This window comes from Hylaeus anthracinus, unplaced genomic scaffold, assembly GCF_026225885.1.
Source record: "Hylaeus anthracinus isolate JK02 unplaced genomic scaffold, UHH_iyHylAnth1.0_haploid 0, whole genome shotgun sequence".
Taxonomy (NCBI): Eukaryota; Metazoa; Arthropoda; class Insecta; order Hymenoptera; family Colletidae; genus Hylaeus; species Hylaeus anthracinus.
This window is the reverse complement of record NW_026533254.1, coordinates 5,969,871-6,073,236: the sequence shown is the minus strand read 5'-3', so window position 1 is coordinate 6,073,236 and position 103,366 is coordinate 5,969,871. Positions and strand designations below refer to the sequence as shown.

General features: G+C 39.1%; 3 protein-coding genes across 5 annotated transcripts; 1 reads left to right on the top strand and 2 right to left on the bottom strand.

Moving 5' to 3' along the window:
* Window positions 1-12,633: 12,633 nt before the first annotated feature.
* LOC128896026 (glutaredoxin domain-containing cysteine-rich protein CG12206-like) lies at window positions 12,634-47,430 on the bottom strand. Of its 2 annotated transcripts, none has more exons than XM_054159161.1 (5): window positions 47,287-47,430; window positions 44,885-46,546; window positions 25,514-25,747; window positions 17,434-17,499; window positions 12,634-13,841 (listed from the first exon to the last, which is right to left on the bottom strand). In XM_054159161.1, the coding sequence occupies exons 2-5, from the start codon at window positions 46,502-46,504 to the stop codon at window positions 13,668-13,670; spliced, it is 2,094 nt and encodes a 697-aa protein (XP_054015136.1). In that variant the 5' UTR covers window positions 46,505-46,546; window positions 47,287-47,430; the 3' UTR covers window positions 12,634-13,667. The 2 variants fall into 2 exon arrangements, with proteins under 2 accessions (XP_054015136.1, XP_054015146.1); XM_054159171.1 differs by having other exon boundaries at window positions 47,283-47,403.
* A 120-nt stretch (window positions 47,431-47,550) lies between these two features.
* LOC128896232 (uncharacterized) lies at window positions 47,551-57,249 on the top strand. 2 transcript variants are annotated; one of them, XM_054159455.1, is made up of 2 exons: window positions 47,551-47,760; window positions 55,826-57,249. In XM_054159455.1, the coding sequence occupies exon 2, from the start codon at window positions 55,867-55,869 to the stop codon at window positions 56,728-56,730; it is 864 nt and encodes a 287-aa protein (XP_054015430.1). In that variant the 5' UTR covers window positions 47,551-47,760; window positions 55,826-55,866; the 3' UTR covers window positions 56,731-57,249. The 2 variants fall into 2 exon arrangements, with proteins under 2 accessions (XP_054015430.1, XP_054015429.1); XM_054159454.1 differs by lacking the exon at window positions 47,551-47,760 and adding an exon at window positions 53,384-54,204.
* Window positions 52,193-82,572, bottom strand: LOC128896175 (guanylate cyclase soluble subunit beta-1). Its single transcript, XM_054159380.1, has 14 exons — window positions 82,436-82,572; window positions 81,974-82,047; window positions 74,464-74,564; window positions 73,716-73,834; window positions 71,607-71,762; window positions 70,035-70,188; window positions 69,717-69,871; window positions 68,246-68,374; window positions 68,056-68,138; window positions 63,168-63,338; window positions 62,397-62,634; window positions 61,252-61,392; window positions 60,616-60,773; window positions 52,193-53,065 (listed from the first exon to the last, which is right to left on the bottom strand). The coding sequence occupies exons 1-14, from the start codon at window positions 82,436-82,438 to the stop codon at window positions 52,936-52,938; spliced, it is 1,812 nt and encodes a 603-aa protein (XP_054015355.1). The 5' UTR covers window positions 82,439-82,572; the 3' UTR covers window positions 52,193-52,935.
* Between the last annotated feature and the right edge of the window lie 20,794 nt (window positions 82,573-103,366).

Sequence of the window (103,366 nt, the reverse complement as noted above, 5' to 3'; positions counted from 1 at the left end):
AGAAAGTTTCATTGGCAAGGAGACAATATTTCTTCATGAACAAGTCAACTTAACTCTCGGTACTCCTGAGAGCATCTGTGACATAGAGGCGCCAACAGCACCTGCGTACTCTGAATGTATACTTTAGTCTATTTTAACTTTGCTCCTGTATATTATTCTTTTACTCAAGTCTTCACTTCAAATTTTGAACAAATCTAATACAATAAAGATCTGTCGTTATTGCTATTACCATGATTTTTATTCTCGAGTGTAGTTTGACCTTCAAACGTCCTGTCCTATCTTCTTTCTCTTCATAGTTTTGGATAGAGTAGGACTGACGCTTGAAGAACATTATTTCTGTGGAAGTGTTTGCAAACAGTTGTGTTTTCACATCGAGGTAAGTTCCTGGATTGCGGACACAATTCGACTATGGCACGTGCACGTCCTTGAAACTCCGCAGTGTCGGGTAAACTCGGGTGTTTGAACTGCGCCCGAATTGTGTTCCCTGTCACGCGCTCCCACTATCTTCAGCTCGTCATTTCCGCCATGCGCCATTTTTTTTCTAGCTCCAGGTGTTAAATATCGTCGAAGTTATTCGAATAGTTTCATACTCTAAAAGTATTTGGTTATCCAAGAATTTATCTGCAAAAGTTGAACTTTCCCTTAATCTCACGTAATTGCAGGTTATTACAATTATTTCGAGAGGATAATTTATTACGTCTTTAGTTACCACTGATAATGTATTATTAAACGAGTATTTATTGAAACAAATCAGACAGAGCAGCTTACTAAATTTATTAAGCTGCTTTGCACGGGTTATTAATTATTCATCTAACCGTAATAATATTTCGCTGATAATCTTGGACACGTGCGAAGAATTAAGCATACATTGCATGTAATATATAGCAAATATACAGGTACTACTAGAACTTCTTTTCTTCTTTTTTTAACGAGAAAAATGTAACATTTACAATCCCAGTCTTAGTGTCAACTCGTCACGGATGATCACTCGTCTGGCAGAGCGTGTTGCGCGATCTAACATCATGCTTTACATAACGCACTCGCCGAGGCACGCGAGCTGATCTAACGTAAACGAGTAATGAAAAAGGGTACTTTCTAATCACGGTGTAAGATAGAATCACAGGCTAATTCTGAACAACTAATTCAAACGCAGACTAACCTCTACGGCAAGAAAAACTACTATTTGGAATTCTAGCAAAAGTCGAAGCTACAAGAAATTTGAACTCGTTTATCCAGAAATTTTATTATCTAATTATACGACATCCCTCTGTCTTTCGTCTGTAGCCCTTAGGGTTCTACGATCTTTTTTAAAATCGTCGAGGTTTTTTTAACCACACCATGTATTTTTAACTTCATAACGCTGTAGTTGGTGTTAGAGGAAATTCAACGACATAGTGTAATGTGACCTTGATATGGCCTTGGCAATGCCTTTGACACGCGCACTCCTGTTACTCGAATAAGATCGAATAATCAAAATGGTACTTTCCTGCTGTAACAAAAAATTTAATAATTTTGTAAACCGTTCCAGCGCCCTTTTCGTCGTTTCCGATTGGCTGGATATGCGAGACCTAATTATTCTTCCTTGCATATTCCTTGGATCGGTTGGTTGATCACGGTAAACATTATCTTTTAATTTTGCACACAGAAAGAAATCGAGTAGATTAAGGTTGGTTGAACGAGCGGGCGATGGTATCCGTCCATTACTTTCAATTCAATGATTTGGAAAATTACTGTTTAAAAATTCTCTTAAGTTTTACACATACATTTTCAGTAAGAAAGTATTTTTGATAATGTAACACATCTGCGTTTAATGTATTGACAATAAGCGAAGAGGGAAGGAAATAATCACAGCATTCTAAGCAGGTATTTGGTATTTAAGCGGAATGTGGGTGACACTATCAATTATTACAGAGTACGACTGAAGTCTAACTTCGTTTGAAGTTGACATTTGATGTAGAATGCGCGCCATGCTGAGTACAGTAGAACCTCAATTATTGCAGTCTAATTACTGCACGTGAACCTCGTTTATTCCATAGTATCGACAAATGGAGGAGATGGTCGCATCTACCCACTGAATTGGTTAGCTTCGTGAATTGCAAGGACCTCGATTATCACAAAAAAGTTGTGTGCTTTATTTTTTGTTTTTGTTTTTGTTTATAATTGAGGTTCTGCTGCAATACATTTTGCAAATATTTTAACTGTTCTACTTTAACGTGCCGATATTTTCATTTTTATTTTTCTTGATTTCGTCAGCAGGAATGTGTTTGAGATGGTTTACCATCCCGAATTCATTCTAATCGAACACAAACCTAGCCTTTGACGGTAGTTCATTAAATTCATTTTTGAACAAAGTTACACATTCCTTCCTTGAAATCAACGTCGTCACGCCATTTTCACCCTGCTGGCAGTGCCGCACCTTGTATAAAGTTTTGTAAATATGTTCAATTTGTTAATATTTTAATAGGTTTAGTATTGTAAATATGTTAAATGCGTTGCTTGTTACGAATGAAAGGCGTTAAATCATGTAATGTAACAGTGGCGTATACATGTATAATTGTTGGAAAGATAAGCACACCGAATATTACCATCGCGTTTTTAAATATCGCGCATTTAGGTTAAACCTTTATTTTGCTATTTCTTCTTCATGTACGCTCCGAATACCGAAGCCGTAACTCGAATAGCAGCGTGGTTCGTCCGCGCGCACGTTGTCGCTAGGATGAATCGAGCGGTTTGGTGGGCGCGAGTCGCGAGACGCGGTACAACTCGTAAACACCAAATTCTTGCGTGTACCGAGTCGCGAAATCTCGAAGACTTTTTCTATAAACTGGCGACGATCACGTGGTTCTAAGATCCTTTGTCTCCAAAGCTTCTAGAACGTTCCACCGAGTTTACGTGGTCGAGCAAGGCACGAACCTTCTCACTTCTCATCGTACAGTCGCACGAAGCGCGATATTAGTCCGAGCGAGCTAAATTTGAGCATAGTTGTATACCGAGTACTTAGTAGTATTGTACAAAGTGAGTGATAGGCAAAGACTCTAGTTCCTCGTAAAACAACTCGTTTTATTCAATTTCTTTTATTAATTTAATTTATTTAAATACTTTGATATTAAATCTTTTTTTTGTAAATATAATTTAGCGTTAATTATAACCGTAAAACGTGTGCGTGTGTTTTTCCTTCAACCACAGGGCGACTAGAACAACTCAGAACATCGAGACCAGCGTTTTTCTCGATTTGTATTGTAAAGATATTTAGTCGTGAGTTGATTTTCTTCCAATCAATATTTTTGTATAAATGATTATGAATTTATTTTGTTGTGACCACTCGGAATATCAATAAATGATATTTCATTTCCGGGGAATCCTTAATTGATGTTCTCGGGTGGTATTTCTATTGATCTTTCATATAATATTATTCCGACAATTTTTATTGTATTTCTTTATCATATGAAATCACTGTTGGAAATCTGGGATATTAATAAATGATATAATTCATTCCGGGGTAACCCTAGTTGATATCCCAGAAACGAATAAATATATATATTTTCATTGTATTCTTCTATACAGTTTATGTTCAATTTTATATGAGTTAACTGAAAGAATGAAAGAGTGGGATCTATTATAAATATGTAAATTTCAAGGTCTAATCATTGGTTATTAAAATACACATCAGACAATGATATTTCAATAGTAAAATAGCTTTCAATATTTAATTTAATTCTATCCTAACCGTCCTAACCGTCCATCCTATTAAATACGAAAGAGAAATTCACATACGAGCCAGGACCCGTACGGGACTCCTGTGACAAAGACCTGACCTTGCCGATAGGCAAGTAAAATATATATAATAATAATATTTAAAAATTATTTAAGCTGTGACGCAGGAATCTGTGTCCCACGTCACACATGAAAGTGACTTCGTCGACTCGGGTCGAGTAATGATAAAGTAATGATAAAAATAAAGTCAGAAGGATGACCATCCAGAGCTTTACGAGGAAGTTTTTATTCAATATTATTCACGGAAGCGCAAAAAATAACTCCCCAAGGATGTACAGACGGATTTATTAAAAGGAACACATCCCGTGAGCTTTGCGTTTTCAACGTCGTTTTCATCTTTATTCGATAAAGAGGAAAAAGCTTTTCACAACTTTTCGCAATCGTCGTTTATTTAATAATTATTTATTACTCCAACAATGGACAAAACCGAGAGACTTGAAGATAGAAAAAAATACAGTTTAGCAAATTTAAATGTTTAACACAAATTATACGAGCTTGCATGGCCATCTCTAGCATTCATTCTTTCAAAATCTAAAATCATTGCAATATCTCTTTTCCATTTATATACACGAGTATACATTCACCTCTGCTTTGAATCATATTCTAAAATTAACTTCAACGCGCAAGGCATCGATCCCATCAAGTTGTCACCTAATTTGACGAAGAAGAGGTGAGATATCGTCAGATGGCCAATACCATTTCCAAAGGTAGAATTAACGTCGAGGGTCCGAAGTGGGTGACCAGGAAAATTCTACGTCGTCATTTACCCATCGCGCACGTCACGTGGCGCGAGGTCGCGTTTCCTCGGCTACGAGACTTGTTGCACGCAATACGCCAGTCGTCGAGGAAGGAGCTTGCTCAGCGAGACGCCGCGATCTTCCAGCTCTGGTTGGTAGGACACGTGGACTCTTCGTTCGATAAGGATGCAAGGATTTCAAGAACTGCTTCGATCGGGGTTCATCCAAGGTCGACTCGTTCCTCCCTGGGCCTGCGTCCGCCTGTGTTCACCTATTTCTCGTTGGAGGGGATTGCTGGCGTTCCCACTCTGATTTTCGACACCGCCACCACCCTACCTGCAACCCTCCCATTCCACTTTCCCTGTTGTGGACGACCTTCCCGTTACGCCTTTCCACCTTTGCAGCACCCGCCGACGGTTAACATCGATCGAATGATCTCGACGCCTCTCCTACCTAGATTTGTGCATGCGTACAGAGGGTGGACGCGTGCAGCCGCGCAACTGGTGTAGCTGCGATCGATTTGAGTTCATTGTATGCCGACGTTGCGGCGTTGCATCCGGGACTTTTTCCCTGGGTTGCCAAGGACAACGCGCGATACGCGGTGCATCGTGTGCCTGCATACATGGAGAACCACGTGTCTTGGATCAGTGGGTTTCAAGCATCAAGAGGTAGAAAATTCCCTTTTCTCTTATCTCAATAAAGATTATTTAGAAAAATCTGTATAAAATATTCTTCGAGCCAGTGTAACGTTATTGGGAAAATAGTAATCGATCACACCAGGTTGTAAAACAAATTTTATCACTTTAATTAAAGCTTGTCTTGCGCGGAAAATTAACATTTTAATAGTCTAGAGACGTAGAAATCCCTTTGAACAAAAACATGGGCACAATTTTTGTTTGAATAATTTAGGGTCGAATGGAAACACCTTTATTCCAGCTGACTGTTGATTTAATATAAAATAATATTTTATTTTTAAAATCCTTGAGACGATTCTGCATTTGCAATTATGTACTAACAAATGTGAATTAAAATCATGTAAAGTTGATTGAATTCATTTGCAATTAAAAGTTTATACATTGATTTTCGAGTAACCATTGCGTACGTCTCTGCAGTAATTGCAAAATTATAAGCGAATAAAACACTTGAGAGCTAAATTAACAAAGCATCGATTATAAGAGTATTCGCTGGTGAGATTTTTACATTTAGAAAACGATGAATGTAAAAGTTTTGAGCGACGAACAGTTTGAAAGCTTTTACGCAGAACATGCGACGGTTAGAGTGCTAAAAGTGGCATGAACTCGAAATGGAGCAAAAACGTAGAGGACGACGAGTATAAAAGTATTCTAGAATACCAAACTCTCGATCAGACATTTTTTCACAAAGTGACTTTAAACAGAGATATTTGAAATTCGTTTTAAGTTCGACTCTAAATTGTATTTGAAATCTCTGCTAAATTCCAGCTCCTGACGGAATATACTCGATCCAGATTGAGTTTCCACTTTTAACAAGATTGGTTTCCATAAACGCGATAATTAACCCTCCATTGTTGGAAATATTATTTCTTGGAATTAGCGGAACACAATGTAATAATGAATGCAATTACACTGTGCGCGAGATCAGCGTGCGATTAAAATTTTTACTTGCTAATACGATTATTTCGTTGGACGTTTAAATGTACCTTAATGCTCGCGCTTTCGTAGCCATCGTTGGAAGCGATCTTATAAAAGTTACGAACGATGAAAATTGGAATTATACAATAACTGAAAAAAATATGTACGGTAATTGGGAAAAGTAGAAAAACTTTCTATCGAGAGAGTATTTTCTAGATTACGTCTGTTGATACGTCTTTTTCTTAACAAGGATCTTTGTTAATGTCTTTGTAAGAATCGTTTCGTTAATCGATGTTCCTTTTAAGTCTTTTCATCAAGGAGATAATGCTTTTATGATAATTAGATAATTACCCGTCCAGCCAGCCAACAGTTTTGACGTTTCAAAACAACCTTCGTAATTGTGCCCCCAGGGCATGAAGTGTCGGACGCTGTGGCACAATTGCACCTTTGAGACACTCCAATGTATAGACTAATATTTTTCGTAGGTTTCGTTACCTTGTCTAAACCGAAATATACGTTATGTATATACGTGTATTTCTAAATAACGTTTATGGTTCATGGTTTTCAAGATATCAACGTCATCTTGACGTGCCTAGGTAGAACGTGGTATTACTATCGCATACTACTGCAGCTGATGCAAATAGAACCTGAATGGCCTATAATGTCATGACCCTGATGGAAACTAATAGCACACCTCCCGCACACGAGCAACATTCTGAAATTTGACGCAAATCGATCAGAGTATCGAAGATATTTTTATCATCATTAGAATAATTTTCCTCTCGTTTTGCATTTTCATACCGTTGGCAAAGGAGTTTCATCAAACGAGTCGACATGGCTGTAGCAAACGTTATTTGCATACGTATTATAAGTAGAAACCCTTTTGTACATACGTGAAAAAAATAGAACAGAACAATGAACATTAATTGAACAAAATATCACCGCGATAATAAATCTTCTCATTCATTTGCAAAATACAGAGGGATGCAAGGTGGAAAGAAATTTCAATGCTGATGCGTGACAAGCATTGCATCGTTGCGACGAAGCTTTGTCGTGAGCTCGTGAATACAATGGAGACCATTAAAATGTTAATTTTCCGTGCGAGACAAGCTTTAATGAAAGTGACAAAATTTGTTTTACAACCTGGTGTGATCGATTAGTATTTTTCTTATAACGTTTCATTAGCTCGAATAATATTTTATACAGATTTTTCTACATAATCTTTATTGAGATAAAGATTTTAAATAGACAAAGAATTACATCTAGATCGAACATCAGTCTTAACAACGTTTGTAACTCTATATTCTACTCTTCAGGCAATAGTAAAACTATTTCTGGCTCCAACTTGTGAATAACCTTTGCTGTAATCATGTTAGCTCGTCGATCGAAAACTGTTGGCGGTGCTTGTGCACCGTCTAGGAGAAATATCTCTAAATGTCACCATGAACTGCTCTAACGAGACGCGTTTAATAATGAGGACCATCAAGAGGCATATTGCGTTCCTCGCGTCGTGGAAATAGAGGAAACTTTTTAATAGGATCATGGACTGGATGGCGTTCAAACTAATAGTTATTAGCGATGCAGTCTGTTGCGTGGACGGACTAAAATTGTTTAATGGTCAGGAGTATCAATCGATACTTGCCACCGAAGCCCCCGCAACACATTAAACGCGCGTTACAGAGCTAGATGAAACTTTAGACCTACCTCTGAGTGTATCGATTTGACTCGAGTAATTTGTAACTCGACGTCCAATCAATGTTGTCACACTTAAAGTGGCCAATTACTCGTCATTTGCGATTAGGGCTATTTATTATGGGTGAAAGATTTCTTGAGAAATTATACGCGAATTTCTTTTAATTTTATATCAAGAAAAGTTTGAGTTACTTGAGTCAAAGTTTGTATACGGATACTCTATCATATTTTTGTATAAAAAATATAGCATTCCATTTAAAAAAATTAGATTGACCTCTATATTCCAAGTCCTACCAAACAACTTTTGTAGGAATTGATTTTTAATAACTACAACATCTTCCGAGATATCCTGCTATACTCACTTAAACAAAACACGCTTTATACGCCCTTCGCAACCAAAGGGTTAATACAATGTAGACAAAAATAGTTTCCAGAATGTTTTACTATTATTTGAAGTGATTGTCACAAAATGTGTCGATGTTTAGGGCGTTTACCCCAGCTGTCTTGTTCGTGTCAACTGGACCGTGCAAATGTCATCCTCAAGGCAATCACTGCTATATCGTGTGAGTCTGGCAACTTTTATTGAGAAAATTCTGAACCTGTCGAAGTCACTTCGTGTACGTCTGCCATTTATTTTTAAGTTTCCGACAGGGTTGTATCGGTTGGACGGATTAAATGTCCTCTCAGAAGGTGTTCGTTCCGTGCACGCGACGCTGTACGTGACGTTCTATTGACAGCGCGAAGGCGTGCCAATATAACGAAGCCCTCGATCCGCCACTGTTAATAAACGGAATTTAAATAGAACTGTTGATCCGTCACTAACGAACTTGCATAACTGGCACGGGGCTCCAATGGGACGTGTTCGTTCGCCTGACGACGATTATCGTTCGGTTCTTTCTTTTCAATCCACTGATGACGTAAGAGAGTCGGTGACGTTTTCTATCAGAGCTTATTTGTGAAAAGACATAAAGGAGCTCTCACACTAATGTTTTCTTAAACATAAAAATACAAAGATCTTTATAGAGAAATGAATACACGGCAAGAGGTAAGAAAACTTTATTATTGTGCCTACAGTACGTAGGACGAACACGAAGGTTTCAAATTTATTAGCGTTCGAAGTGCATGTTCGGCAGGCAGCATCGCGGTTTGCAATTCGAATGTTGAATCTATCATAAATAAAGCGAGTCGCTACGGAAACGACAGTTAATTGTTCCGCATGCATTCTAAATGTAGTGTTTGGACGATGCGAGATCCTGTCGATTCAACATATTCCATATACAAACCGAAGATACCGCGATCGATTTAATGCACGAACGTGTTTCATATTACAAGCCAAACATTAAAACCATTAGCGGGTTGTACTGGTTCAATTAAAGCTCCGTAGAATACATGTACTACGTATATTAGCAGAACATAAACATAGTAAAATATTGTTAATGTTAACGCTTCCGTTGTATGTTGGCTTGCTTGTAATTAAAAATATACAATGTACGCACACGTATATTAGTTGAGAACTACATTACCTGGGATTCGAAACCTACGTATCGAATTAGTGGTAATTGAATTGAAATTGAATGTCTGACGCCCATTGTTGTATTCGGTTTAAAATGTATATAATTAACAAAATTACTGTGAAATTGGGTACCTTTATCTGTAAAATTTGTTACTTCTCTCTGTAATTTGTTTGTTTCTACTGTTTCCGTAATATCCGTTTTTTGTTGTTTTAACAAAGTTTATCAACGTTTGATGCGATACACTTGAGGTGTCACGCATCAAATTAGACGACTGACTTACTTACACCTACTTTCGTCCAGTCTGCTTCTTCGTGGACAGACTCACATGCGTGAAAAAGTCGCGAATAACTAACACTCCGTTCCAAATTCCGTAATTAAAGTAACGAACGGGGCAGGAAGTACGTCTTTACTGGCCAGTTCGCCGCGACAGTCCTCCATAGAATATACTGTCCTATATTTTTTTTTAGAACGAAACCTACTTTGCGCCACGATTCAGGCTCCGCAATTAAATACGATCGAGTACAATTGTGCCGTCTTTTTTTCCTACCGAAGTAACCTTCGAAACCGACCCTTTTTTTTCTCCGCGAAATGAGGTGCGCAATCACGAACCAGATCTCGCGAACTTTTTCGTGTAACGCTGCTTGTTTCGAAATTGCTTGGGACGAAATTAGTCACGGGGGTGTCTTGAACAGTGGTGGCCAACCTCGAGGTGTTGACGAGTTCCTCAACCGCAAAATATGAACTTCTCACTGAAGCCTTATAATTTATACACAGTACACACGTGTAACTACTGCTGATAAATGTCGAAGGTAGTGTAAAATTAAAAAGAAGGCGGGAATTTTTTTAAGGAAGAGCTGTGGCTATTTTGGAAAAAGTATGTTTGAAAAATTCGTTTAACCCTTTCAGATTTGAATTATTTTTTTTTCTCGTGCTAATGTAATCTAATTTTTAGAGTTAACATGGACTAAAATTAGTATGGCAAAAAAAAAAAATCCTAAGGAAAACTTTCTTTATGTGCACAAATTAGGACATTCGCCCTAAACGATAGTGTCGGTAATTTTTTAATCTTGTGCCCTCAATTGTAGACGCGTGGTCTGAAAGGGTTAAAAACCATGATAATATTTAAGAAGGAGGTCATAACAACTACCTGTTGTAAAACACAGTTTACAAGAAAAACTTATAAATGTCTTAATTAATTTATCAAGTAATCTTTTTTCATACGAGTTGCAATCATTTACAACACTTTTACAGTGTTTTCGGTTCGAGTATTACAAGCAAATCGTAGGAGTGACGGAGCCCAACCGGATCATCGATGCAAACGCAATGCTAGCTGTATTGATTAAATAACTACGAGCCACCGGGTGGCAGACGACGGGAACGGTTAAGTTTGCTCGAAACCACGGATTAAGCGAGTTGGTAATCCGCGAGAACTTATGACGGCTGGTTAAGACGACCCTAAGTGAAGATTCCGACACGAAAATGTCACGATTGATCGAGAATCGTGTACCGTTCCCCTCGTGATTACACTAATATATTTGTACACAGGATTTTTCTTTGAGTAATATATTTAGAAATATAATCAAAATTTTGTCTTGAATTTCAAGGCCATAACGAATTTCGTAGAAGGTTTCTTCGACGAGTGTCCATCGATATAGATATGTGGATTCAACTCTGAAAAAGAAGTGCTTCTTAAAATCTATTCATTATGTTTGTAGGTTGAACAGAATCATCTGAAGCATCGAGAATTTCTGTTTCCTCCAAAGTTCCCATTCTTTTCGTTGCCACGTGTAGGATCCAGCATTTGATCCAGCATCCCGCTATATTTTTTCCACACGATTTTCTGCGAACCTGCTGCTTAGAGGGAGGCTCTTAGACGAATCTCCCATTTAAGAAGGGACGACTATGATATATTCAGTTTCGAGGGGCCACGTCAGCATAATTTTGATTTGGGTAAGTCACTTCCGAGATTTAAGGGTAGCTTGTTTTTCTCCTCTTTTATGTGACCACGCGCTCTTTCCATTAAACTTATTGCATACGTTGGAATTTATTTATTTCGGCGATGCTTGAAACCACTTACTAGAGGACAAAATTCGAAGTCACGTCCTATAATATCAATGACTACAAATCAATTCGAATTATCGTATATATCAGAGTTCAGTCGTTTCACCACTGTATAGACTTCGAGATTAAAGGGTAGAAAATTTATAGTAGGAGCTCAACAATCTATGATATACATCCCCGCTCAGAAGTATGTGGACACTTCGTTAATAGAAATAAATATCTAATAAAAGTTGCGAATTTATTAATATAAATTATATCATTTATGTTTCGATATGTTTATGTTGGATTAGCAAATATATTCTATTAATAGTTTTTTTTAATATCACATTAGTAATGATAAACAATTATGGAGATAACTAGATAATGTTAAAATGTCTTTTACCAAATTTGGATACTATTAATTTCTTCATTGTATCCGAAGTAATATTATCTCATTTATTTTGTAATATTTCGCCATAAATGTTTTTCATGTACTGAATATTCTTTCTGAACTTTTTTTATCTAAACTATCTCATGGTTTCACTATGAAATCGAAAATGGCAATCGAAACATTTAAAATTATTAAATGTTTTTAAATACACATTCAATTCAGCAACAAAAATTACACAGTAATAATTTACAGTGTATATTAATTATTTATTGAAGATTGCAAGTCTCCACGTATTTATGAACAAGGGCGTGTGATCAGAATTTTTAGATATATTTCTGTTTGTTTGTAAATGAAGTTAAGTTTTCCTACACAGGAACACAGTTGGCCTAAACAATGTACAACATCATTAAAAATGAAAACAGAGGTAACCCTATAATCTCGGTAGATGGTTCACCTTGATTAAAATTATGCTCGACGTACACCATTAAATACCTCCCCATGAAATAGAATAAATTATAAACTTACCTTGGGGAAATATTGTATTATATGTAGAATAATTCATCTGGGACGTATTTCCGAGCAACCTTTTTACTTAGAAATAAAATTACCTGATTATTGGAAATTTAAAATAGAGGAACATCACTAACCTTCAGATCTGAAACATAATTAAAATAACAAATTTCCCTATAATATTTATAGCACACAGAAAATGTTAAATTTTCTAATATCCTTGATAACGTTGATCTGAATCCCTGAAAACAAGATACCCGGTACGTTGGATGCAGAATAGAGCTGAAATCGTAAAAATTGTTGTCTTTTTCCGTATCGCGTAACAGGGGAGAGGATAGCAGTGAAAATAAAGGCAGTCGAATCGGTTGGGTATTACAAAACTTTAGATAAGCTTTATTAACCGATATTTTACAGTTCACGGGCGCAGTCGCGCCATTAGCGTTTGCGAATCGTGCCCAATGGCCGGGGTCGAGCTTTCGAGTGGAGTTTTATCTCGAATTTCTGAAACGCGTTCGAGCCACGGACTCTCGGCCACTCGCGCGGAGATTTCCAATTGCAGAAATCATTTCTAGGGATGTCCGATTCTAAGTCGATATTCTAGATTATTTATTTTCCAGAAACTCGATTCCATCTGTTTATTTATTTTATTCAACGTCTTTATTGCACAAAGCCTGCGGCGTTATATGATACACGTAAGGTAAACATTCATTCACGAAATTAAAATGTGCAGGGGGACAAAGTACAATTCGGGTGTTAAACTTATTTTCAAAAGCACTTTTTAAAGCGACTACATATAATATTTTGAATCGATTATCTGAAAAGAATTAGAAGAATCGTCTATTTTCCTGTGAAATGGTTAATAAAATGAAATAATTAAATTTTGTAACAACAAGTTCTTAGAATTTTAGGGTAACTTTACAGGGGACCAACAGTTATTAGCAAATATTCGAAGTGAGACAAAACATTCATTCATCTAAAATTTTATATATACATTATATTACAGTCTCTGTTCGCAAGCAAACAATAAACAAAAATAATAACAAAACGCATTTAGTAAATAATTTTTTCACGATTTTAGGGCGTATAAATAGACAGTTTCAACTAGATATGAATCCATTTTATAACTCTATTATTTAATGCAGGAATGCGAAATCCATTTTGAATAGTTTCAAAATAGATTGCAGAATCTATTTTTTAGAAGAATCGAACATCCCTACCGCTTCTGTACATACAGCGATTCTGTAGTCCGCGACGCGACAGCACGTGTTCCCTAACGTGTAATGCAATATACTCTCGTAGCACCTTAGTCTTAAATAGAGGGAGGTGTATGCCAGTTATCCGATCGCAGCTTCCAGGATTGACGATGTCGTTCGAGGTTCGCGTCACCCCCACATGTTCTTCAGCAATGAGGGCAGCGAATCAGACCGTTCACGTCGCATTTCGCGCACTTCAGGGCGACGAATTCTGCGGTGAAGTCGTTGCGGTGCACGGACCTCTTGCTACCATTGCAAACAGGGCAGAGCTGCCATTGGTAACCGCCGCAGAACAAGCACACGGTGCACGCGTCGTCACTCTGTAATTCAACAAAAAAAAAACCATACGTTATTAACAAAAATGTAAGACTTTTTTACAGCATCAAATCCTAGAATGAAAAGAAATTGAAATGGGCTTTACCATTTTACAATCCGAAACTTCGTTATCGAGATAACGTAAAGTAAAGTCTCCATAAATGCATAAAATTCTCTACGATAAATGCACAGAAACCATCCCCATCACTGGGATTAAGGAGATTAAAGGATCCAGAAGTTCGATCGCCGAGTAGTATAACATGATCTGGGATCGAATATCTCGGTGAGACAATGCTAATGCAACGATAAAACTTTTTTTATTATTAACTTTTTTGTTGTAAAACTTTTACCATCATATTCCTGACATTATTCTGATTAAAATGAAACCAAACACGACGTAATTCGCAACTTGTTTACCTCGAACAACTTATTATGTATCATATATCGTAGAACACTAACTAAATTTACTTCCGCGACCTTTGGTACGTGCCATTTAATTTCCAGTCACCTGATCGCGCACCTGCGCACTAGGCACCAGCGTATTTATGCGTTCACACTCGTGGAAAGTTCAATTGCTCATGTCTTCGTAACGGAATTTTGGATTGCAAAATGGAAAAGGACTTTTTGATTCATATTGTAACGCATTGTACATAAACGAAGTCTCATTAAAATAGTTAATTATTTACAGTAAAGGAATAACCTTTCTCCTTATCTCGACTATCATCATAAGCTATACTTGAGCGGAATGCTCGTATTGTCAAACAAATTTGAACAATTTGCACATCTACTGGCATTCTAACATTTGAATTATTCTTGACAGTTGCAACAAGTCAAATTAAGAAAATTCACAAGGAATAGCGAATAATCAACTGAATCCAATAGAATATTGACATGACATCAATGCCTATTGCATACTTGTTTAGCGAATCTTTTCCTCTAGCATAGATGACGCCATACGATTGGCATTCAATGCGTTAATGAAATAATCTACACGTGCACGTCGTACACATAGATTGTGTTTATTGCGAGAAGTTAAATGAGAATAGCGATGATACGTTATGCAAGAATTGCGTAAAGATCTTCAGCGAAAGGATGCGACGTGGGCGTTGTTTAATAGCCTGTTTTCTCAACGCACAAAACGCGTTTTCTCTGCACGTGGCTACTCAGCTTTCAGCACGAATTTATCCTTTTTTATTGCAAGAAAGAAGCGAATTTAACGTATTCCACTTATTTCTTTGATTGGGGTAAAATGACTTCACTCTACCCCCGGAGGAGGATTAAGGAGAGTTGAGTTGAAATTAAAAAAATTTTGATTAACAAATGAAAATATCTAAGAATTAAATATAGACTTATTGGTTCAACTTATTATCGTTTGTTTGAGATCATCAGAAGCTTAAGTGATCAACTTTGAGTTCAAATCAAGAGTAGGAAAAGTTAATTTTGAGCATCTGTTTTAGCGGCGTTTTTTAAGTTACCTCGTTGAATTTTAAATACTTCCGTCGAGTCGTAACTTTTATTTCGTTGAACATGAAACAGAATGTTAAAGGGGAAGGTTGAATAGTGTGCTATTTACAAAATTCATTTTATTTCCAACTTTGTGTTCCACGAATCGGTTAAGTTGAATTTGGCTATTGAAATTGGCTATTAGCACTTCGGAGCAGTTTAGTATTACTCGAAGGCAAGTCCAATGGACCAGATCATTAGAATTCGAACGTAAAACGATGAGTTATTTGATGAAGCAGTTAGCAGCCTAGGATGGAAAGCAGTGAATTCGAAGGAAGATCTGGAATATTCATCCTAATAGTAGCACGTTTCCTTCCATTGGAGATTGAGCGCTCTCAATTCAGAGGACCCAGTGTAACCGAACGACGAAGTCCGTCATATTTTCAGTACCACCGCAGATTCTGCATTCAAAATACCATTCGAGATTCATGAAGTCGACAAGGTATCGTGACCTCGCTTTGCCATCAGGACCGAATTAAGGCTTGGGGGTTAGGGGCTAGACGCTGAAACCGATGCTCAAAATTGACTTTTCCTACTCTGGATTTGAGCTTACAGTTGATCATTTTAGCATATGATAATCTCAAACAAACGAGAATAATTTGAACCTATAAATCTATATTTAATTCTTAGATATTTCCATTTGTTAATTCAAAATTAAAAAAAATTTCAACTCAGGTCTCCTTGCCACAGGTGTTTAAAGAACATCCAAGCTAGTAGGGTCGTCGTAGGGCGGAAGGAGCACGAGGAAAGTGACAGTGGCAGTTACAGTGTAAACGACCTTTACTCGCTGCAAGGTAAACCTCAGTCGCACGACGTCGAAATTTATGATCGCGATGGAAAAGGAAGGTGGAGGCAAAGATATCGTCGGATAAAAGTGAAAGGATCGTACAACCTTGCGTTCGCGACGGATTACGGTGCACGCGCGCTCAAGTTCCTTTGTAACTCGCAGTTATATGCCCGACCACGGTCGTTCCATTCTTCTACGCTGCATAAATATTCCGACGACGTGGAACGCAGTTACACGGAGAGTTCTCGGAACCGATACACGGAATTCCAAAAGGGTCAAATAATTCTTGAATAGGTGGAATATCGACAGGATTCTCGTGCTCATCCGTGGATTACACGTTGACGCGTGCGTATGGCGGTCCATACTCACTAGAGTCACGGAAAGAGACTTTCAGTGTTTCGAAATTTAAATCACCACTGAAATCGAGTTGCAGAAAATACAGGGTGGTTCCAGAAACTGATCAGAAGTAGATCAATTCTCTGACAAACAAAATGAAACATGCAGTGCATCTTCATAGTCGATTATTTGATATTCACCCAATTTGTACATACAAAGTGTGATCATTACTTATAACTGTTGGGAGTGAATGATGCGTTCATTAATCACTTACTGTTCTAATCTACTTTCAAAATGTCAGCCTGTCCTGCCAATGGAAGACTGATCGTTTAAAAATTTTACATTGTGTTCCAGTTATCACTTCTTAATAAAGAATTTATTGGGCGAAGTTTTCGTGTCGTTTTCTTATTTCTTTCAGCACGGAATATGCTACCTGAAAGATTGTCAGTCACTCTACATTGTTATCCTTTATAGCGGGCATCAATCTCTGTCCACGTTGAAACGGCGCCTTTTATGATTTGTTTTACGGCGTAGGTGACAACTTACTGTCACGACACTATTTGTTAAACCGGCATGCAAAGTAATTTTCAAGGTAAAGGAATGATTTATACTTCTTGACGCGTTTCTTATTATTCAGAGCGATTCACTGATTCAATTTTAATCCAGAATTTAACATTCTGACGCTTGAGTCGTTCGCTACACCGATTATCTGCACTTTTGGAAAATTTTAAATTTAAGTGTCAAAGCGCTAGTTATAGTCATAACTCTTTATATTTATAATAACTTTTCTAAATAATAAAGATTAACACCATTAAACGACAGATATCGCATTATTATTATTATTATTTGTACATTATTTCATCGCATTTCTCAACTTTCTGTTTAATAGAGTTAATCGATTTGTGCAATTAATGGTTTATTTAACAGTCCGTGTTGCAAAGTCAGACAATTAGAATACGAGATGAAATTACCTGATAAGGCTTAAGCATGTCCCTCAGTTCTCCTGATTCGTTGAGCCGTTCCACAGTGTCAAAGCCCTGTAACGTGAAAAGAACTTTTAATGAAGCAAAGACCATCGGAACGTTGCGTTTATGGGAAGTTGGTATTACGAAAATTGTGAGAAAATGTTTTATGAATTTCCGTTCATCAAGACTTATGATGTTCCTTTCGCGTGGCCCTGTTTTACACTTTTGCAGGAAGCATGGGGGATTAGTCGATTATGACACGCGTGTTACACGCACGGGGAAGGTCGTAGAAACGCGCGCATGCGGGGCGAACCGTATTAAAATATTTATGATGCGAGTAACAGGCTGCCGTAATCGCTTTGGTATTGCTGTCAAGCAATTTACCTGGTTCACGGTATTTTATCGCCGACCATTAGCGGTGATGGCATAAACGCTCGTGACAATGGTCGCGGTGACGGACACTTTATGAAGCCCCGCGGTTTAAATGATCTTTAACGATTTTGATTTGTACTTTATCTGTTCGTTCGTCAAGCTTTGAAATTAATCTTTTATGCCCGAGACAAGGAAAGCAATTAGCGAAAGAAATGAAAATGTGACGTGGAAAACGTTTCAGGTTTCATTTTTTCAGACCTTGAAAGACACGATCGTTAAGGTGTGAGATAAGAATTGACGGAGACATAACCAACAAGAGATAATAAACAGAAGAAAATTCAAATGTACTTCCCATGATTTAAAATTTGAAATCACCTCTAATTTCATTCGAATAAGTTAACCAAACCCATTTTCCATTTTTACTGCCAATTAGGTTACTCTCAAGCCTGCCCTAAAGGTCACCGTGAAGATCGCAATTAAACCTACGATTATAATATTATTTCTTGCGCAATTTCATCCAGTTAGATTCTTAAAATTGACAATTATCCATGGGTCAGAGCGATCAAACGTATGGAAATCGCCATTGCGGCGTGGTCGAGCTGGAATGCAGTATGGAGCACGGTCTTTCGTCTGCACATTCTCGCGAGAAACCGCAGAGGGCCGTAATGCCGTGTAACGCAAGCCACTTCACCTTTCGTTCTCCGTCTCTCTTTGCTTTCGTCCTTGGAGCTAGCAATTTGACATTTCGCTTTTGCGCGCTTATCTGACGTCGCTGTCAAGTATGGCAAACCTATCAACGATAGCGGAGACGCGCTTGACCAAAGATGGGCGAATAATAGATTTAACTGGATTTCTATTTCATTAGTGGTATTATATAATATATATAATACTATTGTAGAATTTAGTGTCCTTGAAATAGTTGATGGTGTTTTGCACATGTTTCTGGGATGTTAGAGCTGCTTCTGGGATCAAGTTGTACTCGCTTCTCTGTTGCTCCTTGAATCTTGTAGCGATATTAGTTCATGAGTAAATTCCTAAGGTGTAAACTGGTACTCTTTGAACCACTACTAAGACATTTCATTTCCACGACTCTCCAGTCATGGTAGAAAAAGGTTTAGTCACCTAAAATGATCTCTCTCTATTGAAACTGTCGTCGAGTGAAAAGGGTTAAAGAAGTGGTGCATGACCATCTAATTCTATTCCCAACCTAGACTATACTGCTAAAATGGATCACTCTGGCTATTCAAGTAAAAAAGAATCGCGCGTTAAAAGGAATTGATATTCCATCTTTAAGCGTGGAAATTACTGTAGTTCGACTCTCCATTCCGTCTTGACGTTCTGGGAAATTGGGCAATTGTAGTGGCGACTATCGAGCTGGCACGATATGGATGGCTTTAGTACGTGCTCAGGGAGCGAAACAAATTCGTAGGAATCTCGCAAAATGGCGACTCGGATAACAAACCGCGATGGAATGCGTCAAGAATCATGAAAACAAACTTCGACGTGCCAAGCCAATTTTCTACCATTGCTGTGGACTCCTAGTGTGGTGGTGTTTTGTGTAAAATAGAATAAAGTTGAAGGAGTTTAGCGGCGAGTTTGGAATTAAAATGGAGAGCGCGAACGGTTGGTGACAAAAGTATCCAACCACCCCGTAAGTACATATTAAGCAAAGTTCATGGAAAGTTACCAGTTGGAATGTTAGCGTTAGTTTAAAACTTGTGGCGAATAAGTATTTATTAGCTTACTCTGCATTGCGATATAATATGTAATGAAAATTCAATAAACAATAATAAAATGAATTACTAAAACATTTCTAGGAATGTTGAACTTCTCTCGAAATTCCGAATGAAAACCAATTGTTCTATATTTGTGAAAATTTAATCAATCTGAGTAGCTTTCACTGGAATTTCTTTTTAAAATAATACAAGTACGGAGACCTGCAGAGAAGTATATCAACAATGCAATCAAAGTGGAATTGATCCGTGGCAGAGCGGAGCAGTGTATGAAAGAGATCGAGAGATCAACAAATAGCGGATTGCATCGATGAGTGTGTATTTCAGTCGAAATTAAAAGGATTATATCTCTTTGTAACTTTTGATGCGGGCATTACTTTACCGTTAAATCGCATGATAGGTTCACGAGTATTAATGTCAGAAATTATTTCTACGCAATATTACTCACACGTCTAACGTAAAATCTTATATAAGATAATGTTATTATTTTGTAAACGATATACAGGATGGTACAAAATTATAAGTAAAATTGATCTCGACAGTAAAGTTTGTGAAGGTGAACCATTTTCAAGGTACTTAAGTTTCTATCGTTTAAATTTATGTATGTAAATTTGCACCATTTTCCACGAGGGATTAATACATTTTACGTTGTCAGAGATAATACTAGAAGAATAATGAGAGAAACTCGTTAGAAAATAACCGTGTAGGTATAAGTATTACAGTCTGAACACTTTCTACACATGGAAATTAATACCTCTAGACATCTTTAAACATCTTTTTAATTTTATATCATGGTTTTAAACATAACTATAAAGCAATGTCAATGCATACATGAATAGTATCTACTTCGTATGAGCTTTGCTAACTACTAAACCCGTAAATTTGTACCTATTTATAATTCTGCGAGCGCTGGTATCACGATTTCAATTCAGAAATTTACTAACAATTTTAGTATTCGCAGTACAAAGTCGAATATGCAACATTGTACACAAGACAAATCAAGCAAAACAGTTACAGCACGTTTTGCTTGTAAAGTAAGGAAAAAGTACATTCAACGCAAGGCTACTCACGTAATTGTGCCGCATTTCCATTACGAAAGAATTTCATTGCGAATAAAATCGCGAGAGGGACTCGATGTAAATCAGTCTTTTTATGAATATTTCGAAACAATTACGCACGGACAGAAACAAAGGCGGACGAAACGCTTATCTAGATATAGAAATCGAATGGGAAAAGAAATTTTAACCGAATTAAATAATATCAATCACATGAATTAATCACAATCAATTTCACAGTTTACCGTAAAAATAAATCGCAACTACTCCATTCTTACTCGTCACTCATTATTCAAATAAAATTTTGCCCATCTTGGGTCAGGAGTATAGACACGACGCATGACTCCCGTTATCATTAATTTCCATTGACCAACTTTGGTTGCGAAGTGCGCGCGCGTTTCGCATTAATTAAATGGGTCCTAATACGAGGCGTTAATTGGGGCAAGGTAACGGCTACAACTTACAATCCGATTATGCGGTCGCCAAGAAGGTTCTAGGTTCTTTTTCGAAACTTGGGCGTACCAGACGTGTACAACTTTGTTCAGGGTTGTGTAATATTTCGACTCGATTCGTTTGAACGAGAACACTCGCTATTTCTTTGGAATTCTTTTTCTTTTCTCTATGATGCAATTTATTAGCCGACGCGGAGCTGTGTAATTGCAGGCCGCGTATACGTATGGAAACACGCCCCTAATTACACCACGATGTTTCGCCGGTTTTTTTTTAATGTGCTCAGTTACTTGCAAGAAGGATTAAAGAAATAATTCCATTGAATTAACGGAACGTTGTACCATAAAAATATAAGAATAACGACATCGTCACAAGCATCTACATTTCAGGGAAAAAATGAAACGTGAAATCGTCAGCGAAGAATATTCCTCGCGCACTCGACCAACCGAGCAAAAGTATCGCCGTAAACGTGGCAGAAAACCGACACAAGGCGTGTATAATAACTGCAAACACCATCAAAAGGACCATCGCAAATACAGCGTAAGAAAAATAGCGCGGCAAAGTAATCTGTTCCGCTGAACGCAACACCGAAACCGAAAACCTAACTGTACCGTATATTCGCGTGCCAATATCCGTGGTCTTGCTTGCACTGGGAAAGAATTCTATTACGTTTTTACTCTTGTTACGGCGATGCTAGCTGTCAGAATGGTCTCGAAAACATATTTACTCAAAGTATATTTTTGCTTGGAAGATTACAATTTTTCAAAATCGTTTACTTTCGAAAAATATGCAGTTTATCTATTATACACCTGACATACAGTCAGTCCCATAAATATCCGTACCCACTATGTCTATTGAATAAATTTGTTTAAATTTAACGGTAGATTTGATATTTCCAAGTATACGTTTGTATAAATATGTTGATGTATACGTATATAAATATACATGTATAAGCTTATTCATGTCCATAGTTATAAGGAAAAATTAATTTGGTAATATAAAAAACTACTATTTAATTTAGTCAAACTTCTTCACTAGACATAGAGAGTACGAATATTTATGAGATTGACTGGTATGTCACCTGTAGACTTCTAGTATTGTATCAAATATTCGTAATAAAATAGTCTTCTAAGCATAGAAGCAATTTTTTATGATTATCACTCTTCTTATCCAAGATTCTCGATTTATTTGTCACATTACTTGGAAACTAAATACTGTGTTGTCGCGAGATCAATACTTTCCACTTTCATTTTCGTGAATTGCTCAAGCAACAATGAGAAATCTGAGATGCTTAAATCTCAGTTGACTCTTAAATGGACTAGCATTGTGTTCCATGAAACTAAATTTCTATTTACGTTTCAATGCGCAGATTCTTCCAGAAGTCGAAGAACGTCGACACGGACACGGTAACACCGTCTCGAATTGCGAGTAAACGGTACAATCGAGAACAACTCGGCCCGCTGGCAATGAAACATCGAAACCTTTTGATGGATGAAGAGGCGAGCGTGCGGACTGCGTACGAAATGTTTTTTGAACGAGGAACGACACTCGATTGTGCAACTGCACGCAGGTTGAAGACTTCCGGTTACAGGCTTATTCAAAACGAGCCGTCAGTCATTGGCCATCTTTGACATTTCACGCGTCGGTTTCTCCAATCCTTTCGACTTTCACGAACTGCTCGATGTCCACGATTGCGTAACGAGATATCGCCCTTGCGAGAAATCTGTTGCGAATACAAAATATCGTGGGATAGGTTCTCCCAAATAAACAAAATTCAAGATTCGACCGTATCCACCCTCCAAGCGAGAACATAATTGGATTTCTTCGGAGAAATTTTAGATTTCCGTAAGCGAGAAAATCGATGAGAACGGTGCACAGGCGGGCTTGATGAGCGTCGAACGCAGCTCGCTGGACGGTCAGCAGCAGATGCTCACGTTTCATTATTCAACGTCGGCGTGTCGTCTCGCTGATCGCTGTAAAACGTGGGCCTTATCGAGATGGGACACGTGCCGACAGAAGCAGCTACGATAATCTTCGACGAAGCAGGATCGAAACTTTCTGCTAATTGCGTCGGCAAATTGGCCGTGTCTAACTGGAGCTTCGCCGAGTATCGTTAATTGTCGCCAGAGTGATTAATTGGACACGTAGAGATACGACAAAGGTGATCACAGGGATATAGGTACGGTATGTGTAACAGTTAAACTAGAGTGAGATAGTAATACTCCCTCAGTCAACTTTGTACGAATATCGGATGTTCTGAATTAAATCTGACTCACTTGCCAATTAACCTGCTAACTGCGAAATTTAGTTTTAAAAGAGACGCAGAGTGCGGAGTTAAAATCCAGCAATGACAAGTATACACGTCGAAAGCAGGGCAAACAATCCCATCATAAATTTTACGAAAAACGAGGAAGGATTACATTTTTATTTAACAAAAAAATTAACAATTCGTTTCTGACAATGTTAGTCTCACTAAAAGCTCGAAAATTGTCAAAAGATAATAAAATACATAAACCAGAAAATTTGAAGAAAGGAAATAATTTAAAAAATTTCAATTTACCTAGGTGTGATATTTTTCGAAGCACGGTACTACACAAAGTGCCACTTCGCAGGACGTACCCCAATATCTTGACTCCTTACGTTTTCGAAGGTTAGGTAGATATAGAAGAAAAACATGCCCCTAAAGTAAATGTGAAACTCTATTAGTTTCAGATGAAAACTGTTCCAAATGAAAACCCTCTTAAAGGAGAATATCAGATAATAAATATTAAATACTGAATACTAGCAATACATTTCTGTCGAAGTAAGATAAGCTTTTCTGAATCATGTTGCTTTATCCCCAACCTGACATTATCACGGTACGCTCTGCGACCTTTCAGTGTCGATGTCATTAGCGTTGCTTACTTCTTTTTACGTTTCTTACATCCACATACCTAAGGAACATCTTTCTGATTATAATAGCCTTCGGAGAGGTAATTCCCCCGTACGTGCACATGCAAAGAAAAATATTCAATTTAAATGAATGGAAGAGGGGAAGAAGAGGAATAAATTGTATCTAAAAGCGTTTAAGGGGCGGCTTGACAATTCCCAAGGTGCGTCTAATGAGAACCTTAGGCGTCACATACCACGCATTGTTCAGTCACGCGCGACGATATGTATTACACGATCCTCGGACATTCTATCCAGGCCTTCCATAAGTTCTCTGTTACAGGTATTTGCCCATTGTCGTGTTACAGGTATTGCGCTATCGTGAGTAAAGAAACGTTATCATTGGACCGTAGATTCTACATGTGACACATGCGATTATGGAAAACACAAAAACGTGTGCAGGAAATCTGCATTTTTACAAAATAAAATACTGAAACCCTCTATGGACCGAATTTCTTTGTTCTGAAGACGGTAGTTGCGTTCTTCTAGGAGTTAAATAGGTAAGGAGCGAATCTTGACGGAGTATGAGTTATAGTGACACAGGGAGCAGCCCTGTACCCTAGTATTTGGATGTACGATATGGAAGAAAGGATAAGCCATTAATCATGGTTCTTATAGAGAAGTTCCCATAAATACGAAGGCGTTGGCGAAGAAAGGGTCGACAGTAGATCGATCACATCGGGTAGATAGAGTATACGGTGAACAAGCACTGCGACGTGCAATCGACATGGTTTTATTTTCAACAAAGTTGACGTGATTCGATAATGGTCTATTTTTTAAATTAGCTGCGCAGGAGCTGGATGACGTGGTCGGAGCACCGATGACTAGAGACGAAAAGTGAGATCGAGGGTTGTTCACGGAGGATATAGGCGAAAGTATAGCAGAGCTATGAGGGTAATTAGAGATGCTGGCTGAGCTAGAGGTTGCGGTACGCGCAAGAGTTGGGTCCTGGAGTTGAAGATCAAGTGTCATGTTTCGATTGGCAGCATATGTGGGTCAGTCAGAACAACATACGTGCGAGTGAAGAAAGTGACGCGCGTGTAGACGAGTTTCGATCATGTTCAGGCACGGATTAGAGATCGATTCTTGTGGGTGGTAGCAAATAACTCTGTTGAAAGGCAAGTCGAATGGATCTTGAGTTATTATCTTCTCTGATAGTTAACTCTTTGCACTCGAAAGGCGATTGGGAGGCAACAGTCTTTACTCGCAAGCACTTTATCTATTCATTTAGAAAATATTAAATGGTAAACTTTGAAACAAACTTTGAAACAATAAGATTTCTTCTTCGTATTCGACAACTGTGACGAAAATTTGTGTTTAATGTCTTTGTTGTTTTGAAAGTCATAAAGTTCTAATGAATTTAAAATTACAGAACTAATATAAAAGAACATTCGTTATCTGAGATGCAAAGGTACACAAAATGCTAAAATATAATACTCTCGACCGTCAATCTGTGCCTAGAATGTTGTTACTAGTCGTTGAGCGCAAAGAGTTAAACGATGTTGTGTCACGAATTAGAAGCAACTATGTTGTCGTGGATTTACATACCCCAATGTGTTGACCATCGATGAAAAGCTGAGGTAATTGTATCGCCGTCAACCCTAAACGGTCCCTCAACTCGCCTTGCAGCTCTGCGTCGCCGAAAAGATCCAATTCGTCGTACTTGACCATGTGCGTTCTCAGGATCTGCTTCACCTTCTTACAATTGTAGAACGTTTTCCTGACGATACCAGACGTCGTCGTGTAGACCACCACCTTCCCTAATTCCTTCTTTATGTACGCCTGAAAGCAAAAGCAACCAAGTTACTAATGTTCTAACATCTTGATGTTTCTTTTTTTCTATTGAAGCTTTCAAATCTCAAAAGAGAGATTTATTTGCTTTACATGTAGGTTAACAATATATATGTAGAACTAGGATTTGTTGACATGTGTGAGATTGTAAATTAATTTTACAGTTCTTCAAAAAGATCAATTCCCACGTCACGTCAGAATAATCTGTGCGACCCTTAATGCTTCCCCAGTCGGCACTGGTTGCAATTGTCTTAAAATAAATATACAAAACCAAAATGCATCGATATTTATGACTAAATGCATTGCAGTTAATAGTCTTCTAGACGTTGCTTTCAGTAATGTCAACAATATTAATCTCGTTTTTTCAGATTCTCTTAGCGTTCTTAAAAATCTTGCTAAACCTTCAGTAGAAATCAAAACCAATCCCTGTGTCTTTGAAATTTTAAACGAAGTATTTTAATGTTCTACAAAACAAAGATAGCATGGATCACACCTTGATGTTTAAGTTGTGATATTAATGCTTTTATTTTTTTTATTTTAGAAATGAAACGGTTATATGTAACAACGTCCACGCCATGTGTCCATCGATCGAAATTTCAAGCGTCCATTAGCGAACCCTTGAAATTTAATACTAAGCTTACGCTATGTGCTGCGGTTCGCAACTTTTGATGGACTCAAGTTTCCGCGAATGCCACCGTGAGAGCGTCATTCCGTTGGCTTCGTGATGTTATTCAACGTACAACGGAATATTATCGTTAAAGTGGATCTAACTGGACCAGAATGGATATTAAATCAAAACTATAACATATGTGGTATTACATGCGGATGTACGGGTAGAACAGTGATGTCAGGACGAATACTGTACAAGAAGTATGGGCCACCTGTTGGTAACTGTTGCACAAGTTTGAAGGTATATTAAGTGGCGTTGGATTGAAAGGGTACGTGTGAACACTTGCCAACTCAGTATCTTTGTTATTTATGTTTAATTGTATAAGACAAACGTTAAATAAAAATATTTAAATACTTTCACCTTTCAGGTAATGTAGCTGACGCAATGACGATTTTAAGTATGATAATAAGATCTTGAAATAACAGTAAATTTAAAAAGTTGGAATAGAACGATGAAAACTTCTGAGTGTAAAGTTAAGTTTTCTCGGTCTGCTGAAGGGCGTCACTTCAAACACTAGGGTTGTTCTTGGAACTTGAGAGAGGAACCTACGATCGAGATGGAACTATATGGATGACATTGAGCGCAAAGTGCAGCGCGAAATGTACATAAACGGATTCTAAAGTAATAATCGCCGAATTCAATTATTGGAACAATATTAAAAGTTAAAATTTAATGTAATTGGAGATTCAAAATGAAATGTTACATTTACCTACAAATCATATTGTATAACATTTCTCCCAACGCAAGCAAATATCACTTTAAACGCAGCTACCGTTCGCTCTATACTATAATTAGGCTCTATATGAATCTAAATTTGAAGTAGTGTCATTGTTAGAAGTATTTTTTTATTGCAAAAGAAGTTATGAAAAAGTGACAAGAAAATAACGCTCTTTTGTGTAATATAACTAAGAAATGTAGTCCTAAACCTATTTCTCTCCTTAACGAACGATACCTTTGCTTGATGCTGCATCACAGGCAACGTGCGCCATTGAAAGTTCGATCCTCGTTTAAATTTGCATGCGTTTGCTAGCCGACGCTCGTAAGGATATTCCGATCGGCGCGGGCGGTCCATTGTATCGCTAAATCCATTTCATTAACCCGTAAGCGGTAACCGTTTACGCGATACGTTCTACAACGTTTGCCTGTAATTGTGTACCGGCACTATTTACATACTGCATTCACGATACACGATCGGGTGAAGGTAATGGACTTCACGTAGGCATACCGTGAACGTGGGTGTTACAAGATAATGACAGTCAACTTGATACATGCGGAATCAGAAACGGGACTGAGATGCAGAAGAACACGCGCCTACAGAAGTGGCGTATTATGTAATTGGATTGAGAGGCGATTAGTAGCGCAGAAACAGGTGGACAACTGTGCCCACAACGATGGGAAAGAGATCCCACAATTGATAGCATTTCGAATTTATGCGTGCACCACTGATGCTACTTACAGTTACCCAAGAATCGATTCATGCTTGGTTGATGTATAAAAACACACACAGAGCAACTGTGTAATTCTACGTTTTAATCCTTGAAGGGGGTCCTGTTTAAAAAGGAAACGAAATTTCAATGTTAACAATAGTACAATACTACATCATACTCAAAATTCCTAATTATTAATCTCGACATCGTTATTATTTTAACGATCATTTTCCATTAGAAATACCATGAAACCATCCTGTATTTTTAATACAGTTAATGTTTCGAGTAGCATTATTTTCCGCAGGAATTTACGATAGGTATTTTGAATATCGCGTGGCGAAAATACGCTGAATTCCCATAACGCGTAGCGGGACATCGAGATTTGCAGTTATATGCACCAGTTTACGCGGCAGGAGCACGTAGATCTGCCCGTTTGTATTCGCAATTCGCGTCGCTTTTCGTAAAAGCGGAGAGGCGAAAAATTGCTATATTTAAAGAAATATAAAACCATGGTGTAAAATATAATAAATTCATCACGTATCGTTTAGATAATCGTCTGCGACAATAACTCGATTAGTACTAACTCGAGAGTCTGAGGAAACGTTTCCTGTGCCAACTCCCAGTTTTTTCTTTATGGAAGGAAATAATCGAGTCGGTGTTCTCACCGTACGCGTGTTACTCAATCCACGAGCAAAGCGATCAAGGCTAAGGAATATTATAGATCTCCGCGCGGCCACTTTCAACGGGACCGCTAATGAACACGCATTACACGTTCGCGGTTTGGCGTATAAACCGGATCCGTCGATCCAGGTGCATGATCGACGCGATAAAAGGAAACTATAATTGCATAGGAATGCTAGGTAGGATCCTGCAGGTTGATTTCTTCCACGCGTCAACTCGCCTACTTTTATCCCGTCGCGTGAGCAGTAATTCGCTAATTGCTCGATTTAGCACCAGATCGTCGCAACGAGTTACAAACCAAACATTGCAAAACTCGAACACGAATCGTACACAACTGCGATGCTCTGAAACTGATGACTATAGATGGCGGTCAAAGAGCTCAAAAAATCTAGATCAATTCGTCGAGATTACATTCAAGTATAATCTAAAAATTAATAACTTCCCGAGTTACTGAATTACGTTAAGATGTGACTGAGAATGCAAAGGATTAATAAGGATCAATTTAAGCATTGGAAAAGTTTTCAATGCATAAGAAAACGAATTACGACATTGTAATGCGCAAGTAAAGAAAGTAAGAAGGTATTAATTACAATTACATTGTGAATGTGAGCTACAGTTAAATGCTATTACAAAGTAAACTTTTAGTTGCTGAAGTTCAGTACAATTACTATAGAAGTGACGCGAACAATAGTTTGGAACAAATCAATTTAATTGCTGGTAATTACACACTGATTAAATGGAATTGCGACGGGAGAACTGACAATCAGAGATGAGCGAAATGTAATTCGAATAATAGACGGCGCATGAGAACGTGTTGAGATTTAATTGCTGTTTAATTTATTTTTATTTATTGACATATTTCATACTAGTTAATATTTCTTTCTAGCTTAGCAATTAAAATTGAAATAATTAGTTTGCTGTAAGAATGAAAGGAAAGAAATATACATACCGCAATGTTCGTTGTAAAATATTTCATTTTATAATTCAAACTAATTGTGATTCAATTAGTAACTATTAGAAAGTGGTGTATCTAATTTCGTTATTCGAAATTTTGATCTAGATAGAAACATTGCCCATCTCTACGGCAGATACATTTAAATGGTTGAAATATCGCGGGATGGTAAGATTAGAATTTCATTTGGAGTGTCGTTGTTAAAGAGCGTCTCGATTTTCACGAAGCCTTGATATTCGCATGACTTCACTGGAAGAAAGCAGACGAAGAAAGAGCCGCGTTTCCACCGCCCAGGTGAATATGAAATTATGAAAGACGTGGAAGGGCAATTACGGTAATCTTCGCAGCAACCTCGCATCTCGTACTATTAATGTCGATGAACTGGATACACTGGAATCCATGGAAACCTCAGCAAGGACATCTATTTCTGTTTCATCGTCCTTGGTCCTTTTCATCTCTATCCAACAACACGTTACACAATTACGATAGAAAATATTTCAATAAAAGTCACAATATTTCACGATCTGTTAACAATTTTTCTATAGACTTTCCAGGACATTTTTACGTTTTCATTGAAATTCCAAGGTACGTTTTATTCGTATAACAACTTTCGTTTCGATCAGGATGTTTAGTCCTTTTCAAGGTTTTAAGTGTTGACATTTTTAACGCGAGTGATGTAGGAAAACAAATCTCCGCGTATGACAAGGTTTTTCTAGGCTGTTATTACAGGAATTACACGCGTCCAACGTGTAACAGTCGCGGAACACACGGTACGTTATTATTTAGATTCGATGTTTTGCTAACATTTCTTGCACCTCTTCTGTTACGTCACGGATTATCAGAGTCGCGAAAACAGTGAGTCGTCTAAATGTATACCTCTGGGTAATTTACAAGATAACCAGGGCTGAAGTTACTTAATTACAGACATTTTTTGCCACGTTGCCTCTGTCTGCGATGAGGCAATTATTCCCATTATTCGTGGAAGCTATGGTCGAGTTTAATTTTTCTTCGGCTATAAAAATAACGTTACGAACTCAGTATTACGCCTTTGGAAATAATTGTGTATTTAAGTTTGCATTATTTGTGCGTGGTTTTTATATCGTTTTAAAGATTGCAACACGGAAGTAGCAACTAGAATTGGATTACCATAAATGGATAATAACAGAAACATTTCTGAAACACAATTTTTAGAGACGCGAGTATATTATTTTAATTATACGGCCAGTATCACTTGCCAATCTAAATTTTATTGCTACGGAATAACTATATCACAGCCACCATTATGCAACTATTGTGACGAGTCTATTACAGTAAAACATTTAATTGAAGAATGTCAGGGATTGTAGAGATTAAACTTTCAAATAGTATATAAACAATTCTTAACAACAGAAATGAATTCCTTAAATTAGTTCACATATTAAGGAAATATAACATCTAAATAAATTATAATTAAATTGTAATGATTGGCGTGGTCACTAATAACATTGTAGTTGATGTGACCTTAAATAAAGTAGTTAAAAAAAAAAATGGAAAAAAGCAGTAGTGGAATTCTGTTTCTGTTGTTTGGTTACTTATGACATGTAAATTGCTTGGTAAGAGTGTCATTCTAAAATATGTATGTTTTCGAAGACAGATTCTTACAATCATTCGCAGGAACGAAAAGTCGAGTAGGATCAGAGATCATCACGGATCAGCAATTAATTACGTCGGGAATGGCTCTAGACGTTACAGCGGACAAATGACATCAGCGACGATTTCTCTGTAAGTGGGATAACGCTTATTCGCAAGATCCAGTCGACTGGAATTTTCTGAGAAGTCTCGAGAGTTGCTGCGTCTCGATGCACAGAAGTTTAATGGAATGAACCTGCCGAGGTAGGTATTGCTATGCTCAGCGCGCGGTCGTGTATTTTCATATTTTAGAAAGGAAAAAACCAGTCTCGTTCTCGTAAATTGCGTGCAGTCAAAGCCGTCTGTACATGCGCACGAAAATCACTCGACCACCATCGTCTCTCGCTTTGGTATAACAAAATGTACCTTTCCCTTTTTAATTACATTAAGATGATGATTATAAAGCAAGCGCAAGAGTCGACAGATGAGCATTTTTAGTCCGATTGTACCAGATACGGAATTTAATTTGTTGCAATCGTTTCCGTAAACGATCACGTTTTCTCTGGGTTTAAGATGATTCACTGTTCGAGTGAAATGTGTGCTAGACACTGCTGCTTAATGTAGGGTAACCGACATGCTTTCGGTAATCGTGACGTGGTTGTAGTAACAGTCTTACAATCAGTATAGGAATATTAGGTTTCTGGATTAACTTTTTCTGCCTTTGGATTTTAATTTTAGTCGACTGAAGAGTTATCATTTTCATTGAAACTTATTTTAGTTTTAGTCCTGATGTTTACACACATCGTTTAATTACATTTTTCATTCGAGACTCGTTCGATGCATCGTGTAGGAAAAATATTCCCGGTCGTTTAATATTGATTGACTGCCACGTTCACGCAACTGTAGCTTGAAGTCCGATTAGCAGCTAACGATGAATTCCACCAATAAATAGTTACTTAACCTGAATTCAGGACATCTCTACAACCGTTGACGATAAAATTCCCTAATTCACGGCGTAGGCGTAATAGGTGGGAAACGAAGAAGGGTTAACAGATGAAATTTTTCGATGAACAGAGATTGGACGGAGCGCGTAGAAACTTGAACATTATCTCACCATTTCGTTGAAGATCTGGATTACAACAGAGGGAGGTTAGATCTCGACTCGATGAAGATTAGTTTTTTCTGGCCTCCTGAGAAAGGACTCGTTCCCATCTTTCCTCGAAGCTGTTAGAAAGTTTCCAGACGCCGCAATGGTACGCATTCCTTTACGATTTATAAAGATGGCGAATAAAGTGTCATTATCTTTATTTGCTCCTCCTCGCGGATGGGGAATTTTATTTAACGCACGAACATCGTAATATTGCGACTTGATCCTCGCCAGGTTCGTTTCTTACTATCGAATCGGCGAGAGAAATTCGAATATTATGTAGATATATGTAGTAATTTTTGTACAGAAGCCACATATTTTAAGAAACGCGTACATGTCACTTTTGGAGCATCGCAACTGATGTTGGAGAAAGTGTGAGTTTTGTCACATAGTTCTATGGATTTTTGGGAAATTGCATTTCCTTGGCTGCACTCGCATAGTTGTAAACAGATCTAACCCAATTGACCAATCAAAGTCACTCCTCTAACTGTGAATCATGTCAGATATTACTTTTGCTTGTATGCCATGACAGTTTCCTCTGAATTTCAGTGTGTAGTAATCACAGTACGACCAAAATGCGGTTGACTCCTCATGCAAAAACAAGTGTAGAATATTTGCTCGTATAACCAACAACAATAAATTTCTTTTTCATTTTCTATCATTAACAAATTAACATCATTAACATTAACTAAAGTCTATATGAAAATTATATTAAGAGTCAAATTACTTTCTAGTTGTATCGCGATTATTGGAACACCCTATATGTATTTCGAAGCGAGTAATTTGACGCCATACGTTGCACGTATGCCATGATCTCCAGTGTCTCAAATTAATTACTACCATAATCGGATGCGTTCAGACTGTTCCATGCTGTAATTAAAATCAAATATTTCTAAAATTTAATCAAATTCCAGCTGCAGTTTCAATAATAGAGTTTAGAATTGAAAATTTTCTTTCATTTAATACCTAAAATTTTGTTACGTGAAAAATGAAATTTGTTTGAACTTTAATAAATGAATTCTACGGAAGCGCTAGGTGCGCATTCTCAATACGCTGGAATAAATTGTCGTGCATTTTAAAGAACTTCATCGACTTCTTCGTTCATTTTTAATTAATGATTCCATATAAAATTTAAAAAATTCCCACCTCGGTTTCAGCAAAATAGTTTAAAATTTAAAGTGCTTTATCTAGATGAAATCAATATTATATCATTTATATTATACTTTTAAATGAAATCTGTGTTTGCAATTTTATTGCCTCGTCGAAAAGTCGACTAATAGGTATTTAAAAAAAAGAAATAACATTGCATGCACTTAGGTGTGAGTACGAAGGGGTTAATTAAGTATTCCATGGATCATTCGACATGGCGCCTATTTCATTGGCACGGGATCAACATGCATGAACTCGATTTTCAACGCGGTTAGTAGAAAGAAGGAAGGCTTGTTTTGACGAATTTCCAATTATGTGCTTTCACTTCCTCATTATTCTCAACGTAGGCTTACTCGCGATCGCTGTACTAATTTTTTAATCAGGCAGAAACATCGATTTCTCGCGTCAATTTACAGTTTAATTATCGGGGAGTTCATTGTTCACGGACCGTGATCTTATAAAAAGAAGACCAATTAAGTCACGGTATTAAAAGTGCTGCTTCATTTACATGACAGGTAGAAATTATACTGCTCGAAATAATTAAAGGATCCTCGGCTCCGGTAGTTCCTAGCATGTGTGACGATGCACACCGGTGTGTAGCGAACAAATTTCTAACAAAAATAATGAAAACGATGTATTTGCAGATGAGCTTTCGTCACTTGAAAATTACTCAAAAGAATATTCTTAGAATATGTTCACTCAACTGTATCAAAAATCCCTTTATAGTATTAATGATGTTTCCTACTTTGAAGAGGAGTGCTCTGTGCGTTGGTCTGTTCTAAACCCGTTTGCGTGGAAAAAAAGGTTGAGAGGCATTGTACTGGAAGAATATCATCGTTCTTCAGAATATTTCTTTACACATTATTCGCGAATCACGGCCTGTACACAATTTTTTATTTCTCCAACTTATTCTGTATTGAAACGCGCTAGTAAATCTTTTATCCATCAGCATTTCGTTCAACTTTTTCTGAGTTCTTTCGGTCTGTTTTGTTCCGTGGAATATCTTTGAGGTTAGATTTAAAAGCAGTCTTTGGCTGTAACTCGCCTTTATACAGTTACGCAATTACTCTGTTGTCTATACTTTCCTTCGTTTATTGCATCGCGAGGAATTTGAATCCTTCCAATCACGAAGTATGACCAATATCCTACATCGAGCCAGCTACACTGCCGCTCAAAAGTATGTGAACACTTCCTTAATTGGAATAATTATTTATCTAAATAAAGTTACGAATTTATTAATGAAGATCATTTATATTTCTATACTTAGTTTGTGCTGTATTAGAGAACATATTTTATTTAATGTCTCATCAGTAATAAGATAAAAGCAATTCAAACTTTTCATTAATGTATCCACCGTGGGCTCTTAACATTTCTGTTAGCAATCTTGATAGACAAGCTATTAATCCAGCTAACTAGTAATTTTTTCATTGTATGCGAAGTAACATTACTCCCTCTACTTTTTAATATCTCATCACAAATGTTTTCTAAATGTTGGTTCTAAATGATCCCACTCAAAACATTAGTATTATTAAATGTTACCAAATACACATCCGAAACAGAATATAGTAACAAACAATTTCGTTATTTTGCGTCCATCAGCCTGATTTGCAAGAAAAACGAGTAATTCTTCCATTTACGAAGCACAATCGACCATCGTCGCTCCAAGCAGGGGCCTTAAATGCAAATTTCCCTCGCTTGGAGACTTCTCAGCGAGGACATTCGCGTGTTTTCGAAACGCTTACGAATTCCAGGGAACGTCGTTAATTGACGTGCGACGACAGGAATGCCGAATTAGTCGAAGAAAGTGCGCTTTCATAAACGCAGCTTAATTATTTATGCACGATCGACGGCGGCTGCGCCGCAGAAATGTCAACGACGCCGTGAATGGAAAGTGGCTAGCTGGCCTATTGTCGGTGCATGACGGCCGTGGAATCGCTTCTTTCTCACGGACCGTTCGTTTTTCCGCGCTCCCGTGTCGCCGCAATTACCGCGTTTCTTCCATACGCGAGACGGAGGATGTCAGGTGGATGCACAATGGGGGACTTGTGGAATTCATAGATCGACGTAAATAATTTACTAACGAGGAAGATCTGCTAACTCTCTTTTGTTGACACTGATGAATCGTTGCAGGTTTGAGGAATGTACACTGCAATAATATCTATTGGCAATGCACAAGATTTACTGACATTCCATTTTGAATAAAGCCACATCTAAATATTAGGTCATCTCATAAGTTCGTTCTGCAGACCGAGTCAATATTTAATTAAAAGAACTACAGAAATTTTCTAGTGACGGTGTAATAATTATGTCAGAAAGGTGGGAAAATATTGTAAAACGAGAGAGATTACTATTTCTTATAGCACTTAAGTGTACGTTTTACATATTAATAATAGCAGAAAAATAAGTGGCATGAACTTGTAGGACGACCTAATACAAATAAAATTGATCTATCTTGGATTATGAATGAAAATTGTGTATATTTTTTGTTCAAGTCTTGAAATCCATGTGTATCACAATATATGTAGCACCGCATAGGAGAGCAAGCTTGAAGGGGTTAATTAATTGCCGGACAAATTTGCATTCTCGCTAAAGTCACGGTCTCGTGGGAAGCAGCTTGGGAAACACGCCGTAGTTCCACGAAATGACGTAAGGCTAATGATGTACCACGCGGCAGAGGCGCGTCGTTAGATGCGCGTTAAAAGAAGCAACAATTGCACCATTTCTAGAAATATCGGATGATCTTGCGCTGAGAGTTTCTCGCGGCAATCCCAACGCGATATATTATGATAGAATCGTAATTATTTACCTACGTTTCGATTGAGCTATTTCTCGGTAAACTGTGTCATGAGCTCAAAAGAGTAAACCATCGCACTAACCGGAGGTTGGGATGACGCAGGGTTTGTAGTGGATGACACCGTGTCCAAGTAACAGGTAATATACTGTTCACAGGTGTGGAGAAAGTTGTGGTTCGTAAAAAATGTATCTTGAATGAAAAGTTAGATGAGACCAGATGTTATGGGAGAAGTTATGACGCGCAAGTTTGCAATACGAAGTTCATTGGATTAATCCCATTAGCTATAGGTTAGAGTAACACAGGGTTCCTAGGATTTAGACGACAGTGTCTACATTCACAGGCGTGGAGAAAGTTGGAATTTGCGAAAAAGGTTTTCTTAAATGAGACGTCACGTATAGATCAGACCAGGTGCGTTGCACCTAGAGAAGAAGTTACGAATTGCAAGTTTACTATGTCTGAAGTTCACCTAGAGAAGAAGTTACGAATTGCAAGTTTACTATGTCTGAAGTTCACCTGTACCGTATAGCGAGGACGTACAGCTCTGTGCCGTGGATCGCTGGCGTTCCCGTTACGACATTTCGAGTATCCCAGCGTTTCCGTTATAGATTTGATAAACCGGTTCCAAGTACAGCCAGATTCCCGAAATTTTGGGTTACTAGTGCGAGCCCGCATACGCGCGTACACCTGTGTTATGTAAAATTCGACATTTACTAACGGTACACGAACGGTGTATCCATGACTTTGTGTGTCAGAAGTGGATTATATGTAAAAATGGAGTTTTTCAATAATACTACAAAATACAGAATATTCCAGCATCATACAACGTAGCAAGGTACAATGCAATACTACATATCGCAACACAGTATAATACAGAAAAATATACAATAATGCAAAATATTCCAGCAAAATAGAGCATAATACTACATAATACTGAATATTCCACCACCATACAGCATTATACACAGTCTAATAGCATAATGCAGTAGGATACAACGTAAAATATCTATCTATGTGTAAAAATGAAGTTTTTCTATATCATTTCAAGTATTTAATTGTTAGTGTTTCCCATAAGTCTTTGGAATTCACCGATAACGCGACTAATCGAAGCTACGATTATGCCTCCTTCCTCGTCGTTTCTCTCGAGCTGCTGTTACGGTCGGAGGCTTCGAAACGAAGGAGTACCTTTTTGCACAGCACGCTAATGGCTACGGTTACGGTTACGATTGGATGCATCGTTGGATATTTTTACGCTAGACGTACCGAGAATTGTGGAAAACGAAAGAAACTCGCGGCGCTGTCGAAGTGCACTCCAGCCTGGCTATGGAAGAACTAGGGCATGTTTGGAATTTTATAAAATAGCAACTATTCACGATATTAGTTTGCCGTTTACTGCACAAATCGATCAACTCCACTTTTTGAAAAATCTTAAATTTAAGTATCAAAGCATTTGGTATAGTCAACTTTTTATATTTATAATAACTTCTCAACTTCTTGTTTTATGGAGTTAATCGATTTGTATAGTGAACAGCTCATCTCTTACTAAAAAGCATGAATTACTTCGTAAACGAATATGAAATAGATTATCTATCTTCAAATCAAACTGCAAAATTAGACGCATCTACAGGATGAATCGGAAATTAATCATTGCAATTTTTGATCTGCTTCTGACAGGTTGACAAGTAACAAATTTTGCAAACAAACATTCATCTTATTCAGCGTCATTAGTGACACTTCGATATTTACCAAACGTCGTGTTGAAAGATTTCGGATCAGCGGACAGTTTGAAGGCATTCGTTACATTAATAGCACTTTTGTGAAAGTCGCCAGTGGTCAGTCTCCGTGAAACGTGCAGGCCGTTAAAGTGTTACGAAGCGTGTAGTATTTAACGTAACAAACAAAGAAAACTTAATAAACGTGGAAGTTAAATGATCCAGAAATCGTTACCGACTATTTTCGTCTGTTCAGCCTAGAATACTTGCCTCCAATAATATGATCAGCGACTGGAGATCCGAAAATTATAGTCGAGGCTCTGTTTCACGTTTCTAGTACTCGTGCATCACAAGAGGCGCAGCAGCCGAGGAAGACGATGAAATAAGGAGACCAGAGAGAAGGTTGAACGAATCCAAGAGGAGGTTAAAGCTGCTGATCGCTGGCGCTGTCGCCACGGTGGCCTCTTTGACCCGCTTTCTCTTTTCCCACCCGATTTGTCTCATGGACATGCCTGCCGCGTTTTCTTTAACCGGGAAATTCATGATACCTGGCTTTTACCACTTGCTACACTGGAGTCGATTCGGAGTCAAGGTGGTACTCTCGTTAGAAACGTCATTTCTTAGGCGATATTCAAGATTTTATTCAGAAACAAGTACGAGATCAAGAGATATTTGTCACACATGTACAACCATGTTTCGAGAAGAAGCACGCCAATTTTCGTATAATTATCTCAGATGTCTGAGATCATCATGCGATTCTACTAGAAGTTCCTAGTCACATAGTTCGGTAGATTTCTCTGACACTAATGGACAAATCAAGATGAAATTAGAACCCTGAATTATTCTTACTGAATGTTAACAAATATTGTTAAGGGATAGACAACGGAATAAGGCTTTTCATAAAAAAAATGGGGGAAACGTTGCAAAAACAGGTGATAATTCATTCGTAACGTCCTTCGCGGAGAGGAATTGCAAGAACGAAAAGGCGGAAGCAGTGCGCAGAAGTGGGTCGGCCGTACTCGCACGATTCCGATTATCGGTTGTAGCCACTTCGCGGTTCATTCAACCTTCGCGGCGCGGTTACATCGCGCCGAACGAGCACTTTCGAAAATTGTTCGGCAAGAAACGCATCGACCAGAAGCGTGGACACGAATAAATTTACGTTACAACATTGCCACATTGAACCGTGGCGCAATCCGCAAAGAAATGGCGCTATTTTTTTTTACAAAAATCGCTCGAAAATGCGAAACAACTCCCAATCGCTAGTACACACAGGTTTTCCAAGGGAATTATTCTCCAAAGGTCAGCTGGCGAGGTTAGTCGCTTAAAGCACTTTTCATCGACCTGATTTCCTCGACTTCTATCGCGCAGCTGGCACGAAGTACAAAGAGCATTTGAATCTTTGCTCGCTCTCGGGCCAAATAAGCATCGACGGTGAAATAGAACATGAAGCGTGACATGCCGCCTGCCCATAAGTGTCGATTTCGAACCGCGCGTAGCCAGAAACGATCGAAAAGAAAGTTCCTCGTTGAACGATGAAGTGGGTCGGGTGTTTCTGGCGCGTTTATCATCGATCATTTCACCTTCTTCGTCAGGAGGTCGTCAGACCCTCGTCCGAAGTGGGTTGCCCCCGTGGTTGCCCGTGCGAATTAGTTTCGACAGAAATTTATGCTGCGCGCGGGAAAGTAACCGTCGATTATAACCGACGGTATTAAGCTGCGGACGCACGCGTCGATAACTTTCTTCGCGGAAGGAACAGATCTCTTTTTTTGTTGCCACAAACTGAAAAAAGTCTTTAAATTGACGTTTAACGTCAACAGAAAAACATTCAAAGCGTACCTACTGAACTTTCATTCGGCATATTTGTTCTACTTACAGTTTTTCTCACCGATCACGAAACGATATCTTCGGTCGGGGATTTGTTCGAGGCATCGATTTAATCGATAATTATACGTGAAATGCGCTTTGAACGGATCCGAGAGACAGCGGCGGTTTATTCTGTCAATTATGCTACGTTACAAATTATGTTTAATTGCCCGTGTGTCTGCGATACAAGGAGAAACCCCCGGGCGGTTTTTAATTAAATTTTCAGGTTAAGAAACGGACCGACCAGTCCCCCGTTCGCGCTCCGCCACGGGGTCTTTAATTTAGTGCGTACATTCCAAAACTGGATTACTCGACCGGTTAGGCTCCGACGTTTTAATTACACGCGTAATGCTAGTTAATCGCTCGCGAAGTTGCTCTACCGGCGCGAGCGCGCGTTTTCGTTCAACTAGGGACACAGGTTTTATCAGGTCGATGTGTCGCTACATATTTTACATATAATCCACAATTAGCGGAGAATAATATTTGGTACACAACCGGTGCAGATTTGGACAGAGAAAAACTGGTTAACGAAAAATAGTCAAAGTGTACGCATTCTGTAAACAAATACAGCAGCTACAAATTTATTCAAATGTAAACTGCGCAGTATAAAATATTTCATGTATATTTACAGCAATGTTGTAATGCTATAGTTATATTTTTAATATCGCAACTGCCTGATTGAGTAATGTTGCATTTACAGGTTATTTATATTGAAAATGTATGTTAATTTAATTCTGATTTATATATTTAATATCATCTTATTCGTGGAATGTATTTACAGATTTATTAAACGGAATTTGTACATATGAAGCACTCATTGAACTAAATGGATTGGATTCCCAATAATTAATTTTAATACCGACGCTAAATAAACTTAATTGGCTTGGTTTACACGAATCATTTCATGCACGTGTGTATAATTTTAACGCAGAGTACTAATTGGTTTTTGGTCGTAGCCTTTTTAATATCGATCAATTTTTAAACTTCAAGTACTCTTCTCCCTCTGAAAAGTAATTATTGAAAAAGTGGATAGGAAAATTATTTTCCACGTATATCCAAATTTCGGCTTTCATGGGCAATTCTGTACAATTTTTTTTACTTCCTCGTTGAACTTTTACATATATCTATGAATGTAATTATTGAAAAATATATTGCGAAAATTAATTGAATCCAAAGGTTTTCTTACTACTGAATAATTCAGCAGTGAAACTATTAAAATGTAAACGGAAAAGTGATAATAAATGGGGATTGGGAAATTACCTTTTCTACGGGATCGCATCTATGTTAGTGTTACATTAACTATTCATGAAACAACAGATTGAAATAACACCGTATATTACCGTCTAGCTTCTATGTTAAACTTCGTTAGGCAAACTAGACAGGCAAATACGCGAAGCTTGGAACACACAAACATTATAACCAATCAAATAAATTGTATGTACACTCTGTACAATTGAACACACGATTTTGGGAGCGTACGTTAATATTGGATTAATGTTAACTTAATGATGTGAATACGTACTACCATCACAGTAGTTTCCAATTAATAACCCTTTAATAGGAACACAGTTCATCGGTGATAATTTCCCCGCATTGACCATATTTATACTCAATTACTTTTTCCATCTTACAGGCATCTATTTTAATTTCATTGTTTCCATTGTTTCGCATAGACTGAACTTTCTAGCCCCGTGAAACTCGATAAACGCGATGATTACATCAACGATGTGCATGAAATGCGTTACATCAACGATAATGCGCGATAACGGTGAGAAGGAGTCTTCCAGGAACTGGTAAGTATCTCTTTCCATCGATGCATCTCGATGCATAATGCCCCGACTCGCACACACCAGGAAATTACGACAGCGCTTTCCGTCCGTGTGCGTTCTCTTATGTCAGAGATATCTGACGTTAGTTTTGTATTGTTAAGCACGCGGAAGTGACTTCCTATCCTTCGTTTTTTCATCGCTTTAACCGCCGTATGCGACTGCAGGTGGAACCTCCTGTAGCTTTTGTTTGAACCGTGGAACGCCACACGGGGCGTTTAACCCTTTCGCATTCCTACGTCATGTTAAACTCGACGTGTTCCGCTCGAGTGGTTCCCGTATCGAGCGGATCTCGAATTCTTTTCGTCAATTAAACGTTGTTGCGTGTTGTGTGCTGATAATTTTCGGTAAAGCACGTATTGTTCGCCCGTAATATAGAAGAGCATGGTGCCAGAAATAATAATAAGATCTTTAGACATAAAATAATAATACTATAATACTTGAAACTTTGATTTCAAAAACTTGAATTTTAATTATGTACAGTTAGTCACGTAAGTATTCGTATCCTGTATGTTTATTGAAGAAATTTGTCTAAATTGAATGATGGATTTTATGTTTCCATATCAATTTTTCAGTATAAATATACACGTGCGTAAAATTTATTCCTGTACATATTCAAAATGAAACATTTATTTGGAAATATTAAGCTTACCATTTAATTTAGACAAATGTGTTCAATTGAGATAAAAGATTTTCTCGCAAGAACCTGAAACGAGAGCTGATAAAAATAAGTAGATTCAGCGAGTATTGGACAGACGTGAACTAAATCACATTCAATCGTAAGCGTGCTTCGAGAATATTAAGATTCGATTATCTAGAACTTGAAGTTCTCTTGTAAAAAGGTGTTATTCCACATTTTATAGTTTCAGTTATAGCTACAGATCTACCGCACACGTCGAACTAAAAAGTTAAAATACTATGAATTTGCGCTTTTACCACGTATCGCGTTTCAAATTCTAGAAAAAAAGTGGAAATTACAGCCTTTTTGATCTCATTTTTCCAGCAAAGGCAAGAACGGTACAGTTACATCGCGGCGGTTACAGATTACCTTCTAACGAGTGGTCTAATCTTAGCTTTGCAAGAGATTCTTTCTCGGTACTCCTTGTGCTAGAACATTGACCGTAGCAACGTCTGGTGTTCTCCTTTTTTCTTTCTAATGAAGCGCGTTAAGAAACCAAGGAAAATTGTCGCTAAGTAAATGACTCCCGTAAATGTACCTGTTGCGTGGAAGGTTTAAGAAACATGTTGCGAAAGCGGTGATTACGTTGCTTTACAAGCGAATATTGTACAATCTGATACCTTCTCTTGCATCAAAGGTGTTCGCGTTGTGTATGCGGAGATAGTATCTTTGATCAATAACGCTATTAAGAAAACCAGTGTTACGGAAAATTGGGAGCATATAGGATGGAGCGAAATTTCCACTATAAACAGAGACATCAATGGTTGGTTATATATTATAAAAGTGACTCTAAAATGTGGAATAATATCTTTTTATAAGAGGTCTTCAATTTCCACATAATGGAGTCTGAATATTCTCGAGGCCCGCTTACGATTGAATGTGATTTAGTTCGTGTCTGTCCGCTATTCGCTGAATCTACTGATTTTCATCAGCTCTCGGTTTAGGTTCTCGCGGTAGAATCTTTTCTTTTTTTCTTGTTGATGAATGGTTGATGTATGAGTATCATATCGTACACTCTTTACTATTTTATTTATTATTTTATTATCATTTATATATAACTAAACGTTAAGTTTTTTAAAATCAAAGTTTCAAGTAATGCGATTCCATTTTACAATTCAGATTGCAATTTTTATCTACCGAGCGAGGGATCAAACATTGTTTATCTTCTATTCGTTATTGGAAAATGGTATCCAGATAAGAGTTTCGGCCATCTCTGTTCGTGGCTAGGCACAAGTGGAACACTCTCTACCACGTAGCAGTGATATCGCTTTATCGGATCTACCGTTACGTCGATCTGTTCTGCATCGAGTGTACGATTCGCCCGTTGCGTGTGTCTATGCAGCATAGCAACACCGGAAACCTTGCATCGGGAACCACACGAGGACGCGTGTCGTTCTGTGTCCGCGTCATCGATCGATGTCAGTCAATGTCGATCTAAACTGGTCACCCGCAGACGCGAGGTGATCTAACTGTAAATCTAACGCTTTTCGCGTGCTCGTCGACGACGTGGATCGAGTCGAGTGTATCGTACTCGTGAAAAGGGCTACATGGTAAGCGTCGACGCGGCCTATCCACGCCATTCGATTCCAACTTTGTTCGAAACGCTCGTCAAGCCGTCGCGGTGTCGACGGCTGATTTGCATAACAAATTGATCAGTCGTTTCGTAGGTCCGGCAGTGGTCCGACAAGTCTATGTTTAAAGCGCGTCGACGATTGGTCGCGGACAGTTCAATCGTTCGTTCCGTCTCCTCGCTACTTTTACCCTTAACCACTTCCCTGACTTGTTTTTTAAAGGATTAACTCTAGTCAGTGGCGTGAAAAAATGGATATTTTAAATCATTTTTTTTTCAGTACTTATTAATATTTTATAAAACATGTAAAACTATGATATTATACAATATTTTAAGTTTATTCGATAAAAATTTCAAAACAAAATATTTATTGTAGACACATTTATTGCCATATTTTTTGAACCCTGTTCCACAAGTAGTGCCAGACCTAACACTTTAAAGCAGGTCTGAAAAACATTACGTTTGCTTGTCTCGTTAAAGCAAACAGTGCACACTCGCCTAAAATTCGATGAAATATCAAATCGAGAGTTACTTGCAACTCGCAAGCTAAGTGCGCACAGCCGCTTGTTTCAATAAAGAACGAACGTGTATTCATTATGCGTTACATTATCCTTTGTGGTGGATGCTTCCGAGAAACCGTGGAGCTTATGTCTCGCATTAGAATTAATTAAAATTAAATTATAGTTCAGACACAGAATACACACATGGGATACTTCTACCAAACCTAGTCTACCACTTGATTAAGAACTTTTATTCAAAGATTCATAAAAACAGTTCGCGATACTCTCATCCAAGCCGCTCCGCGTTCTTTGAACTCTTTCGTATCTCCTCCTATCCCCCCTCCCCTCTCGAACGCGAAGTCGCGGTTCTACCCGGATAACGTTCCAGGAACATCGTCCCGGGCGTCCGATAAACATCGCTTAATTTAAAGTTTTCATTCGCTTCCCTGTACACCTCTTTAGCATTCCGCCGTGCCTGGAATTGGCCGTTAATTGGCACGCAAGAGGAATTCCTCGTAGCCCGTGAACGGAATAAGACTGTGATACCAACCTGCGAGGAGGGTTTCTGCAGAAACGTCGCGATCCCTGCTCGTACTCTGTTCTTGACACCGCGCACGGTTCCCTTGGCACTGCGTATGGCTTCCTTATCGAGGATCTTGTAACCGGCAAAACACTCGTCGGTGTCCTTATCCCCCAACACCACTCCCCTGCTCGCGTCCTTATTGTTGCCCTTCAGTTCGTTCACGTGGAACTTGTAAAACCTGTCGTACTCGTAGAGGTACTTCTTGCCCGTCACGGGATTGATGCTCGCGTCGACGTCACCGCCGGCCGATTCCTGCTCTATCCTCTCCTGCTCCTGCTTTCTCTCCTCGTAGGTGCACTCCTTCACCATGGGGGACGGCGATTTCCCGTTTAATTCGATCACGGGATCGGGACTTCTGATCCTCGGCGTGGAGGACGCTTTCGACAGGGTGGAAGCCGCGGACGGTGACGGCGAGACGCTGAGTGAGACGCTCGTCGAGCGTGAATTCGACTCGACTTCCGGTGTCGTGGCAGGTGGCATGGGTCCCTCGCTCGACAAGTCCAGTCGATTCAAATTCAAAACCGTATCTTTCGCGGAATGATCGACGTCCCCGTTCTGGAAGCTGTCTTGGAAGTCTGGGGACGCCCTGATACTTTCATTCGCGTTTCGGGACTCTATACTGTCATGCAGATCGCCAGCGTTTAAGGAGTCGCAGCTGATATTGCTCTCGTTATCGTCGCTGTCCACTTCCGCGCCGCTACTAGTCAAGCTACCAGTGCGTTTGTGTTGCTCGCTGGCGAGTGTCACCGTGCTGGCGTTCTTCTTCTTGGGCAGTGGCGGCGGTGTGCCGTCCAGGTCGCTGCAAGTTCCGCTGTCCAAGGTATCGCTGGGCGAGCACTGTCCGCTGGACATCACCATCCCGGCTAACGGGCTCTGGTACGTGTTATTGTAGTAGAAGCAGGCGCTCGAACGGTTGTTGGCGGAGGAGTTGTTCAAGGTGTCGGACGTATCGCGCTGGACCATGTCTTTTTCTGATCCGTCGTTGTTCCTGTTACGCTTTTCGTTGTTGTTGTTGTTGTTGCGTTCGAAGGCGTTGCAGCCGACACTGATCCTCACACAGGCCTCACCGGCACTTCCACAATGCTGCTCGTTCACCAGATTCGTCGCACTCACGACCACACCACCGTCACGCTTGCTCGAACGTTCGCACGCGATCCCGTTCTCCTGCTCGACTTCGTGGCCAACGTTTTCGTCCAGTGTCAGACGTACGGTGGATATTACCCTGCCGTTCTTGTCACCATCCGGATTGATCCTGATCTTCACCACATGCGCGGCCTGCTGCTGCTGTTGCGTACTCTGCTGCTGTTGCTGGCTCTGCTGCACCGTCGGCTTCACGCTGTTCTGCTTACCGTAGCCGTTCGCGGATTGCACTTCCGGGATTCTTCTCCTACAGGCTGCCGCGGAATCGACGCCAGGAGCGCCGAGTCCGACGAATACCGTTGCTCCGGCCCCTGTGCTCAGAGTGGCCGTGGGGGGATTGGAAACAGTCCGGATTGACACAGTCTGTCGGGCAACCTGACTCGCATCCCGGGCCTGAGCCTTCGGCGGCAGTGTCGGTGGAACGGTCATCGTTGCGACCTCGTCCATATACACATTCGAAACCACTGTCACTTCTTCCGCGAACTACACCTGACCATCAATCTTATCTTTCACCTTGCCCCTCTCTCTCTCTCTCTTTCTCTCTACCCACCACACTCTCTCTTTAGATAGACTTATCAGAGACGTACGATTATTGAACACGATTCCCTCTAATCCAACGACAATTTGTATTTATTTATTTCTCCAAATCAACGATAAGATGTCGATTCGCAAATGCTACGCGTAACGGTATTGGTGCAATTCCTAACTATATCTATCGGATCTCCGTATAGACACGTTCAGTCAACGACGATCTGTCCCCATTTCAACCGCAAAGTGCAATTTTCCCCACAGAAACTGGACATTCAGCGAAACATATTGCAAACATCGCAGTGCACCGGCCGTCCAAAAACTGTGGGCGACTACAGAAAGGACATCGATGACTATGGACACTTACGCGTTCTCCGCGGTCGATGCACCAGAATGATAAGGCGATCAGCGATTGCGCGTAATTTAATCGACGACAGATGGAACGATCTCGCGAAAACACTGCTCCCCGCTGGGAATCGTTATCGCGGCAATTGTTGGAGCGCGAGGATCGGCGTTTACGGTCACTCCAGGGGATGTCCTTTGAGGAGAATGCAAAACACCTGCGAACATCCGTGACGGTGCTCGCGAGTCACGGAATATCTGTCCCCGGGGACGTTGTGCGGTTGGAAAGAGAGAATGAAAGAGAGAACGAAGTAGAGACGAGGAGTGAGATGCAGAGATGTGTAACGTCACTTACTAACCGCATGTGTTTATCGAGAGCAACGCATGGTGAAACGAACTCGACTCGATTCAACGGTGACAACGACAGCGGCGGGTCGACGACGGCGATCGTTCACGGTACGGGCCGTCAGTAACTGTACTGAGTGCCTCTGACACTTACTCATGCAGTTTCGTTGCTTAGGTGGGGACCCAAGTTGGTCCTCGCGACGGGGCACAGCAAAGAAGGGAGTGGGAACGTCGACTCGCTGTTGAGGAGGAAGTGGGGGCACCGTGGGCCCAGAGGACATAACGTAGACGTTCGCGGGTGGGACAGAGTGGGAGAGCTTTGAAACGAGAGAGGTAGTACACGTAGGAGCGAATACAGGTACAAGCACGATGAGCAGGGCCGAATTAAGACGCGGGCTTCCAGAGGTCTTCAAGGAAGAGAATTCCAGAGATAAACCGTCGGACTACCAAGCTGGGTCAATATTGACTCATACTCTTGAATCTCTAAGGTACCAATTTAAAAAAAAATGAAACTAAACGTCAAAGTTAGTATAAAATATCTAATAGCATATTTTTTGTAAGGTGGGTCAAAAAATATCTCACAATGTATGAAAAGCAAAGTAAAAGGTAGGAGAGTTCTTAACCCACTTGGCCTCGAAGAGATGTCAGAATTGGGACGAGTGCAGTTGTTCTCTTTCCTTTGATTGCTTACTTTAATGATTGCGCATCTTGCTATTAACGAATTAGCAATTATAACTGGATAGAGGTAAGTACAGTTGTCCATCTTCTCTTCACTGTTTAAATTATTTAGCAATTACAATCTCTTCCATGGTTTTTCCATGACCGTAGCTTCTCATACTGTCCTATATTTGTACTTGGCAAACATGCGATCTTTCTATTTAAATTATCAATTGCCAGCAGTATAGATTTCTAAAAAATGTGTTGGAGCAACCAAGAACATATAAAATTGGATCGATGTTTTTCTAAATAGCTGAAGACCCTGGGCTTTCTGTGGCCCAGGGATCTGTACGATGTCAGTCCAGTGCTGGGACTGAGCATGAGTGAATGAGGGAGCGAGTGAAAGAATGAGGCCCTGTACGAGTAGGTAAATAAGTAGCCGAGTGGACGTGCGAGTGAAAGGACGAGCTGGGCGCGAGCGTGTGCGCCGATGAATAAGCGAGAAAGACAAGTGTTGGGAAGGGAAGGCCGAGAACGGGTCTTGGAAGCTGTCTGGCACGTAAGCACTTGCTGAGGAGGACGTGGCGTCCTCTACCGAGCCAGGTTGAATCGACTATCCGGTTTCTCATTTAAATACCTGTTCTTTACCGTTCACCAGGCTTTCTCGCGTACGAGGGTGCATCTGTGTGCGCTCGCGGTCTCGCGTACCTGTTCTACGCATTACACCTGCCGAAATTTCACCAACACAACGCCCCTTCGGATCAGTGATTCTTAGCCACTGTGCCCAGGCGAAGATGGCTAACTATCTACGCTGTATGATCAATATTTTGGCGACATAGAGGAATTTTTATTTCCTATTCTTTTCAGGAGTATTATTGTAATTAATTAGAAAGGATGTTACTTCAGGTTTGAATCAAGATGTTGTTTTCTGGATATTTATACTTTCATTAAGTAATTATTGGTTTGTCTGGAAAGTCCATGTCGATTTTTGGTATGTGGTACAGGTCTGAATACATCTCTTAAAAGATAGAAAGATTATGGAACAAAATGGTATAATTCAATAAATATATATCAAAATTCAAATATGCCTTTGGATTTTTTTTTAAAAATTAGCACGAACGTTCTGGACAAGCCAATATAATTTGAAGTGGTTAAGAACCACTGTCTCGGATGTTCCAATGATTTCTTCGCGACCGTGGAAGCCCTACGCGCGTGTGAATGGCCCCGTGAATGGAAAGCAACTTTGACGATACGTTTGATCGTTGGGGAATTTTCTTCTTCTTGTACGCAGCGTTCCTAGAACGGTCGGAAGTACGAGACGTTGCGCAACGATTCGCTTTTGTTTCCTATGGATTAGCCACGGGCGTTGTAAACGACCGTGTAATTACTGCCACTAGGAAGCAGAATGCGTGCAATTCGTTAATAAATAAATCTATCTGGAATGAATCCCTTCATCCTAGATAAATGATACACGTTCTTTCTTTAGGTGGACATCTTGGTCCACCACTTAATCCCATTTACTCCAAACTTTTCCACGCGAGGAAAACTTTCGGTTTAAATAATCGACACTGGTCTCCTGTTTCGTGTAGTCTGCTATTGAAGTCCAGTCCGAAGTGCGCTTGTTTTAGCGAGAGTTCATTTACCCAGGTGAACTGGTCGATACTTTCATACCGTCGGACAAATCTGTACCAGTCACACCCTTGTATATCACTGCGAATTCTAACCGATCGATACTTTTACTGCTTCTAAACAGTTTATCATACTTGATGTCAGCATTCGGTGTCTACGGTAAGCGAATCCTGCGGCATACATTTCAGACGTCGAGAGAAATAGTGCTAGAGTAAGTATCCTTTGCAAGATAACAATTTGCAGTATATTTTTATATAGAGTTGTTTCCAATATTTCAAAAAGCAGTCACGCAACTCATCCAGGAACAACGTATTATCATACAAGATATGTGGGTCATTGCATACTGAGCATAGTTATTCGTGTACATAGAAATCTGATTTAGCAATGTAAATTTGAATTAGGTAGCGAGGTCCGAGATACTTCTGGTCTACCGGATACAAATTTTGACTATTGCTATCTTCCATACCTGCGCTAAATATCGACAGTCGATATTTTATCCTTGTTACCCGCGACTTCTGTGTTCCAATTTACTACAATCACTTGGCGCTTCGACTTTTATCGTCGTGTAAGCTTTATGGTATTATTTTTAAGACGTTCCCGTTTATCTGAAGAGAGCCATACTCGCGAATTACCTTTCATCAATAATTGTTCGTTTTCATCAACCAGGTAATAGTTCAGGTAATATTTCTAACTATAATTTACATATACTCTTATAAATTGGCTTTCGTCCTTACCTTCGTCGTCGTCCTTCTTTAACCCTTTGCACTCTGAATTATATTTCAATTTCGTTACCAGCAGCTCTCAACGTTTTTAATTGTTTTATTTGAAATTTTCTGTAACTAAAAAATAAGGCAATTTAAATAATTAAAGGAAGAAACAAATTCACTTAAATACCAGTTTTTGTCACACTATTGTTGTACTTTGTAATTTTCAGGTGCATGATATCTCTTGAAACAATATCCTTCACTATTGATTTGGACATAAGGAACGTCGAGTGGGACTCGACAAACGAGCTCCTAAGATGAAAGCTGATGTCGAATCACAATCGACATAGGAGTGCAAAGGGTTAATCCCTTTTACTTCTGTGTATATTTTTTTCAAATTATAACATGTCCCGAGGAATCCAAAAATAAAGAACCTTGACGTTGCTTTCGCCATAAAAAGAGAAGCACGTCTCTAACTTATCAATAAAAAAGTAAATTTTATTTAATTAAAAGGAATGTAGAAAATTTCGACTGGTTTTTGGAAGAATTCTAGATCCCCGTAGATCGTGTCCCCCATGCAAATCAGGCGTTTGGCGAGATCCCCACTATTGGCATCGATCGGTTGATCCCACACTCTCGGATGTTTCTTTTACTCTTTATTATTTGGCCTTATTTTCCACATACCTCACCCGGTAAACCAGTTGGGTGGTGTTCGCCTTTCTTTCCACGACGCGAAACCTGTATTCAGCATGCCGCTTACCGCGGCATGCGATTGAATAAGCAACTTTATAAACAGTTAAAATAACATGCAACAAGCGTGTCTAGGAAATCGTAATATACTCCTTGGGAATTCTCGTTTCCTTTTCTTTTTCATCTGATTTCGCGCGCGCGGGCTCACGTACGCGCGATATCGCGCACGAATGTTTGATAGGGCCACGTGCGTATTCAAATATCAACGTGTGCATTTTTCAATCAAAGTAAAAGTTCTGGAAAATGCTAAACAATTTTTACGACTGTGCGGCTCGCTGACACGAAACGACACCGAGTCTACGCTGTAAACAAATTCCAGCATTCTAACTCGGTTGCAATTTATTTGTAAATACTTTGGGGCTTCTAACGCGATGAGTAACAAACTCCACTTACAATATACTCCAGAAAAAAAACGATACACTGAAATAATACTTGCATTTGTAAACAAATTTGAACGTACGCGCTGGTTGCGGCTTCGCATCGATGCGTCGTGACGTTGGCGTCACGGGGATCGCGGTCCTTCCTTCCATGTAGCGCGTAATTGAGTTACAATAATAGGTATTCGGTAATTAGTAGTCGCGTGACTAGTCCTAGATACAAATATATATGTTCAGATTATGAATTAGTGAGTTCAGTTGTTCAGTTCTCTTCCTTTTAATTACTCTCTGTGTTTGTTCGCCCACAAAAATATTCCTTACACATTCATGTAATATTTCCCATACCAAAATCATGCACAACTAATTGCTGTTAAATTATCTACAAGATCGACGCACTATTTACGCGCACCATTTGTTTCATTGAAGAGAACCAGGACAGGCAACTAATCCCTAACAAGCGTGAATTATTACTCTCGCAAGACAAGTCGTACATTGAGATATTACTCGGCAGGAAATAAGGAAAAATGATTGCTGGAATCTGTGTCGTATCAAGAATTGCTGTGTGTGCGAGGCTCGGATGTATTGACCTTGCGACGTGCGTGGGACGTGTTGAGAGTAGAACAGGTTCCGTTACACCTTTCAGCGTCCAGCATTCCATCGAGCTCTCCCTGGTTATATACGTTCGTCTTTCTCTTTTTTTTTTCATTTTATATGCTTAAGGGTGAAGTTACTTCGTACTTGCGACCTCTGGCGCAGGACCTCCAGTCAACAGGGCCGACGAAAACGGGAAATGAAACTCTGCATACCTTCGAGCGACACACGGTGACACTTATATTTGATTGCTTCTTACATTTACAATTGGTAAACTCATTGCGAAGTCGACGTTCGCGCGAAAGGAGTCGTTTGGACGTGGCTAGAGCCTAGGAGGACTTCTCGACTCTCCATTCAACGCAGACCATTGTAAATTATTTGCGATAACAAATTTTCCATTCAACAATTATCGGCCGCCTTGCCAGAAGTAAATTACTGTGTTGGAATACAAACAGTAGGCGATTTCTGGTTTGAGAGGACGATAATGAGGATTTGTGGCCCACTGCAAGACACGTGAATGGGAGAAATTGAATCCACATGCTCGCATTGTTGCCGAATAACAATTCCATCTTATGTCGTATCATTTCTCGAAAATTGCGATAATTATCCCGTCGATTTTCATTTAATCCTATCGTTATAATTCACAATTACATTCATTTAATTTAAATTTAACAAAAACAAGCTTCGCAGGATTCTTCAGTAATCCACAAGTATACGACGTATAATTCTGTAGGAGTTTGTAATTAATTTAAGAGCTAACATTTTGCGCTCTCCGAATTTTTTAAAATATGAATGACATAATAACTTCAGTAGCAAAGAAGTCGACCCAAGGGTTGTGTTATCGTTTATGGAGTTTTAGAACCGTAAAAATCTTATCTCCTACACAATATATTGATGGTGTAAGTGTACAGTCGCAATAATACTACGATGGTGAATCGCCATAGCGTTGACGAAGTTAGGCGACTAGTTCTGTTTCTCTGGACAGGAACCAAACGTTCATGGGTTCCGATTTGCCCTTCATGGTCACGGGACCTCTGTACTCCAACAGAAACTGTGGATCCTGGTTCTCAGGCATGCAGAGGTACCTGCAACAGTGAAAATATTATTATCTTATCAACGTGACGACGAATTCGAGTTTACAGTTAGAAAAATAGTTAAGTAGGCGATTCAAGAATTGGACGTTGTTATTGTGGAGGCAATTAAGGCACAGTTAATGAGTTACTGTGGTGAAAATAATAAAGTCTTCTGTTAAAGAGCCACAGATGCAAGTATGTAAAATACTTCAATATTTCGTTGTTGTTGTTTAATTACTTTATGTAAGGTCACATCAACTACGAAGTTATTAGTGACTACGTCAATCATTACAATTTAATTATAATTTATTTAACATGTGCATACTATTTGAAAGTTTAAACTCAATTCGATCGTGTTGTATTCCCTGTCATTCTGTAATTAAATATTTTCCTGCAAGGGTCTCGTCACGAAAGTTGCATAATGGTGGCTGTGAAAATACTTCAATATTATTTCAACCTTTTTCGTCGACAAATAGCAGGTGAAATTACGATTCGTATTTAATTTCCGATAATTATAGACAGTTTAGCATCGCGTTGAATTTCTACTAATAACTTCAGTCAGAACTATCGAGTGATGACGGGTGACCTCAAACCACATTAAAATCCTTCCATTAAGAGTACACCCGGGCTGAAAGTGTGTCTGCGAAGGCAGCAATCGCAGCAACAAGAAATATCGTGTAATTTACTGCCTTTGAGCTGTTATAAACTCGCTGGACGCTGGGAAATCGGTAATCGTCGAGACTCGACGTTCCCGCTTAATTAGGTATGTTTATACACCGTTCGGACGGGAATGTAATATTTACCGCGGCATAGTAAGGCGGACTCGTCGTGCGCTTTGCTAAGGGAACGAGCAGAGGAAGCCCTCGAAATACTTATTTAACACCTAATCGAATTAACCATTGGCGTCGTCTCCCCGGTGGTGCCTGATGTCCAGCCGACCATTCGTGGACGAACGACAGCGGTACGCTCGTCCCAACGCGAAATTAGTGCATGTCGAACGTTTCTCTTCGATCCAGAAAAGATGGAAGTGTTGATAGACGGCTACTTCGACAAGCTGTTCGCTGAAATGGAGCGCAGTTGCCTGGCCTCGCGTTACAAACGTCGAGAGTTGGTAGGCTACTTCTCCGACGTGATAAATAGCTGCGCGGAAGGTAATAATCTCCGCTTACGAAATCTAAGATTTTTATGGTTTATGCGCATTAAACGATGGGAAGGGATTGGACAATTCTGTGACAGTGAGTGAAGTCATAATTTGTTACATGTGTTTAATGTGTTTAAAGAAAATATTTTCACTACACTTGAACTGGAATTTTGTTACAGCTTTGAGCAGCGATGTATCACTCTCGGCCGTTTTTACGAGTGTATGGAGGAGCGATATATCGCTCCTTGGCACTCAAAGGGTTCAATTTGTTATTTAAACAGAAAATTTACGATCTTCTTTTGCAATAATTCGTGACTGAAAAGGCTATAAACCTATCCCTTGAGTAATTGCAATCAATGTAAACTACATCTCGTAGTTACTAGTGAATAGGTTAACGTTTGCGAGCACCGTTCAATTTATCAATATCGTATGATGTAAACGTTAACCTTTCTTTGCAGTCCTCGTCAGGTTTATTTAGTTGTGCTGCAAATACTTATATTTGATCAAAGAATTTTCTGTGAAATTACCCGCTATTTACTGTATGGTTAACGGGGTTTTGGTCGCGATCGCATGGGATGGAGGTTCCGGGCCGTTTCGACTCGCCTGTATAGATTTTTTCGATTCAGTGATTGCCCGGTTCGTTCAGCGATCCGCTAGAAATTCTATTGTGCGACCATGAAAGTGACTCGGTCGGGAATAGCGGAAGGAAAGTGATCCCGTGTAATGTTATACGCGGGAGAAACCGTCCATCGTCGCCCCGTATGATTTTGCTTTCTTTAAAAAATTATGTAAAACGGTGATTCGATGCCTCGCCATCGAAAGTATTGGCTCGTGAAAGAAAAAGTTGTCGTGTCATCGACTTCTACCATCGCAGTGGGATTTTCCACGGATTTTCATAGATCCACAGACACTGTTTCCCTGTCGATTCCCTTCGTAGTTGTGTTTTACTGTGAAAATGAAACTCAAAAGTGTGACCACGCGAACGTAGCATACATCATTACAGGTTACACTGGCCTGGTGATGTGTGCAATCGACGACAGAAAAAAAAAAGAAATCTAATAATCAGTTATTCGTTGCGTATGACTATTGCGATTCTATTGGAACGCAATGATCAGCTAATGGTAACATATGGAAGAATACTTGTTTTTTCGACCATTACGTTCCGATACATTGCAATAGTTATACGCAACAAATAGCTGATGATATAGTTTCTTTCCTCCTGGCTTTGATTACACATACAGTTTAATCTTTTGTATGCTATCACTGTATGGTCATACTTAACTCATTAGATGCCATGATTCCTATTTCGGGATTTTGAAATTTTCCGTACACCATTCGGCGCTAGAAATATATTTAGTATGTCTGACAGTTTAATTTCATTTTATGTATATCAGTCAATACTGTGGGTAATAGAAACTGTGTATTCTGTCCTTCGTTTCTTTACAAAAAGCGAACGCATTTGAAATTCGTCCGTAAGTTGAACGGAACCGGAATGGAAATTTAGCAATTAATAAGTTAAAATCCTTTCCCTAAGTGAACCTGGAATTCATCTCAAATTAGTAACACTCCTGATTGAAATCCCCCCATCTGTCCATAGATCACATCAGTACAATTTTGCCCGTTGTTTATAGCGGAGAACCTAGACAAGCAGGACGTCTGCGAGAGGATAGTGATGTCCGCCCTGCGCTACCACAACATAGCCATGATGGAGAACGGCTACGTCTGCCTGCTAGGCAAGTTCCACAACGTTCTCTACGTGGCAGCGAAGCTCTGCTACGACTGGAACCTCGAGAACAACGAAATCGTCTCGCGACTGCTCAACGACATCTTCTACTGCGAGAAGACCTTTGAGCGTATATTAGTGGGCGCTATCTTCGGTACACGGGTGACCCACTTCCTGTCAGGTTGGAAGAGCGACTTTGAGGACCGCGAGGAGAACATCAACGCGCTGATATACTTTCTGCACCACGCCACCATTGGACGGCTCGAGTACAGGTGCCAGCTATTGCCCATGAAGAGACGCTTGATTGATATACCCATGGAGTCCTACGGACAGGCGTTGCCATTAAGGGTGGCCATTCAAAACGGCTCGCCAGATATTCTTCTCGTCATGCTGCGTTACGGAGCTTCCGTAGAGCCTGACAATTTGGCTCCGTCTCCCTTGGAAATGCTGTTGACGAGACTGAGCGAGTACGACCCTCAGCCTGGACAACAGCAGGCAGTTTATCCTGAACCCTTGCTTCAATGTCTGAGGATAGTGCTGAGAACCGTGACCACAGCTTTTGTGAAAACGCCCAGTTACATAGCTGACAAAAGCGGCGTCTACAGTGTCTCTCTTTATGAACAGTATCCTACTCTGGTGGAGCAGAAGCTGGTGCCACCCGAGAGGAGCGGTCTGAATCCACCTGAATTGAGACACTTGTGTCGTTGTCGTATTAGAGAGACTCTGTTTGAGAACTGGGCCCTGCCGCATGGAATACAGAGTCTACAGATCCCAGCGTCGCTTAGGGACTACTTGGACTTGCTCACCGACTGATATATGTACTTTCGCCGTTGTGGGTCGAAACTTGGACTTGTTAGGTGAGATAGAGAGACTCTAAGTTTAGGGATACGCCAGAGTTTACTTAAAATCCTCTTGAGACTGATTAGTATTTGATCTAACCGCTGCTACAAGATGTGTTTCATTTGGAATGCAAAGGAAGGACATTCTTCAAAGTTCACTGAGGATACTTCATTTAGTGAGCTGAATATAATTTCTTTTAGATATATGAGCTGCTCATTGCACAAATCCATTAACTCCATACAACAAAAAGTTGAGAAATGTGATCAAAATAGCCTCTGAAATAAATTATTTATTATTCAATGGCCAAAATAATTTTGTCGTTTAATGGTGTTTTAATGGTTTAAGTGCTTTGACACTTAAATTTAAGATTTTTAAAAAAGCGGAGTTAATCGATTTGTACAGTCAACGGCACATATGTACAATAAAATGGTCGTGCAATAGAGGGCTAATATGGTTGCGTGACGAGTTAGATGTGTGGAAAATCGATAACTTCGGTTCTTAAGTAATGATGTAACAATATTTGTAGGAAAACATTTATACAGAAATATCACTGAGTGGAAGTGACAAAGTTATTTCTAGGTCATGTGAGTTTCAGACCTTTCAGAAATATAGCTGTCGTTGAAACAGATGAAGTGACTTTTCATGCGACTCTTCATGTATAAACATTTTTCTTTCAAATTCTAACGAAACCACTGAGACCAATAAATTTATACATGAAAATTCACTTCGCTGCATGTGACATTGCGAAACTGTAGTCGGTTTCTAGACTGCACTCAAAGTTCATCGAAACTGTAATCGAAACTCGATGAATCGCTTCCACACAAACCTGCGGCATCAAGTTTCGAAGTTCGACGCGCGAAATGCGTGCATGAGCTGAAAGCATTGACCGAGGTGCCTTGTAGTCGACCATAACTTTTCAATGCAATTTCTTTTGTCAGTGTATCGAGTGTTACATAAATCGTCGTAGTTGCTGATCGAGTTGGGGCAGCAGAGCATGGAAAAACCCATAGGAAAACCTATCAATTTCGATACAGATGTATCGACTTTTCCAGTTTGTATGTGAAATCCCTTCTCGAGTTTACAATTCGTAGAAACGTCCCTAAAGATTTATGTCGTGTCGCGTGATACGGGTCATCTGATGCGACCGCGTATACTTCAGCCAATAGGCGAACTTCTGACAACGAAAACTCACGCGACGAATACTGATGTGTGAAAAAGTAGTGCAGCTGTCTTTTAAGGGGATGAAAATAGACAAAGTAGACGAGTAAATAGGTTATAGTTACGAGAATCAAATAAGTTGTAAATACAAATATTGGTGTTGAAGAATTTACGTTAAATTAGAAGAAATTTAGGTTCAACTTTCGATTCGTAATAAATTAACGTTTTAACTTCCATTCTGTAGGACAGTCTGCGCCAGGTTAAGGGAAAGTCAGGTTCAATAGGTCCGCGATAATTATACGTTGTAATATCCTGAAGATAATGAGTGCTGGGAATCAGAGAAACTCTTTCTGAATCACGAACGCTCCGCGAGAACATCGAAACGTTTCGAGATTCTGCAAACTGTGTCCTTCCTTTTCACATAACGCAAGTGTCGCGAGAACGTTCTTATGGCGTTAACACTTTCACAAAAATATGTCTCCCACGCGTTCCATGCGAACTTCTTGCACATTTGAGTTATATTTTACTTTCTTTTTTGTTAGAAAGAACAGGGAAAGCATGTAAAGCAAAATCATCGCTCGCAAAATTTATTTTTGAAATTGTTCCTAGTAAAATCGAAAACGACTGTTAATCTTTAAATTAATATCAGCGAAGTTTTATATCGACCTACACCGATATTTTTTTCTATTTATAAGTTTATCATTGCTCGATACTACACTCTACGCTCTACAGTGTCCAATAATAATGAAATATTGCGACAAAGTTAATCGAACCGAGCCAGCTGGAACTGATTGCTAGAACCAAGCGTATAAATCCTTCGAGACACTCGACGCGCGGGTAATAAATTTGATATTCAATATTTAACACGATTCTGCATAGACGTTTAATAAATTCGACGTTCGATAAGCTGAGCAGTGACAGTGTGTCTCGCGACAATACAGCAGCAATAATAAAATGTTCAGGTAGTCGATCGACAGTGAATCGTAGTCGCAGCGATATAAATGCCGCTTCGCATTAAATTTTGACCTGCTGCATGTTCAACGAATTTCCGAGATGGATGCAGCTCCGCGCTGGACTTTCCTGAGTTTACTGGTGTAATTGAATTACCTCTGGTCTAAACAATTCATTGTCGCGATAATGCTGCTGGACTTGATTAGCAGGCGTTCGTTACTAAATCGAGGCGTGCGTTGATTACAAAGGACACTTTAACGCTTCGGTTCCGTAGCACGGACCATGAATATCAATTTTCTGATTCAACGAAGGTAGCGAATAATAAATTATAAAGAAGATGAACTGTGAACTAGATACAGTATTTCAAGCTCAATAACGCGACGGTGGATATACAGATATTTGTATTGCTTTTGTAAATGTATGGCATGTATTTTCTTTCGAGTTCTTCCACATCACGTATTCAATTCAGTGTATTGTTCAAGATGGATCGACCACTGAACAATTAAAATTATAAAGAAGATGAAATATGAACTAACAAGTAAAGTATTGCAAGCTCAGTAACGCGACAGTGAATATATATATGGTTATTGCTTTTGTAAATGTATAGCATGTTTTCTTTCGAGTTCTTCCATATCGCGTATTCAATTCAGTATATTATTCAGGATGGATCGACCAACGAACAATTAAAATGATACAAGCTCCACCATGTTTCTTTATCGATACCATCATCCTTGAGGAATAATTCAACATGCCCATGCAATAAAAATAAATATTCGCATGTACGCGATGTTATTCCCTAGTCACAGCAATATTTCCGTTCGACCTACTTGTATCTGCTTATCTGTACATTAAGTCCACAAACTGACCATCTTTCATGTCGGCGCAAGGACGTCTGGATTATTGATCTTTTTATGCGCTCGAAGTCTCCCAAGCGTTAGTTGAAAACAGTTCAGAGGTTTGCCAAAAGGAATACCAGTGGCAAAAATGACGGTTCGAAAACAAGAACGAACAAATCGCGCGCATTCGTCCCATCTCGTTTTATTGCGGCCATCGAAATCTAAAGTGGATCTCGTCGATCCCAGAAATCACCTTCATTAATTAATCCCCTAGATCCATTTAGAATATTAAAGTCAGTCAAAGGAGGATTCTCATTAAGAATGTTTAAAAAGTCGAGTTTCATTTTAATTGGATATTTTGAAAGTTCGTAGCCTTGGAAATTAACCTTGTGAATTTAATCCCTGTATACCAGATGTTTATTATGAAAGTGGTGCCAGGTCATGTCTTTTAAACTCAAGTTTTCTCAAGCAATTCTTGAACTAAAGTTATTATATTTTATCGTTTTAGGGAGTAGTTCATAATGTATCAACGTTGACGATAAGTGTATACAAATTTATACTTACAGTCAGTCCCATAACTATTCGTACACTCTATTTCAATTGAACACATTTGTCTAAACTAAATGGTAAATTAATGATCTGAATAATGGTATATACTTATAATGAAAAATTGATATGGAAACGTAAAACTTATCATTTAATATGGACAAATTTCTTCAATAAACATAGAGGGTACGAACACTTATGGAGCTGACTGCATATCATTTTGAATCTTAAAATGGACAAGCTAAAAAGTATTGAGAGAACTGGAGAAAACTGGACACTTCTTCGATGCACCTGAAGTGCCTAACGCAGCAAAAATTAATAATTTGCACCTAAAGTGTCTAACGCAGCAAAAATTAATAATTTGTACCTGTACGCGTCCTCGGAGACGTTAATTTTTCCAGGCTCGCCAGTGGTCTCCGTACGGCTGGTGAGATTCACCGTGTTTCCAAAGAGACAGTATCGAGGCATACGGTGGCCAATTACTCCGGTTACGACCTCACCGCTGTGGATCCCGATGGTGATTTGCTACGAAAGAGTTAGCGACACGGTATCACAGGCAGATCGTCTAATAAACGACAGTGCGCAGTCCCGTCACGTCGATCGCGTTAACGCTGCGGAAGCTTTCGCGTTGGAACAGGAAGAGTGCGTTCAGGAAAAAGAACAAGACTCTTTTTACGGATAATCGAATGCAGTACTGCGTTCCACGACCAGCGATTGAAAAGACCAGTTAAACGTAGAAAGAAATACGATATCTACTTCCACTTATTTCGTTACTCAATTTATAATAATATTTCATGATCTATTAATTTGATTTTTATTTAATAGATGTTTTTGCTAGGCTTCTTTATTTTTGGGCACCTTTCAGTACATGGAAATTAATTTTACTATGGTAAATGACATTCAACTGGTCTTTGAAGGTTGTCGAGATCTCTTATTGAGATTTCTCGCGTAAGTTTCGGGTTGGAGGTCGAAAACAAGCTTGCAATAAAACATGGAAACTTACCACAGGCTCGCCATCGATCTGCACTTCGTCTGCAGCCAGATCCATCATATCCAGCGCCAGGCGAGCGATGCATCGTGCATGGCAACGACATGGTTCTGGTAATCCGCTCACGGCCATGTATTTGTCACCAACAGTTTCGACCTAGTCCAACCAAAGTGGATCAGTGCTAACAAGCCTTCTCGTTAATTCAAATATATTCGTTGTCGAGCGTATAATGGATACCGGATATCTTACTTTAATGCCTTTTAATATCGCTCCGAAACGGGCATAATCAATATTAATGATTACCTTTTTGTAATGGTTGAACGTACGTGTTTTTCTGAATTATATATTATATTCTGGTCGAGGCATTTATAATGAATTTTATTAATAACTGGGACTTCGCTTTAGGTTCTCCTCAGGAAATTCATTTCATTTAATAGATACGAGAGAAACATTAACATTAAAATAAATCTCTTTTCACTGTAATATGATTCATATTCGAATTTAATCTCTCCTTGAAATATCTACACATCGAAAAAGTACGTTCCAAATTTATGATCCGATAAGTCTAATGAATAAATCGTGAAAATAAAAAAAAAACTTAGGTATTCCATTCAAAAGTGTAATGCTAATTTCCAAAGTCGTATAACTTTCTTGAGCAATGCCGTTTCTTACGACTTTAAATAGTGAAGATATTAACGTGAACCGTTTCTAAGGCGGCACCCGGTAAAATTTATACAATTTAGTTTTGAAACGAGTTCGACCAAGATATACGTTTATAAAATCCGTTTATCGATTCTCCAACCCAAGTCTGTTCGGGAATTGAAACACAAACTTTTACGCAGTTCGAATGCCATGCGGAAAGAAAGGAGCTCTTAACAGTATACACAGTTTCTCTTTCTTTCATTACTATTTAAATAACCATTGTCGTTAGGAACGACAACCGTTTGTGCTTCTTCCAGACCTGCTTCCTGCAGTGGCATACGCTTTGAACGCAATACACTACAAACGAGAAACTTTCTTTTTGGTCTTCTAGAAATATTATCCGGTATATACATAAATTGGCTTTGACCAATATTGGAAAATGCTTACTCTTCAAAGGGTTAATAACCTTTCATATTTGAAGTATAAGATTTTTTACATAAACCTTGATAAATGCTCACCTTGTAGACGTTGGGATTCTTCTTGGGGTCGGTGAGAACATCGAACGCGGTGTACAGTTGATTAAGCATGTTGACGATCTTCATGGCGCCGCTGGAGTCCGTGTGAGCGGCACAGTAAGCCCCGAAACCGACGATTCCAGAAAATAGGAGCGTAACGCAGTCATATTTCTTCGCTGGCACCGGTCTCGAGTGCCTGAGCTCGTTCGCCACGGAAATGGGCAACACCGAGTACAGCAGTCTGCGAAACACGCGCAACTTTTAATGGAACTTCGTTTAATCACGAGCCAGGCGACTCCGCTAATTTCGTTTACCCCCTCGAATCACGGAACTGGCCGATGGAATTATCCTAACGGAGGTAGCAAAGCAGATCACCGAGTTTTTTTCAGTTGAAAAAATAAAAATGATGTATTTTACCAAGCTGAAGAATCGAAAACTTTACATGGATCAAATAAATAACGCGACTCTTTCTAATTTCGATTACACCCTCTGGAAAAGTACTCATTTGCAGTCACAACCTGAACACCCAGTATTTGTCGGACCTAACGTCCTGCAACGAGCGTCGGAACGAACGTAGTTTAAAGGTGTCGCTCGATGGAAAAAGCGCGATCCAATTTCCGGCGGGAAAAAGTATCTTGTCAAGAAAGAAATTCCAAGTTAGTAGAAAAATCGACTTCTCTCCACCCTTTCCCGTGGAATCACGCCAGGATAAATGGCAAACGAGGCCAATGGGGATTTCCTTAATCAGAAAATTACGCCGACGGGAATCCTTACCTGTCGGTCTTCTGCTTCTCGCCGTCGAGCTCGCGATACGTCTGCTGCAATTTATCGGTAAGCAATTCCAAGTTCCTCGTTAATTTATAATCAGCCTCGAATTGCTCCGACATCAGAACGAGATCTCTGGTGGCATCGTGAAGGGGGACGTCGCTCAAATACAAGCCCCGCCTGACGATCAAAAGCGTGGAAAGTATAGAAATAAGTTTAAATCTTACTATTTCAAATGAAAAAATTAATTAACGGTACGAATGGACTAGTTCTAATTGGAGAAAATCTAAAATGGAATTTATTTTATGGGAAAGGATGCTTTCCAGTTAAAAGATGTTTCGGCCTAGACGGTGGAGTCGTCCATGACTGGTGAGGCTGAAACAACAGCCTATTGTTCTAGACGGGATTAAATTTTGTCAAAGTGGGATCCTACACAGGAATCGCCAGCTTAAGTTTATTGTTAGCCGAGAAATTAAGTGAATGTTTTCTAGCTGGTGTTATTTAAAGGCAAAGAAGGCAAAGAAGGTTTTCAATTACATTGAAAACTTTATATCTTAGTTCCCATAATATTTAACGTGAAAAGGTTAATTAGCGATATAATGACTTATTCTGCTTTTTGTAAATATTTGAAAGGAATTTATTTTATGGAAAAGGTTTCTTTGTCTTAACTCGAAAGAAATTCTTCCCGTAAAATAAATTTAATTTAGATTGTTTAAAAGACAGAATGTACCATTTACGTCGTTAATTAACTTTTTTGTTTCCATTATATTTGGAATGTAGGTCAATCGTTAAAAATAGGTAGATTAAAAATGATTGTTATTTGTTATAACAATTAATAAGAGACAATCGAAATTTAATTGCAAAATATTTTCCATTATTGTTTCCGATGCGTCACAGTCCTGACCACATTCTAGAACGCAGCCAAAATATTTGTTATAATTAGATTTTGTTTGTGTTTCATCGACTGCAAAACCGAGCTAATGGAACTCATTGACACCTGTACCATACCAACTTGAAACACTTTACAGAGTCTGTTATAGACAATTTATCGACTTTCAACCTCAAACGAGAAAATAATTCACCCCAAAAATAGCTAAACGATGATAATTCGATATTTGATCATACTCGAATACGTAATTCACGTTTCCCCTTCATGGCAGAGAGAGGACAGAGGTACGCAATAACACGTCGCAATAATTTCACTTGCGCACACTTGGAACGTTTGAACATGGAAAACGAAGCGCGTTCAACGAGTGTCGACGGGACGCAACGTGGGAATAGGAAAAATATCGGTTACACGGGCAGAAATTTATTCGACGGCGAATCGTATCTTTTCGTCACGTCTGCCAGCTATGTAAATTGAAGCTGGGCCTATTCGAATGATTTAGCGTTCTAGTATTTTACACTCGAACATTTTACAACATTTTTGTATCGTAATACATCAGTAATCCAATAACATTTTTCGAATACTAGTATCTCGACTGAAACTTTATACATCTCATAGACTTAATATTTTCTTTATTGAATTTCTTGGATATTTTAAGCATCCGTGTTTTCATTTTTGTTGTTCACTTTTCCATATAAAAAAGTTAAATGTTGAAGTTAGTTGAAGTTTATAAAACCGAAAGGAAATCCCATGAAGTATTAATTATTTATAAATTAATGTAAATTTCGTTTTTATTTATGAAGTCTTAAAGGTTTAAAAATTGCACGAATTTCTATCAATTTATTCGTTTTCTTATTAATTTCGCAACTCATATAAATAACTAATACTTTTTTGTACTCTATCTATTCTAGAGATTTCCAAGAATATGTAGAATATTATTGTTTATAAAAAGGAAGTTAATAAATTACAATTTTACATAGTTCTTTTGGAAATTGATCAGTGTACAAATACTTTCTACACCCACTGTATAGCACCTAGAAAGCTCTGACAAGAAGTCCCTAATGCAAATCCTTTTGTAAACGTAACTCTCGCACCAGTTGCGTCTAGTCTGACTCTCGGAGTCACGGGGCCCTGTCGACGGTACAAAAGAAAGTTATCGCAGTAAACAGGCAGCGTAATAGGAGCTAACTCAATTAAGCTTTAAATTTATCCGCTGACTACCTCGACATTTCTGCTCGAATAAATCCCTGCTAACTCTAAACTACAGTGGGAATTATCTGGGCGTTAATCGTCGCCCCATAGAGGAGCGACGAACGCTCGAACGAACGCGCAAAAAGCTGGAGCGCGCGATGTAGCAATTGCGCGATGTAGCAATTACGCGATCGGATTTTCAACGACGAGTGCACCTATACACGCCGCGACGAAAACCGCAGGAACGACTGATTGCGATGGGATCAACTTCGTCACGTACTCAAGAATCAGAGGCGCGTATAAAAGGATCGAGGGTGCAAATTATATTCGTAAAAAATGAGCTTTCACTTTTTACACTTGTAGAATATTTGATCTACAGGGTGAATTACGAATCGTGATCAGTGGAGATTACTCTGTTATTAGCAGTCCTGTTATTAGACGCCTATCTGTTAGAGGATTTCAAGGCGAATACGATAAATCAATAGTTGAAGGTCATTCAAGGTTAGATAGGCTGACGATAATAGAAAATAAATTGTTTGAAGGCACTCTTCAAATATTTCATTAATTTATTTTATTTGCGTACTTACTGCTATAGCAAGTGTTCAAAATGACGACCTTGAACTTGGATGCATTTTCTAAAACATGTTAATGTAGAAAAGATTGCACGATGAACTTCGTTTGAATCAATTACAATGCAAAAGTTGATAAAAACATATTCAATCGAACTGCTAATAACAGAATAATCTCCACTGATCCCGATTCGTTATTCACCTTGTATAAAAGGTGGTAGTGAAGCACAGATTGTCACTTGAGACACTAATCAATTGTCATTATTCAATATCGTATATTCCATGAAGAATTTGAATGATTTGAAAAGTGAATGCTATCATGGGCGTGGAGTTGCTAAATCTACAAAACACTCTTAAATATATAGAGTATACGTATTTTGCGAGGAGTATTTGAAATACTAACATATATATAGATCCATCACATATCTATAAGCTTTGGAAGTACAACTTCATTTCCTAAAGTACTTCCAGAGTATAGAAGGTTTGAATCCACTTGTAAGATGCTTGATCCCATCGGTAACGAGTACTCGACGGAATGGGCGTCAGAATATATGAAGAGAGATACACGGCGCGATGTTTGATGCATTCGAGTAGCACTGGAGGTGCAAATTAGTAGAAACGAAGAATAAGAGTAGACGGAGGCGAGAATGGAACGAATGAAAACAACGCGAGGCTAGAGATTATTCGAATGAGAGCGATTCGGTGACAGCGTGATGGAAATTCATGTGCGTGTGGTACAACGCAACGAGACGCTAGAATGGTTGAAATTATACCAGCAGTTATTTTATGAAAATAAACGGGTAGATATCTTGAAACTCATTTAGAATCTAAAACACAATATACATTATCATATCAAAAACATAGTAAAAGGTACTGTTTATTCCTTCTAAAATTCACTTATCTTCTTACATGATAATACAGGCAATGAATAGTGTCGAAAATTGTCTAGTATCATTCAAAGTGAGGATTGTCAAAAAATGTATCGATAATTGGTGTATTTACCTTATTTTTCGAACAGTGACAGGGTATACATCACGATGAATTAATAGACAAAACCTACTTAGCGCGATACAAGGTACGTCGATTTACGATAACAACCTGGATAAGGTGACGCGCATAAGTTTGCCGTCGTGGCGTCACGTTTCGTTCTCTCCTGTATTTCTTGGCATTCGAAGCAAGACACTTCTGATCCGTGGGGAAAGGCCGCAGTATAAGAATCGTAGAACGATTTGTTTCCTTCAAATGAGATTGGCAATTAAGCTGCTGGACCTAGCAGAATACTGATAGCTCTTTCGTTTACCCGATCACGCTTCGCTATCCCCTGTCTTCATTCCTGGTAATGTGTTCGCAATGTACCGCATTATTTGCCTCTTTATTATCAAAAAGCATTCAAATTATTCTCATCAGACAATGCCAATAATAAATAAAAACCACCAAACACTGGAATGACACCAGCGTGAAAACGAAACGACACGAAGCAAGATTTTAATGACGGCAACAGTAACACGTTACAGTATCATGTTACTGTAACGTATTACTGTAACATGATATTGTAGCATAATACTGTTCAATTTTTGCAAGTTTGTGTATTGTAATTGTCACCCTCTGCCCCACTGTGCGTCGCAGGCGAAACACGCCGATCGAAGTGTCCTCGCGTTGACTGATTGGTGCAATGCGTACGTGTTGTTTACCCCAATTGAAACTCGATTCATTAACTAGACGAGAATTGAGGCGCGACGCAAATTAACGTGTCCCTACAAATAGTGAAATTAATTCACGGAGTGGATATTATCGCGACATTTACGAATTACTAGCCATTTAGGTGGATTTTGGAATTCGCATAAACACGTGATTGTATTTGCACGACTTGTAATGAGTCGAAGCTGCGTCGTTGATTGCAGATGATCAATTGGAATCGTTTCAACGTGACACATTTAATCTGACAAAATGTCTCTTTATCGCATATGAAGGTTGATGAAAATGAATTCTAGAGTCTTGGGTAGAGTATGATCTTCGTTTCATTTAATTGTGGCGCATCCTTAAAATTTGCTTAGGTTTTACGTGTTGCTTAGGCAATCTTAAATAAAGAAAAATAGATTAAATTGTAAGAGCTGTCTCATAGTATTAGCTACAACTTTGTCTGAAGTAGAAAATAACCAATGTCAGAAAAAATATCGTATCATAAATCTGCGTTCGAAATAACGAAACTTCTGCATTACATGATACGCAATAACTTCACGTAAAATCTCACCTGGTTAAGTCGTCGAGATTCATAACGCTGGGGTAGCAGAGAAAGATGACGAGATCCGACTCCGGTATGTACAACATTTGTCCCTGGAAAAGCAACAAACTTGGTCATGACAGGGGAACGTGCTAATCCATAAACGCAGCTAGAAATTGCGCCATGAACTGTACATTTGCATCCGACGATCAGTACTAACTTTCAAGCGCAGACAGGAGTACTCCTCGGTAGCATCAACGCGCATCACTCCCTTCTTCGTTCGCAGCACGTACACCGTGTTTATGTGGGACAATATGTTCTCGAACGTTAATTCTAAATGTGGCCTGACCTACGACAACGAAGCTGCACGTTTACTTGAATTCGAGATGCACAAACCAAAGTCATATTAAACCAAAGTTGGAGGAACCAATTGTGATTTGCTTTGATTTAAACAAAGATAATTTATATCAGTGGAGGTACTTAGTCTATATCATATCGATAAAAAATTTATTGCATCCAGAAGGAAATTATAAAAATTCATAACCATTTTCAACATTTACCAGAAATATTTCTATTTCTTTACCAAGGTATCATAAAACAAGTAAACAAACCACAAATATTTCATTATTTAATATACATGTAAAGCAATCATTTTAATTGTTGAAATGTGTTTCCATCGTGTGAAACGTTTACTCCAGAATTGTTGGAAGGAAATTGAATTATGCGCGCGCAACGATTCTCAAAGATTCCTTGAGATCTAGTAGGTGAAATTCAGTGACGACGACAGGGGAATAATAATGGGAGGATAATTGATTACGCTCGCGGACACGTGCACGTGCAGCTATGCAAATGGAGTTAAATGGTTCTGTTCCGTCGGTGCGTGTCATATCGTTTGAAACAAACCGCATTTGAAAGATATATGATTGCACGCGCGCATGCGGATCCCCATGAATAATATCAGCCAGTGGCCACGACGTGTCGGACAATAACGTAATTTCGTGGGCCACGCTAACTAATGCGCCAGTTCGTGAAATAAAACGCCATTATCAGTCCCTCGTCGCTCGTTATACGGGTAACCCTACCGCGTAATTGAAATTAAAATGATTTTTGTGGTAGACCTGTATTTCCACACTGGGAAGAGCAATTATCCACGCAAGATTATAGTTATTCGCGGTGCATGTGCAGTTGATGACATTTAGACCTGTTATTTCGACGTCATTTAATTAATAAAACACGAGCGAGAGAAGTAATTGCTTTAGTTGATATAATAAATTGATTATTTACCAAGTGATTATTTCATTTTCGCTACAATGGTATTGGAAAATTGAATGATATTTAGGAATGATTATAATTTACTTCCTGAACTTTGTGTTTTACACAATATTTTTGCTTCGATAAGTATAAATATAATAAATACGGTTTTTTTTTTATTTAAAATACAACTGGATGGTTCTGCGTTCGTTATTCCTCTTTTTCTGATCTAGATTTATACGTTGAAGTAATGGAAAAGATTAATCATCGCGTACACTCCCTACAAGACGCACGAGTTACCGTGAGAACAAGGAGATATGAGAGATTAAATAATAGAAACTCATTGCTACAAACGTGTACCGTGTGGATTTATCAAATTAGAGAGCTTACTCTTAACATCTCATGCATCGGATGGATGAATCGTAGTCGTGTAAACTTACAGTCAGAAGAATGTCGTTCAGTTTGCAATTACCAGAGCACACTTGGGGTATGACACGAGTTATGGTGCAACCAGTTTGGACTATGGTGAGGTCCTGGTTGAACATCAGATGAAACGGGAAAACTCGGCAGAACGTCATGGGGCTCACTTTGGGTTCTGTAACAGATTGCAAAAGGAATTTTGTGGTAAAAAAAGGGATTCTATTGAAGTTACTTTATTTAAGACATTCTGCTTTCGAAAATCGTGTTTTAAGTATAGATCGTGAAGAAATTATTTTTCTAACGAGGGATTACTGTTGAATAAATCGAGTGCTACTTACCAACAGATAAAGTCTCCAATTCAGCTATCATAGGGTTCGAAACTACCCCCGGCCCGGACGTGTTGGTTATCAGAAATTGCACGTGATCGCACTCGTTCTTTGTCTTCAATATCCGCATCTCTACGTCCGTGCCGTGGAGCTTTTTCGCCACGGTCTATGACGATGAAAGTTATAACTCGTTTAATCCCGGTTCGTTTCCGCCTCAGTGAATTTGTTACGACGAAAATTAAATAGCCAACGTCTATCGATCTAACGCGCGTTTAACTGGGGCCAACAAAAACGAGCACCGTGACGCGTTATATTGGCATAAATGTCATTACTATGGAACGCCCGTTTTCCACGATAAAAGCCTTATAGGTAAACGTATGTCGGTGTTTTAGGTACAAATAATTTCCCTTTGAAGGAGAATTGCGACGTTCAGAAAATCCTACACTACCCAATTGCTGATTGTTTCTAGAAATTATGCCCAGTTCGTTGATTTTACGAAAAACTGTATTTAAAATTTGTCTACAATACTAAATAGAAATCAGTGAGGTCAAAGATGATGGAATGTTAGCATAAGATTAACTGAACTCTGTTTTCTATGAAAAATAGGCTTTCTATAATAGAATAGTGATATTCCAGTTGAATAATTTATACGACGATACTGAGCGTAAAATAGCGTCCAGAATCGAGTTCCAGAATATTAAAATGAGAAGATGAATCGGCCAGTCCAGTGCCTGTATCAGAATTCCCTGTGGGATCAAACTTTTACGACCTATCGATCTTCTCCATTTGCTGATATCCGCTCTCTAAAAAGGAACGTCACCAAATCGACGCATCTCAATTTTTATGAAGTATCGTGCTTTAACATAGCGAGTAAAGAAATCACAAAATAAATGTAAGAAAGAACACTGAGTATGTGTCTAATATTTTTCAAGACTCAGCTTGTGATTCAATATTCACCAAACTTGAACGAACTTGTGTTTCATGTGTCAGTTCAAAATAGCCGCTAGAAAGTTATTACTAACATCTTCATTTGATTTAACAGGGTCACCATTAACCCATTCACTGCCAGACAAAGCGTTTTGCCTTAGGCGCCAAGATTTAATACAGATGTGTAATCTAGGTTATTATTTTGATAATAAAAAATGATATTAAATTTATTATTTTAAATAGAAAATTTACGATCTCCTTTTGCAATAATTCGTAACTCAAAAGGCTACGCTGTGTAGCATAACTATAGCACCAGCTATATTCTTAAATGTTTCGAACTTTTAAGTTCAGAGATCAATGTAAAAATCATTATTAATCGTATCCTTTCAGCTCATATAATTGATCTTTCTTCGTTTCTGCTCAAAAGTCTGAAATATTTAAAAATATAGGGGTGCTATAGTTATACTCCGCAGAGTATAAACTTATCCCTTGAGTAATTACAATCAATTTGAACTACGAGACATCTCGTAGTTGGTAGTGAATGGGTTAATCGCGAAACCCTGAATTATTCCATTAACAATATTATCTATCGGGTTATACTTAAAGATTTTCGGTCACCAGTTCAGATGGCCCAACGTAGTAATTTTCCTAAAATACCTTAACGATACCAATGACGATATGCTCCAAACCAGGTCGATCGGAGTAATAATGCAATATAAGCGCTCCATCATCTGGCCTCTCTGTGCAACGGAAAGAGGGCGCCCTCATTCCAGGATACAAAGTGCCTAAATGATCGTGAAGGGCGTCCAAATTCTGTAATTGAACGTTACCAGACTCTCGTTAGTTTGTTAGTGTACTGAAACTAACGAAGCACATTATTTCATCAGCGCGCGAAATGTTCCGTCCATAACTTGCTTTCAACAATCAAAATTTACGTTTGCTGGTTGAAATGCGTGATCATGCACTATAATACCTGTCGTCTGGTCTCAGCGCAACGTGCTATTCGTTACAATTACATCACGTGGAGCGCGGAAAGCCAGTGTAACGACAGGAACGTAAAGTACCTTAGATGGAATCATTAGGAAACAAATAATTGTTGGTTCGAGTTATTCCTGACCTATTCGCAAAATTGAATTTTAAGCGTTCTTCTGAAAAGTTCAAAGATTAATTTTTTTCTGACAATTTTATCGACGAGTACACCCATCAGGGTGGATATAATCATTGTTTTCATTTCATGGAAATAAAATATCTTTGTTCGACGTGTACCGATATAGGATGAGAACAAACTGCCTGTACGTGACACCTGACTCGCAGAGAACCGGAAATGAAACCTAGCGGAAGAAAAACGCCACGACTGATAATCTCGTTCCGCGACGGCGTTCCATTTGTTAATCACATTGCGCGCATTCATCGCGATAGACGTTTCTTGTTACGCGTGTGCGACTTTCTTCAATTTTACTCTCCGCTCAAACGCATGTTTTAACTACGGTCGTTAAATGTGTTAGGTTGAACGAGTTAAAGTCATTTTATTATAAATTTTAATCGCTTTATTGACCCAAATGGAACGCGAGTATCGTTCCAACAAGAAAGCAACAATTTATTGATCATTACGTATGGGCGAGAAAATTCGGCGCGATCGAGAACTGGCAATAACTCCACAGTTTGTATTCTGTCCGCGTGAACGAGTTTATGCGTTTTTTGTCCAATTACTCAGCTACACGTTGCGGCAATCGCTAACCGGTCGGTCGTGTCTCCTCGGAACGGGTATCCAGGGTTTAGAAATGCATCGAAAGCGGAATGCGCGAATGAAAATTCCGCGGTACGCAGGTGCACCAGCGGGGATGGGCACATTCGAATGATTTTATAATAGAAATACATGTGAATTACTGAATATATGTATTAGGTTCATGGATCAATCGTTTTCAACCTTTCTAATCTTTTAAAAAAATCATGTGTTGAAAGCCTTTCTGAAAAATAATATTAATGTGTCTATTAATTAAGTAGGAACGTTTATCACAGAGTGAGTACGAATGAGCCGTGACTATGGAAGAACTAGGGCATATTTGGAATTTTATAAAATGCCAACTATTCAAGATATTAGTTTGCCGTTCACTGCACAAATCGATTAACTCCACTTTAAAAAAATCTTTAAATTAAGTGTCAAAGCACTTGGTATAGCCATAACTTTTTATATTTATAATAACTTTCCTGAATAATAAAGATTAACACCATTAAACGACAAACATTATTACATCGTATTATTATTTGTACATTATTTCATCGTATTACTCAACTTTTTCTTTTATGGAGTTAATCGGTTTATAAAATGAACGGTTCAAATGTAACTTTTACATGAATTTACAGGCGGATTAATGATTAATCCTTTTCCCTATATTTTTCTCTGATTCCAGAGTTATTCGAGTAGAAGCTAGCGCAAGAATTTTTAGATTGTCCCATTCCATCGGAAAGTTCTTTGATTTCAATGCGAAGAATGCCATTTGTACCCAATGTGCCTTGATGTCTCGAAACCTGGAGGAGAGAACGACCATGGAAATAAATAAAACGCGTTGAAACGCAACTTGGCAGAGAGCTGCGATCGATCTGCCTACGTATCATCATTTCTAGAGACTTTCACTTCCAGGCCGCATGGAAACGGAATCGCAGGAATCTCGATGTCGCTCGTCGCACGCGTCGCTCCCAGGTGATATTATTTAGCTTGTCGCGAAAGTGAACTTTGAAACAACGACGCGCCTACGCTCGATTTACCTGTAAGAAATCTCTAGGTGTCGCTCCCAGCACCTGGAGGATCTTGTCGTAGCCAGAGTCTTGGCAGAACTCGAAGAACATCCGACCGAACAACTCCAAGATCTCATCGGCTGGAATGTCTAAAACAGAATAGATTCTCCATGGAATATTTGATTCGATTAAAGTTGACCCATTCACTGGCAACTACGAGATGTTTCGTAGTTCAAATTGATTGCAATTACTCAAGGGATAAGATTATAGCCTTCTGAGTCACGAATTATTGCAAAAGAAGATCGTAAACTTTCTTTTTAATCCGTTCAGACCTTAATTATTTTTTTTCTCGTACTAATGTAATTTAATTTTTAGGGTTAATTCGGACTAAAATTAGTATGGAAATTTTTTTTAAAAATCTTTATAGTGTAGTTTTTGAGGAAAACTGGTCTTTCTTCATGAGCACAAATAAGGATATTCGCCCTAAACGATGGTGTCGGCGATTTTTAAATTTTGTGTCCTCAATTGTGGATACCCAGTATGAAAGGGATAAAACAACAAATTTAATATAACTTTTTATTATCAAAATAATTGATCAAAACCTAGATTACACATCTGTATTAAATCGTGGCGCCCGAGCCAAAACGCTTTCAATTTGCCTATCAGTGAATGGGTTAACCAGACTCCAAGTAATTATTACTAATGAGACTTCAGATTTTTCAGTGATTCAACCTAGAAACTATGTTGTATTCGTTCAAATTTGTGAAAATGTACATACTGAGCCTATTGACTGCAGCTGCTATAATGTTGTATGTAATTTCATCGTCATAAATCTGGCGAACCAAGAACTGTCCATCCATATTAACAGCCGCATCTTTCCTATATTAACAAAACGTGAATAAACAAGTTAGTTCTATTTAAAGTCCATTCAAACTGAAAAGAATTTTCGCATGCATATTGTCGTCCATGAGTTTGGACGAAATTTATAAGTTGCGATGTGACCTCGAACTTCAAGACAGAGCTAAGTATAGGATTCATAAAAGTTTCCAAAGTTGTTTCACGTTATTATGCTAATCACGTAACGACACTTCGCACTTTCTATCGACAGTGCAAACGTTCGAAGAGCCGAATGTACGATTATACAATTAGCGAAAGGTTTGTTTACTACTATGTTGCGTTCCATTTTAAAAGTAAGCGTCGCAGTGAAATTAATTGCCGGGGTTAACGCGTCTGAACAAAGTAAATACTTCCGGGTCTGGCAAGAGTCGGAGTATTTTAACAGGTTGCTAAAACCTCTTCGCGGTTTCTATCGAGTTCATCAAGTAAAGCTGAAAGCCACTTCAACCGTTTGACATGGATATGAGCTGTCACGCCGAGCACGCCTGCAACGTTTTCATGAAATTTTTCGAGAGCCTTTCCTGTACCTAAATGAAAGCAGGAATTCGCCTCAAATGGAACGTGCAAATAACTTTGAGATGGTGCGCATGTGTAAATTCTTGCTCGAATTTATCATTATCAGACAAATCATGCATGTTTCGATTCATACAGTCTGTTCGAGAACGAGTTCGAGTGCGTAGAGCAAAACTTTTCCTTGAAAATCGATAGAGGAGAAAATCGAACGCGACAAAACAGCGGGATCACCCCACCTTGATGCTTTATTATCAATAAGTTGTCCAGTCACCTCCATTGTTAATAATAATCTGGTATCTCCGGAGCATACTTTCCACTAATTTAATAGCATAGCCTTGGGACAAAGACCTCCATATTAATCGAATCTGTCGATATAGCTGTTTCACGGACCAGATGATCTTTTACCCTCAGAGCTTGATCTTCATGATGGATGAACGTGCCCAAAAATAAGCTTCGTTCGAAAAAATTACATTGTCCCAATCACATTCTAAATTTTCTTTCCCCCAAGCGAAACTTTTTTGATGACGAAATATGCTGTACTGTGATCAAGCTGTCCCTCCATGACTCTGCTGTCTTGTCACGCTCGAATTTCTCTTTATTAATTTCCAAAAAAGTTTCTCCGTACACGCTCTTCTCGAACAGACTGTAAGTACATACGAGAAACGTATACAATAAAATCACGAAAGACGATGGTAACATACAAAATTGAACGATAAAATGGTGGAAAGAAAGTAAACGAGAATTAAAAGTAGAATGACAAGGAGTTAAAAAGATCTTCTCAATTGTTGTATCATTTGTATCATTCTACTTATAATGTTATGGTTACCCTTCATAACTTTGTCATTCCTTTTTCTATAAATAGTCGCGTTTATCACTAACGATGAGTAGGAAGAATTATTTGAAATTCTTAATTAAGAAACCATGGTATGATAGAGTTAACCTCACTATGCCTTCGTTTAATAAAACTAAACATAATTGCGTTTGACAGAATCCTGGCAATCTAAAAAAAAAGCAGCTGAAGAGAAGTTTTTCCTAGTCTTCTAGTAAACCATTCTGCATAATACTCATTTCAAAAATCCTTTAACTTTCAAATGAAACATTGTTTTTGAGCGACTGCACATGGTGATAACATTTGTATGCATCGAGTCAAACAGGACAACGTACACGAAACGCCCAGCAACAGATTCTGCATTTCCCAAAACACGTGAATGAGATCTGTACAATTTGTATCGCAAAATTTGTAAACACGCCGTCCTCGAGCTGCTGTGGAACGTCATTTAGGACGGCTAAAGTGACCCCTCTTGGGCGAGCTTTCAAGAGTCATCGTCATACCGTACTCTCAACAGAGGTAACCCACATTCCGGTGCCTCTCGTGCGAAATTCTCGCAAACAATACATGCCTCGTCACAGCATGAACCAGTTATTTTATTCAAAATTAGAAAAAGACGTTATAACGCTTATTCCCACAGAATAACACTCGTTCAATCAACAAACCGTTTAAAGTTTTCATTTTCACGATTAACACATTCGCGATCGCTGACGTGAATTCACGTCACTTGAAATTCTATTCCCGATTATGAAAAAATGATGAAAACCTTTTTATTTAATACACTACATATTTATAACATTGATATTTCAAAACATATTTTGTAGTTTTTATCTTCGCCGCAACGATCCAGCTTCAGAATTTTATTACTGTTAATAATAAAATTTGTACAGAATTTTTCAGAATGAAATTTTGTTTAATAAGCAAAAAACATTGAATTAAGAATAATGAGATTGGTTCATACCGCCTTAATCGCTTTTCAGATGCATTAAATTGCTACAAGGCGGACATCTCTTTTACACTTTGAAGTTGACCTTGTTTTCTTCGAACATGGCGCGAGGATAAGAAAAGCTTATTAGATCTTCTTAGACAAGGGAATATCATGAGAGAAGAAAGTTGCGCTACGTTCAGTCTGAAATAAATTTATACAGCATAAAAGCGTACTGAACGTGTTTTCTTTCGTGCTCTTTGATAAACATTTTAACGCGATGAAAAGTCCCATCAAAGCTTGTCAACTGAAATAATGTTATGCCAGTTATTCTTGAACTAGTTTTCGAATTCAACGATGCTTCAAAATATTCGCAGACAAGCTACGGTATATGCAAATTAAAGGATGCAAATTAAGCTGTAGTACGTGTAATAGCAATAAGTGGAATAATATCAAGATAATACGTGCACCGTCGACTAATTGGAGAAGTAGTTTGTTAGCGCAGAGGTTTGATGGTGTAAACAACTTTCTTTAGCATCTGTCGGGTAACTCGAATAGATGAACGCGCTTATGGCTGTGCTGCGTCGAGGAAGGAAAAGAGCATCACGCTGGAACAACGTCGCGAAGTGCAATTACCGCGCAAAGACAGAAAATCGAATTAAGAGGCTTCCAAGGAGCTGTAACCGCACTTAGAACGTCGACTTGTACTTGTTATCAAACTAGATAGTATGTTACCCCCTTTCCGTTCCGGGGAATGTCAATATTGTACCCGAATTTACCAGAGACTTCGATTAAAAAATTCGTTTGATTCAACTTGTCTTTTTTTCATGTAACACAATATTAACAAAGGAAAAAGAAAGGTCTGTTAAATGAAATTAAATTGACTTCGATGTTATCTTTAAATGTATTAAAAGAAAATTATTAGTTTGATTTTGATGATTAAATTTATTCATAAGGATTAAATTATGAAGATAGAAAAAGAGAAAAATACTAATAACCCACATTCATATTAACATCCATCATTAAATACTCTAACATCGCGAATATGGACTCTAAAAATAGACTTGAACGTTCTCGTCGCCGATAAAGTTTTTTCATACTCGCGAAAGTGCGAATCTGCGCGAAGGGTGGACAGTATACGCGGATAATCACGTTCTAACTATGCCATAAATAACCGGGCATTAACATACTACCAAACCGTTTAATTGAGTCTTAGTAAACCCACGAAACTCGGAGTTTACAAGCCGCGCTATAACGAGCAAACAGTAATTTCTGGCAGCCGTAAAAATGCAAACTGTGGAACGCACGAACCAAGAGCATTTGCTTAAGGTTTTCAAATAAATTATTCGACTTAAAGCGAAAGAAGAGTTCCAGGCTTAAAGAGTATTCATTGTAAACGTACGCATGCTTCGGAAATCCTTTCATGAATTTCCAGAAACATAAATATTTTCATTGTTTGCCCCTGACTCGATAGTACGACTAATAAATCTTTTTTCAACACAGAACATTAAAAGTTTCTCATTATATTCAGGTATAACTTCTCGTTGGAGACGAGAAGTCCAATAAAATTTGTTATCTCATATTATTTTTAACACAAGCAGAAAGACGGACGATGAATAACGAATAGAAAACTTCAGCTGTTCCAAACTTCCAAGCTATTTGGTTTCCGGTTCTGTTGTGGACTTTACTGATGGTATCAGGAAAGTTTTAACGAGGGTTTTTTGATCAAAATAAAATACTACGGATAGCATTGTCTTCTACTGTATAATGTCTTTCCTTCTACTATGCTACACTTAACACATTCGCGACTGCTGACGTGAATTCACATCACTTGAAATTCTAGTCCTGGTTATGAAAGAACGATGAAAATCTTTTTATTTGATGCACTACATATTTACAACAGTGATATTTCAAAATATATTTTGTAGCTTTTATCTTCGCCGCAACGATACAAATTTACGATGTCCAGCTTCAGAATTGTATTATTGTCGCCAGTACTCGGTATTAAAAACGTAAAATATCTGCCGGTTGTGAATGTGTTAAGAATAGAATTTGAAACGGTGAATAGTATGATCGAAAATGAACCCAATAAAATAGGAACCTTCCTATTCACTCTAACTAAATAAACAGAATAAGACAAAGTCTCGGAGACATACTGATTCCTCTGAAAACCGTAGAAAGGATATTCAAAGAATATTTCTGATTACAATAAACGCTTTATAAGAGAACACAATTCTTCTCCCCGCTTATTCATCCCCAGAAGTAACGGATTCCTTCATTATTCCCAATGAATGCTCTCGCAAGCCTTTCTTTCTTTCTTTATTATTTTTTTCATTTACCATTTAGCCCCAAAAGTGCGCATTCTGTTGAGACCACCCGTCGCCGTCTTTAAAAATTCTCTGCGAGGGAAGGATTGTCCTTCCAGAGCACGTGTCTCGCGATAATTCCGCGCCCTTTACTGCCAAGAAAACGTTTACAGCGCATAAACCCGCGTTACGAGCCAGTTGGCTGAGCTGAATCCTTTTCGTTCTTTTCTTATAGATTCCATGGTTCGCAGGAGAGTTTCACGAAGTGGTCTCGCAATCTCGAAAGGAGACTCTAAAGGTCCATTGACGAGGGAAACTGAGATCGAATTCCTTAAGTAAAAACGACAGAGGATAAGAAGTTCTGGTACACCGTGACTGTAAAAAGTTCAGCTTGCGGATTGCGCTTCTTATGCGTTTCGGGCGCCTTTGGCACTGCCATTCTGATCCGTCCATCGAGTTCTAAACTCGGAAGAAGGAGGTAAATCCCGTATCAAGGAATCGTAGCGCTACGAATCAAGCTACGACAGGTATAGTTGCAAAACACAGTGTAATATTGGATCGCAAAGACGGCTATATATTAGGTCATCCCAGAAATTCATGCCACTTATACTTCTGCCATTCAAATATATATATGAAACATACTTTTAAATAACTAATGGTAACTAAATTTTAAGCATGACGAGTATACTCGTCATGACATAAAATACTACTTTTTCACTCAATGACGAATATATACGTCAATCACAGCTGATTGGTTAATTTCTATATAAATTAACGAAGACATGATTTAATTAGTACAAAATTTCTGAGATTTATGTCACCAAATCAAACCAAATTGAAGTGTATTGCGTGGATGATATGTATTGCACGTTCGGGAATTTTCATTTGCGCTTCTTACGGTTTCTTCACTTCGAAGAAGTAAAACCCGAGACGGGTTTCCCTCCAGAACGACACAGTATGATTGGTAAACAATAAAACACTTATGCAGCCTGTTCGATCTAGGATTTAAGGATTCGCCCTGTAGACGCAGGTCCGTGGACAAACACCCTGGAACGCGTGCCAATATTTCGATGGCGTGTCGCTGAATCAATACACTCGGAGTATTGGGTAAACAAAAGTTTATTAAGCGAACTTGTTGATCCGACGAGGAGACGAAAACAAGATTTTCCGTTTCTCCGCATATTTTTCCTTTCGAGCGTGCACCTAGATTTGCATTCATCTTTATTTATTGATACGAAGCGATTGAAGAAAAATCTATCATTGGTTCCTAATAATAAATAAAAGTTAATACATCGAAACGCAAACTGATGTTCTACGAGAATAATCTAATATAAAGCGATGCCTTGAAAATACTTGTAGTAATATATACAGATTCTACTCGAGTGTTAAGCGACCTTAAAACGGCCTTCAAAACTTCCACCTATAAAATAACAATTTTCAATATATTCTCAACCATTAGAAACGATTGCGTTAGCGTACGAGTATCGCTCTACGTTTATGCGCGCGTAGAGCTGGGAGCGTGCTTAGGAAGGGTAGTATGAATAGCGTGCGGTGGTAGTAGGAAAGTTATAGAGTCGAGAGAGCATTAAGGAAACATTAAGAGTCTTTTCACGGCGACCCTTTAAGAACGGAATACCGCAGTAAAGGGTAAACGTATCGTAAGTGTGAAAAGAGCAATTGTCCTCTTAGTAATGGAGCCTATGAAATGTCGGCGATGTAAGAAATATTTACCTCAGTTTTAGAAAACAGAACAGAAGTTAGAAACAGAAGTGTGAAAGCACTTCGTTCAGTCATAAGTTTTTATATTTATAATAACTTTCCTGAATAATAAAGGTTGAAACCATTAAACGACATCATTATTACGCCGCATTATTATTATTAATTATTATTATTATTATTTGTTCATTATTTCATCGCATTTCACAACTTTTTGTTGTATGGAGTTAATCGATTTATGCAATGAACGACTCATATATTAATTTGAGTAGCAGAAGAATAAGTGACATGAACTTCTGGGACGTCCTAATAAATTTTGTACTATGTTAATTTCAAACGTACCACATTTTATTTCTGTTCTTATCCAATAATGACGGCATAGGAAATGTAATCTTCAACAAATTCTTGAGCTAAAGCTCTGAATTTTAATTACGACTATCCAAACGTCAAAGTTCGATTTCAATACACTTGCCTCTCAAATTATCCAAACATTACTCAGCCCCGATCTAAAGGTATCATGCGAAACGTGCTCGAAACCAGCATCAGGTTCATTGAATCAGAAATTCAATCATTTCTCCGGTTCCGATTGGGCGGAAAATTCAATATAAATTCCGTCGAGTACTGCAGGGGCGAAGACGAGTCCAGGGTGGATCGGTGAAATTTCAATTAAAGAATCCAAGGGATTCGGGTCACGGATGCATCGAACTTCGTTATTCGCGGCGCGGCGGTGGAGGGAAATGGAGCTGATCGAGCACGGGGACGCACCACGTGGCTTGTGGAAGCGTCTTCTGGCGGTAATCTTTTTATCTACCCAGTGACACACAATAGAACCACCCACGAAAGCCAACGGGCGTGGCTGACAATGGTAAATAAGAGAAACTAAAAAGAGAGTCATGCAGAAATTAAGTTATGTGTATTTCAGAATTGAGCATTGGGTCAAGTACTATCATCTACAAGAATAATAATGGTAATACATCAATGACTAATCGTACTGACTACCGAGTAGTCGCAATAACATTTTAACCAACACTGTCAACACCAAAAGCCAGGAGGTAAATAATCGTGCGAGTCGGCGCGAAACGCGTGCCCACGTTTTACCTACTTTATCGCCTCCCACGTCTCGCTGTCAAAGGTCTTCACAACCAGCAGCTCGAGGGCGTAATTCACAAAACCGTACTGCACAGAAAACAAAGGTTAGATTCTGTGTTTCCCTCCATCAACATCAGTATTGGAACTGTCGCGGCGTGGCTGTGGAATTACATCTGGTCTCACGTGTTCGTTACCGATTGCGATTAACTCTTTGCAGCACGGGTTTTAAAATATATTTTTAAAACATATTCAAGCACAGTGATCCAACAATCCATCCTCACACATCAACACCACCTCGCATAAACACGTTTCCAAATGCACGAAGGATCTATGATTTATCAATAATAAAGTCCTTCCGCTGCAAAGAGTTAACGTCCATCGACTGTCAACAGATCCTGTCGTGTCCTTCGTATGATCGCGTGCGCTCGATCCTTGCTTTCGTCGCGACAGTTCTCCTCATGATTGCTCAACGTACCATGATGATCGTCGAGAAGCTGACTGGAAGACTTTCCTTCGTATCATTCCATTCTAATTGCCATAGAAGCCGTGTTTACCTCGTGCACACGAGCCGCGTACTGGAAAGTCGGTCCGCCTTCCACCAGAGACGATAGGTATCGATTTTCCGGAGCCAACAGCTGCGCCACCTACGTACTAACCCTGTCTGCTCCTCTTCGGTACGTTCTCCATGCGCCTCCTACACCCTATCGCTACCAATCCGCTTTGGCGGCTTGAAATCGACGATATTACCCGCTGGATGAATATATACAAGACCATTATCGCGAACGTACGATCAGTCGTTCAGCTTCGAGTCACGTGGTCCTCGAAAAAGACCATCGTCCATCCTTCGGCATTCTCTTCGATTAAGTTGCGAGGATCTTGATAAGAAGTTTATTTACGCTGCGGAAGCGTTCGGCGTGCTTCCTGCTTGCAAGAACGAGGAAGATGCTGTCGTGCTTCCGGAGGATTTATTTGGGAGAAGAGCTGAGATAGAAGATTGCATAGCATGAGGGGTAGAGAGGTATTGTCGTCGAAAGAAATAGCGTAGAGTTATGTTCATTAAATCTAAAATTAGTGAAATCGTGCTCCATTAAATAGAAATTTGCGTGAGGGGTAGAGAGAGACTGTCGTTGGAAGAAATAGCGTAGAGTTATGTTCGTTAATACCAAAATTAGTGATATCATGCTCCATTAAATCGAGGTTTGATATAAAAATACCTCTAAGCTGCCGTGCTTTCGGCGGATTTAGCTGGGAGGAGAGCTGACAATAAGATAGAGGATTGAGTAGCGTGATGGGTAGAGAGGAATTGTCGTTGGAAGTAATAACGTAGAGTTATGTTCGTTAATACCAAAATTAGTGATATCATGCTCCATTAAATCGAGGTTTGATGTAAAAATATCTCTAGGCTATTCGCATTCCCTTCACTCGTGGTATAAATGACTGAACGAAGGATCCATCTTGAAAAGAATCGTACATTGTCTTGCGACAGACGTTTCATTCAGTCTGAAACAGATCCGTGACCAAGCAAAAGTTATCAGAATCTGTCCACATTCTTCATAGAAGGAAAGATGAGCTCTGGAAGGAGTCATAATCCGTATTGGGTCAGACACTTTACTCAACCTGCGTCATATCTGCGGTCGAGCAGACATTATTCATCAGGATCTGTATTATTATCACGCATAGTATGAAGTGAGAGACTACGAATAATATTAGTTCTATTCATATAATTTAAAGAAACACTTTGCTCTTTTGTTTTAGATAAAAATTGATGATAGTAATTGAATGATATTTGTAAGACTGCATTTTAAGTGATACGAGTCAATATAAATTCCGACATAGGCATTTCAATCATTTCTCTGATTTCAAACCAAGAAAAACTGATGCGTTTCAATACATTCTATAAACGCTTTTACTTTAACATACTTACTCTTTAGTTTTGCTTCTCCGGGAATCTAGAATTTACTAGAATCATCCCTAAGGCCAACTTAAAAAATTGAGTGAAAATGACTCGACGCTATCCAGACTCTACTAACTCACCACGTTCCCTTCCTCTCAAGATGATCTTCCATCCAACCTGCAACATACTGTTTTTGTCGTACAATGAAGAAGAGGGTATGTCGTTGACTGTCAGTCGGCTTTCGCATCCGGAGAACGATTCGTATTCGGGGTTGGGAGCAATGGCGACAGGCGGATTAAATTTGTATTAACGACGGTGGCGCGGGAAACTGGAGCGCGATGATGTTTCAACGGAACGATCCGCGTCTCGAAATCTCGACTTCGAGACGCGGCAGCGAGCACGGCTTAAATTGTAATTAGAAACGAAGGCAGGAATTCGTAGCGCTTCAGCTGTTTCCAGAGGCGAGCTTCTCTATTAAAGCTTCTCGCGGACTGGGTGGGCCTACTTTCGCGGCGTGCATTGTCGTCTGAAGTTGAAACGAAGAAAGCCGGAAATTGCCAGCCCCTTTCACAGGGAGCATCGGTGGTACGGCTTCATTAGTCGAATTACGGTCGGTAGTTGTGAATCGCGTTTTCCAAATGGGAGTTATGTAAATACTTTCTAGGGTAGAATTCAAGTCGAGCCACTTTCGATGCTTTTTCTACTAACATGCGAGTACCTAACGAAACTATACTAATGCTTTCTATTTAATTTCATCGAATTTGTCTCCTCAAAAAATCTGTTTAAGCATTGTACTTAATATCTTCAAAATGAGTAAAACATACTAGTATTATTATTATTATTATTATCGCTATTATCATTACAATTACTGTTATTACGTTTTTATCACGCAAATTAGAACAAACTGTACATATCACACCAGAGCAATTCCATAATTGTGCAAATGCGACGTAGAAATCCTCGAAATCTGCTTTTGACCTAACCTCAAAGTTACACGAGTATAGCTATTTATACAATACGCGTGCAACGGCAACTGCTTTCCAACGATATAATTGCATCATATTTAATGAACTACTATAATAATATTAATATTTCATACGCCACGTAACAAAAATTACTCAGCGTGTAAGTATAATGAACAATACTTAATTCACGTATCAAAGAACACACTCATTAGCATCTATCTCAATCACGTTGGAAGGCTGTCGTGGTTACCAGAGTGAAATTTCCGTCGTTATAAATTACAAGCAGCTCGTAACTCGACACTACCACCAACAAACTAATTACAAAGCGAACGAACGAGAGATGCACTCCTATATTATCCAGAGATTTTCTCGTTCCAGTGCCAAGGGTTTTTAATTAATTCACGTGCTGAATTCGCCCCTCAATTATAAAGCACTTTATGTAAAATATGTACACATTTAAGGAGGCTCGTAATCAGAGAATTGTCTTTCTAAATTTGAAAATGCCAAGAAAGATAGAAACTCTTCAAGTGTGGTAATCTTGTAAGATAGTTCGAACGTGTAAATTGTAGAAGTACACGTGGATACCAATGCTAACCAGTGTTCTTAAATGGACGTTTTCAAGGTAGACAACTATGTTTCAAAGTATTAAGGACCAAATATATGGGCGCGTACAACATCATGTTACTTGGACCTTACTTCCTACCAAGAAGGTCAAACTACACTCTTTTTCTCCAACTCTCTAGAGAGCGAATTTCCAGTACTGCTATAAAATGCCTTGCCTTACACATAACCAGGAGTGCTGCACATTAACCATTTGCCCTCGGAATCATTTCGTTACAGAATATGCAAACAGGAATTATGTCGTATTCCATAATGTAACGATACTTGAGCTTATATGAATCTTTAGACATTCAGGAGCATATTTATGTCAAAAATCAAAATTTTATACTATTTTAATGCATGATAATGTGTGAAACACTCATATATATATATATATATATATATATATATATATGTATCAATAGTTTATACCTTTTAAGTTGCAATCTTAGCCTTTCTTGTTTATCATCACAAATTGCACCATGTCATAAAAAATATGTTCCCATATCTTACTTTCTTATACAGATGCTCTTTAACCTTTTCAGACCTGAATTATTTTTTTTTCTCGTAATAATGTAATTTCATTTTTAGGGTTAGCTTTGACTAAAATTAACATGGAAAAAAGAAAAAAAAAACCTAATTGTGTAGTTTTCGAGTAAAACTGGTCCTTTTTTATGTGCACAAATAAGGACACTCGTCCTAAACGATAGTATCGGTAATTTTTAAATTGTGTGTCCTCAATTCTGAACGCCCAGTATGAAAGGGTTAAGCAAGAAAACTATTGAACAGAAAATTTTCGTTAGAGCTCACCAGTGATGATGATTGGTCACCATTGAGCAGTAGTAGTAGGTAGTGGTCTGCGATGGGTCCATATCGATCGATAGGTCCTCAAAGACTGGATACGTGTGATAAGTTGCTCAGGTTTCGTCCCGTCAAAGGGGAGGGAAGTGATAACAGAGGGTATTGATGACGGGGAAACCTCTTCATCAATATTGACAAGTGTGTCGTCGGATTTGTCTCGTCGTTAGAGCTGGGATTCCCTACACGATCGTTGGTTTCCAGAATCGCGTGCAAAGAAAGAGGTCAGCCTAAAACAGTGAACGCCCAAGCGCCATTGACTTTGCGCAAGTTCGGTTGGATATCGCGCAATCTCAAATATTTATATCCCAGGGGCATCCTCAGCGCGTAGTCGCTGAAATTTTCAAAATTCCACCGAGTCAGGCAGAGAATTCGAGAAAGGATCCCGTTTCACAGCGCTGCGTTAAACTTTTATCCATCCTAATGATGCCCGTTCCTCGTCTTCGTAGTCATTCTTCCGTCTTCTTTTCTATAGAATTCCAAGTAATTGTTCGTCTTCGACAAAGTAAGAATGTCTCCGAGTTAAAGGGATTTCTCATTTCTTAATAAGCTACGTACCGACTGTGAATCGATTTAAAATTTACATGTACTTTATTTAACATTTAAAATAGCTTGATCGTTCTGTTATAACCATCATCGCTATCCAGCATCCAATTTTGGCGATCGTTCCTCGTCACCCTGATTCTTGAGCTATTTTACGCGTCGCTTCCTTTAATCACCAAAATTTCCTTGTTGATCCTCTCGGGCCCGCGGCATGGCTTCGCCAAATCCGCCGTTGGTTGTTAGACTTCTATTACAGCGCGACATGCACGAGACGTCGACACACTTTTCGCAATGGGGGCTGTCACAGATGTTTACCCTCGCAGCTGTCGCCCGCGAGTTCAAAGACGGATCTCCTATATCGGAGCCGCAATATCGGTATATAGGGCACCCGAGGGAATTGCACAGACCTCGGCCCCATTGTGAAAGGCCAAAAGGGCACGATGCTGCACTCCTCTGGTGTACGAAGTACATGGTTACGCGTGGAAATGTGCAAGATGATCCTGGGAAGTGTGATCGTCGCCACTCTTCCATCAAAAATGCTTCGAGATTATTTCACGCCACTCCATCACTTTTTGTGGTGGATATATTAGGTCATCCCATAAGTTCGTGCTGAAGACTGTGGCAATATTTAATAAAGAAAACTACAGGAATGTTATAGTGACGGTATAGTGACTATGTTAGAAAGAAAGAGAGAGAGAGAGAGAGAGAGAGAGAGAGAGAGAGAGAGAGAGGGCACTATTTTTTATAGCACTAAGGGTACGTTTCACATATTACACCGTTACATGTGCCCCTTCAAACAGCGTAACTTTGTCCTAAGAAGTTTGTTTGTACAACAAAAAGTAACGGAGATAGGTGTTCTGTTTCTTCGAACTCACCCTGTATGATACGTCAATTTCACAAAAATCTCTGACACAGAACGCAAAAAACAATCGATCGGGCTCGGAGTGACAGTCGTGCCAAATTTTTTCTCGATTATAGTCTCCCCGTAGTCCGTTTACCGCGCGACAACCATCGCTGTATTTTTTCCACGTTCTTTCCGGGTGTACACAGAATGCCATTAAGCGCGTTCTTTCATGGGCCATAACGTCGTGTTTGTCGCGAATTCTGCCATCAAGTTAGTGTTATCCACGAGCAGAGGCTACGGAATCGATGCCGCGCAGTGATTTACGAGTCCTATCCGCTAGCCGGGTTATGATCTGAGACGCAGTTTCTCTGGGGGACAGTGTTTGCCCGTAAAAGCATGAAAATAATGGGTGTTATATAATTGGTGAAACATTTACGACTGGCAGCTTTACGAGCCGTTCCAGTTCTAGAAGAAGCAATCGTATCTGTCAAACGCATGACCACCGATTAGGGGTTTACGATCGTGGGACGAACTGAAAACTAAGGCACCGTTCGAGAGTACTTTTTAAGACGACAATCGCGTAAACGTAAATGGTCGTAGTACAGATAAATAGAAGACTCAGTCTGCGTAAACACAGTATATTCTGTAGGATTGTAAACTTTGACAATTGTAAGCTTCTGGCTCAATTATGTAGGTTACGTGGATATAGTGTAGCAGTTAGAGACAATTCAGAATCTAAATATTTTGGCGTGTATTATGGGATTTAACCCTTTGCACTCGGATGTCTCTTCCGAGGGGACATCGTTATTCCAGGCAAATTTTATTAGTTAGAGAGTAAAATTTGTAAAAAAAGTATGATTCCTTGAAGGTTTCTAATCAAATATCACGAAAAATCGAAGGAAAATATGGTACGTGTATTAAGATATGCGTATATAGCACATATGAGCTTGTGTTACATGAAAAAAGAACGTGTAAATAGTTTATACCTTTAAAAAGGGACAAAGAGCATTTGTATAAGAAAGTAAATATGTGGGAACATATTTTGTATGACATGGTGCAATTTGTGAAGATAAACAAGAAAGGCTAAAATTGCAACTTAAAAGATAGAAACTATCAATGCATATATATATATGCATACTCCGTTTCTATATATATGAGTGTTTCACACATTATCATATATTAGAATGTTCCTAAATGTCTAAAGATCCATACAAGCTCAAGTATCATTACAATAAATGACACGCTTTATAAGTTACATTACGTAATACGACATAATTCCTGTTTACACATTCTGCAACGAAATGGCTCAGAGGGCAAAGGGTTAATGTACAGCACTCCTGGTTATATGTAAGGCAAGGCATTTTGTAGCAGTACTGGAAATTCGCTCTCTAGAGAGCTGGAGAAAAAGTGTGTAGTTTGACCTTCTTGGTAAAAAATAAGGCCCAAGTAACACGATGTACACGCCCCCATATTCGGTCCTTAACACTTTGCAACATATAGTTGTCTACCTTGAATAATTTTCCGGAGTAATAATTATATTATTGAAGTAATTAGTTTGAAAATTCATAGAATTGCTTTGCACGTATACTAATTGGCAGAAAAAAGTTCTAATTTGTCGTGATTCATACTTTTAAATGGCTTCCAGTGATTCGTGGGATGTCATGAAAGTCAATAATTAGGGACGAAAACAATGAAGAAGTTTTCTACGTCAGTGGTCGCAGATGTTGAAGAATCGCTATTTGATTGAAGGAAAAAGGGTCCTCGGGTGGTATCGCTAATACGTCGTGATATGGGTTAATGACGAGGGGTTGGAGTTGTGATTGTGACAAAAAGTTCTCAGGTGGTGCTGTAATGCGTCTTCATATCTTCAAACGAGCCGGAGTTTCCGTTTGATCGACGTAAAAAAGTCCTTTTATGGACGTCTAATGGGCCGTGATGTCCTCAAGCGTTGATCCAGGCGACAGTAAGCCGAGGAGAATCGTTACTGAATACTGATAATGAGAAGCTTCTAAGAGTACAGTCTCGTTCGATTATGCGCAGACTGGCAAAAGTATTTCAATGCTTTCAAACTTTACGCTTTATGATAACAATAGTAAAGGAGCATTACAAATTTGAAAATACTTTTATTACTGGAATGAGAATTCTATTACCAGGATGAATTATTCTTTCTTTCAATCATGTTCACGATAATTTATGATTATAATCTACGTGTTCCTCTTCGAACATGTCTCCTCCCATTAGAAAATAATATTATAGTCCATTTTAAGTCTCCTGAAATTTTATAAGCGATACACCCCTCAAATGACAACTTGCACGCTTGCTTCTTTAGTAGCAGTATAAATCATCAGAAATTCTGGAATAGTCAGCCCCAGAGAAATGATATTCGCTCTGTTAGAAGTAGACCACCCGTTAGCTTGCAGCAGACGCGAAATCACTACGCAGAGAAGCTTTTTACAACCGCAGTCCGAGCCAATTAAGGGAATTATTTAGAACGAAGTCCCCGAACGTGTCTGATACGGATCTGCACCTTTTTCGAGTCGCTTCCAGCTGGAGCCCGTAGAACGCGGTTACAAGTCAAACAAAAAGAACGGATAAGCAATTCGAAGCGTTATCTCCCTCATAAAGCATCGGTGTGCAAATATTGGAAGAAGCGTGAAGCCCGTTCGCCACGCTGCTTTCCAGACTCGTCGCCATCGCGAGGGGCTGATTTGTTTGCAAAGGAACTTTCTTCCGCGGTAAAAACGATGATTGATGTTTTAAAATCGAGTGCTCCTTCCAGGAGCACATGCATATTTACCAGCCACTTATTGGGAGCATTTCCTATGCGGAAATAACGGTAGGCACTGAACTCGTTACTTTAATTTAACACTCTTACTCGATTTAGTAGAACCTTCGTTGCCTGTAGGATACTAGACTGTGTGGTGGAGATCATTGGAGCTCACACAAGAAAGAAAAGCAAACTTTACGCGCAATATGAAAGCTGCTTCTCCTTCAGCAGCCTCTTTCTTTTTGAAGAGAGGTTTTCTTTATCAATTTTTTCCCAGAACATTATTCACGGTGACTATTTAAAATTTGCATTGCTATCTGCTCGCACTGTTCAGGAATACATTTTACGCGGATCAAGATAAAAAGTATTCATTGCTCGGTGATTATAAGTGTAGTATCGCGCTCCCCATACTCAAGAATAAGTAGCCAAATGAGAACACGAATCGTAGGGTGCGGGATTGGGCGTGTAGGAAAAGCGGTCGACTTTGGATTCGAGGATCATGGGTTCGAATCTGGGTACCTTATTTTTCATTTAAACTTCTACGTAAGTAATTTCCCAATGTTTTGTTAAGATTTGTCATGTCCCCATAGGATCCAAACCTTGGAGCGCTTCCATAAACCTTTTATAGGGTTCTTGAAAGTCTAAGCAAAGTAAAAAAAAAAAAATTAACGATGTAACGGGATAATGGATGGAAACAGGACGCTCATTAAGTGGACATTAGACGAGAACTGCGACAGGACGAGGACCGCTGGCGGTAACAAATTACGAGGCACGACGTGAATGCACGGGCAACTACTTTGCATCTTCAATCTGATATAAACTTAAAATTGGAAAGCCGCGGCACGGGCGGGCGGCGACGTCGGCGGACGCTTTCATTAATCGATTCATTTCAAGTACGAAACAAAATTATCCGCCTCCTTGCCTCCCTCGAAATTAATTAGTCAAGGACGCCCTCGTAATTTGGATCGTCAGGGGTGAACCGGAGCGATGATGAATAGCGTTCCGGAGTTAATTAAAAATACCGTCACGCATCGAATATCGATGATTCCCGCCCGCAAACGCCTCCAACCACCTTTGTCGCTTCCATAGAAATGCGTACACCGGGCATAGTGTCGTGGTGCCGCTGGTCATAATACAGAAATGACTGACGTCATCGGATGCCTGAAGATATCCTTGCGACGGAGACCAGATCGATCCGATGACACGTCCACGCAGACCGCTCTGGTAGAATTTTGCGCAAATGAGCGGTTCGTTGCGATAGCGATACAACCTACTTATTTTTTAAAGCGGAGTTTGTGTTAGCAGTGCTTAGAAAACATGTCGATTTTATCCGTAAGCGATACTGCTTTTTTGTAGTGTTTTATTTACACGTGTGAGCAATTTGTTTCGCAACGTTGTATTAAATAGGACAAAGGAAAGGAAGCAGAGCTAGAGGGAAAACATTTCCCAATCGAAGGACGAACGAAACAGGGAAACAAAGGACCGATGATTCGAATTGATCCAACAAGTCCCCGAGAATAAAATAAAAACCAATCAATTGGAATTGTTTTATCAGAATTGTTTATTGGCGTTCACCCCTTTACACATCAGACCATCTAGTATACGTTTTTGAAAGGTATAAATGTTTCTTTAAGAATAGAAAATGAAAATGTATAACGAGATATGGCGAATAAATTTATACATACTTAGAGTGCCTTTGCATACATAATTATTTTCGTTAAATATAATTGTACATTAGAATAACATCATATGTATATGAAGCGGACGACGAGAGATAGTCGAAGCATCACAGGATAATGAGCGAATTTTAATGAAGAAGGATCACCGTAGACCACCAAATTAATTAACCACCACAAACTGAACATAAATCACAATCACCTGCCATATATTGTGTTAAAGTTATCCGCGTTTAATTAAATCCGCGGTGTCGGAGTATCATACTCGACGTCATTGTTCTCAGTCATTGTACAAAATCTATCGAACCCATTTTAGAATAGTTGCTCTTTATTATATGCCAACGATGTAACTGCATTCTCTCGACGTGTTTATCACGTAATTTTCAACTCTGAAATAAAAAACTCCCAAGTACGCGGTTCGTAATTTCAGACTAGGGCAACCACTACACGTTGTGTTTTCTGTATTAAATTTGAGGTCTTTCGGTACATTTGTTTTCAGCTTGCAGTTCTTCTTTCCGGCATCTGTGAGCCAAAACCTATTTCCCCCTTGAGGGAAAGTGTTCAACGAGACCAAATAAACATCCTGTACAATATAAAAAATGGCCAGGATTCCATCGTAGCGAAATCGATTCTTCATCGACGGGGAGGAGCGTGAATTCCGCAGGATCTGTCCCTTGTCAATTTTTATAATGAAACGGCACTCCATCGTTGGAACGTGGTCATGTTAGGGTATCCCGGGACGGCCATCAATTTCCCTCTTCTATGATCTCGTCGAAGGGTAAAGATTAATGTCGACTTTCGCGGTTTTTTCGCCCGCTCCACGTCGCCTGGGCGACGAGCCGAGCATTCCCATTATCGTTCTCTGTCCGCTCGGGGAGCTAGGACGATTAGATGCGCGACTCGATTGAAGTTCAACGTAAGTGGAGATCGATCGACAACGGTCTAACGTTTTCTCCAACGAGGCGACTGGGCGCACCTGTTCCGACTGCCGGCCGAGTCTTTTATTTTCGTGCCACCGATGGAAATCGAACGTACGGAAATACAAAGCGGAGAACAGTCGTGGCGAAGCTCCATAGTCGACGATATGCTGGTCGACTGTGTTTAGGATCGGTGAAAGGTTTGAGTGTATGTCGTGGACGTGACTTCTCTGCCATTTTCGATATTAAGAATTTCTTTGGACATTTTCAATGACGTGTGTGTCCTACGTATGACGCATAGGAATTTCTGGGGCTCAATAGCGTGTAGAACATCCTAGATCCTGTGGACCACTGAACAGGTTACCTACTTCCTGGCGAAAATGAAGTCAGGTCACTCGATTTTGCAAGAAGCAATCTTCAAATCATCAAAAACATTCTTCTACTTTTTCTTCACCCTTATGTCCTTAATTCACAACAGAAGCTACACACGCTTCGATACACCTCATGCACAGCCCTTTATTAACACATTGTTAACCGGTCACGAGTTAGCGTGTTTTCATGCCCAAACGTTGTTGATCGGTCAATGAATGAATGATGGATGAAAAAATGTTATACTTATGTATGAGATATGTATGTAAAATATTTCATTTTAATTCAATATGTTGGTAAAACATAAATAAAGTTTATTGAAGTTTATTTACATTGCTTTAATTTCACATTCAATTACGAAATAATAGCCGGTAACGTGAAGTTGCTTCCGCGTATAATTGTCGTTCAACAATGTGTTAAGACCCTAACAAGAGAATCGGAGAATCCAGAAGTTCAATTTCAATGTTAATTATGTAATAAGAAACCATAACATTAATTGCCACGTTGCACGGGGCTGCATCGCACGTCTTCATTCGCGCTCCATTAAGTCGCAGCGTCCTTGATTGGAATTGCAAAGGAATAAGAGTAGGATATTTTAATATATTCCATTAATGAAATGGAACAGAAAGAACGCCTCCAGTCCTGGTCGAGAAAAGCACACCGAGCACGTGCTGCTGTTATGCGCCGTATAAACCCGGGAGAAGTGTGTCGAGGTGAAAACTACTTTGTTTTCTGCGTGATTGTAAAAACACCGTTGGATCGTGTGGTACAAGAGCGAAATATTCAGTGATTGCTGTGTGGACGGGGAAAAGAACATTTCGTTGCGAAAGTAACAGCGAACAATTTCTGTACGTCCAAACGACGGATGAACCGAGTCACGGTACTTCTATTATGTAACACAATACTTCCCAAAGTAGAGGGTGCAACCCCTAGAGAGCACATCTTGCTAGGGAAGCGGAAATGAAAATTTTCCAGGTGAAAAAATGCGAATCACATTGTTGATCCTCTTCGAAGGAACTTAGAGCCCAGCGATGTAACAAATTCATGAGCAACGTCGCTTTATGCTCTGGTTTATTGCAAATATTGCAACAGATGCTTTCGACGTACGTATTCCCGATAAGATGGATCACGTTTCTTCGTGAAGGGTGTGTAACTCAGACGAGATCGACTAATTCGGTCCTAAAGGAGGGACGAATCACATTTTCATGATGCATTCTCATTCGGCGCGCGTAACACACGATTTTGATCGATACAACCTGGAAGGCAGAAGTGACACGATAAGAATGCAAAACGTATTGTTATTTGCACGGGAGGAAATTGTTTCGCGAAATATGAAAGTCTAATGCGGGAAAAATGTAGGCAGCTGCTCAGGTAGATATTATGCGAGTATTTCTGCGTCGTGATATTTACTGTCCTACAAAGAACGGAATAATGCGTACACCGTGCTACGCGAGCTCATGCCAGGCGTTTGCAAATAAAGCCTGTGCGAGGTGATTCGCTCGAAATGTTATAAGGCTTTTTCACAATTGTACCTCTTGTGAAAAGCGTTGCGCTGTTCGCCGTATTAGTCGAAATAAAAATGAAATTATGTAAAGTAGGTGCATCAGTAGCTGATGCTGTCGATTAAAATATTTTTAGATGCATTACGTATTACAGTAATACATTTACTAACACTGATGCCAAAGTTTTCAAACTATCGTCGTTTTGATAGTTGACATAGTAAGTTCGTCGATTTGAGTAATGTCACGCGAACGACACCATGAATCCCGCATAAATTTTTCTTTCGAGAGAATCAGTGACGTATTTGTAATCATATCCAGAAATTTAAAAATCCGAACCAGATTGAAACAAGCCGTATCGGCTCGCAGCTTATTCGTTTCTCGAAAATGAATTTCAATTGTAATATTTTACATCCCGCGCTTCGATATTTTCAATATAATATTCAACCAGTATTTCATTATGTCCCTTCGTTCCTATACAAGCAGAGAGAAATTGTAAAATACGAATAACGTTTGATGAAATTTTCACGATCGACACGGTGAAAATTGCAAACAGATAAATTCGATTTGTGCAATTGCCTTATGCCGTGCACTTGCCTTGCAGTTTGTGCAATTTGTGCGTTTGCCTTATGCCGTGTTTCCACGTGCGAGAGAACTCGAGGAAGTCTTGCTAGATCGCTGAAATATGACACTGTGCGTCCTCTGCTTTATTTGCTGTTCTTTTCAAGCTGTGTAACGGGACATATTTATTCTATTACTACCCCTTCATCGCCTCATAACATTTTTCACCATATAACGGGACATGAATTTTGGCTGCTCGAAAATAAAAAGATTTTCAATCTTAAAAAAATTATTCCAAGTTAATATTTATGGTGACTGCGACGAAGTGTGATTCTCAGAAGGTCGTTGACGGTAACGCAAAATAAGTGCAGCGACAACCTTTACTGAACCTCTGAAATCCAATGGGAAATCTCGTGTGGTCTTCTGTAAGTCATATCTTCTTCATACCTCCATCGGGAAACATTTTTCAATATAACCTTTTACGAATTCTGTCATGATTTTTCAGTATGAAAGAATGCTAAGAAAGATCTCCCTTGTGTTCCTCCTTGTCTCGGTACAGGGTTGGAATTAATAAATGCGCAATACTTTCGTTTGTACTCTTCATGTTACAGCTAGCGCTAACTCTCTGCATTGGTCGCTATTTTTCTATCTACTTATTTTCCCTTCTTACTAATAACTGTCTGTGTACAATTAAGATATGAGTTGTTATATTTGAAAATGCAATATGTAAGTTAATCTCGTTTCTTTATCAAACGAAATCCATATCCTCTAATCGTATCCTCGACAACGTGCATACTAATCCTAATATATTAATTGAGGCCTGTATATTTTTATTTTAAGCATGATCGCGAATTCTGGAGTTCTAAGTGAGCCCCTGCAGTTTTAGGTTATCACTAAACGGAAGATCTCACAGGAGAATTTTCTCAAGTGCGTTTAATTGCTTTTCCAACTTCCGTCGACCTAACCCACCCATCGAAACAGGTGTGAACTAGATTGAAGCAGTCCCAACGCGTGAAAACTCATTTCAATGTCTAAGACCCGTTTCTCATCCAGACTTAACCAAGATATACAAACCCCTTGAATTTTCAGAACTACTCATAACTCTCGCCCCTCACGGCTTGTAATTTCTACTATAACATGAAACATTTGCCTTATTCGCGCCAAGGCCCTCGGCACGTAAGACAGACGCAATAACTTGCCGCGAATACATTTCAAGTTGGATTAACTTTATCAGAGCTGTTCGCCCTTGGTTTTAATAATTCAATTATTCAAATCGCATTCAACGCGTTCTGAATACTTCCCGAGGTGGATGAAATCGTTCGAAGCGTCTCTGATGACTTTTACACTTTTAATCTTTGCTTTAAATGCTAATCGCGAAGATGAACCTCTTTTTCGATTGTCGCGACGATAATCTTCTCGTCGTTGTAAATAAACCTGCTCGTTTAGGAACATTTAATTATCGCCTTCTAAGTTTAAGGGTGGATGTAAAAAGCAATCAAATCTACCACACATGAATGAATATGAAAACTGATAAAACCTAATGTACGTCAATGAATATTGAATCTAATAGAATCTACCGTGCACCGATGAATACAAAACCTAACTCTTTCAGACCCGAATTATTTTTTTTGTCGTACTAATGTAATTTAATTTTTAGAATTAACTTGTATTAAAACTAGTAGGGGAAAAATTTAAAAGGAATCCTAATAGTTTTCGAGGAAAATTGGTATTTCGTCATGTGCACAAACAAGGACATTCACTCTAAACGATAATATCGGTCATTTTTAAACTTTGTGTCCTCGATTGTGGACGCTAGGTCTGAAAAGGCTAATAAAAACGAGTAAAAGACGTGAGAGAGTAAAAAATATCGATATCGAGTTCTGAAGATTTTGCCCGCGTCTAAAACATGTCCAAGCGCATGAGAATGGCTCTACGCGGGCTTCCCAGGTTACGAAAACGGACGGGATCTAATTCGATCCACTCGAAGCATGTTAGAGCATGTATAAGGGCGGAGGAGAGGGTCCAGGAGGAGCAGGATTGAGTTTGGTTCGGGTTTATCAGAGATCGGTTCGACAAAGTCGAAGCTAATCAGCGCAAGTTTCGGAAGTATAGCCACAGGACGAGACGATGGAAACTTGCCTGAACCGTTACGGATAAATCTGGGGGTGGGTCGAAACGGCTCCAGGTGTGTCCAGCGAAGTCAACGAGGGTTGAGTCGATCAAGGGCACTTAGATAAGTTGCGTTCCGCTATCGGCCCTGATACATGAACATGCGTCTTAGACTGGAGTTTCCGCGAACATACGACATAATTTATTGCACCAGCGAAATCTGTTACTCGGGGAAAATACAACTGTATTCTAAAATTGGTGTTGTTTGTTCTACTCGTAATACAATTATAGAGGTTGCTCGGAAAATATGTGTAGCATCCATGTAAACAAGGAAGTCAGGTTCTATATTCTTTAGAAGAATGAATTATAATAATTATATTTTATATGAAAATAATAGAATATATTCGACGTGATTTTCATTCAAGAAAAGATAACACGAAACAACTGAGAACAGAACCGAACTTCCGACTCTCGTAGAGATAAATCAAACGACTACTTCGATCTTCTAGAATCATATACCCATCAACCACTTTAATCCACTTTTACGTCCTCAAATTGTGCTATAGAAAATTCTCTCTGGGCTCTCATATAACACGCCAACCTCTCCAGCGATGCTCCAACTCAGCGACTATCAATACGCGATACACAACAAACTACTTTCTTCTGGTTTTCGTGAAAACATTCATCGACGTTGCAAGAAGCCGAAAATTGAATGCCTGGGAATTTCTGGAACATGGCCAGAAATTGTCTATTATTTAAGCTCCTCCGTTGACTCCTTCCACCATCGAATCAACGCGAGGCATCGATCGTCCCTTAAGTGAGCTTTGATTCATTGCCGGATGCGTCTGTCGTCGAGCTCGCACAGAGTGATTCCCTGCTATTGTAGAAAGTAAGGAAGATCAATCCTGGGAGCCGTTGTTAGTCATATTGGGCCAGACATATCAGTCGAACTTCGTAATGCCTGCGACTGCAAACAAAAATATTTCGACAGTTTCTATGTTCTATTCGATGGTATCGCATAATGATGCCAGTAGACTATTAATTGAAAATTAACAGCAGTAAACTAAAGGCGAAGGAACATGTCCATAGTAATTATTTTTTCTACTTAGATATTGTTTTTTATGAATTCTATTTTATTTTTAGACATAAGTGCTCCCTTAAAATGAATATTCTTAATTGAGACTGGTTTAACTGTAGTTGTTTCATACATGTCACAAGTATTATGAACATATCCACAGTATTATGTTAATAACAGTATCCTTCTCAATTTCATTTCATCATTCATTCGCGTTTTTATTGTTTCCTTTTATCTATAGGAGAAGAAAATGTAGCGTCTATGTAAGAACTGCCAATACTTGTTTCATATGAAATTAATCGCACATCTAAACGAATAAATTGATACACGAAGGCTTAATTCGTGATCTATTTCAGAGTATTGGCGAGATGCACTCTGCGCCACTTTCTTAAGACTGACGCTGAGGTAAACTTCGCAACGCGTCACCTAGCCAATCAAATTGAAAGTTCTGACGCGTTACAAGTGAAACGAAGCAAGGCTGAAAGTTTCACCCTCGGTGTTGTTGTCAAAGTTCCCTTCCACGGCGCTCGTGCGAGACGCTGAAACTTCACACGGGGTCCTTGCAAAAGAACTCAGTTGGAAACGTGGCATTTATTGTTCGCGACTGTTAGGAGAGGAGCTGATTACAGTGTCGAGTGCTGTGTGCAATGCGACACGATTTGATTAATTTCTCAGGTAACACTTTTGTCTAAAATGTCTGCAATTCCTCGCGAAACAAGGCATTTACTAATAACAAAGTACTTAAATAAGAAAGGATGTACACTTGAGCGTTGAGAGCTACGATTGTCATAATCAATAGTATCAAGATCGATATTTTCGCAATAACAAGAATAAACCTTTCCTTTTAAAAAGATTATTTAGATATAAAATATAACTAAAAAGAAAAATTTGTAAAAGGGAGAATATATGAGTCGTTCGAATTCAAATATCTAAAATAAAAATTTTGTAGAGTCTACTAGTGGCAGTAAAACGAACCATGATTACCGAGTTATATGGCTCCCGCTATAGATAAACCACCAAACAAATTCTGTTTTTCGCCATAGTGGGTGCCAAAGGCTTAATTCAAGTTCTCCGTTTTATGGCTCTTTGGAACGATGGGTCCCAGGAGTGTGTGATAAAATACAGAACTGTTTTTACGTTTTGCACTCCTGAGGACTGTTCCAATTCGTCGGGATTTACTGTCCGACACTTCCAATATACCTTAATTAGAGTAGAACTGACACTTTTAAGTATTAACTTTCTTGATTCCATATAGGATATTAAATTCTTACCTATGTAAATCCTCATTTATAGTATTTTCGTTCATGTTAATTTGATAAAAAAATCATTTAATTTTGCTTCTTCTCCTCAACATTATCACTTGATAGAAAATATTGTGCCAATACAATTGCACAAACAGAAATACTGAAAGTAACGGAAGATTTCTCTACACATTAGTTTCAATGAAGCATTCGACTGATACGAACAACTGGACACACTATCTCATTTGTGCAACCACCAAACTCCCCTAGAATCTATGACCCGTATCTGAGATCTTTCCGTTTGTTTTATTCTATATCAAACTATTTTCACCGTTTCGATCGAATCCTGGACGACTCGATCCTCGAGCGTTGCGCCGTGAAAACTCACAGAACATTTGCTTCCGCGATTCTCATTTCTCTCCGTCGCACAGTGTGATATTTCAGCGATCTAGTGGGACAAAACTTATGTAGTGCAATATCTCGGAAACTATTAAGCCGTCCGCACACGAAGCTACTCGAAACAAACGTAATTAATTAATGACTGACATCACAAACTAGTTACTTATTGGTTAGTAATTAAACTGCTGAACACAATTAGCGGAACACTTTTTTAAATGATTTGGGGCATCTAACAATGATCATAACAATCTATTAGATAATTCAAATTCCGTTATTCAATTTGAATTTTGTTAGAATCGAATCGGATGATTCCGCGCCGAGTTACATGGTACAATGAGGGTGATATTTAATAATTATATATTAAAAAAAAAAACAATTGTTTAAGAGTATCTAACAATGATAGTAAGTACTTATTAGATAGTAGAAATTCCACCCTCTAATTTGAATTTTGTTAGAATCGAATCAGACGATTCTACGCCGAGTTAGGCACTTCAAAGTCACATATATTGTTATAAAAAAAAAATTATTGTATCTAACAGTGATAACAAGTATCTACTAGATAGTTGAAATTGTGCCCTTCAAATTAAATTTTGGTAGAATCAGATCGGACAATTCCACGCTGAGCTATGACACCTCAAAATTTTTTATTTTATAGACAATTTTAAATAAGTGACAGACGTAGTGACCTATACATACAGGGTGTTCCCAAAGTCGAGGAGCAGCCGGAAATGGAAGGTAGCTGAGACGATTCTGAACAACAATTTCCTTTGCAAAAATGTTGAATGGGGCTTCGTTAAGGAGATATTAAGCGAAAACCGCGACCAATCAGAGCGCGCGTAGACCGTTGGAGCGGCCGCGGTAGCGAAGGTTACGCGCTGACGGCCGCGCTTGTACGCGAACAAATGACTCGGCGTGCATCGAAGAACATTGACGCTGCCGCCTAGCGCGTAGCCTTCGCTACCGCGGCCGCTCCAACGGTCTACGCGCGCTCTGATTGGTCGGGGTTTTCGCTTAATATCTCCTTAACGAAGCCTCATCCGACATTTTTGCAAAGGAAATTGTTGTTCAGAATCGTCTCAGCTACCTTCCATTTCCGGCTCCTCCCCGACTTTGGGGACACCCTGTATACATACAGCCATGTGTCTTTGCAAGCCCGTTCCAATTTCGAGAAATACTAGTAAACATTGTAGTATTTCCTGGACGGAACACCCCTCGAAATTCCGTGACATAATAGTAAACGTTGTAGTATTTCCTGGTTGGACAATCCCTCAAAGTTCTTTCAAAGAGAAACATTTATATTCATTTTGCCTAACGATCGATTTTGATGAAATGTGGTATACAGGGGTTTTTGAGGTCACTGATTCCAAATCTGAACTCTAACTTTAGATATTCAAAATGGCGGATCCAATATGGCGGACCAAAATACGAAAATTGATTCGATTTGGATGAAACTTAGTATACAGGGGTTTTCGGGGTCGCTGATTCCAAATCCGAACTCAAAATTTTGAAATTCAAAATAGCGGATACAACATAACGACACAAAATACAAAAAATGACTGAGGTAAGAAGAAACTTGGTATACAGGAGTTTTTGAGGTTGCTGATTCCAAATCTAAACTCAGAATTTAGAAATTCTAAATGGCCGATCCAATGTAACGGGACAAAATGCAAAAAGTGACTAGATTTTGATAAAACTTGGTATACATTCTATTATTGATTTATAATATCTGTAAACACATTTAGAACTTTCGAAAATTACCGTTTGTCTCGCTAAATCGCTGAAATATCACACTGTGCGTCGTCCGATGGTCGAGTCGGAGGATTTGCGCTATGGCTAATAATTCTCCAGGGCAGTGTACGCTCACGTGCTCGCCTGCCGTTCCTTCGAACTTCCAGAAACTCCCTCTAGAATTTCACAATTCTTTCGCGTTGTCGGTATCAGGGTGGTGCGGTTTGTTTTGAGACGTTTTCACGTTGTTTTTTCGATAAACACTCGTATGTGCCGGAGGGCTGAAGAGATTGCCTCTGCTTGAAATTAAGATACACAGATTAGATCTTTCGAGAGAAGGTTATTTCAGCAGTTTTCGAGAGTTCCTGAACTTGATTAATATAATCGCGCAAATACATGTTATGTATGAAATTCAACAATTACTTGTCTCATAATTGAAATAAAAGAAAAACATTCTTAGGCTCCTTCCTTCCAAAAGAAAGGACGAATTAACCAGTCGCCATTCAAACAATAGCTGTAAATGAACTCTCTGATTTCTGTTCCACTTCATTCCCATTAAAATTCGACTATATTAAATTCTTACTTTCCAGAGAAGCTTATATCAAGCAAAACCACCATTAAAATAGTATACTTATTTATCATAATAGATTCCTCGCCATTTTGTCTTAAAACTCACCAATCATTTGCATTCAACAGTTGAGGGAGTCAGAATACTTCCTTAAGTCACCGTATTTAACCAGAGACCTGGGGATTGTCGCATAATCCCATTATTCAGGGCCAATCTTTACGGTTGCATGTGTTGGGTTGCATCGACAAGGGACATCAGTTATTTCAGCTAACATCGACTTGTTTATAGATCCCACGGACAATGGACTGCTATTACAACCGGGACGCATCGCGCAGTTAAAGCCCTTGTTCGCTCGCGAGTCGCTATTTAGTTGGCCGCAAACTTCCACGATCCACGAGCACGCTGGGTACTCTCGCTGCTCCATTCTGGTGAAAGATTATCATTGTACTGGCTGCTGTTTACTGCGAACGAGTGCTCAAGAGTCACCCCCGTGCCTTTCCTGGCCGTTGCTGCTCGTGAAATATTGGATTCTTAATTAAACTAATACCAGCCGGTGTTCTCCAAGCATCCCCATTGTGCCGAAGAAAAATTAAACTCGTCTCCCTCAAGCTTTGTGCAGTTGCTTTCAGGTGTATTCTAAGCGACTTGCAACGTGATTATGCGCAATGATGTGTATCGAGGAGAGAACCTTTTTTTTTGTAATTTAATATCGTTCCAGTACAGCATAACAAACCATGAAAACTGAGTCTGTCTGTGTCCTTTAGCCTTCATATTTCTTTAATTTCTTTAATGT

What these genes read in the sequence shown, in the direction of transcription:
- LOC128896026 (XM_054159161.1), bottom strand. Translation starts at nt 46,504, where the DNA reads ATGGACGAGGTCGCAACGATGACCGTTCCACCGACACTGCCGCCGAAG. An exon ending in TGCAGAAACCCTCCTCGCAG is followed by an intron (nt 25,748 to 44,884) that starts GTTGGTATCACA and finishes TTTTGCTTTCAG; the next exon opens with GCGTACATAAAGAAGGAATT. An exon ending in ACATGCTTAAGCCTTATCAG is followed by an intron (nt 13,842 to 17,433) that starts GTAATTTCATCT and finishes GTTGAATTACAG; the next exon opens with AGTGACGACGCGTGCACCGT.
- LOC128896232 (XM_054159454.1), top strand. Translation starts at nt 54,075, where the DNA reads ATGGAAGTGTTGATAGACGGCTACTTCGACAAGCTGTTCGCTGAAATG. An exon ending in GATAAATAGCTGCGCGGAAG is followed by an intron (nt 54,205 to 55,825) that starts GTAATAATCTCC and finishes CGTTGTTTATAG; the next exon opens with CGGAGAACCTAGACAAGCAG.
- LOC128896175 (XM_054159380.1), bottom strand. An exon ending in AGAATCCCAACGTCTACAAG is followed by an intron (nt 61,393 to 62,396) that starts GTGAGCATTTAT and finishes TGGTTGGACTAG; the next exon opens with GTCGAAACTGTTGGTGACAA. An exon ending in GTCTCCGAGGACGCGTACAG is followed by an intron (nt 53,066 to 60,615) that starts GTACAAATTATT and finishes TCACTGTTGCAG; the next exon opens with GTACCTCTGCATGCCTGAGA.